This window comes from Onychostoma macrolepis, chromosome 25 (assembly GCF_012432095.1).
Source record: "Onychostoma macrolepis isolate SWU-2019 chromosome 25, ASM1243209v1, whole genome shotgun sequence".
NCBI lineage: Eukaryota > Metazoa > Chordata > Actinopteri > Cypriniformes > Cyprinidae > Onychostoma > Onychostoma macrolepis.
The window spans coordinates 19,629,117-19,773,295 of NC_081179.1; the positions used below are offsets into that span (position 1 = coordinate 19,629,117).

Sequence of the window (144,179 nt, forward strand, 5' to 3'; positions counted from 1 at the left end):
TAATGCCATTCCAACCGTGCCATGATGATAAAAAAGCAGGAGACAAGTTCTGCTCATTCCACTCTGAAGTACAGCAAGATTTCGAGATAATTTTGAACAACATCACCGAACTCGCAAAAAAAAACAGAGGTGCGAAAGTGGGAATGATCCCACACAGAACCGATCCGGCTTTCTGGAATTTAAACCAGCGGATTACACACTTGAGAAAGTACTAAGAGAATGCCAGCAAGTATTTCACACAAAGCAGCCTCACATTGGTGAAGCAGTCTCAGTGTTGAGATTCTTCACATAGCTGAAGCTTTCTGGAATCTGGTTTGGTAGGGATCGGTTTCCCGCTCTAATATCCACCTAATTACGCTCACAGAATAATTATAGCCTTCCACGGTCATTTCAAGCACTTTATTTCTCTTAAACAGGACAGAATGAGGTGTAAAACGAGCTTAATGAGGTGTCATGTTCAACAGAACTTCTAGATGTTTTTACATATTCTGAATGAAATGTGAACTGTGTTTACCTGAGCGAAACCCAATGCCATCATGCTGAAGTGTTGTAGGAGGTTCTCAAAGCATTGATATTTGAATGCTAGGGTGTTCTCAGTGATTGCTTACTGACAGCAGGTTTCAGTGATATTCTGTTCCTTATAAATGGCTCAATTCTTCCAGATTTTTCCACCAGGTGAGAACTGTCAGATTTCACAGTTATGCAACATTATGGTCATGTTCATGTTTATGCAACAACAACAAAAAGAGCAAGACTTTGCAGCATCATGTCGCACAACATTTAATAGAATCTTTTTGTCTATTTTGTACAAAATGGAAACAATGCTGCATTACAAACCAAAGAAGTTCCAGATAAGGCTACGGCTCGCACACAGTTCAAACGGAGAGTAAACCTGCAATGGCTTTTAGATCTGCTCATTAACATTCCCAATACTGATGCAATTCTGTGCATGAATGCAAGCGACTTGACACATGACCACATAGTGAAATAAAATACGATTGAAATCCCATGTCTACGTGCATAGCATGGATATGCATTACGTCACGCAGGGATGGGGAATTTGATGACGCCCAACCCTGGAGACGAATCAGAAATATTCTATTACCACAATCCACATCGTTCGGCTACCATTGAGCAGGACGATCCACATCAAAACACTTTTGTAACTACATTGTAACAGCTATATCGGAAATTTAAGTTATGTCAGATTCGTGAAAACAGCAGGTTCATTTTGTTGGCAAAAGAAACCCTGAGTAATGCTACACTGGACGACGCCTGGGAGCTCATATCATCTGGGGAGTGTCCAAAAACCTGCTATGTTGCAAAAATGGCCATGGTTACATATGGACGCTAAGAATTCAAAACACATGTATGGCATCTTTGCTAGACCCTCTTGCATACCAGCTCTAACGTTTCGAAAATAGAAAATAAAAGAAATCATACGTCTTTATACATTATCCATTTTGAGGGTTAAATTTTGGAGTGCGAAATCACACGACTTATGAATGAGAACAATGAGGTCATCTCTGTAAAAGTAAACAGTAGAGAAATAAACAAACATGCATTTCCTAAACAGCGTTTGGTTTCCTATTGCATTAGTGTGGCGAGTCCACGAGGAAATGAGGCCTGCGTCCACATCGTCTAATTGTCTGTCGGACAGCCGAGTTGTGCCGTGGCTATCTGTTCACCAGTCTTACTGCTGTTTGCACTCTGCAGGAGGAGGGCCTTTCTGTAGAAACAAGGCGGAGATAAAAGTTTGAAGGAGAATTATGAATATTACTTCAGGCACTGCGCAACAGGAAGTAATGATTTACCCGATGACGGTTTGGTTTATAAATACATGCTTTGGTTGGTAAAAGTGAAGTGTGTAATTTATTCACCAGCAGTTGCATCAACTGTGATAGCAAAACTAATATTTTCAAACAGGTTTTGGCTCCGCCCCCATCTGCCATTGGTTGCAAATTGGCCTTGCCCCAAAATCACACTATATTAGTGCGTGCCCACTTTTTCAGTGACGCTGGTTCCGGAAGTATTTTTTTTGGTCATTTTTTCCATAGGGATTTAAAAAATAATCTTTGAAAAAGCATTATAAGCCATGAAACCCAACCAGCTACGATCTACTTCAAACTTTTATTTGAAGCAAAAAAGTACTTGAAAAGGGTTAGTTCACCCAAAAATGAAAATTCTGCCATTAATTACTCGCCCTCATTTGGAACACAAATTAAGATGTTTTTGATGGAATCTGAGAGCTCTCGGACCCTCCATAGACAGCAAGGATCAAGGCGCAGTAACGTGGCAAGGACATCAGTAAAATCGTATTTACAATGGAATGTTACATTTTATTCTTTCCGACAACAAATCACTTGAAAGCTACTGTTTTTGAAGTACCGGTAACCAGAAAGAGAAGCGCTCTTGCTTAAGCGCAATGTCCATCATTTTGTGGTTTATTATTTTGAGTCGTTTGGGAAGCGGTGACATACGGCCCTCTCACAATATATTGCTAAACAAATCTATCGTTTTTTTTGCCAATTTTCACGCAATCATGCACCCTAACGTATCAGAAGTTTGCTCAGGTGTGGTTAGCGCTCACAATAAATGCATACTGCGCCCGAGCCCAACTGAACCGAGCTCTGGCCCACCTCTTCCAACCGAGCCATGGACAGCACGGAGCGATCACTAGTCAAACGAACTATGTTTTAGGGGTCAAACGCACTCTAAACGTGTCTTGTGTGATTACGTAGTTTGAGGTGCTTCTGGTGGGAGGGGATGGTCTCTGATTGGTGGAATTTTCTGTACAGCATCATGAGTAATGTATTTTTCACCAAGGACTCCACTGTTAAACACGATTTATTGTTTAAAATATGAGTTGAAATAATGTAAACCAATGGATTCGACAAAATTGAAAAAAAAAAAAAGTTTGTTTATCGGTAAAAATAAATTTTCCCATGGAGAAAATAAATGGTATTTTTACTTCCAGAACCCGGCTCAAGAAATTGATATGTCTGACGACTTAAGTATTTTGACATTAGAATAATTACACACTTCACCTGTAAGGTTAATTTAGTGAGTGGGAGTTGAGAAGTTTAGTCTTAAATGTCATTTTCACACGATCATTCGTTTGTTTGTTCAATTCCAAATTCGACTGTTGCATCCTCCTGGCTGATCTGCTTTCACAATTTTAGGTTGTTTCAAACTGCGGTTTGGTTGCGAAATACTTTCACCATAGTAAACACTCTCTAGTAGTCTTGAGCTGAAGTTCAGATGGCAGGTATTGTTGATGTTCGGCAATGGTATATACTTTCTGTATCACTGAAGAAAGTATTTATTTCACTTCAATTACATTTATTTTTTTTACTATTTTCAATTAGCATCTATTTGCGAACAAAAATGCTAATTATACATAATAGTTGCGTACTTCTGGCTGATCCATTTTCACTTTTTCAAGTTGTTTTAAACCACAGTATGTTTGCAAAATACTTTCACCATCCAAGTGATTAGCATCTATTTGCAACAAATATATATGCATAAAATCTCAAATAAATTGTTGTTTTGAGCTTTCTATTGATCAAAGATATTAGGCAACACAACTGTTTTCAACATTGATATTATCAACATTGTTTCAAACTACGGTCCGTTTTCCAAACTAATTTTACCATCAAAGTGTTCAGCATCTATATGTGAACAAAAAATGCAAATCATACGTAATTAATTGTAGTTACATAGTTTCGCCGTGTTCACATGAAACAAAATCCGCCATTTTCAAGTCAAACTTAATAGTCTGCACACAAACGTTTCATGTGAAAGTGACATAAGAGTAAAAGAAGAGGAGAAAGGCTATATCAGTAAAGGGAAGACGGATCAAAAGATAGATTGGAAATGGCGCCACATCCCTTCAGGTGTCTCTTACCTAGAAATGCATGAAGTGAGAAATGAATTATGCCTGTAAAGGGGAAGTGGAGGAACAAACACACAGGTTTACACATCAGGCATGCAGCTGATCATGAAGCACTATACAAGCTAATGCTTTCAATCCAGACCACCTCAAATCAAACCCGGATAAACAATAAGGATCTATTCAGTGCAGTGATTAAGAGACAACCATGTTTGGAATACAATACTACAACTACTACTGAGAAGTATGCAGTATGTACACGGTGCACAGCATACAAAATGTGCAGTATACAACTGAGCACACAGTGGGAATATTGTATCCTAGAATGCAACGTACTGAAATTTCTGCCAAAAGCCACAAGTGGAGACATATTTACATAAAATTTTACATAATATACACAGTAACCAGTAAGTCATGCGTGGCATACTAATTTGTTGCTGCATATTTTATACAGTTTCATATAAGTATATAGAAAAAAAAAAATAGCAAGCAGCACACACTATCTACAAGTATGCCAGTATTTTATTTCAAAAACAATCTACAATCCCAAATTTGTGATGAATATGATTAAAATATTAAAAAATATATAACCCCAGGTTATTACATGCTGCTTTTTTAGTAATGATAGTTGACAGTGCATTATAGACAAACAGATTATTTAAATGCTCACCGTGGGATCACAATCTCCCTCGTCCTCTTCTTCACCTTCATCATCCAGATCCTGAATGGCATATGATAATTTGCTGTTACACTGCAATTGCCCATAAATTTCGACTATTATTAAATGATGTGTCTATTAAAGGATTCTCACCTCCTCCTCTCCCTCTTCAAGATCCTCCTCTTCATACTGCAAAACAGCATAGAATTACATATACATTATAAAATAAATGTGATAATCGATACATTAAACATTTACAATATTATTTTGGTGCTGATATAAAATTAAACATCACACATAGATTGTAATGCTCTTTTTGTCCATTATTTTTTATTTAAAATTGTGAAAACCTACTAAAAAGTGACCAGTTCCAGGAGTCTTAACACAAAATGAAATCCAATAAAAACTATTTTATTACAATTTAAGCCATTGTAAAGCATACATACATCAAAATGTATATTAAATATTTTCAGATTTTTTGTTGCTGTTGAATCTATAGTCAGTCGCAGATTTCCTTGTGACAGTAATAGTAAAAAGAGCAGACATACACTCTCGTCGTCCTCTAAGGCCTCTCCAGTGAAATAAAGCACTGCTCTGGGAATGACCCTCTCTCGGAAAAAGTGTCCGATCTCAAAATCTGTAGATAGAGTGAAGTCCAAGTCTTCATCCTGGACACAAACAGACATAATGAGCATCCAATGGAAGTTTTTAAGAGTAAATTATTGAATTAAAAACTTTAAATAATTCCAGGACTGAAAATAGCATCTACTGATGTCATACTAATGCCACACTTTCAATATTGTGACCTACAGATGTTATCGAGCACTAACTTAGAAGTCATTGTGCAATGATTGTGCTTGTGTTTTTTTAAGCAGCCACATTACTATGTGACGAGTTAACCGTTACTGACGCAGGAACTCTTTAGATGTTCCTTGTTGGTGACGTGTTTTCTAAACTCGCAGAGGAGGATTGCGCTACAGTATGTGTTTGTGTAGGCAGCTAAAAGATGTGTGTTGCATACAGCCATGATTCAGATGTTTACAAACACGACAAAACACAGAGCGCAGGACGTCTCACTCACCATTCCATCAGGCAACTCTAGAAAAGAAAAGAAGAAATTATTAATTTTGCCACAAATTCTACCATAAAAAAAATTTAAACATTTTAAATTACCACAATAGCAAAAGAAATGACTGTATATAGTGAAAAAAGAAACTATAGCCTATTACGATTTTTTTGTTTGTTTTCATCACAATTAACTACATTTTCAATTGAATTCACATTATCGTAATATATCATGAGGGTTTTTTTGTAATTATGTAATACGTTTGTTTTTTATATATTAAGATAATATAGCTTTTACACACACACACACACACACACACACACACACATATATACATTCATGGCCAAAAATATCGGCACCCTTGCAATTCTGTCAGAAAATGCAACACTTCTCTCAGAAAATTGTTCCAATTGCAAATGTTTTGGTATTCGCGAGCTTATTGTTTTTGTTTGCACTGCAACAACACAAAAAAAAACAGAGAAGAAAAGTCAAACTTGATAAAATTTCACACAGAACTCAAAAATGGACTGGACAAAATTATTGGCACCTTGTCAAAATTGTAAGAAATAATTGTTTTTCAAGTATGTGATGCTCCTGTAATGTGTATTTAGACACACCTGTGGCAAGTAACCGGTGTGGGCAATATAGTAATCACACTTGCAACCAGTTAAAATGGAGAAAGATTGACTCAACCTTTGTGTTGTGTGTCACACTGAGCATGGAGAAAAAGAAAGAAGTGTAAAGAGTTGTCTGTGGATTTGAGAGAAAAAATACGGACAATCTCAAGGCTACAAGTCCATCTCCAGAGATCTTAATGTTCCTGTGTCCACTGTGCGCAATATCATCAAGAGGTTTACAGCCCATGGCACTGTAGCTAACCTCCCTGGACATGGACGGAAGAGCAAAATTAATGAAAAATTACAGCAAAGGATTGTTCGAATGGTGGATAAAGAACCCCGATTAACTTCCAAACAAATTCAAGCTGATCTGCAGACACAGGGTACAACAGTGTCAGCTCGCACTATCCGTCGCCATCTGAATGAAAAGGAGACCCAGGAGGACACCACTGCTGACACAAAGGCATAGAAAAGCAAGACTGGAGTTTGCCAAAACTTATGTGACAAAACCACAATCCTTCTGGGAGAACGTACTGTGGACAGATGAGACAAAAGTAGAGCTTTTTGGTAAAGGACATCATGGCACTGTTTACAGAAAAAGAAATGAGGCCTTCAAAGAAAAGAACACCGTCCCTACAGTCAAACATGTTGGAGGTTCAAAGATGTTTTGGGGTTGCTTTGCTGCTTCTGGCCTTGACTGTGTGAACGGTATCATGAAATCTGATGATTACCAAAGAATTTTGGGGTGCAACGTAGTGGCCAGTGTCAGAAAGCTGCGTCTCCACCAGAGGTCATGGGTCTTCCAGCAGGACAATGACCCGAAATACACTTCAAAAAGCACTCAGAAATGGTTACAAACAAAGCGCTGGAGAGTTCTGAAATGGCCAATAATGAGTCCAGATCTGAATCCCATAGAACACCTGTGGAGAGATCTCAAAACAGCAGTTGGGAGAAGGCATCCTTCAAATCTGAACGACCTGGAGCAGTTTGCAAAAAGAAGAGTGGTCCACAATTCCAGTAGAGAGGTGTAAGAAACTCATTTATGGTTACAGGAAGCGATTTCAGTTGATTTCAGTTATTTTTTCCAAAGGGGGTGCTACCAAATATTAAGTTAAGGGTGCCAATAATTTAGTCCAGTGCATTTTTTGGTTTCTGTGTGGAATTGTATCAGATTTTACTTTTCTTCTCTGTTTTTCTTGTGTTGTTCCAATGCAAAAAAAAAAAAAACACATTTGAGTACCAAAACACTGCAACAATTTTCTGAGAGAAGGGTTGCATTTTATGACAGAATTGCAAGGGTGCGGATATTTTTGGCCATGAGTATATATATATATATATATATATATATATATATACTCATGGCCAAAAATATCGGCACCCTTGGTAAATATGATAAAAAAAGGCTGTAAAAATTAATCTGCATTGTTAATCCTTTTGATCTTTTATTTAAAAAAAAACTAAAAAAAATTCACAAAAATCTAACCTTTCATTGGATAAGAATTTAAAATGGGGGGGGGCGGAAATATCATTATAAAATAAATGGTTCTCTCAAATACACATTGGACACAATTATTGGCACCCCTAGAAATTCTTATGATTAAAATATCTCTGAAGTATATTCCCATTCATATTCACAATTTTGAGCACTCCAGGGTGATTATGAACATGAAATTATCCAGCCATGGCTTCCTGTTTCACAGAAATACAGGTGCTGGTCATATAATTAGAATATCATCAAAAAGTTGATTTATTTCACTAATTCCATTCAAAAAGTGAAACTTGTATATTATATTCATTCATTACACACAGACTGATATATTTCAAATGTTTATTTCTTTTAATTTTGATGATTATAACTGAGAACTAAGGAAAATCCCAAATTCTGTATCTCAGAAAATTAGAATATTGTGAAATGGTTCAATATTGAAGACACCTGGTGCCACACTCTAATCAGCTAATTAACTCAAAACACCTGCAAAGGCCTTTAAATGGTCTCTCAGTCTAGTTCTGTAGGCTACACAATCATGGGGAAGACTGCTGACTTGACAGTTGTCCAAAAGACGACCATTGACACGTTGCACAAAAGGGCAAGACACAAAAGGTCATTGCAAAAGAGGCTGGCTGTTCACAGAGCTCTGTGTCCAAGCACATTAATAGAGAGGCGAAGGGAAGGAAAAGATGTGGTAGAAAAAAAAGTGTACAAGCAATAGGGATAACCGCACCCTGGAGAGGATTGTGAAACAAAACCCATTCAAATATGTGGGGGAGATTCACGAAGAGTGGACTAAAAACTTCCTGGTATACAAAAGGCAAAAGGAGCCCCAACTAAGTATTGAGTGCTGTACATGCTCATACTTTTCTGTTGGCCAAGATTTCTAAAAATCCTTTCTTTGTGTAATGAATGAATATAATATACAAGTTTCACTTTTTGAATGGAATTAGTGAAATAAATCAACTTTTTGATGATATTCTAATTAGATGACCAGCACCTGTATAAATAGGAGGGAAAACGAAGCCCAACTTCCCTTAATCATCCATCACAATGAGAAAAAAACCAAAGAATATATTTCTGATGTGCAGCAAAAGATAATTAAGCTTCACAAATTAGTGAAGTGGTTTTAAGAAAAGAGCTGTAGCAGTGAAAATTCCCATTTCCACCATCAGGGCAATAATTAAGAATTTCCAATCAACATAAAATGTTACGAAACTGCCTGGAAGAGGACGTGTGTCTATATCGTCCTGATGCACGGCGAGAAGGAGAGTTTGAGTGGCTAAAGACTCTTCAAGGACCACAGCTGGAGAACTGCAGAAAATATTTGAGTCTCGGGGTCAGAAAACCTTAACTCTTTCCCCGCCATTGACGAGATATCTCGTCAATTAAGAGACAACTCTTCCCCGCCAAAGACAAGTTTTTACGGCAATCCGTGTTCTAGGTGTATTACGGTAAGGAAAGCCCTAGCGCATATCCTGAATGAGTTACGGGACTTCCGGGTCCGAATACAAGACGATCGGCATAAATGAAAGGATCAGAGAAAATGTAGATCAGGTTTTGACTACTTGGACAAAAAAACTGAAAAAATGCATTTTTGTCAAAAAATTGTCAATGTATTTCTGTTGAAACCTATGTGCATTCAAGTGGTGATAAAACATGAGCACATGAAGATAGAATAAAATAGTTTGTTTTTGTTTAAAAGCAGAGGCTCGGTTCTTTATTTTGATATGTAATATGTTCATATATTCATAGCAGAAAATATTCTTGAGGGCTGTCAAATTTTATGTGAAAATCATCAAAAATGCTGGCAAAGGGTGGCTGGCAACTTTTTTTTAAAAACGCTGGCGGGGAAAGAGTTAAAAGAATTGTCAAACAGCATCTACAACATGTTATTTGGGAGAGTTTCAAGAAAAATTCTCCTCGCTCATCTCTAGGGGATAAAAAGTACCCCATGTGTTCAGTGAAATATACTGCTGTATTTCTAATGTTGTGGGCCTATATTTCTGCTGGAGCTCCTGGACATCTTGTTTAGACACATGGCATCATGGATTCTATCAAATACCAACAGATACAAAATCAATAAGTGACTGACTCTGTTAGAAATCTTATAATGGGCCATGTTTGGATCTTCCAACCGTACAATAATCCAAACACAAACCTCAAAAACGGGTCACTGAGCACAAAACCAAGCTTCTGCTGGCCATTCCAGTCCTCTGACCTGAACCCTGTAGAAAATGAGTGAACTGAAGAGAAGAAGCACCAACATGGAGCTGTGAATCTAAAGGGTCTGGAGTGATTCTGGATGAAGGAATGGTCTCTGATCTCTTGTCAGATGTTCTCCAAACTTATCAAGAATTATAGGTGAAGATTCAGAACTATTATCTTGACAAAAGTAGGTTGAATAAAAGGGTACGATTAATTGTGGCAAATGTGTATTAGAGAAAAACATTTATTTCATAATGAGATTTTTCTCCCATTTTAAATCCTTATTCTCCAATGAAAGGCTAAATTTTTGTACATTTTGAAAATAAAAGATCAAAAGGATTAATGAAACAGATTTATTTTCACAGCCTTCTTTGATCATATTTACCAAGGGTATGAATAATTTTGAGCACAACTGTATGTAATATATATATATATATATATAGTCCTAAAACAGGCTTCATTTTCTTTCTATTTAAGGTGAAATATGACCCAGACTTATTCCTGACAGGTTAGGGTTAGATTCAAACATGCAAATGCAAGTCATTTTTCTAAAAGGAGCTGATCAAAGTCTGGCCTGAGACGTCTCTTCAGAGTCTTTTCGGAAATCCACCAAGCCCTGAAAGCATTACATCATTCAGTTAAAGCTACGCTGCTACCATTTCAGTGTAAATGCCGCACCTCAGACGGGAATGTTGTGGAAATCACCTCAGTAACAAATAAATTACACACATCCGGCGACAAGGTGATTGACTGTAAGAGCGTCTCTTTCCCACAGTCTGTGTGCAGGACGGGCGGCATTCTTTACCTGCCGCTCCATCAGAGGGGCTGACAGGAAAAATGTCAAATGCAAAATGCAATGTGCAAATGTGAAATGCAAAGCATTCAATTCTCAGCATTTTTGGAAAGGGTGATTGAGGTGAAGGAAAAGCAACAATGTCATGGCTGTTGAAGATACAAATTCAACTGGCACTCCTTTGCTGGGAGACAGGAGGAGGAAGGAAAAAAAAAAAACAGGTGGGCGGGATAAGTTTATATGACACTGTGTTTGGCTATTAAAAACTGAAGAGGCTAAAAAAAAAAAAAAATGCATTCAATTAAAAACTATGAACATGGAACAGTAGCCTAAACGGGTTTTCTTTGTGTGTGTGTGTGTGTATAAAAATACATTCAGTTTATTAGTACTATTTCAGAAAACTTAGCTTTTTCATTTATGTACACTACTGTTCAAAAGTTTGGGATCAGTAAGATTTTAAATGTTCTTGAAAGAAGTCTCTTATGTTAATTTATTTGATCAAAAATACAGTAAAATCAGTAATATTGTGAAATATTATTGCAAATTCAAAAACAGTTTTTCTTTTAATACATTTTAAAATGTAATTTATTCCTGTGATGCAAATCTGAATTTTCAGTATCATCACTCCAGTCTTCAGTGTCACATGATCCTTCAGAAATCATTCTGATATGCTGTACTATTATTATTAATGTTGAAAACAATTTTGCTGCTTAATGTTTTTTTGGAACCTGTGAAACTTTTTGCAGGATTCTTTGATGAATAAAAAGTTTAAAAAGAACAGTATTTATTCAAAATAGAAATCTTTTTATAACAATTTCAGTCTCTACTATCACTTTTTATCAATTTAACATATCTTTGCTGAATAAAAAGTACTAATTTCTTAAAAAAAAAAAAAAAACTGGTGTATGTTACAAAAGATTTCAATATTGATTTTACACCTTCTATTCTGAGTTCTCCTTAACCACACTCCTTCTAAAATCAGCCAATCACAACGCAGGTCACTGACCCTTATTTGTTCTCCTCTGTTACTTCCCGAGTTTCCTATTTTCTTTCTTTGTTTAAGACATATATTTGTGCCTACACATGCAAACCTACACATTTTTGACAGTTCCACTATCAAACAATGTCTTCACTAAAATACATCAGCTTAAATCAACATTGAATTATGAAGCAAAAATAATTTTTGACAACTAACTAGATTTTTCAGAAAATTACTATGTGACACTATACGGTTTGTCCTTAATTGGTCACATAATAGATGGTTAAATTCAATAACTATTAAAAATGTCATATTCAGAAGCATCGCTGCTGAAGATGCACACAGATGCTGTCGTTACATTGTACCTGATACTTTTCTCTGTGAGGGTCAATACGGACAAATAAAATTTGATTACAGGACATTGATTTTTTTACATTTTAAATCAGATTTGAATGGAGCTCAATGGGAGATTCAGTTATCAATCGCCCCCTGGAGGAAGACAATTCGCATTACATACAAAACAGTTATGAGGAAGAAAGATTTGCCACCAAGTGGATGTTTGTCCCAGCTATTCAGACAAAAATACTTGTGTGATGCCCCCTGCTGTCCAGAAGACACTAAAAAGTACATTTGGACACAAATATACTATAATTAAACACCAAAGGAATTTAGTGTTTGATATTGTTGATATTCCTCATGACACAAGTAGTTATCACACTTTAAGTCAGTTACTCAAATAACAAAGAATTGTGCCTGCTTGACATATTTCCATCAGTACAAATGATGAAATCAATCATTAACCACTAATTGGTAGTAAGAGATATTTGGCCAAACCGAGAAACCTATTCAGGAACTCACTGACATATAACAACAAAAGCCTTTGCATGATGCAAGAAAGGATGTCAAAGCATTTGAAAACACGCTCAATTATCTTAATCCCAAGATTTCGGTCGAATTACATCATACAAAGAAGATGGCATAACTCAGTCTGTGTCACGCTTGCGTAATAGTAAACGATGAGATTTGTTTAGATTCATTTCATAATTAAACTGGATGAGGCTTAGTCTTTTGTTGCGCTGTTAATGGTGATTCTCTGTTCTTCTGCACATTTTCTCTTACCTTTAACCGGATTGAAGAAGTTGAAGAATGAATCCTGTGGAATCTCTTTGGTGACCGTCGAACCGTCCCTCTGCCTTTGTGTTTCTGCTTCTTCTTAATGATTTTGACGGTCACGTCTTTGCCTTTGTGCCAGTCAATCTTACAACTAAAAAAAAACCAATGGAAAATGCAGCAGTTAGAAACGATGGTAATCCAGATTTATGTAAAGAACTGAATCAAGGTGCCATTTATGCAAAATCTGAGCAGGACATATTTTTGGAACAATTACGCTGCTGGTCTAAGTTTTTCAATGTTTTTGAAGGACGTCTCTTTGTGTTCACCAAGGCTGCATTTCTTTGATCAAAAATGCAATAAAAACAGTTGCAATTAAAAATAACGCTTTTCTATTTGAATATATTTTAAAATGTAGGCTAATTATTTGCTGTGAATTTTCAGCATCATTACTCCAGTCTTCAGTGTCACATTCTAACATGCTGATTTGCTAATTAATTATCAATTATTATTGGTGCTCAATTATTAATAATAGTTATTGTTGATGAAAACAGATTTAGCTGCTTAATATATTTGTTTTTCAGGATTCTTTGTTGAATAAAGTTCAAAAGACCAGCATTTATTTGAAATGGAAATCTTTTTAATCAATTAAATTGATTAAATTAAATCAATTTAATGCATTCTTGCTGAATAAAAGTATTTATTATTAGTTTCATTTATTTTTTAAGTACCCTAACTTTTACATGGTAGTATATCATGATTTAAAATAAAATATTAAGCAACACAACAGTTTTCTTGAGCAGCAAATCAGAATGATTTCTGGAGGATCATGTGACACTGAAGACTGGAGTAATGATGCTGAAGATTCAGCTGTGCATCACAGGAATAAATTACATTTTAACATATATTCAATAAAGAAAAATAAAAACAATTTGAAACCCTAATAATATTTCACAAATAGTTTTTTGCTTAATAAATGCAGCCTTGTTGCACGGTCTTTAACAAACATTAAAATATCTTATTTATTCCAACCTTTTCACCTCTTGTATGTATGCATGTACACAGGTCATTTCTCCATCTTACCCTTCACAGTCTATGATCTCCGGCCCCTCGAATGAGAATGGATCATCTGCGTCCGGCTCTGATTTCATCTTGTAGACTTTAGTGAGGACCGTGTTACTGAAGTAGCTGTTGGGCTCGAAGTGGAACTCTAACGTGAAAATCTGTTTTGACAAGCAATTGAACCGTATTAAAAACCTGTATCTACAGTATTTGTTACTCAAACAAAATGTCAGTAGTAAACAGAAGCTTGTTTAGCTGTTTGACAAACCATCGGCTGTCCAGGCTCAGAAAACTTCACAGTGATGTCCTGCAGGTGTTTCAGGATTGGCTCATCATGCTCCTGCAAGAAACAAAAACATCCCAGAATGGTTAAACCAAGGCAGCGTGGATTCAACGTCATGTTTTCGGCACTGGGGAAGGTTTTCAGGGGAAATTCATTCATTCAGAGCTGAGAGAATCCACAGAAAAATCAGCTGATGAACTCTGAGGATGCCGACCTACTGATCATTTATGCACACAAAAGAAATATCAAGAAAATTATACATTAATATGATAAGATTGCATGTGAATTCTGCATGCACCAATACAAACTTGTGTATCGTCAATAGGCTTCCTGTCACAAGAACCACATCCTGTGTAATCCACATGCAAGAACCACATCCACATGCAACCCACAACAGGTCAAAGCAGTCACTTTCTATATTGTTTTATGCAATGTGTTTATACTTATAAAATCAGTCATTTATTATAAAATGTATAGCTCGAGCTCCAAAATCGCTTCAGTAAAAAAGCACATATTACACACATACATTTGAGTCTACAGTTGATTATTACTCTTCTTATAAAATGTATAATTATACATTAATAATAATAATTAATAATTAATAATAAAACACAGCAAATTCAGTGTAATCACTGTAAATACTGATTTAGTATTTTACCAAATTACTGTTAAATTCTATTTTAAATTCTAATTAAAATTTTTATTGTTTATTTTATTTTAATTTTGTTTTGTGCTCGTCAGCACTATACTGTGGCAAATTCATTTTAATGGAGGTAAATTGTAATATTTTATTTAAAATTCTAATTAAAAGCCAAATTTGAGATTGTTATTATTATTATAAAATGTATAATAATAATAATAATTTATTATTATTGGCCAATGGTTCATATTTGTGCATAACAGCCATAAACCATGGCAAATTCACTATAATGCAAGGTTACGGTTTTATTATTTATATAATTAAACACAAAATTAGAAAAGAAATACATAATAATAATAATAATAATAATAATAATTATTATTATTATTATTATTATTATTATTGCCTAATGGCTCATGTTTTGCATAAACGGCCCTAAATCAAAGCAAATTAACTTTAATAACTATAAGGCTTTAATTACTGCTAATTTCTATTTAAAATTGTAATGAAAACCCAAATTATCCAGTATTATAACACCTTTCTACCATAATTAAATTTAACTAAAAAAACAACAACAAAAATAACAGAAAAACATAGAAAACGACCTCAAATCTAAAAACAGGGTGCTTAAGAAAAACAGGTCAAAAACGTTAATCTGACTGCAATATAAACATGTTGCTTGCAAACGTTTTTTTGTGAAGATATTAAGGAGAAGTCATGTGACCTGCAGCATTTCTCCCAGCATATCCACACGTTTGAAGATGGTGAGCCAGAACTCTGGGACTCCTTTCGGATCATCGGCGCCGGCTGAATCGGCCTGCTTCTCCTCCAGAGCAGCTTTTTTCTGCAGATCTTCCTGTGGGTGAAAATAAATTCGTTAAATAGACTATTATCACTTAATTCCTCAAATTGGACTTTCAGCAGCTCAGGTCTTCCAGCCAAAAAAAAAAAAAAGCCTTGCCAAGAAAGCAGATATGATATACATATTTTTTTCTCTCTCGGTATTCTCACAAGTATTCACTTACAGCAAGATCCTCTTCCTCCCTGTCACTTTGCCATTCGCATTCCTCATCTGTGGGTTCAACGGCGCCAGCCACAACATCCCGTCTCTGAACAAAGGAGCATTGTGCTACGTGACATCATCATTTCATATGCATGACATCATCATTCCACGGGCAAAACACTTACAGCATTCATTTCGTAAACAAGTGCGTAACACAAAACCAAAGCAATTCATTCTGTTGGTTTTGAAACTATCTCTTTGGACAGGCCTGTAACAAGAAGGCTGGCTTCCCTTTATACGCATTGTGGGTAAAAGTTGAACTACTAGCGTGTCTCCAGACAAGGAAATGGCCAGGCTTGAACGAGAGCAGCTGGACATTCGTTCTGTTGGACTTTAGCACTCATATGTGACCCTGGACCAGTCATAAGTCGCTGGGGTATATTTGTAGCAACAGCCAACGATACATTGCATGGGTCAAAATGATCCGATTTTTCTTTTATGCCAAAATCATTAGGATATTAAGTAAAGATCATGTTCCATGAAGATATTTTGTAAATTTCTTACCGTAAATATATCAAAACGTAATTTTTTATTAGTAATATGCATTGCTAAGAACTTCATTCGGACAACTTTAAATGCGATTTTCTCAATATTTAGATTTTTTTTGCACCCTCAGATTCCAGATTTTCAAATAGTTGTATCTCAGCCAAATATTGTACTATCCTAACAAAGCTTATTTATTCAGCTTTCAGATGACGTATAAATCTCAATTTAAAAAACTGACCCTTATGACTGGTTTTGTGGTCCAGGGTCACATATTGGTAATGTACAAGCAAACAGCAAGATCTGAAGGTAAACTTTCATGCTGGAGAAAGCGTTCCAGGTTTGTGAGGGGTTAAATACTTCAGTGAACCAGCTCCGACCTAACAGAGAGCGTGTTTAAACAGAATGCTTGGTAGTACAGAGAGTCATTTGCATACCTTGTCAAAGATGGGCTGGTAGAAGCCAGCATACTTCCTCTCGAGCTCATGGACTTCTTCATAGAACTTGGCCTCTATGTTGGCGCTCTGGAGCTGGAGCCTCTTCAGGGCATAAACTCTTCTCTTTACAGCCTTGGGCAGGAGGTGGAAATTCAGTGTTCTAGACAGTCAAAAGTCAGATAACTCACTTTTACACAATGTTATTGCAAGTTAAAAACAAACTTAACGGATGTTTATGAAACACATTAAAGAACGTTTACTAAAACAAGTCACAGAGCCTAACAAATGAAACACTTTACAGATGAAAAATTTACAGATGCTTAACAAAACAAGTGTACATTCATTAAACTTTACAGATGTTTCCTAAAACAAGTTACAGATGAAATTAGTGTTTTGAAAACATCTGTAAAGTGTCATAAAGGTGAGTTTCATCTGTAAAATTTAGTAACTTTTTTTTTAGTAAATGACTGTAAAGTTTTGTAAACATCACATTTAGCCTACTTAAGTTTATGACACTTTACAGATGTTTACAAAACACAAGTTTGTTAAATTTACAAATATTTAATAAAACAAGTTACAGAACTTAACAGATAAAACACATGTTTTGAAAACATCAGTAAAGTGTCTAAAACTTGAGGTCCATCTGTTAAATGTTGTATCTTTTTTAGTAAATGACTGTACATTCATAATCATGTTTCATTAAAATGTGTCGATTTTAACAAACTTAAGTTTATGACACTTTACAGATGCTTGTTAAATCTGACAGATGTATATGAAACTTTACAGTCATTTACTAAAAATGTTACAGAACTTAACAGAATAAACGCAAGTTTATAACACTATAACTTTCTAGATGTTTACAAAACAACATTTTACAGATCAAATTTATTAAACAGATGCTTAATAAAACAACAAGCTATAGAGCTTAACGGCCGAAACTCAAGTTTATGACACTTTACAGATGTTTACAAAACAAGACTTTAACAGCATTATGACACTTTACAGATGTTTGCAAAACACAAGTTTAGTAAACTTTACAAATGTTTACAAAGAACAAGATTTGGAACTTCAAAGCAATTGTACAAAACTTTACAGATATGAAGTCTGTGATTTTCTTGATCATCTTGGTTTTCTAAAGTCATGCATATATAAATTTGTGTCATACCTTTCTACTTGTAAAAAGCCCTCTGGTTTGTCAGACTGAAAAGGTTTATTTCCTCCTTTGCCTTGGGGAAAAATTAAAGCGATTACTTTTGAAAGTCCCAATGTTATTTTTAGCATATGTATTTCCACCAAGTGTGTTTACATATTTACAGCTGTCGTAGAGATAGATGCTTAAAACCCAATTACATTTTTGCAACTTTTTCTTTGTAAATAAACTTTTTTAAAATAACGGAGCTCTTTATAACAATCACATAATTCTATTCAATATATATCCTAATATATGTATGCAAATAGTAAATATAGTAAATAAATGACACAAAAACATACCTCTGGCTTCACTCTTTTCATCTTTTCTATCCATTTCCACACCTCAGCTATTTTGCAAAGAAACAAAAATAGGACAAGCAAATGTCATGCTCAAATGAATATGGGTCATACATTTTCCAGATTAAAAACAAACAATTAATTTATTAATTTAACAGGTTCTTTCTGTATTTATAAGATGTCAAAATATGACTAACACCAGCATGGCTTTAATTACTAAATAGTTGATGAGGATGATACTGATATGAGTAGTTTGCAGAACAAATGGACCTGTCAGTCCTAGCTATTAATCATCTGCCACTCAGTGTGCATCACAGCAAAACACAGCTTATGAATTATTGAGTAATTTAACAATCACTTGTTACTATGTCTCTCATTAAAATCTGAAAATTATATTATGACATTATTATATTAAATTAAGTACGATTGACTAAGCTTTTTTTTTTTTTGGTTCATTGATGTGGTTTTTGAGAAATACAACCTAAAGGGAAACTCTGATAATAGAAAAAGCCTGGCCAGCAGTAATACACTAGACTGCATGTCTTATTGCTGTCATGCATGTGTCCATGGCTGTTAAATGTCCCATCTTGCAACATGTGCAGCATATGTGTCTATCTGTCAACACCTTAACTATTACAGCTCTAAACCTCACAAAACATTGCGATTAAGTCATTTAAGCCTTTTAAACCAATACATATAATTTCCAAACCACGACATAAAAGCCCCCCGTTTTGATCTCAACAACAAAAAAAAATGGTTTTCTTTGACTTACCCCCACGTTACGCTCCAGACTGTCCTCACGCTTCTATCAGACGGAGAAGTGCGATGGCATGTCGCATTATCCTCAACTCTCATTGGACGATTGGCTGTCACGGGTCTCGTGGATTGGCCAATCAGAGTCGCGCCTCTGTATTGTGAAACTTCATTGGTTGAGACACTCTCCGTTCGTCAGAAGGGCGCTTGTTGCAGTGCGTGCTGTGTGTAGCGTACTCGCATCGCATTAGAGGACAACTTCTGAGAACGCTTCAATGCGAGACCGTACTCAAATTAATCTAATGAACTGTCATTTTATAAACTCTTTAGCTTTAATTGAATGATTTATGCATTATGCACTTAAAAAATGATTATACAGTTATTTAGTGTACAGCAATGTCATGTAAAGCGATGCACTAATGCTTTACTAATGAGACCGGAATGGTTCAGTAGAAGTGCGGGATCTTTAATACTTTCTTCTAAAAAAGGGAAAGTAAATGTCAAATTTGCTTCTGCTCTTGTTCCACGTTACTCTCACCTGAACAAGACTGTTCTTTGGCTTCTCTAGTGGCTTCGGCACCATGGGGACAGGCTGCTCGCTTTTCCCCGAAGTAAAGACACTGCATAGCGACCTGCATGTTTTTAGCACGCGTAACACATTATTAGAGGTTATGTAAAGTTGTCATGCAATTACATTTTGTTAGTATATGTAAAAGTTTTCGGTGTACTTTAGATTAAAATGCATTCCAAATGTTTGCATTTCAATTGCAATAAAACCTTAAATTAACTATATAGGCTACCTATATATAGCTTACAATGTACTTTTTAATTTTAGTAATTTTATATTGTAAGATATATATAGAGAGAGAGAGAGAGAGAGAGAGAGCTTGCAATATACCTTTTATATGTTTTATATAATATAATTTTATAAAATATATAGCTGTGTGTGTGTGTGTGTATTAGTGCTGTCAAATGATTAATCGCATCCAAAATAAAAGTTTTTTTTACATAATATATGTATGTGTATTGTGTATATGCATTATGTATATATAAATACACACACATACAGTATATATATTGAAAATATTTACATGTATATACATTTATATATTTATATTATTATATTATATAGGCTATAAATATATTTAATATATAAACATAACATATTTTTCATAAATGTATACATGCATGTGTTTGTATTTATATATACATAATTAATGTACACAGTATACACGCATATGTTATGTAAACAAACTTTATTTTGGATGCGATTAATCGCGATTAATCGCTTGACAGCACTAATATATATATATATATATATATATATATATATATATATATATATATATATCTTACACACAATGGATAGCTTAATAATTGTATGTAAAAATAACGTTACATTTGATATTTACAATAGAAGAAATCTATAGAAGTTCTAGGAGTCACAAATCTAAAATTCCCAGATATTTAAATGTATATGTATATGCAAGAAAATGTATAATTTACATTTACACTAGCTATAAATTATAAAATATAAGTAGAGATATAAATATAATAAAAATTATATTTTATAAAATCATATTATATAAAAACTATACTAAAGTATATTGTAAGCTACATATACATACATACATACATGCATGCATATATATATATATATATATATACAGTGGCCGAGAGCTCAATGTGCTGAAAATAGAAAAAAAAAACAACACCTGCAGATTAAGAAAACAACTTCATCAATTTGACAACACACACGCTGCACATGCTCACAACACAAACAAATAAACCTGCTGTCAAACTGATGAAGACGTTTTCTTGATTTGCTGGTGCTTTTTCTATTTGCATGTGTTTTCTGAAGTTGCAGCGCGTTGAGCTCTCTCGGCCACTGTATATATATACGTATATATTATGTATATATATAATATATACACACACACACATATATATATATATGCATTAACTTTTCCCTGTTTATTATCCGAGAAAATAAATCGGAATCCTCTGATGTGTCATGTTCAGTCCTACAAGGCGCCGCTATCGCTGCGGCGTGACGTCACGGCGAGGGGCGGGTCTAGTGAATTGCCCTTATTACATTCATTCATAGCTTACACTTAAAAAGAGCAGGCGGCGGCAAAACGGTGCGTCTCCTGAAGTCAAACAGCAATCCACACCGTCCATATCTCAGGAAGAGACGTAGAGGTAAGAATCCAGAATGAATCTGTATTTTAAGCAGCTGCGTGAGACTGAACCGGGAGCTCCTGCACCGGTGAAGTAGGTGAAAGTGCACGAGCGCCTGGTATATTCTTGTCCTTATGGTATGACACTGAAAACACAAGGTGATTCCGGACGGCAACGCTGTTTTTCTCAGAATAAAACACTGATGTATGTCATTTATGTTTTTTATGAATATAAATGCATGCATGTGTGTTTACATTCTGACACTCAAGAGCACCTGGTGAATGTTGTTCAAGAGGTCAGTGTGTGAAGGCATCTCTACAAAGCTGAAAGCACTTTAGAAGGACATTCACTTAGTTACTGTTGTTATGTGCGCGCAACAACTGAGTTTGATTTTAGTTATTGATTGCAGTATTATCAGGGAACTTGTCAAAGTGTTAGTCCACATAGTTTCGATTTATTTGGGTGCCAAGTTTACTATTGAGAATTATTTACAACAAATCAAATAGCTTCGCGCACATCCTAATTGGTTAAGAGATATTAATAACGCATATGTTAACTTACCTATATGTTATAAATCAGGAATAGGTAGGTAATCCAAAATGTAAAATGATATTATTATTTACTAACACTCATGTTAATCCACACTAAAGGAGATATTACGCAGTATGAGCATGCAGTCACCATTCACTTTCACTGTAAGGCGGAAAAATGCAGTGAATGTAATTCCCTAAATTCTGGCTAACGTCTCATTTTGTGTTCTACAGAATAAAAATAGTCTTACAGGCTTGGAATAGCGTTAGTATGAGCAAATTATGAATTTTCATATTTTGGTGAGCTGTCCCTTTAATTTAATAGTTCGCTCTTAGAGCAGGAACTATGCAAATAGATATACAAACATGTGTTTATTTTTATATTTTATGATCAAATAACGCTACACCTTGCGGAATATTTAATTCCAGCTTATCATAACATATTGTGCCGTAAAGCATCGTGTAACATCAACACAGTCCCGTGACCTTTCGCCTAGTTTCCATCTGCACCGGCGTGTCACGTGATCCCCGCTGCTGGGGGGATTTGACTTGCTAATACATAACATAGCGCCCTTTCACAAAACATGACCTTCATAGTATTTTTTTATTATTATTATATTTGCGCTAGATGCTGATAATATCACTGTTATACAGTTATTACCATCTTATGATAATATTATTGTATTGACGTGCCGAAAATTAGAAAGGGTTGAGTGGTCGTTGAGCAAACAAGTCTGTGTAGTTGTAATACATTGTAATATATTATTAATTTATAACAACAACAACAATTTATTATATTATTATTATTGATAATAATAATAATATGTTTAATGACATTAAAATAGCACTTAAAATAGCATGCTGAACAGTTTAGCTATTAGTTATTGTGCATTTAAATACAAACTTTTAAATATTCATATTTGTTTCCTGAACAGTCTCTCAGTCCCCAAATCCTGCTGGTCAGGATGTTAATACAGTTACTTTTTTTTTTTTTTTTTTTCAGATGTGTGTGGTTGTGGTGCAACAGAATCTGTGTAGTTTCATAATTGTTTTCAGATGGTGTTAAAACCATGTGGTTACTGACATTTGCAATTAGTTTCCAAGGACTTCACAGTGGACACCACCGTACAATGTTAGTGCTAAAACTTGGCCACTATTCTCTGGCAATCTCTCATTACCCTTGTGAGCAGGAAGTACTCTTTAGCACGCTTTTAAAAAAAGAGTACTTAATATGGAAAGAATATACTTTCAAAGAACACACTTCATTGCATGCTGATGAAAATGTATGATAGTTTGAATGTGCATGTATTAAATGCAATTAGACAGCCTTTTTTTTACTCACTTTAGTAGGAATTTGCATCATCATGTACAGTAATTTCATAATTAATTCTGCTGTCATTGAAATATGATTAGTGAGCTGCTAAATGTCCTGATTTACACTAAAATATATTTTAATGTAATTTCTAAAACTTGTATATCATGTATTTAAATATATTTGCAATGACATATTTGTAATAATGGTGTAATTTAGTCATTTAAAATCAATTATATTAAAATGTAATATTACTAATTACAGTTAAAACTATAATTCTGTATTTTACATGTGCTTTAGTAGATAAAAGATTAAAAATGTTTTAAAATGTGCTTTAAAACTTTTGATTTGACATGATTGCAAAATGCACTTTTTAAAAGTGTACTTAAGTGCGTAAAGAGACTCTCTTCAAGTACACTTAAGTGGCCTTTTATTTAATTTCATGTACATTATATTTCAAGATTTGAAGTGCACTACAAGTGCACATTAAATACAATTGAGCAGACTTCTTTTTCACAAGTGCATAATAGTATGGTCGTGTTTGTAGTAAATCAGTGGTTTGTAGCTTAAGCATTGTTCGTGTAATTCAGCGAATGAAGGAAGTTGTCTAGCTGGTTCAGAGAAGAGTGTGGTCTGTCTGTTTCTTGTACAAACCAGTTTATCATCTTTTAACATAAAAGAGGTGAATACACCTTTAATTTTGAAAAAGTGACAAGGACATAAACCCTAAATACACACTTTATAATACCATTTAAGCATTATATCTGAAGTTGTCAATGATCCTGTTATATTTATTATATAAACATATTCAAGTCAGACTTCACTGTGACCTATCAAACATCCATGCGACTTTATTTACATCAGAGCAATGTTTACAATACAAGCGCTCATGTGAATGTCCCCGAGGTCATGAATAAAGCACATTCTATAAATTGATTGAGGACATAATGAACAGCAGAACAAATGTGATTAGATTACAGCTAATGTTTTATTACAATAACATATTGTGAAATTCACATTGGGTGGCTTTGTGTTACATATTACAATGTTTGTTCATGTACCTTTTTAAAGGAATAGTTCACCCAATCCAAGATGTAGATGAGTTTGTTTCTTCATGGGAACAGATTTGGAGAAATTTGGTTCCATTCCATCACTTGTTCACCAATGGATCCTCAGCAGTGAATGGGTGCCGTCAGAATGAGAGTCCAAACAGCTGATAAAAACATCACAAGTAATCCACACCATTCCAGTCCATCAGTTAACATCCTGTGAAACAGAAAGCTGCATGTTTGTAAGCAACAAATCTGTCATTAGGAGGCTTTTAACTTTTAGAAATGTGCACAGATCAAGCATTGTTTACAAGGAAAAACAGTTCAGAACAGCCCTAAACAAATATGTGGGACTAATTTTAAAGTGAGAGGACAACAGGAGATGGACTTTTTCACTGCACTGTAAAAAGTGATAAGTTGACTTAGCTTAAAAAAATTGAGGAAATCCGTTGCCTTAAAATAATTAATTAAATAATAATTAAAAAAAAAAGAAGTTAAGTGAACTTAACAATTCACTTAACTTATTTTTTTAAATTATTATTACTTAATAACTTTAAGGCAACGGGTTTCCTCAATTAAGTCAACTTATCACTTTTTACAGTGTGGAGGAAGTGTTATTAGGGGTTATTGACTTTGGACAGAAGCGGCATTTTAAAGTTAAAACACCCTAAAGATGGATTTGTTTCTTACAAACATGCAACTTTTTTCTTCACAAGATGTTAACTGATGGACGAGTGGTGTGGATTACTTGTGGATTACTGTGATGTTTTTATCAGCTGTTTGGACTCTCGTTCTGACGGCACCCATTCACTGCAGAGGATCCACTGATGTAATGCTACATTTCTCCAAATCTGTTCTGATAAAAAAACACACTCATCTACAACTTGGATGGTCTGGTTCCTTATTTCATTTAACTTCTTCCATTCAAATTGTGAAAAACTTATATGCTGATAGAATTTGTAAAGAAAATGTATTAAATAAATAGCTAGTGTTCTTGAATATTACTAAATGATACCGTCACTGTATCACGGAGCAGTATTTTTATTTATCTTTTCACCTTATCATAGTAACCATTTAGAAAGTTCCAGCACAGTCCTCCGAACCATGACACAGGTATCTTAGCTACGATGATTATGACTCTTGTCTAACTGCTGTTTTACACTTCTCGGTCACAGTGTGAGTGTGCAGTCAGCATGGCAGAAGCACATCAGGCGGTGGCCTTCCAGTTCACCGTCACTCCTGATGGCATTGACCTGCACCTGTGTCATGAGGCACTGCGTCAGATCTACCTGTCTGGCATCCACTCCTGGAAGAAGAGGTTCATCAGGTTCAAGGTGACCTCACAACTGACCTCCTTATCCAACTGATTAAAGAGTTACTGTACATGAGTAACATTATCTAATCAGCTCTGAGTGTCACTTTGAAATATCAATGTTTAATTGATTTTTTTCAGGATAGTTTGCGCTTTGAAAATGATTGCAAAGCCCATTTGAATAGAACTATGTTTTTTTAAATTAACATTTGTGTAATATTACATTATTTTGTGTTTCCGTAGAATGGTGTCATGACCGGAGTCTATCCAGGAAGTCCCTCGGGGCTCCTGGTTGTTTTGGTGGGTTACATGTCCACCACGAAATATGCCAAAATAGACCCTTCCCTTGGGATGTTCACTAAACTGTCAAAACACTTACCAATCAGGTAAACCACTGAACAACAGTCACCTTTTTGTCATTAGTTATTAGCAATTAATGATGATACATTTGGAAGATAAATAGGTCAATAATGTGACAATCTTGCCAGAAGTTATTAAAAGGAAAAAGTATAGCTGTCTGAATTTCAAAGTCATATTGCAAACATGAAGGTCTGATTCTTTGCTTTGTAGTTTTATCTAGTTTTGTTTTGCTTTTTGTTTTGTTTTGTTGTTTTGTTTAAAAAAAGTATAGCTGTTCAAAGTACAAAAACACATGCAAACAGTTTTTGTTTAGTTTAGTTTTGTTTAAAAAGTGTAGCTGTCCAAAGACATATGCAAACACAAAGGTCTTTCTTTGCTTAGTTTAGTACTTTTATTGCTTTGCTTTATCATTGTTTGTTTTGTTGTTTTCGTAACTTTGTTTTGTAACTGTAGCAGGAAACTTTATAGAACTTTTGAAATCGCTGCTAATCAAAAGCTCAAGCATCAGATGTTTCTGTTTGTAGTTCTTTTAATCTAGTATCTTCAAAACAGATTGCAATGTTATACAAGAAATGTGTGTTATTACTACTGTATATCATACGCAGTTCACCAGCTTATTTTATGAGTAGTCATAACAAACAATCCCATGTCTCTGAAAATCTTATTATACCTTTCACTCATATACTCAATACTTACAGTGTAGCTACAGTGCTGATAATAACAAATCATTACTTAGCATTCTTTAAGTAGTGTTGAAGTAGTGATCTATGCTGATTGAATATTTTAATAATTACAAAAATAAAATGATTAGTAAACAAATTAAAACTAATAATTACAGTGTTTCTGAAAGGGCTCTGCAGTTATTTTCTAACCTAACCGCTGTGTTTTCCTGCAGTAAGTATGTAACAGAGGAAGGGCAGTGTATTGTTGGTGGTGTGCTGATTGGGACCGGATTGTGGATTGCTGTGACTTTCGTAATGAGGAATGCCCTCAAGTCCTTGCTGTCCTGGCACGGCTGGATGTTCAATCGCCATGGATCTTTGAACTTAAGAACAAAAATTTGGTTGGTGAGTGTGGCCTTGATGGAGAATCAATCACTTAAAAGAATAATTCACCCAAATAATATGCTATATTATGCAAATATTGGCCATTTTTGTGGTCCACGTGACCCAGATTTTGGGCTTTTAGGTCAACTATACTTTTAACACACCCAGCTTTGTAAATATTTCCCTAGAGTATATTAAGAGAGAGTCCAAAGTCTAATAAGTTTGTTTTATAACATAATTTAAGCACTGTTCTGGTAATCACATGTTTCTTTTGAAGTTTTCTCTGCGTCATTGTGTCAGCTATTGATATATGGCTGTTCACTAGAACTTGTCTAGTTTTATTCAGGGTTCCCGAACTTCCCGCGGGTCCTTAAAAAGTCTTAAAAAGTCTTAAATTTACTTTATCAAATTTAAGGTCATAAAAAGTCTTAAATTGTACAAGAAAGTCTTAATTATGATTTAAAGAGGTCTTAAATTTGGGTACAAACCATAATGGCTATACAGCTTAATGTGACGATTAAACTTCAAGAGGCTATAATTAAATATGAGCGCGGCACGTTTCAAAGTCCAGTGCTGCACTGCTTTGTGTTCTGCTGTTACCGGGGAAACCGTTCGAAAGTGCCTCTTGCTGGCAGAGAATGCATGTGCATGTTCAATAAGGCTGTTGTTGTGAGTAGGGTATTCCTGCAATACCGGAGGCTGTAGTTTCAGAACTGGATTTCCAGGGCCCTATAGTTTTTTTGTTTCTTTTTTAATTATTTTATTTTATTTATTTATTTTTTGTATGTATGTATTATGTCAGGTCTTCCAGCCAGTCCTATCAAACCTTTATAATTAATCCAGAACGCGGCAGCAAGATTAATTTTTAATGAGCCAAAAATAATGTAAGAGAGAATGAAGAATGTCATACCTCTCTCTATTCTAATTCTATTCTTTAAAAAAAAAAAAAAAAACTTGTCCCTTTTAGACTATCTTTTCTAATCTTTTTTGTGTTCTATGTTTTCTTTTTATTTATTATACAATTAACAAAAGCAAAAAAGGCCTCCAACACCAGCTTGCTCTATTCTTTTTCTATTCTATGTTTTCTTTTTATTTATTATATCATTTTAAAAAAAATCTCTTGCTACATGTACTGCGTTAGGCTAAATGAGACTTGTTATAGCACTTGCATATCGTTGCTCTTTTGTTGATTTTGATTGCTTTCATTGTCCTCATTTATAAGTCGCTTTGGATAAAAGCGTCTGCTAAATGACTAAATATTAGTGGCTCATACTAGAGGTCAACCGATAGTGGATTTTACCGATACCGATAGCTAGGTTGGACCACACTGGCCGATACCGATTAATCAACCGATAGTTTTCAAAATGGATACTGAAAGAGAGCTAGTGCTTTACCATAAAAAAAAAAAAAAAAGCAGCAACAGTACTGAACCATACTTTGTAAATGAATAAAAATATTAATATTATTTAGTATATTGATCATTAAAGTTATTTCATAATTTGCTAATGTTAAAAGAAGAAACTTTAAAATTTTAAAATATAGCCTATTAGTAGCTAATAGTGAATGTTGAAATGAAAACACTCTAACAAGGAACAATACTTCTACAGTTTTCATTAATGCTACGAATGGACTTTTATTGTTAAATGTTACCATTTAATTTCAACAGTCATGCTTAAAGATGGCCATCTTTAAATATCTACACAAGGCCATAGCATTAAAATTACATACATATGGATATTGTATGTGTACTCACACACTTTATTTGCTTCTATTTTTTAACACTTGATAATTGTCTAATCAAAAAAAAAGAAAAGTTAGTCACACACTGGGCAATAAATGAGTTTGAAGTTCGGTGTTTAAAAAAACAGCAAGTGGAAAGAGAAAATCGCGATCTATTACAGCTCTCTATATGAAGCATACAGACTTTATTAGAGCCACAGAAAGACAAATGTTTTGCTGAAAAATGCACAATACATAATTTATAGCCTAGGGTGAAGTCATTATATACACATTCACAAAAAATTTGGGAAAAATATAATGTAATTTAATAGAAAACTATGTGAATGGCGCTCTGTTCCGCGGCAGGATTTTCTGTCGGCTGTATTTAAATGCATGTCTGGAGTTTCCCCGCTCTGTGCAGCGCGCAGTGTCACGTGTCAAAATAAACAACACATGCTGTCAGTGATTTCCTAGAGGAGATTTCTAGAGGCCGCTCTCGTACTGTATAATGCCAACGGACATTCCGGCAACGGTTGCAAACCGGAAAACTAAGTTGTGGCAATCAACTATCGGTGCCGATTAATCGGCAAAACCGATGAATCGGTCGACCTCTAGCTCATACTATTTTATAGCACTTGCTATTAAATTCTGTATATTATTATTTTAAAGGAATTATGTAGTTATTTAATTTTATACACTTAATTATTGTCCTAACCAACTCCTAAACTCCCTAAATATACCCGTTGGTAACCCTCTTGAAATATTTAACCTAATTTATTTCAATATATTCAATATATTCTGGTTTAAAATTCAGTTTTCTTGGAAAGAAGACTTGTGTCTGTGCGAGACTTCAGTTAATTAGCTGCAGCGCTTCACGTCTGATGTGCTGTTTGTTTGCATCTGTTTGTTTGTTTGAATCAGGTCTCAAACAAACAAACTATGTTGGAATAGATGGTGCTGTCCCAAAAAATAGGGTTCTATGCAGTCCTAGAACTGCAGCCTCCAGTATTGCAGGAACATTGGGTTGTTTTTGTTCAGACCAATGCAAAACTCGACCCATGTTTTTACCCTGCAAACACGCAGAGCTGTAAATGTGAACTGGTGGATCGATAAGGAGATAATCCATTATAAAAATCTAGACAGTAAAATGTGTTTGTATGTTATTTAATTAATATAATAATTTATTGATAATTGTTTAAATTAATATAATAATTAATACTTTTGACTCATCAGTTTTCTTAAAAAATGGTTTAAAGGCTGAAATGTGGAGTGTAAAATCTTGCAGCAACCCTGTTTATTATTGGAAGAGTCATGCTTGTCTCATGTTTGACTCTTGACCCAGTATTAATGCTATTCACACAGGTGTTGGTGAAGTTATTTTCGGGGCCAAAGCCAATGCTGTACAGCTTCCAGAGTTCACTACCACGATTACCAGTGCCTCCTGTAAAAGACACTGTTAGAAGAGTAAGCAAAGCATTTTTATTGCATTTTAAAAAGATCTAATGTATTAATAGGTGAATAACTGAATTTTTTGTTGTTTTTTTAAGTACCCTCACTTCTTCACATCTTTATTGTTTTGTTTGTTTGTTTTTTAGTATCTTGACTCAGCTCGTCCTCTGATGAATGATGAACAGTACAAACGTATGGAGGGGTTGGCAAAGGACTTTGAGAAGAACTTGGGCCCTAGACTGCAATGGTACCTGAAGCTCAAATCCTGGTGGACCTCCAATTATGTAAGTTTGCTCTTTTTCTACTATTCAGAATCACTCTCAACAGCTTTTCTTGAGGGATTTTGGGAACTTTTTTTAAGTGCAGTCTTATTATATCTCATTATAAAAATGCCTCAACCTTTTTCAAGTTTATCTTTCTTTTAAAATAGCATGAAGCTTCTTAAATAATGAACGAACCTTAAGTTACCTTTATTTGAGATTTTTGTCAAACCTTGAATTATGAATATTTGACGTTGTTCTACTGTAATCCTCTCAGGTCAGCGACTGGTGGGAGGAGTATATTTACCTCAGAGGTCGAGGACCAATCATGGTCAACAGCAACTACTATGCAATGGTAAGACTGATATGCAATGGCTAATCTGGATTTTGTTAAAAAGAAACTAAAAATAAATAAATAAAAATCAACATGGTGAAATTTAAAAACGAATTCATCAAAATACGAAATTAACAAATTTACATTACGTTTTGCTAAAACAATTTTTTTAATAAATCTTCCACCTGGGTCACTAATTTTGTAGTGTAGAAATGAAAAAATTTACATCAAGTTTTGCTTGTAGCACAAACTATTTTTTTTTTAATAAATCAGCCATCTGGGTCTCGGCACCAATTTTTATTGTGTAGAAATGAACAAAATTACATGTTTTTCTTGTAGCAAAAGTTTTGCTTGTAGCACAAACTATTTTTTTAATATAAATCTGCCATCCGGGTCACGGCACCAATTGTTTGGAGGTAGAAATGAACAAATTTACATTAAGTTTTGCTTGTAACAAACTGTTTTTATAAATTTGCCATCCGGGTCACGGCACCAATTTTTGGAAAGTTGTTTTAACTCATTTAACTCCAGGTTGCTCAAAGGAGATTGTTTGTATAATAAGTTCATAGCACTGTTCAATGGGAGTATGTCAGGAGAGTGACAATCACTTTATCTGTATTTATCAGGACTTCCTCTATGTGATCCCCACTACACGTCAAGCTGCCCGTGCTGGTAATTCCATCCATGCCTTCATGATGTACAGAAGAAAACTGGACAGAGCGCAGATCAAACCAGTGAGTGTAGATTCCACAACAAACATATTAATCAATATTCCCTTAACTGAATGCAATTCATGATTTTTATACCTTCATTCTATGCAAGGATAATGTATTCATTTTACAACTGAAGGAAATCAAACACTTTAAAGTGTCTTCTTGAAATCCACCTAAAGTCTACATAATATATCTTAGACTCAAAGGAATAGTTTGCCCTAAATGTAAAATGTTTTGTTATCATGTCACCTGCATGGTTTGCACTTTTTCATGGAAGATATTTTGCAGGATGTCAAGTAGCTCCTTTGCATACAACAAATTGGCAAGGTTCTAAAACAACCACAACAAATAACGTAATAGTAGCCAGTATAACTCATGACTTGTATGTATACAAAGTCTTCTGAAATAATATGATAGCTTTCTGTGAGGAATAATGGCAAAAATGCTTTCAGATGGCATTAAATAACCTTATTTCTATATAAGCGGCATCATGCAAAATATCTCCTTTTGTGTTACACAAGATAATGTCATAGAGGTTTGAAATGACACAACGGTAAGTAAAAGGTAATGAAATTTACTTTTGGGTGAACTATTTCCTTAAGTGTAATTATTAATGTTTCATAGGTCTAGTTAATGTATGGGTCAGTGGTGGTAAGCACTACTCAGAAATTCAGATGAAACATTAACTTCTTCTGAAAACTGCACTTTAACTATCACAAGGTGTTTATTATATATTATATGACTATGTATATATATATATATATATATATATATATATATATATGTGTGTGTGTGTGTGTGTGTGTGTGTGTGTGTGTGTTCTCTTCTGGTCTCTCTTACCTCCCACTTCATATTAAATGTCTTTTAGTGCATGTCTGTGTCTGTTTTTTAAAAATATTTTTTTAATTTCAACTGTATAATGATTAAATCATTAGATACATGTTGAAAAAGGCTGTTTGTCATGTCATATTCTTTCTCTAACCCCCAAACTCTGTGTGCATGACTGTGAAAGCGCCCCCCTCATAAACGATCTTGTGTTTTGTTCCTCGCTCCCGGACGTGTCTGTGTTTGCTATGTGCGCTCACACACCACACGCACAGTTATACTTGCTGGAGAAGCGAGTGCCTCTGTGCTCGGCACAATGGGAGCGGATGTTTAACACGTCTCGTATTCCCGGGCTGGAGACAGGTAAGAGGAGGGGCCCGTCCATCCCGACCCGCACCTGACCCACACCCTTCATCAGCTCCAGCAGCAGCCGCCTCAGACTCAGCCTCAGGACAACAGCACAGCGGACAGGAGAATACAGAGCTAATTGACTCAGTGGTCAACTGATAAGGGCTTTTTATTGGCTGATTTCTAGAGAGCAGGGTGGATGATGGTGGATATAATTATGATTTATATGATATTATACAATTTAATGATAGCAGGCGACACCAAATCTCTCTTGGACACAACTAGCAGTAGCAGATGATAACTATAATATCCAATACCGATAATAGTGATACATCAATATATCAGCCAATTATAGAAACAGGTAAATAGTTGACAAAAATCCTGATAATTAATTATATATTATTATAATGAATAATATAATATTATTATTATTAGAATTTATAATTCATATTATTATTGTTTTTTATTATATTAATCATATAATAATATTTTATAATATTTATAATAACATTACTTAATTGTATGAAGTCATATAATTTATAAATACTTTTGATAATATAATTACAATTTTATTATTATTTCATTTTAGTCACACTAATGCCATTATCAAACCTGTATGACTTCCTTTATTTGAATTTTGGTACAAGATTTTCTATATAATTATGATATATCTATATCACATAACTGTTATATATACAATTTTTTTCATACTATAAGAACACTTCTGGATTCTTTCTCCTTATCCACTTAGTAAATAGTATTTTAAATAGTAAAAAAAATAATACATAGTTAAAAATAAAATACATAATATTTAGGGCTGTCAGTCGATTCAGATTTTTAATCTAATTAATTACATGATGTGTCGATTAATTAATCAAATTAATCGCAAATTAGATTTGGCTGTGAAATTACCCACAAAAGATCATTTAAAGCCATCAAGTAGATATTACATATAGTAGCTTTAGAAATAAATATTTTATTTGATTTAACATAAAATGTATCACACATAAACGTTTAGGCTACAACAGCCTAACATAAACTATGGAACATAAACGAAGATAATTTGAGAAACATCTCAGTATTTTTTGTTCATGCAATGAAAGTCACTGGTAACTAAAATAGAAGCCTAAAACCGGCCCGAGACCCGACCCGCATCTAACAAAACAATATCAAGTGCTGTCAGGCTCTCTGCCTTCACAGTCCCTCAAGACAAAACATCACTTCAGTCTCTCTCGCTCCTCTCCCAGGTTTTCTCTCGTCTCTCCCCAATAACTGGAATTAGATACAGGTGTTAGTCATCATTCACTTGACCTCCTTATCCCCGCTCGTCTCCGCACCCGTTCTCCCGCTGCAGCCTTTCACCTTCCAACGCCCCCCTTGCCACAACAACGTTTTGTTGATATTGTGAGTGCACACAAATAAAAGTAGACCCTTTACAGTTCCGAATGATGTATTACTCTTACCTTTATAAGCAAAACTGACGGCGTATCCACTGAAAAAAATGCAAGTGATCGCGCTGGCGCCTGTCCTGCAAAGCATACTTCAGCTTCCACTCTCCGCACAAAATATTGGATACAGTGCATATTTATCTAGGTTTAACGTTTAAACATTGTTATATGCTTGAACTGTTTTATATCTATAGATTTTATTTTAGGCAAGTCGTGATGATTTGAGAAGGCTAAAAAATGTATCAAACATAGACTATGATCAGCTCACTGTATGGCGCTGGCCGCTGGTCGTTACTTTAAAAAACAAAAACTTATAACGAACAAAAAATGCTGCAAACGTTTTTCTAAATTAACTTAAAAAAACAAAACGAAATCACTTTGCCATTACATACAAAACTGAACTATTTTAATAGCTGAAACAGTAGTATAAGCTGTTTTGGGAAAAGGGGGAAAAAAGACGGGCTCGGGTCGAACTCGGGCCGGTAATTCTGATAAGCTGTCGGACACGGGCCGGGCTAGGGCCTGAGCGTCTCGGGCCAGGGCCGGGCTAGGGCCTAAATTTGAGGGCCGTGCAGGGCTCTAATCTTATTTGTCAACAGTCAACTGTATGAAATGTAAGATGACGTACAGGTCTGGGGGCGGGGCCAGTGCGTTAATTGCGTTAAAATATTTTAATCACGTTATTTTTTTCATCACTAATTTATCTTTTCATTACATTCTTTTTAAAACTGACAGCCCTAATAATAATCATCATAATATTAATATAATACAATATTATAATAATATTTTAGTATTATGTATTATTTATATCTTATATTGTATATTTTAATTATATATTATTCATATAATACATTTTATATAATTGTATAATTTCATGTAATTTATAAATAATTTTGAAGTGTTATTTATTTATAATTGCTCTCATGCCATTTACAGCATGAGGGCATTTTTTTTCTGTATGTTGTTCATCAGTCACCCTACACTCTACAAATTTGCCTGAACTATTGGAAAACGCAAATCAGACGGCCACTATCAAATAATTCTAAAATATCAGATATTATATATTGTAACTGCCTGACAGTTTTTGCCTGGTTTTGAAATTGTTTTTAGAAGGTATTAATGTAGGCTGTTTTGTCATTTGGCAGCTGTGCTGTTATCCGGCGGCTGGTCTTTATGTTGAATTAATCTCTCCTGATGATCCTTCACTCCTTCCACTTTTTCCTTTTTAGTTTCCGGTTTTCCATGACTGTTTTCCTCTACAGGTATTTTGGGTTCTATTTATTCTTCCTTGTTTTCGTGTTTGACCTTCCGTTCTGCTTCACAGCTCATGGTGTTAAACACAATCCCCATGTGCTCATCTCAGTACGAGCGTATGTTCAACACCAGTCGAGTTCCTGGTGTAGAGACAGGTAGAGCTTCCCTCTCGCTTGCTTCACTTCGCAACCAATCCGCTTATAGATGCTAGCGAGCGACCGCTGTGGGCCTGAACTGCATGAGGGTTTGTGATTTGGATGTGTGCTCTATAGGGCTGGCGTTTCTGGAGGAAACAAATGGCGAGGAATTAGTTTTGTGTGCTTAACTGATTCTTAACTTGATAACCTGTTTGTGTTATCTGAAACAGGATGAATGGGGAACAGGAAATAGCATGTTTTTACACCTGTCTGGCCTTATAGTGGTGCTAGTCAAAGAAGACTGTTGTGTTTATTGCTGCTAATTTATAACATTCTGTAATAAATTCAAGAGGTTTTAAACGCTGAATTAATTCCAGTTTAGTAGCTAATAAATATACTTTACTCAATGACTTAATATACAGCAATACCATTTTGAAGATTTCTATAACATAATAACGTATTAATGATAATGTGCTGTCACGGCAAAGTGGAAGTATGTGGAATTTAGTTTCTAATTCTTACTAAATTATAGTAAAAGAAATTATTATTGAATTAAAATATAGATTAAAATAATTTAGAATAACAACTCGTTTAGAGTGCGTAAATATTAATGCAAAAATAAAAAAACTAAATAGTCATCAATGTAATAATAATAATAATGATGATGATGATGATGACAATGATTAATATTAAACTATAATTTAGAGTGCATGTATACTAGTAATGCAGAAAACCAAAAACAGTAAAATGCATGTAATATTCAATAATAATATGTAATCAACACACTTAATCGCTAATAATAGTAATAATAATAATTACAACAATTAATCATATTTTTATTAATGATGATCATTATTATCATTAGAACTATTAATAATAATAAACTATAATATAGGATGCATGTATACTATTAGTGAAAAAAATAATTATGAATAACAATATAATAATAATACGTTTATAAATGATGATAATAATAATAACAACAACAATTAATAATAATAATATTTGTATTAATGATGATCTTTATTATCATTAGAACTATAACTATTATTATTAATAATAATAATAATAACAATAACAATAATAAACTATTTTCGCGAATCCAGTCCGTAGCCTTCTGTCTGCTCACCACCAGATGTCATCTTCTCTTTACATTGACTCTCACACCACACAGACTTTTACATGTCACTACACTATGGACTACAGTTGCTTATGCCATATGCAAAGCTTTATTCACAAACATGGTCATACACAGGCAGGGTCGAGCATTAGCAAACAGATATGAAGAAGGCAAGACACAGAATATTCCTAGGGCTGGCGTAGGTCATCGATCGGCGAACACAATCCAGAGGGCTAGACAATAGGGGTAATCCAGAAACATGAGCAATAGTCCAGGCGAGGTACAAACAGAGTCCGAAAGAGCAGGCAAAGGGTAAATCTGAGATGCACAGGCAGGAATCAGGAAACAGGAAACAAGGCTAGACTTCAACTAGAACTAAAACTAGGCTCCGTAAGGCAGCTATCACTAGGTGAGTGATAAACGCAGAATAATACTAGAGACTAAACAGGAACACGGAATGGCTCGGTAAGACAGCTACCACTACGAGAGTGCTAAACGCTAGAACAATACTCGGTGATCTGAAAGAGGAAGTCCAAGACTTATAAAGCGTGCCTGAATGGATTCAGCTGTGAATGTGTAATCAGTGCATTCGGCTGTGTGAGTGCAATCAGTGCAACTGTAAAACATGTAAACATTCATGTAAAAGTCTGTGTGGTGTGAGTCAATGTAAAGAGAAGACGACATCTACTGGTGAGCAGACGGAAGGCTACGGACTGGATTCATGACAACTATACTTTCATTATTACTATTATTATTATTAATTGTAGTAATAATAATAATAATAAACTATAATTTAGGATGCATGTATACTGTTAGTGCAAAAAAAATAATTATGAATAACAAAATAATAATAATTAATTTATAATAATAATTATTATTAAAAAATAATTTTAATTAATGTTGAACTATAATTTTGAGTGCATGTACACTATTAATGCAGAAAACCAAAAACAATAAAATACATAATATAATAATAATCAATAATAATATATAATTAACATGCTTAATCAGTATTAATAATAATAATAATTTTCTATTACATATGATGATCATTAAAATAGTAAAAAGTACTATAATCATCATAATAATAATAAAATATAATAATATATAATCAATACACTTAATTAATAATAATAATATAGTTATACATGTGTTTTTATTCATATTTAATGTTCATTTGTTGAAATATTTGGTTAATAGTAATAAGTGTATTTATAATGTGTTTATGCAAATCCAGTGCCGGATTAGCCTTTCTTCTCATCATCCACTTTGCCTTCTTCACCTCACCTTTTGCTTTACTCGTCATTGTCTACTGACCACCATTAATCAATTAACCCTTAACAAATACAGCCTAAACATGACACATTTTTCTTAAAATGTGCTTAATTACTTAAAAATTTAAACTGTACAAATAATTGTTAAATTATTTTAAATGATTGTTTTCATGCACATTGACACACCTCCATCCTCACGTCTGTATTCTTCATCAGACGTCCTTCAGCACATGAACGAGAGCAAACACATCGCCGTGTTTCACAAGGGATGCTTTTACAAAGTGTGGATGTTTTATGACGGACGGCTGCTGTTGCCTCGAGAAATTGAGCAGCAGATCGAAAGGATCTTGGCAGACAAGTCTGAACCTCAGCCAGGAGAGGAGCTGCTGGCCGCGCTAACAGCAGGCGACAGGTGACAGCTTGGTTTTCATTATTTATATATATATATATATATATATATATATATATATATATATATATATATTTTTATATATATTATTATATTATTATTTTTTTAATTATATTAACTTAATTGTTCACTTAACTTTAATACATTATTTTAAAATATTTGGTGAAAAATAATACATAAAATGAATATTTTAAATATAATGGTCGATGAGACTGTATTAATAAATGAAATAAGCTTTCTTTTAACTGTGGACTTGAGCTGTGGCTGATAAATCTATGAATTTCAGCTTTCGTTCATGGTCCAGATGTTATTTATTCTCTTTCTGTTCACTAAATGTGATCAAAGCCGATTAAAGAACACACAAAGAGCCAAGTGATTTTATCTCTGCTTTTGTTCCTCATTACCCAGAGTTCCCTGGGCCAAAGCCCGCTCACAGTTCTTCAGTCGAGGGAAGAACAAGCAGTCTCTGGATGCCGTGGAGAAGGCTGCTTTCTTTGTTACTCTGGATGATACCGAACAGCGTTACGATCCAGAGAATCCGGTGCAGTCACTGGACAGCTACGGAAAATCTCTGCTCCATGGAAAATGCTATGACAGGTGACTATGACAAATTAATCATTTGTTCATTTAATGTAATTTTCTAAAGTTTTGGGTCAGTAAGATTTCTTTAAACAAATGAATACTAACAAATTCTTTAATATTGTTCATTCATTTAGCAATTAAAATTCAGTTCATTCAAATGATTGCATTGTTACAAAAAAAACCCCAAAAAATCAATTAATTTCTGATATTTCAAATAAATGCTGTTCTTTGGAACTTTTTAATTTATGAAAGAATCCTTCTGTTTATAAAAGAAAAAATCTATAGCTGCAAAAACTGTTTTCAACATTGATAATAATAAGAAATGTTTCTAAGAAATGATGCTGAAAATTCAGCTTTGCATCACAGGAATAAATTATTTGAATATATTATATAGGAATAATATATTCAAATAGAAAATATATATTTTAAGTTGTAATAATATTTCAACTTTCAATATTTACTGTTTTTACTGTATATTTCAAATAAATGCAGCCTTGATGAGCAGAAGAGATGTCTTTAAAAAGATGTCTGTTCAAAAACGTTTTGAACAGTAGTATATGTTTTATTTATTATTATTATTATTATTTTTGTCTCTAGGTGGTTTGATAAGTCTTTCAATCTGATTGTGTTCAAGAACGGCACTATGGGATTGAATGCAGAACACTCCTGGGCCGATGCGCCCATCCTTGGCCATCTGTGGGAGGTGAATAAACCAATTTATTGAAATATTGAGATATATATGAGTTTTGGCAAGAAAGAAAATTCACATTTGATTAAATCACATTTTTATATAATGGCAATGCACAATGTCTGAGTCACTTATTGCACAAATTCATGTTTGTTTTTCCATTGGTATAAGTATACAAATTAGCTTCAGAACAGTAATATGAACTCTTGGTGTGCTGCCTGTAGGGGGCACCCTAAACTTCTTATTAGGGCTGAACAATTTTGAAAAATAATCTAATTGCGATTTATTTATTTTTTTTTACCAATATTGCGATTGCAATTTAATATGCAATTATTTTTTAAAGCTCTTTATGTTCTGTATTATTCAACAAAGACAAGCAATAAATCATAGTATGACCAACACAATATTAGATAGATTAAACATAGATATTATTTTCTGTAGGCCAGGCCTATATGTTATGATGAAATTAGGTGATGCATGAATTGATATGAATGACATTTTTATTTAACAACTATAATCACAGTAGTATATTGACTGATTTGTTAAACTTCCAGCCTTGTAAGCATGTAATAATTATGACAACATAAACCACTGACAAATAAGCCCGGTGTAAACATTATTATGAAAGTCAGTAACAAAATCACACAAACTGAAGTAGATTGCAGAAATATAAAAACAAATCTGTTGCTTTACCACACTCTGTATTTAGGTAATTAATTCATAGTCACTGTAATAAACATATATGTAAACATGTGGATTGCACTTTCAAACATTTCCACGTGTAGCATGCCACGGTTGCCAGGTTTTCACAACAAAACCCACCCAATTGCTACTCGTTTCGAGGGGGGTCCTCCGGTAAAAATCGCATTCCGGGGGGTAAAATATGTGCTTTTTGGAGGGGTTCCCCTGGTAAGATTCGCATTTCAGGGGCTAAATATCACGTTTTTTGAGGCAAACCGCAGACTTGGCAACACTGTAAGCATGCCAACTTGATGCTTCCTCTGAAGACTGCTTAGATGTGTTCAACTTGAAGCAGCACTGCTAGACCGATCGCTGTGTGTCATGCAAAATTGATGATAACCGTTGACTTCCATAGCATATTTTTATACTATGGAAGTCACTATCTGCGTTTCCATTACCCTTCAAATTGAGCAAATTGAAATTGCGAATTGAAAATACGCCCAATGAAAAACGTCAGTTTTGCAAAAACTCCCCAAAAAAGTTTTTATGCTCGCATGAGGTGGTTTTTCAGGCAATTCAAAAAAGTAATATTTCACAAAACTGCAACAGAAGCAGTTTTTTTTTTTTTTTTCACATTTACTGGTCATCTGGTGTACGTTAAAGTCGCATGATCATTCTTTAATATACTATAACCGCAAAAATTATGGCTAGTACGGTGACTGCGATATACATAAACCTACCAACATCCATCGCTCTATGACTTATCGTGAGAGGAAAAAAATACGTTTTAGTTGCATAACATTGGTTAATGGAAACGCTGTCATTTCACAATATTTTTTTATCAACATTTATAAAATATTGCAAAGGTTTTGCACAAATCTGTAATTTAAACCAGGCTACTGGCTACCATCAACTGTTTGGTTACCAACATTCTTCAGTACATTTTCTTTTGTGTTCAACAGTTGAAACAAACTCACACATTTTTGGAAAAAACATTTGATGAAACAATGATCATTTTTGGGTGAACTATCCCTTTAAAGGTAGGGTAAGTGATTTCTGGTAGCCAATGTTGACATTTGAAATCACCAAAACAAACACACCCCTACCCCAAAAGGGTCTCGCCAAATTATAGCTTTGTGTGAAAATCTGACAAATTTATGATGTTCAAACATTTTAAACATCTACACTACCATTCATCTCTTATGCTCACCGAGGCTACATTTATTTGATCAAAAATACAATAAAAACAGTAACATTATAAAATATGTTTAACAGTTTAAAATAAGTTTTCTCTTGAATATATTCTAAAATGTAATTTATTCCTGTGATGTTAAGCTAAATTTTCAGCGTCGTTATTCCAGTCTTCAGTGTCACGATCCTTCAGAAATCAAACTAATGTGCATTTGACATTTTGACGTCAGAAAAACAGCATTTTTTTAACATTATAAATGCCTTCACTGTCACTTTTGATCAATTTAATGCATCCTTGCTGAATAAAAAAAAAAAAAAAGTTTGTATATATCATGTGATGTTTATAAATGTTTCTGTTTGTATTGTGGCAGCATGTCTTGTCATCAGATCCAGTGAGACTGGGCTATACTGAGGAAGGACACTGCAAAGGAAACCCCCATCCCAACCTGCCGGGACCCCAGAGACTGCAGTGGGACATCCCAGAGGAGGTTACTTAAAATGTTTTGTCCATTTTAAACATGCTTTGCTTTCATCCGATTCATAATTTAACAAGGAGCGGCCTCTTTCCTTCACAGTGCCAGGAAGTAATCAGCAGCTCTCTGAAAGTGGCCAACGCTCTGGCGGACGACGTGGACATGCACATCTTCCCCTTTAAGGAGTTTGGCAAAGGCCTGATCAAGAAATGCAAGACGAGTCCCGACGGCTTCATTCAGATCGCCCTCCAGCTGGCGCACTTCAGGGTACGAGCGATTATTCAGCGATTCTTTGGATTTTTCCCCAGGTTCTGTGTTATATGTTCAGATGTTCCTCCCGCAGGATAAAGGCAAGTTCTGCCTGACGTACGAAGCCTCCATGACACGTCTGTTCAGAGAGGGCCGCACTGAGACCGTGCGCTCCTGCACCACTCAGACCTGTGATTTTGTCCGTGCCATGATGAATGACAAAGCAACGGTGGGACTTAATTTAATGGCTAACTAGTTTCAGTGTGTTTGCTTATTCCTGCTAATTCCAACATGTTTTTTTTTTTTCTTAGAGAGAAGAGAAGTTGAAATTGTTGAAGTTGGCAGCAGAAAAGCACCAGGATTTATACAGACTGGCCATGACGGGAAATGGCATCGACCGCCATCTTTTCTGCCTCTACCTGGTGTCAAAGTACCTCGGGGAAGATTCGGCTTTCCTTAAAGAGGTGTGAGATGCGCCACAAGCTAAAATGCAATCCATTTCATAGATTTTGCTGGCTAAAAACATTGGTTGGGTTTGTTGCAGGTGTTGTCCGAGCCCTGGAGATTGTCCACCAGTCAGACTCCTCTCCAACAGGTCGATCTGTTTGATTTAAAGAGGCATCCAGAATTCGTCACCAGCGGAGGTGGATTTGGACCTGTAAGTTCAACATTTTGTTTCGAACACTCTGTCCTTTCATGATTCAGTGAAAACTCAACTCTTGGTTTACAGTGTTGTAATACTTGGGGTGGTAAGATTCTTTTAATGTTTTTGAAAGAAGTCTCTTCTGCTCACCAAGGCTGCATTTATTGGATCAAAAATACAGTAAACACAGTAATATTGTTAAATATTATTACAAATCAAAGGAACTGTTTTCTATTGTAATATATTTTAAAATATAATTTATTTCTGTGATCAAAGCTGAATTTTCAGCATCATTACTCCAGTCTTCAGTGTCACACGATCCTTCAGAAATCATTCTAATATGATGATTTGAGAAAATGCTCAAGAAAATTTTCTGATTTTTTTGGAATAAAAAAATATTAATTTCTTTCTTACTTTCCTTAAACTTTTGAACAGTAGGATATATATATATATATATATATATATATATATATATATATATATATATATATATATATATATATATATATAATTCTTTTGTTGTTGCCAGTATATGACCAATATGTGTGTTGTTTAGGTTGCTGATGACGGTTATGGTGTATCATATATTATTCTTGGAGAAGATCTTATCAACTTCCACATATCCAGTAAACACTCCAGCCCAGAGACTGTGAGTTCACTTTATTACATCTTAAATGTAATATAAAATATGATAAAGTATACATAATAATAATTATAGTTGTTATTATTTTAATACAATTAATAATTATATATAAAGTAGTTGTTAAGAAATTATTAATATAATATAAAAATAAAATGATGTAATAATTCTGTACATATGTAAAATAAAAATGTTCCCTTGTTCTTGTGGTTTATAGGACTCTCACCGCTTTGGAAGTAACATTAGACAGGCAATGCTTGATATCCGGGATCTTTTCCACCTTGACAGCAAAACTAACAACAAGTGATCTTTCTCTTCTTGTTTTCTCATTTCTCAAAAGGGAAATCATTTAAAAAATATTTTAAATAGAGGGCTGATCTTCCTTAGGCATGTACAGAGTAATTGTTGGTTTTAATTACAATTAATATTCAAAGAATGGTCATTTAAACAGGATGGAGCATGCTATCTGGGCATCTGATGAAATTGCATTGTTTAGAGAAGATATTCTTTTTGGGTTGGTAATTATATCACATATTGTATATCACAGAGATTTGTTTTTGTTTGTGCTGGGATGTATTCATGCACTGTTGCCTTAATCTCCGGAACGGATGTGAATGGGCTAGAAATGTTCTTCAGAAGATCCAGGAAAACCTGTGGCCTTTTTGTGCTGCTGTACGTTCAGACTTTCACTTTTTCACTTGTTTTTTTTTTTTTTTTTTCAGATGAATATCTCAGACTCAGGTTTTCAACTAATATATTCACTTTATTGCGACTTGAATTGTTTCTGAAGAAACACTATGGCAGGTTACAGGGAAGCTATACAGGGAAGACAAGCCAAATATTTCAAACACTTAGGGCAATGCTACATATTTTTCTTTCACTTGTGTTTTTGTATTTAAGCATGATCAAAGAATTGCAGCAGTGTGACAACATTATCATATATTTGGTTATTTTCATTTATTTAATGACTCACCAACACTCAAACAACACTCCAAATAATGCAATAATTTAGCTGTATGTTCATACTAGGACTTTTCGTCATTCTGAGTGCACTAACAACAATACTAAAAATAGAAGAAACTGGGATATCATTCACAGTTAGAAGGGACAAAAATATTTATTTCTTTATATGTTGTTTTTCAGTGACAGAAAAGTGTGCTATTTATTTATCGGTTCTTCATCCAATATTTCTGAAAGTGTGCTTATGGATTTAATGAATAATAATTATTCTTGATTGTATACATAAATTAATGCAAATGAATACAATTTAAAGGGAAAGTGTCACTTGATGTGTTGTGCAATGTATCAAATATATTTGCATCATATTTTCCACATTTTGCAGCAAAGGTGTGATATAGGAACTATTTGGCATTGTTACTGTAATTCAAAACACATTTCAACACAATAAAAGTTCACTTTTAAGATTGATCTGATCTGTATACTTCACATTTTTTGTTTATGTTCATTATTTTACTATATTTCACTATATATATATATATATATATATATATATATATATATATATATTTTTTTTTTTTTTACATTGTTTCACTGAAATTTAGTTTTTCACATTGTGGTGTGTGTTTATGGAGTATAGTCATGAAATAAAGCAAGTTCATATGAATATATGACTATGCAAGTAATATTACAAATACTCAAATAATCAGCTCCTGGAGGGCCACTATCCTGCAGAGTTTAGTTCCAAACCTAATTAAATAAACCTTATCCAGCTAATCAAGGACTTCTAGGGCCTGTTTCATAAAACAAGTTTACCTAATAAGCCAGTTTTATTTCAGTTAGTCTGATTTATGGTCAGCTGATTTAGTTCAAAATTAGTCAGACTAACTAAAATAAGCCCGGCTTATTTGGTAAACTTGGCCCCTGGATTATTGGAAAATTCCAGAAAAGTGTTTGGAGCTGTCTAACTGCTTTCTAACTCTAGACACTCCTTTATTAACTTGTTAAACTTAATCTTTTATGCCACCAGTAGATGGCGATGTATATTACAGATATTAAATAGTCTGAAAATTATAAAGACACTAACATGACACATCTATGAAGTATTCTTTTTATTGAGGAATTGTCTTAAAACAAAGGTACAATGTAAGTTCAGCCCATGAACAAGAACTGGCAGAAATCACGGGGGTAACTGTGACAGGGAGTAGCCTACTGGCATCGATGCAGCTGAGACAGAGCTCTGAGTAGCCATGACAAGAACCTTTGGGCTGGCAGTAGCAGGAATATCTTCTGAGGTCAAGACAGGATCCACTGGGACTAAGCTGACATTGCAAGGAGCTTGGAGTTGGGGGCAACCATGACAGCACCCCCTGTAGCACCAGGATGAACAAGATCTGGCTTTTGAATGGCCATGGATCAGCTGAGGTACGACTGAGATTGGTGCTTTGTTTGCTGGTTCTGGCTGGGGCAGTTACAGGAGCATCTGAGGCAGCAAGAGCAGGAATATTTTGGTGCCTGAGGCTCACACGGGCAGCCTTGAAATGGAACACTGGCATCAAGAAGGCAGAGATGCAGAGCTTTGGGACAGCGATACCTCAGCTTCTTTAGCAACTGTGACTATCACCGAGGTGGAAAAGGAAGAGATCTCCTGACATTAGGGAGGCAGAAAGCTCTGGCATTCAGAGGGCTGTGGCAGGAACCCCTTGGATTCAGGATTGGGTAAACCAAAACCAAACGTGGCAAACAAAAGAACTTTAATAATGTAGGAATCCCTCCAGAAGCAGTTTCTTCATGTGCAAAGACTGCTCCCACAAGCCAAGTCATAAGACGCTGCACAAGGCTTGCTCGCCCCGCAAAAGCGAAAGGAGGGATGGAAGTGTCTCCTATTGCAACCTACAAGATGCTAAGCTGCATTAGAGAGCAACTAGTGTGGTCTTATGCGATGCTCTGAAACAAAACAGAAACAAAATGAGAACAGATTTGATTTGGGGATTTCCTTGCAATCTTTGATCTTAGGTACAGTACCTGCAACCACTTATGGTACAGGATTTGCCCCAGACCAAGCCACTGGTTTGGCTTTTCCCGCAGGAGTTGCCAAGGCACACAAGGTGCTTCAAAAGGCTTGCTCGCCAAATGCAAAGATGCAAGTTACAAGACGCAAAGGCAAGAGTAGGAATGGAAGCGTCTCCCATTGCAGCCTGCAAGACGTTAAGCTGCATGAGAGATGGCAACTGGTGTGGTCTTATGCAAACCAGTTGTGGGACAGGACTTGCCCCAGACCAAGCTGCTGACTTTGGTTTTCCTGCAGGAGAGCCCTGAGCAAATGGCAGCATTCTGTGAAGAAAGATGCGAGGGACATCTGATTTTCACCTTAAACCGGGATTCCTCAATTCTGGTCGTCAACGTCTACTTTCCTACAGAATTTTGCTCCAACTATGATCTATCTCTGAAACTCACCTGTCTGTAATATTCTAGTAATCCTGAAGATCAGTTGTTCAGGTGTGTCTGATTAGAGTTGGCTCTAAACTCTTCAGTAAAGTGGACCTTGAGAGTTGAGAACCCCAGCCCAAAACTTTACATCTGCTCTGTTTGATCATTTCATAAGATCTGACTTCAGGTCAGAAAAACAGGAAAAATTCCTGCATTTTTCAACGGGCTATCTCTTATTTAGCCACTTGTGTCTGATTTGGATTATTTTTTTGTGAAGCTCTTACCCTTTCACAGGTCAGGTTTGGACCAATGAGTCAGTTTTACAGATCATAGCCCCTCGTGAAATGTCCTGCACAGAATGGCAAACAACAGAACCACCAAGTGACCACACCATTGCTGGCCAGCCATAGTACTTCTTCTGCTGTGGTACTCTGGAGAGGACTATGCCACTGTGCCTGGAGGAAAGAGATGTAGTCTGATATGAAAGTTTGCTTTAATGCAACATGGTTTTTCTGCACCCATTAACATAAAATAAATTAATTATTTAATGCTTACCAGAGTATGACTTGTAGGGTGACCTCCTCATAATCTCTCCACCTCTGAAGTCAATCAGCTTGACTTTGTATGTCCCCCTGGAAATGAGAAGGTTGTCCAGTTTGACGTCACGTTGGAGCACTCAACTGAGGCACACATGTGCACAGCATGCGCCATCTTGTCGCGGTCCTTACTTATTTTGAGTCCTTTTTACTTAAGCCATTTAAGTTTAGTTAACTTAATTGAATCTGTGATATGAGGAACATTGAGAGTAACTATGCTAAAAACATCTTTGCACAGCTAAGGCTGCTCTGTGCCTACTCAAGATTCTCTGTAAAAACATAATGCTGCATAAAAGCCAGAATAAATTAAGACAGCTCTGTCCCACCTCAGCCCCTAATATTAAAGTATCTGCTATGAAAATGTATTTATATCACCTCTGAGCAGCATTACATAGTTTCTGTAAAGACCTCTGTGCCACTTTTTCCATGCAAATTTGGTAAAAAGAGACTCTAAAGTGATATATCATGAGGATGAGGATGAGGGCAAACATTTTCCATCTGGATCAGGTTTAATTTATTTTTACTCACTTTAATACCAACCTTCAGACATCTCCCTTCACAGACCATGCTAAAACCACCTTTGCCCAGCTGATGACTAACAATGCAGTGGCTGAAGATGTAGACTATTAATAGATTAAATACAATTACATTTCAAACAGTGAGGGCAGTGTTTTGTGATGTGACATGCTTAATCTTAAACTTCACATAATTATTAGTTTTAATGACTGTATTTTAACTAATAGAGACTATATTGAATATTTATGCTTTTAACATACATTAGTGCATATAGAGGTATAAAGTAATGCTTTTAACATGTCCTGGAATGAATATATAATCATATACTGTATATGATCTTGTATAATATGTGCTGATTTGGATTTTTGATATTGTGTGAGGTGGTACTGATGATATAAAAAGAATTTAAGGGGACATAAAAATATGGTTGAGGGCCAAGTTAAAAAAAGGGGGGCATTACAGACTTAAGAATCATTAAGTTCCCCTAAATGATTAATACATTTTCCCAGTAGTGGAAACTTATAGAAGTGTAATCACATTACACAAAAGACATATACAATATTGTATTATTATACATTTTATTTTTAACAGGAGTTTATGTTTTTTTCTATTTAAAAAAATAATAATAAAAAATCTAATTTGAATTGAGTGGTGACCACTCAAAGTGTAGATACAAAATGTATTTATTGTAGCTGTTGGTATGTTAAGCACATTGTTGAATTCTCCAGTAGATGGCGTCTACTTAACATGTAATATGTTTATATTTGATTGCAGTCTGTGGTTTTACTGTGGAGAGTTTGCTGGTGTCTCTTCTCTATCATACAAAATTATGTTATTACTTTTGAAAATTGCTACATTTAACTCTATTTGCCATCAGAAACCCACAAATCACTTTCTACTCTCCTAAATTCCCTTTTTTTTTTTTTGACTATAAAGTTAGTATGCGGTAATATCTTGATAGTGATATTTTTCACACAATACAGTACATTTCAACTCAAACTTTGACTATTAAACAGTACGCTAACCTTTGGAAAAACTTTAAGAGCAAAATTGTTGGTCGTGCTAGAAATTACATCACAACTATAGAAAAGTCGCACTCGATTCATGTTTGTTTTTTTGTTTTTTTATTCAAGTTGAATCAAGATAGTAAAACTTATATTGAGCCCAGAACATAATTTAAACACTAAGTAAAAGGATAAGACTCAAGTATACAATAATAGGCCTCTATAAAATTTGCAATTCTCATTTCTAAATAAACATTTGGAACTTTACAAAAAGCCAATAGTGTACAAGCAGTCATACTATGGTACATACTAAGCCATAGACAGTTACACAACCCTCGGAGGGAGTGATTCTGTTTGGACCTCAGATATATCAGGCACACCCTTAAAACCACTGCAAGGTGACAAATATCTCAGAAGGGCAAAACAGGAAGCGGACACATTTTCTTTACAGTGGTATTCCCAATGAAGACATGGATTCACTAACTCATTTCCGCTGCATCTTGTATTTCGAAGATTGCGTTCTTGTCTGCCAAGACCCCCATCAACACTTTCAGCTTGGAGAGGGGGGATGTTCCACATTTATATATTCACACACACACACACACACACACACACACGTCTGGTTTGCTATCCTTGTGGGGACTCTCCATAGGTGAAATGTTTTTTATACTGTACAAACCATAGTATATTCTATCGCCCTGCTCCAACCCTACACCTACACCTACCCCCCCACCCACACACACATTTAAAAAGTATTACACTTTAAGAAATAAATAGCGTTTTGTGAAGAGTCATGAGATGAAATGAAGATAACAGTTCTCTATCCACCTTATTTTTAACATAAAAACAGCTGCAGGCCTGTTCGCTCCAAAAACGATAACTATAATGATAACAACAGAGCAGAGTCCACACAATAACTGAACAGACCAATTATATGGTTGGAATCACTTTGACAATGATTTTTCTTTTTTTTTTTTTTCAGCTGAAAAAACATTGACAGCCAATCAGAATCCATCCAGCTTTAAAGATCTCAAAAATTTAAAGTGTGGCAAACGACAAAACAGCAGCACATGCTTATAGCATTACTGTCTGTTATTAGATATATTATTATCTTTAGTTATCGTTCTTGGTGTAGCCTATTGTTCATTGGATAGTTCACCCAAAATGAATGGGGGCATGTGATGATAGAGAAAATCCATCGTAGTGACGCCCAAGTTACTTCTTTTTTGGACAGGTAAGTGTACACAACTCTCTGATACTAGTATCCATGCAGTTGAGTTTACAACCTTAATGTGAGTAGTACTGTTACCTCGAATAGTCTTTGGTCTATTGCATGCTGTTTTTCAAAACACAACCAAAGTTTTCCCAAACCACATCTCGATTATTATCAGATACCCCCTGCACACTAAAACTTTTCACTTTAACAGACACTTTAAACCTTTCTAAAATTAGCCTGAATCCCCAATTTCAGAACTAGTGTGGTTTGTGTGCAGCTGAGAAGTCCAAAGACATTTGTATTGAGTTGGCAGTATATGAATCTGACTCAGCTGATGAACTCAGTGAGCTTCATGTAAAACTCTAGCAGATTGAATATGAGTGTTGTTCGTTAACCATTACTTAACCCCATAAGTGTCACCGGCCCACCTGTAGGCCACTTGGCACTCCTCGATCACATATTTTAGTAATCATCATAATTTATGTATCATTTGAAAGCTAAAAACCTCAAAAATTCATCCTGTGAAAACCATTTTGAAATCAGACATTGCGTTACCTTGGAAATGGTACCTTAAATGCTTTAGTGGTCTCCTCCCCCTTAGAGGGTGGAGTCAAGTGTAATTTTACAAAATGTGTTACAGTCTTTTAGAATAAAAACTTTTTATATTCTTGACAAAATACGTATCATTGGAAAGAGTCTCAGGATTCCATATTTGGTGGTTATTTTGTGATATAAGTAATATGACAGACAAATGTAGACATTTGTGACAGAAAAATGCAATAAAAAAATCAGTGAAGTTTGGATGGCACCCGGTGGCTGTTTGTGGTATAACGCCCTAAATAAAATTTCACAGGAACCTCAATTTTATTTTATTTATTTATTTTTTTTAAAATCAACTTCAAATTTGGAACATAACTTATTTAGACACAAGGCTTTAATTTTATAGCAATTTTGGATTCAGAAATATTTTGTAAAATATTTATTTTATATAAAATACAAAAATTGGTACAGTGCATTTTCTTTGCTATAAATGTAAACTTCTATAACTTTTTGATACTTTCATATTTTGAAATGATTCCACTTGTGCAATACTCTGCAGACTGTCTTAAAAAATGTAATTATAAAAAGAGTCCAACTTTAGGTCTGCATTCCAAAGCGTTCATGAATTATAGCAATTTAAGTTTGGATAGTGCACTTTCACGTCTATGGTCAAAAATGGGGGGTGGCATTTAAGAGGTTAAAGGTGAAATTTGTATGTTAAAATAGTTTTTTCCAGTAATAACTACAAGTCATTCATAGGTTGATTGATCTCCCAATGGTGTGAGTTTGGGGAAACGGCTACCTGGTTTACTGACCAATAAGTGCCCGCCCACTTTTTTTTTTGGTGGCACTGGTTCCAGAGGTATTTTTCCCATTTATTTTTCCTATAGGGTTTTTCAAAAAGGATTTCAAATGAACTGTGAACATGAACCAAGTCAACCAGCTATGAGTTGAATCAGAACATGAAAAGACTGTGTACTTAAAAGGTAGGGTAAGTGATTTCTGGTAGCCAATGTTGACATTTGAAATCACCAAAATAAACACGCCCCTACCCCAAAAGGGTCTCACCCCTATTTTGATAGCTCCGCCCCACACATACGTACACAACCCAGGCAACGATTAGTTCTGTGAAACAAAGCAAAACCAATGTTACTCACCTATCGAGAAGAAACAAAGCAACCTCGGCGTCCAAACACAGGCCATCCTGCTCCTTGAGTTCTCTCCAGAGCTGGAAAGCTGATCCGATATTTACACGGGTCCTACTTCTTGCCTTATCGTAACACCGTGTCTACACTGGATTCAAGCGGCGCAGCGCGACAAAATACTACAGAACTCATTATAATCAGTGATGCTGTCTACACTGGATGCGGCGCCACAACACGACAAATCCCCGACAAAACTGCTGCTGCCTTCTATTTATGACGTATTGACACAAATTTCAAATGATTTTCAATGGTTGCTTTGTCACGTCCAGTGTAGACAGATCTCCGGTGTAGACACGGTGTAAGCCTTCTTTTGTTCCGCAGACGTTTTCCTCTTTTGTTTTATATCCGCCATCTCTATGTTTCTGTTGTGGCTCGGCTCGGCTAATGTCCGTCATGTGCACTGAGCGCTCTCTCCTCGCATCATGAGTACACACGCCCCTTACTGCTGATGGGCTACAAATTTATTTTGATACCGGCCTGACTGTTTTCTAAAGCATTTTTGAAAAAAAATGCATACCCCACCTTTAATGCTTTAATTTGGGAAAGAACTACAATCCCAAGAAGCATTGCGATGGAGAGATACAAAAAAAAAAAAAAAATCCATTTAAAGTTGTTGGTTGTATCTATAGAAAAAGTTTTTTTTTTTTTTTTTTTTACGTAATTTACTGAATGAGGCCAATATCCATCTTTATTTTCTAAATCAAAAATTAAGGACATAATTGCATTAAAAACTATGATAATCAAACAATATATACAATTTTATAAAACAAATAATTAGTATAACCTTTTTTTGTGTTGTATGTGTGTGTGGCTGCATGGTTCCAGAAAAGCCTGTAATGGAATAAGGCCAATGTAAGGTAAGGTTGGGGCCCCTGGATGTGTTTTCCATATGATTCCATTTACAGGCTTTCTGCTACTATAAATAATTCTTATTGGGTTTAAGTGGAATTAGTGCAGGTTTTCATCGTCAGCAGAGCCACTGATACTGTGAGAGCATGGACACTCGCTTACATATCCCTGTGCACACAAGCAATGAAACTATATAGGCTTACAGTTCTGAAGGGTCTTAGATGGTGGCTACTTCTACAATGACAAAGGTGGGAATTCTAACACCCTGCCAAACAGCTCACATCTATAGATTAATGTATTTCTATTTCCATGCAGTACTACACATACTGTATACCTATATTATGCAAACAGTAAGAAAGTATTTGAGATTTAAGTTACTTTTCAGCCCAAAATCAAAATCAAAAGAAGAAATTATATTTGATTCAGCAATGTAGCCTATTTTAGGGCTGTATTGTGACAGTTTCAGAACATTTAAGCTCATTATCGGTACTAATAATTAATCTAAATGTTATTAGTTCCTATTATTCTGTGTAAAAATATTTTTATATAATTTTTAATAATTTGATAAAATTTACAGTAATTTTTTTCTTCAATTAAATATAATATTTTGCATAAAATTTGTTTTCCTCCAAATCTGGTCCTAAAATTGGTTTAAATTTCTTTATGCCTTCTTTGCTTCTTTTAATTTTTAATTTTAGTCTGCAAGCAAGATTTCAAACAATGGGTTCCTACAGTAACAAAATGTAAACTTTATTGAAGATTGACATCTCTATTTTTCAGATTGACAGAAGACAGAAAATGACACAGTTATATGATATATGCACATTGCTGATTGGCTTGTGGCACCTGATTCCTACAAAAAAAGTCGAAGATTGCTCAGCAGGGAACATTTCAGCATATCGTTTTCATAGCGCAGCATTTTAATATAAAATACAAGCAAAAAAGGCTCCCGAAACACCACTCTGCATAAGATCATCACAATTAGCCTCTCTGTAAATGCTCAAATGAAAAGAGCATCAAGAGATTAAGACATCAACAGTGTGCTGGGGCGTAAGACATTTTCTTTCTCTTGGATTTGATATCTTTGACCTGAGAAACCTGCAGATACAGTAAACATTCAAAATCACAGTGAGGATTAAGAGGACATTCCCAGTAGGCCACACGTATCAGGTGATACTGATCAAGTTCTCATTCTCTCTCTGCACTGTAGATTCACACGGCGGTGATTGTGATTTAGTGTTTTAGCACGGGAACCAATGCTCCAAGTTTGGATCTTGTCAAGGCATGAGAGTGAAAGTAGCAGCACCTAGGGCAAGCCATCTTAACATTTAACCCCTAAAACACATCTATTTTAATGCTACTAGTATCTATTTCATTAAGTATTAGTACTTATTCATTAGCTACAAGTGTTTTTTCTTCAGTTACTAGTACTTATTTTTCAGCTACTAGTGCTTATTTAGTTACTAGTGCTTATTCATAAACTACTAGTGATTATTCATAAGCTACTGGTGCTTATTCATTAGCAACTAGAGCTTATTCATTAGTTACTAGTAGCCTAATATTTTTTATCTTTCAGCTACTAGTGCTTATTTAGTTACTAGTGCTAATTCATAAGCAACTACAGCTTATTTATTAGTTACTAGTGCTTATTCTTTAGTTACTAGTGCTTATTCATTAGCTACTAGTGCTTTTTATTCAGTTACTAGTACTTATTTTTCAGCTACTAGTGCTTATTTAGTTACTAGTGCTTATTCATAAACTACTAGTGATTATTCATAAGCTACTAATGCTTATTCATAAGCAACTACAGCTTATTTATTAGTTACTAGTGCTTATTCTTTAGTTACTAGTGCTTATTCATTAGCTACTAGTGATATTCATTAGTTAATAGTACTTATTCTTTAGGTGCTAGTAACCTTTTAAAGATACTATTTATTAGATACTAGTACTTATTTCAGTCGTAACTAGTAACTATTCTACTGTTACTAGTAATGCATTTCAAATTTGTACCATTGACTAGTGCTTATTCATTTAAATATACTAGTTCTTATTCATTAGTTACACATACTTATTCTTTAGGTACTAGTAACTTTTTAAAGATACTATTTCTCATTCATTAGATACTAGTACTTATTTTAATCATTACTAGTAACTTTTACTGTTGCTAGTAACGCCCTTTTCACATTTTTTACCATTGATTAGTGCTTATTCATCAGGTACTAGTAACTTTAAAAAAATACTAGTTCTTATTTATCATTAGACCCTATACTTATTCTTTAGGTAGTAACTTTTTAAAGACACTAGTTCTTGTTCATTAGATAGTAGTTCTTATTTCAATTGCAACTAGCATGTATTCTACTGTTACTAGTAACGCAATTACAATTTTTACCATTGACTAGTGCTTATTAGGTAGTAGTAACTTTTTAATGATACTAGTTCTTATTCATTAGATACTAGTATGTATTTCAGTAGTAACTAGTCACTATTCTACAGTTACTAGAAACACATTTCAAAATTGTACCAATCTGCTATTCAGATATCAACTATTCAGTTCTGAGTAGTATGTATTCCAACAGAGACTAGTAAGGTTTTACATTTTACTAGTAAGTATTCATTAGATACTAGTACTTATTTGTTAGACACTAGTATCTTTTGTAACTGTTACTAGTAACAAATCTTATACCAGTCACAACTGCTTTTTTACTCATATGTCATGACTAGAACTTTTACTACTCTTAAACTCTTATTTTAATTGATACTAGAATCTAATGAATAAGTACTAGTATCTTTTAATAAGGTACTAGTCCCTAAAGAATAAGCACTAGAAGCCAAAAAGTACGTATTAGTACCTAATGGAATAGATACTAGCAGCTGAAAAAAAGAAGCACTAGTAGCATGAAACTAGACATTAACATGTTTTAGATTAAAGTTAAAACAGCTTGCCATACATCACCACTAGCAAATTATTATAAAATGCATCTGTATTTTGCCCAGACTCATTACACCACCATTCTACAGGACAACTGTTGCCCTCGGGCTGTGAAAAATCTACATCCGTTATCCCAAATCATTTGTAATGGCAGAATTCAGCTTAATAACAATTAGCAACTACATTTAATGGGACAAAATGTATAAATGCCGCTACAGTCATCAAAGTATTTCCAAAGTTAAGAATGATCAAGTTTAGTCTGAACTGATATAAATACAAAACTCTAAGTCTACCTTGAATAATGTCCTATGAATTACTTAAGATCTAGAAATACCATCTTGGTTAATCTGGTCATTTGTAAGAAGCTAAACAAATAATTATTAAAATCAGCATAATATCAAAATCTCTCAAAAACAACCATTATGAAATAACAGTTTGTCCTTTGCTGTGTGTTGCATTTCAACTAAGACTGTACAGCTATGAACATTTTGGTTGTCATTGGCTCATATTCTACTACTAATGATTGATCTTGTTTTGTAGACAAAAATAATTGTGCTATTCACTCTAAAAGCCCTTAATTTCAGTTTTCTCTATCAGTAAGTGCTTCTCTCACAGTTCATGTCGAAAAATATACGTCAAAAACACCATGATAACTTGAGGTACAGGTAATACATTACAAAACTACAGCAAATATTCAGCAAAGTTCAAGTAAAAACCCCGCTGAGATGAGTGATGTTTAGCGTATTTTCATCTTCATCCATTTAGCGCATTGGTTTTTCCTTGTAGAGTCTCTCAATTTTTCGATTTTTTTTTTTCCGATTGTTTGGTCTTCATATAATACCATTGATTGTTCTTAAGCAAAGGGTTTGATTTCTAGCTCAATATCATGATAACAATTTAAGAGGCTGTAAGAATCTATCAAATGTAAACTGCGTTCTGAAGAAAAAAGTCCAAAAAATTGTATGAATTAACAAAACAAGTAGTGGAGAAAACAAGAGGGATCTAAAAATCATGAGAAAATATAAACCACTTTGATTTTTAAAGTGCAAATTATCCTCTACCTAATCTCAAGATTCCTTGAGACACAGATAATGGTCTTTATGGAAAGTGCAATTTGAGATCAGCACAAGTGAAAATTTCAAAAATAGAAAAAAGTGGTAAATAAGCCTCAGGATCTCCATCGTACAAAAACCGCCACGTCCCCAAGGCCGACCGGGTAACTTTCCAGGAACGTCCCTCCATCAAACACTTGAGCATTGTTAGTGTCCTGCCACTGAAAGTCACTCTCCGGGAGGTATATGTCTCTTTGTAAAGCTCCTTTTTCAGTAACCGGCGCAACAAGGACCTACAAAAGCAGAAGAAAAAAACTTCAGACTTCAAGTTTACAATAACAGGGATCACCTTGCAAGCCTAGTTTCGAATATGTAGTCACGCTAGACTGGAAATCGAAAGGCTGTAGGTTCAAACTCACAGGGATGATCTATTAACTATCACTATCATTGTGCCATTTGGTGATCAAAATTTCGCCAAATAGGACTTCATTGGCATCTTTGTTGATCCTTGAAGGTTAGGATGTGAATTTGGTTTTTCTGATGAAAATTTTGTCACCAGAATAGTACATGCATACTACGTGCACCACTCGATTTTTGTAACAAGTCGCACATCTGCATTGATTTTTTCCACAAGGTGGCAACACGGGCTGTTGTTTCACAGGAAAATACGAAACTAAAGAAATGGAACAACAACAACAAAATAGCGGCTACTGCAACAACAACAGACTCCTGCATTGACAAGCACTTGTATGAGGGGGCTATGAGAGAGCTACAACTTTAGATTAGAAGAGTACAAAGACATATTTTCAGTCATAACTTTTCTAGAGCTCATGTGTTGACTGCCTGCGTTTGTGCAATCAAGTGAAATGTACTATCAAAGGCTACATGTCAACTGTATGTATACGCCAAGGTTGCCAGGTCTTTTGTAACCAAACCAGCTCAATTGTGTTCCAGGGGAAATTAGCTATACATTTTTTTTTTTAAACGTAAAAAAACTAAGTATACTTTGGGCTTTAGATGCTAGGTGGTGCTATGGAGTCATTTTAGTTGCACAATAGCTTACACACAACAGCATAAGAACCAAACAGCATGAGAGAGATTTCAAATAATTGACCCACATTGAGTGAATGTTTGTGGGAATTTCCTCGTTATAAGCACAGAGTTTGCGGGAAATAGTAAAATTATGTGCACTGAAATTCTGGCTTTGAAAACCCTTCATTAACTAACATCTCGTCAGAACTTTAATTGTCAAAATCAACACTGAAAACATATAATCTACTGATTTCAGGTTAGGGCTGGAGGTTTGGGCTATATTGTTCCAAAACCAACAACTGATTCAGGAATATGTCCCACTTGGTAAAATCACAGTCACCATGTCTTCGAGCAGGGCACTTAAGCTCAGGTTACGTCTAAATGGGCCAATTAGTAAAAAAGTGACTTGCACATCTTCCCTTTCTATAAGCAGCTTACCTCATTTCCAATGAGGAACTCATCATCAATGGTAAACGTGGCCGGGTCATTTGGACTGAGCCACCAAAGCGACCTGTAGATGGGGTTTCCGGTGTCTTGCCATTCCTCTGCATATTTCAGTATCAAAGGAACGACAAAGTCGTGGTGCTTGGCTATGTAGAATTTGGTGAGGTTTAGGACCTAGGAAGAAAGTGAAACTGTCAGTGAACACTTAATAAAACTTATATGAAAGAGGATGTGAGTTTTTGTTTAACACCGTTCTCGTCTAGTTCTGCTGTGGTTCGTTTCTAACATTCCTTGAGAGGTCATATCCTTCAGTTAACATCCTAGCCAGCCTCTGGTGACGGAAACAAAGCAAAACCACGTTCATAAAAAATGTATTCTTCAGATGAAAAAAAGTTTCATGAGATGAACTTTGAATAACTGCCTGAGTTCGGCCTAATTTTAAATGGAGAAAACAGGCCTGCGGCTTCCATTCCCTTTTTCCTCCTATTTAGACCCAACATAGTCATTGGGTCTCTAATGGGTGTTGGGTAATCGCACAAAAGCTAGTACATGCGCACACACACAGTCTGCAGAAGGCAATAATCCAAAGAGAATGGAAAATAACGGCAAGTAAAGCCTTTCAGTATGATCAACACGTTTAATATTAATACTAATGAACTATGATTTAAGAGGGCTAAGACTGTCCAGATGATATCCATGAGCCAAGATCAAAACCAACGAATGTTCCAATACTATTTTCTCACTGTTCAAATAGATGTCCTAGAGTTATTAAAGGGATAATTCACCCAAAAATTCTGTCATCATTTATTCACCGTCGTGTCGTTCCAAATCCATCAGACTTTTTTCCTTAGAACACAAAATGAGAACGTGTTACGACTTTTTTCCATGCAGTCAGTCTGATTCGAGAACGAAATCATTTAGATGATTTTTTGGACCTGATCAGCTGATTCAGTTGAAAGATACGACTCAAAAGAATGAATCTTTATTTAATTGGGAAACACTACTTCCCTCATGAACATTCCATAGGCAGTCAGAGGGATGTCAAGGTTTTTTTTTTTTTTGAGAATAACAACATAAATTGTTTTTATGTTAAAATGTATTTAAACGTGTATCAGAGTTCTGTCTTTTTTGTATGTGCAGTGCAAGAAATCATAGGGTATGCCTGACTCATTAGTGTTGCCAGATCTTGCTAACAAACAAACAGATCAGAACAAGCCCACAATAAACTCAAATCCAAACACGTTATCTTGGAAATAATCCACATATGAAAATATTGCAATCTCCCCGGAGAAAAAAAGTGCACTTCCATAATGTACTTAAAGTGCTCTATTTTCACACACTAATGATTCCTTAGCACTTCTTAAGATAATCTTAAGAACATCTAAGTGTACTCATCTTTAATACACTAGTGGGTTCAAGTGTACTACAAGTGGTATCTAAATTAGGGATGCACCGAATCCAGATTTTTGGGGTTCTGCCAAATACCGAATCCACTGGTTAAGATTCTGCCGAACCCGAAACCGAATACCGAATCCTACTCCCATCCTCAGACCATTAACACAGTAAACACATTAATGAAGTAAACAACGTCCACAGCAGTGTATTTTTCATTTTATTTTATTTTAATGCACAATTCGTATTCTTTCGGATGTTTAATACGCAAATGTTTTAACAGCGGCGATGTTGTGTATTGTTTGGGGTCCTTGCCACCACGAGACAAATCGGCATTGCAAATTGAACATGTAGCTCGACTTGAATCGCCTTCTTTCAACTGAAAGTACTGCCAAACAACACTTTTTCTGCTCACGAGTTCCATTTTCACTTTCTCACATATACTGCATTTGAACGGTCCACCTTAAACACCTTCCCGTACTCAATGGCGGCGTGACGTTGACCAGTGTAGCACGCTTAATGCAAGCTAAGGGTTCGGTGGATTTTTTTTTTAAGGTTCGGCAGAAACCGAACCCCGTCAAAAAGTCCAATATTCGCCGAATCCGAATCCGAATCCTGGATTCGGTGCATCTCTAATCTAAATACATTTTTTTAATACAGAGAAAGTATGATAGAATCACAATTTAGTTCATTTTCATAGTGTCCCAAAATAGCACAGTTGAGTACACTTAGATATTCTTAAGATCATCTTAAGAAGTACTAAAGAATAATTTTTAGTAAGTTGAGTACAAAATTAGCGCGTGAAAATAGAGCAATTTAAGTACATTATGGAAATGCACTTTTTTTTCTCCTGGGCTGCAACTGCCTACTTTATTAACTCCATAAATGGATTGCTTTATGTGCCGAGCCCAAACAACAAGCCCAAAGATGCTTAAAAAGCATAATTTATATTAAGTTAACATGGCAACCCTTCAAGAGTGCACACTGCAAAGTAGCCTTCCAAACATAATTAAAACATGATGGTTTTGTTGGCGGTGGTTTAGTTAAAATCATTGAACTTAATGAGTCTTTGGTTAATGTAACATTATTTCAATTAAAAACAGCAGATACCAAGCGCATCGTAGTTTTGAGAGTGAGTTCTGTTCCATACACACACAAAACTGTAATTCAGGGGATCCACTCCTGCATTTAAATGAGGTTGTCGCAGCTGAATCTTTACAGTTTGTACGTGGCCTTTGTATTCAATGGAAGGAGGTTTGGAATAACATAAGGGTGAATGATACATTTTCAGAATTTTCATTTTTGAGTCAACTGTCCCTATACTTCCTGCTACATATAACTACATTTGACTATTTCTAGCAACACAATCCATTGAAAGATCTACTCCTACCAGTGATTAGAAAAAAAACTAAACAAAACAATGACCTCTCCTTATTCTAGTCTGTAAAGTCAATTCACTAATGAAACCTGTAATTGTCTCTGGAAATTTTCTTTTCCTCTTATCCAGCGATTCATTATCATTCCTGGTGCAGCGGTTCTCATTACAGTTGAGATTGAGAGTCATAAATTTGAAAGAGACGCTAATGCAGACCAGATGGATTCTTAACCACAGGTGATGTTGGGGAAAGGCCAAGCAATTACACCATGAAATGCAAGAAAAACGGCCACCTGGAGGATGCTCTGTGCCGGTCCTAAACTCAAACCGGGCTCTTAGGGCTCAAACATATCAGTGCTTGGGACTGGATATTCTGGCGTATATTTAGGTAGTATTTTGAGGAGGACATTCTCATCGTACACCATGGAGTGAATGAGTATTATGTTTCCAATGTTATGCTAGGAGTGTAAAAGAAACCGTCTTTAATTCTGAAGCATTTAACTCTCAATGGCCAACATATTGCGCACAGCTTTGCTTCTTGAAAACTCAGTCTTTCTTATTGTATGACCCACTTGGCTCCATATTATTCCTTTTTTTCTGACCACAATGGGAAAGGAACTGAAGTGAAAGTTAAAACCTGGATGGGGCTGAGGACCCGCCCTTGTGGCACTCACCCATTCCTTCTCAAAGACCCATGGAGGTGTCTGGAAGTTAATGACAGGAAGAAAGGCTGCGATTCCCAGCCAGCGAATGAAGAGCTCGTCATCGGCAACCAGTTCGGCAGAGAGAGAGCCTCCTGCGATTGACAGTCCCACAAATGCATTCACATGTCAAGAAATTCCACTTTTTTTTTTGTGGACAATCACAATTTTCTAGCATTGTGATATTTTTATTAGAATTTGGAAGCAAAATGTGCTTAACCCTATAAAGCCTACTGTAACATGTTTGATACACAAATTTCTAAGGCCTCTAAATGATCAACGTGATCAAAACTTGCTGAAAAACCTGTTGTACACAATCTACTACATGCCTTCTGTCGTCAGATTGATAGTTTATACTTCTTTATTAAGTAAAATGTTTTTTTTCCTGTAATTGTAAATATTGTGCATCCCTCTTCAATTCATGGTATGTGGTAATCAGTATTTACTGATTTTTATAAAGTATATAGCTTTTATATTTTTAGCAACATTTCAGGATGAACACTTACTGGACTGAAGCAACTTAGGTTTTTTACATTTTATGTAAGTAGTCTGTTATATAAAGTTCTCACTGAATTATATTACAAGCTATCAGAATAACCACTGCTCCAGGTGTGTGTTCACAGTGTGTGTGTTCGCTACTATGTGTGTGTGTGCACTTGGATGGGTTAAATGCAGGGCACAAGTTCTGAGTATGCGTCACCATACTTGGCCACAAGTCACTTCACTCACATTTTTAATATTTTTTATTTCATCTTATGTTTTGGCCATAGATCAGCATCTTCACCAAATTGCATATTTTTGCTCAGTTTGGGCCTCTGAATAAATATGAGCTCCATATTTTCTTTTTCATACTATATGAGCCATAAAAGCCAGATTTATCAAATATGATAAACATATGAAAACTTTTTTTTTTTATAGATTTTGGCTAAAGGATCAATAAACTGTTCAGTTTCAGAAAGATTTTTCTTAAAAAAAAATGCAACTCTAATTCATTTTTAAAATCTAAGTCAATATATTTAATACATATAAAATATTTAATGTAAAATACTGTATGATGTATTATTACAGTACTTTGAGAATATTTGAGGAAAATGTGCCTAACTGTCAAAGTAACAATACAACAAAGTAACAAATCTAATAGACCTAAAAACAGGCTTAATTTTCTTGATGCAAAAATGTAATAATTTCCCCCCCTTTTGATTAACTGGTCAAATTTGACCTGGGAATATTCTGGACATATTTTATGAGATTTATTCATATCATACTGTGCACTGTACAACTGTGTGCCAGTAGTCTTTTGTTTTTGTAAAGGATTAAAGAAGACAGTTGATGAAATTTTATGTATGTGTGGGCAGGTATTACCTACTGCATCAGGAATGAAGAAATTATATCCCAGAAGACTGTGATGCAGCAGGGATGGAATGATGCCCTTCAGGCCAGAGTAACTCCAGTCTGACTGCAGTGCACTCATACGGATGAAGAGTGCTTTGTGGCTAGACCTGTGCGGACAAAATTGGCCAGTTCAAAAACAATTTGAATCACCTTCAACACAATTCCAATTTGTTTTCCAAATCCAATATTTTGTCTTATGGGAAAGTTTGTTTTTCAAACGAGTGACTATCTACTTGACATTTTGGATCTAATTGTTCAAACCATAATCAAGAAATTAAAACTGTATAAGTCAGAACATTGCAAAGAGTCTTCTACAACAACAACAACAAGTAACTTATCATTGTGGAAAGAGAAGATGGGAAACTGGAAATTGTGCCTCTTGCTACAAACGGTATATACACAGTGCTGATAACATGATACATCATTCATAAAATCTTCCAAAAATCCATTTGAACTCTTTCCCCACCAGCATTTTTTTTTTAAAGTTGCCAGCAACCACCAACGTTTTTGGTTGTTTTTACAAAATTTTTATGGCCCCCAGAACTCGCAAAATGTTAAAAGAAATAACAGAAAATCTGCTTTTATCCTAGCTCCATGCATTCTTCTTTTAATCAACACTTGAATGTGGGCAAGTTTCATTAAAAAAATCAACATTTTTAACAAAAATCTGAGAAAAACATGTCTATGTCTGGATTGGATTCAGATCGATGATCAAATCATAGATGGAGTTGATCACTTCCATCAACACCCCCAAACTTCACAATCCTAAACCACTTCCTGGTTCTACATTTTTTATTTATATGCTGTTTAATGCTTGATGATCACGGTATTTTACATATGCATCTATTTACATATCTAATCGATTGTAAATCGATTGAACACACCATGTTTTAATCCAGATGTCAGTGCTCATCAGAAGATGTGTAATAGCGCCTCCTACCATACAACAGTGAACACACAGAAAGATGGAAAATCCCGTAAATGGTGGGGAAAGAGTTCAATAGATTTTAAATCACATGTATGCATGTGGTTTGGATCAGACTTGTAAAAAAATCAGATTTGGTGATTTTTTTTTGGAGGTTCAGACGACAGATTTGAGTCGGACACGCCAAGAATGGATTTTGGATTTTGGATTTTGGTTCCCTGTCTGAACAAAGTCTGTCAATTGTTCCCAAAGTTGTAGGTTTCAAATGGGGCAAATTCTTGGATTGTCATCTTCAGTTGATCCTTGAACAACATTCTGCTCAAACAAACGTAGCCAAACTACCAGGAAATCCCAATCCCAGCCCTTATCTAACCTAAAACCTCACAAGGATGTTGATCCATGTGCTACTTGGCAAAATCACAGTAATTGATTGGGATTATTTAAAACATTCAACCAAATACCTTGTTCCTGAGGTCACAATGGTATTTTCCCCTATCCTCTCTGCCAGGTCAGCCAGGAGTCTGATGTATTCATCCCCAACCCATGCCAGAGGGGGGCGCAGGGCCTGTTCCTCGAAAGGGTTTCCCTCACCGCCTTCCAGGATGACATACTCCATGCCCAAATGGCTATGTAAGCTGTCCACTTTGTCCAGAAACCAATTTGTAGCTTCTGTATTGGTGATGTTGAGCTTCACGCTGTACTTTCCTTTCCACTGAGTCAACAGAGGCACCTTATGAAAGAGAAATCATGTAAAAATTAAAAGTAAACAATAATAATGCACAGGTAAGCATATGGGTCAAGAACATAGAGTATCAATGAAAAAGAATAGGAAAAATCTTTAGTTGAAAACTAACTGAATTTTGTGACAGATATAATTTAAATCATAAAATAATCAAAAATCAAGTCAAAGGTTTTGGGGAGTTGCACCACATGACATCTAACCTGATAAAATGATTTAATAATACTTAATTTAATAATTTATTTCAAGAATTTCATTCTTTTAATGAGCCCCCCTTATTATAATATCAGGACAGCTGTACCACCCTGACCATTCTTACTTTATGCCCCAAAAGATCAACATTTTAATTTTTAATTTACATTAAGAAATGTAGAACATATTCATAGGAGACTTCAAGTCACTGTATGTCTGTATTGCTTTTTTTTTTTTTTTGAATAAATTAATAGGTCCAGACAAAAAAATGTTATTATTATTATTATTGTTAAGTCAAACTAAAACCATAAAGAAGTAATACATTAAGTGATATAAAATAAAATAAAACCTAACATTTTAATGTTCCCTTTAAGTTGAAGTACTAAAATAACTAAAACCAAGCAAATGAAAAGTAATAAATAAAATGAATTAAAATATAGACATTTAAATAAAAAAACTAGAACTTTAAAATTAGACAGACGCAGTGACAAGCAATCAGTCAGTCTTACCGGTCGGCCCTGTGGTCCTGAGGGCAGACTCAGCCAGTAGTCTTCAATGCCTTCTTGAATGGAGGTCTGGAACTGCTGCGAGTCCACGCTCAGGTACGGGGACAGGGTGATGGAAATGTTTAGAAGCTTTACAAAAGGGAGGTCCCTCGTCTGTCTCTTAGACGTCCTTTTCTTGCTATTGAGGTAGCTGTGGTCCTAGAAAGGCAAAAAATAATTAGCAAAAATAACAAACAGTCTGTTTTTGCTTAATATTTTGGAATATAATCAAATATTTTTGATATTGCAACATATTCTTTAGGTCAGGGGTTTTTCAGGGGTTTTTGATACCAATGACACCCAGATATGAAATATGAATGAATGCAGTTATATATTTTCAAGTACAAAAAAAAAAAAAAAAAAAAATATATATATACACACACACACACATTTTCTGTATAAAAATACCTTATGGATGAAGAAATGTTTTTTCAAATCTTTTCAAAAATGTAATTCAGCAGTGTTTCTAAATCACACTTAACAAATGAACCACATGACACATAAAATAGGTTTTTATTAGATCTGTGGTCCTTAAAAAACGAGACAAGTGGCATAACAAAAATCTTTATTATCAATTTGAGAAGTCTTAAATTCGAAGAAAGAAAAACAGACTAATATGACAATAAAGCTCAAAAGCCTACAATTTCATTAAATAAATGTGAGCGCTTTGCATTTCAAAGTCAAAACACGGCAGTTCACAATCAATGAATATTGCATGTGTATGATTTCTTATGATCTACTGTTGACGAATTATGGTAATGTTTACTTAATTGTATTTATATTGTAATATGTTATAGGTGTCACATGTGTGTTCCCGGTGTGTTCCTGTCTGCCCTTATTTGGTTTAGTTCCGGTTCTTATAATTAGCTTCCATGGTTTTTGATACATTACTCTACCTGCTTCTGTTCTTCCTGATTACGTTCCCTGTCTTTATAAGTCCTGTGTTCTCCCTTGGTTTTTGTCTGCTGTTGAATGTCTTCCTTGCCCGTGCTCTGTGTTTCTCTGTTGGATATTAAAGACTCTCGTTTTGTGAATTCCTCATCTCCTCGTTTCCTCGCTCCTTTGTCCCCAGCGTGATTGTGACAGAAAGGCAGACCAACAAAAATAATGAGCAGCGCTTCTTCTCCCCGTTTGTTTTTCCGTTTTTGAAAAGTCTTTTTGTTTCTATTTTTCCCTGTGGCTATTTTTCCGCGCAGTTTTCCGCCCTGGCCCACCGAGACCTCCTGCTCTTGGAGTATGCGCCGGAGTTCTGCGGGCTCGCCGTGTGGACAGGGCTGGACGACACCACACTGAATTCTCTGTTCTGGATCAGGGCCAATTACCATCGCCCTGTGGACCTCTCAGACACCACAGGACTGAGCTGGAGGGAAGGGATCCTCCGGTGTCTGGAGAGTGTTCAGCCCTGATCCAGAACCAGCCCGCCGCCGAGCCCGCCGCCCGATCCTCAGCCAAGCCCGCCGTCCGTGGCTCTCCCAAGCACGCCTCCGTCCGCGGCTCACCCAAACCCGCAGTACGTGGGGAAGTCAAGAAGCCCGCTGGCCACTGCTCACTCAAGCCCGCCGTCCACCTCACATGTGCCCCTAGGAATGCTGGTGGAGTATGAGGGCATGTTGTGGGCTCCAGCCCCAGAGCTCGCTCCAGTGCCGGCTCCAGCCCCAGAACTCACTCCAGGATGCTCTCCTTCGTCCCCTGAATCTCCTTCGCCTCTGCTGGTTCCGTCCAGCTCCCCATCGTCTCCAGAGTCTCCTTCATCTCCTTCATCTCCGCTGGTCCCAGCTAGCTTTGCTCCTCACAAGTGCCCTCCAGAGCGCCCCCCTGAACTCATTATTCTCCCCAAGACTTTTCTCCCCAGGCCAAGGGCCAAGGTCCGCCATGACCACCTGAGTCCCCTGACCTGCCCTGGGGCGCCCACCTCCCGCGACCTGTAACGTGCGTTCCCGTTGTGTTCCTGTCTGCCCTTATTTGGTTTAGTTCTGGTTCTTATTAGTTTCCATGGTTTTTGATATATTACTCCACCTGCTTCTGTTCTTCCTGATTACATTCCCTGTCTTTATAAGTCCTGTGTTCTCCCTTGGTTTTTGTCTGCTGTTGAATGTCTTCCTTGCCCGTGTTCTGTTTCCCCCTGTTGGATATTAAAGACTCGTTTTGTGAATTCCTCGTTTCCTCGTTCCTTCGTCCCCAGCGTGATTGTGTCAATAGGTGATTGTGTGAGTGCATATTTTATGTCCCTCACCTTTTTAATGCGTAGCTGGAAGTAGTAAAGCATATACATTTCAAAATCAGAGTTCTGTTGTATTTTGGAATGGTTTATAATTCAAAGTTCTGCATTATGCATAAAACCTTTCTTTACTATTGGTATTTTGGTTACATGAAAAACTGTAAAATCTCTCTGGTTTTGGTGGTCACATCACTGGAAGAAAAAACTAAAAATGTTATTTAAAGGCCACCTCAGGCCATCTGAGACATAGATGAGAGATTCAGAGAAATTTAGCACCTCTTGCTCACCAATGGATCCTCTGCAGTGAATGGGTGCCGTCAGAATGAAATACAATAAATGCAATATTAAGATGTTTAAACTTCAAACCATCACTTCTGGTCAAAATACAAGGCCATAATCCATAATACGGTAACTAATAACTCTTCCTCCAGTAAAAAAAGTCCATCTCATGTTGTATCTCACATCAAAATCCGCCAACATATTTGTTTAGAGCTGTTTTGGACTGTTATGGTTTTTGCTTGTAAACGATGCTTGATCTTGTGCATTTTTCTCTCCTGATTCAGACGAGATGACTTTTTCGCTGGAGAAAGCAATATTGTGCATGGAGGAGTCATATTTTATCTGAAAGCAATGGTTTGAAGTTAAAAACATCTTAATAATGGACTCGTTTTGGACTGGAGTGGTCTGGATTACTGGATTATTATGTTTTTATCAGCAGTTTGGCTGTCATTCTGACGGCACCCATTCACTGCAGAGGATCCATTGAGCAAATTTGAATTTTCTTGGGTGAACTATTCCTTTAACACACTCAAAATGTCTCACCATTCTAACACACACAGTTTGTAGTCTGCTTTTGTAGGCAGTCAGATATTACAGACAAGGGCAGCTGTCAGCATTAATGTCTCACAATTCTTATTTTGTAGATTATTTTAACAGTATGGAAAATATTATTGTTTTACCATCACTGAAAATAATACCTCAGCCCCTATTAATGTTTTTACCATGACAGTCACTAACAGAGCCATGGCGTCTGAGAAAATATAACAATAATGTAATTTGTATTAATCATATTGTACAGGCATGCCGAACGCTGTGCTTATGAGGAATCTGTGCAATAAATAGCGAATACTGGCAAGTGTGTTTATAACCAAATTCATTCCAAGTCAAGCTGTTGGTTCTGCTTATGACTGTGTTATTTCAAGCTAAAATGGAAACTAGCAAAGAAAAAAAAAACCCTCTGCATTGGGATTGTTTCCCAATTGGAGTTTCGTATAACTGTCACACAAGGGAAGGTTTTCCACTGCAATTTAGTGCTATGACTTTTATTCAGGTTGGGATGTGGGAAAGTGTGGCGCATATATCAGATAGCACACAGAATTATGCTTCATGGTGGGTGATCTGACATTTTTGTTATACATGTCCGAGTTTTAATATTATTAATAAATGCCAACATTTAATTATTAGCTATAGCTTATATATATATAGCTATTACAATATAGCAAAATGTAAGTGTAATGGAAGGTAAAATGTTTTGTATATGGAAAAAGGAACAAATCAAAAGAGTAAAAACGCCTCACTTCTTTTTGGGACTTTTCCAAAATCCCTGAAAACTGCAGTTGTTAAGCCCCTTCTGAAAAAGAGCAATCTTGATGACACCATATTGAGCAACTATAGACCAATATCAAATGTTCCTTTCATAGGCAAGATTATTGAAAAGGTAGTTTTTAATCAGCTGAACAACTACTTGAACTTAAATGGATACCTGGACAATTTTCAATCTGGTTTCCAACCACATCACAGCACAGAGACAGCGCTCATAAAGATACTATATAATATTCGCTTTAATTCTGATTCTTGCAAGTGCTGGTACTACTAGATCTCAGTGCTGCGTTTGACACTGTTGATCATAACATACTTCTAGAGAGACTGGAAAACTGGGTCAGGCTTTCTGGGATGATCCTCAAATGGTCCAGGTCATACTTACAAGGGAGACGTTATTATGTGAGTATCGGAGAACATAAGTCTAAGTGGACGTCCATGACATGCGGAGTCCCACAAGGCTCAATTCTTGCACCAATCTTGTTTAGCCTGTATATGCTTCCACCAAGTCAAATAATGAGATAGAAACAAATTGCCTATCCCAGCTATGCAGATGACACCCAGATTTACCTAGCCTTATCTCCAAATGACTATAGCCCCATTGACTCCCTCTGCCAATGCATTGATGAAATTAACTGTTGGATGTGCCAGAACTTTCTTCAGTTAAACAAGGAGAAAACTGAAGTCATTGCATTTGGAAACAAAGATGAAGTTCTCAAGGTGAATGTATACCTTGACTCTAGGGGTCAAACAACTAAAAATCAAGTCAAGAATCTTGGTGTGATTCTGGAGACAGACCTTAGTTTCAGTAGTCATGTCAAAGCAGTAACTAAATCAGCATACTATCATCTCAAAAACATTGCAAGATGTTTTGTGTCCAGTCAAGACTTGGAGAAACTTGTTCATGCCTTTATCACCAGCAGGGTGGACTATTGTAATGGTCTCCTCACCGGCCTTCCCAAGAAGACCATTAGACAGCTGCAGCTCATCCAGAACGCTGCTGCCAGGATTCTGACTAGAACCAGAAAATCTGAGCATATCACACCAGTCCTCAGGTCCTTACACTGGCTTCCAGTTATATTTAGGATTGATTTTAAGGTACTTTTAGTCGTTTATAAATCACTCAATGGCCTAGGACCTAAATACATCTACATAAATGCAGACATGCTCACTGAATATAAAACTAACAGACCACTCAGATCATTAGGATCGAGTCCGTTTCGAAATACCTAGGTTCACACAAAACAAGGGGAGACCGCTTTTCTATTTTCTATTTTTAACTGTTTTAAATCAATCTGTAAATCATTCAAAAAAATTTATTGTTGTGATTATTTTTTTATGATTAATTTATTTCCTTTTATGTAAAGCACTTACCATTGTGTATGAAATGTGCTTTATAAATAAATTTGCCTTGCCTTGCCTAAAATCAAGTCATGAGTTATTGTAGTCAGCATTATATTGACGTTAATGTTCTGATAAGCCTTTTAAGTATTTTAGACATAGAGAACATTCTTTTCTTGGCAGAAAGTTCGCTTTTTTTTCTTTTTCTATTTCACCTGCCTCTGATCTTTCCAGAGGAATTCAGCTGTGAAACAAACCGCTCAGTGTTATTTATACTGCTTTGAGATCAATCAAGCATGCATGCCTAAGAACAATGTCCTGATTAGTCAAAAAATTTAAACCAGCCTGTGTGTCATAAAACATAATGAGTTAATATAAACAATAAATCAAATCTAAAATTGTAAATTCTTAGGTATGCACAGATATTTTTTTTTCTGTCAGATACAGATATCTGTTTTTATGTTATGGCCAAAAAACAATATGAAGGGCATATGTCAAGGGAATATGTTTATATACATATATATATATATATATATATATATACACTTCTGAATTTAATGTATTTTGGGGGCATGAAGTCAGAAATACCAGGGTGATGACTGTCCTAATATCATAATAACCTATAGTAATTATTATTAATTAATAATATTAATAATTATATATTATATTCATAATTATTCTTTCTTAGAAAAAATATATTCACAAAACTGCTTCAGTGATTATTCATATTTGAAAAACTTGTCCAGTGAAAAAAGTCATGTGGTGCAACCCTGCAAGACGCCATGTGTTACTAAGTCTCTTATAATATCAGAAAATATGATTTTTATGGAAAAGCACAGCTGTTCAGGTTGTAAAATGTCATGCGGTGCAGCATATTTATGAATGAATGATTTATTTTATTTTTTTAAATACCTTGAAAACATATTTTAAAACAATCTGGAAAATAAAAATGTACTCAGGGTGTACGGATAATATGTTATTACTTTTTATTTCATGGTTACACCACATGACAGTTTTAGACTCATTAAAAAGGAGATATTAAAGTTTTTCATAACCATGTGTATAAACATAAATTTGACATTGTGATGAATGCCTTTAGCATGATATCAATAAGTCTCAGGTTGTAAAATGTCATGTGGTGCCACACTCCAAAAAACAATAAATATTTATGAATTAATAATACATTTTGTTTGTAAAACAAACAAATAAATAAATAAATTAATTAATTAAAAATATATTTTAAAACATTCTTGAAAATAAAGATATATTCAGGGTGTAAGGAAAATGTTATTACTTTTTATTTGATGTTTACACCACATGACATTTTTAGACTCATTAAAATGAAACTTTTGTTGAAAGAGGTATATAAGTTTTACAAAACCAGCATTAGCACTCTTATTTGTCACTGACCCAACTATACAGTGATATTACTCATTAGCATGAATAAAGAAGTGTTGTTGGGGTCGTGGTTTAGGGGTTACAGCAAATGCTCCAGAGATGTTAAGCTGTGGTGCTCATGTGGGGAATTCAGGTACAAGCCTTGAGGTTTTCAGTCTGTTATAGTTCCGCCGCTAAAACACAAACTATATATGCATTCGGATAAAATATACACCTTGAATGCACTATAAACCTTGGATAAAAGCATTGAGAAATGCATAAAAAAGTGGTAAAAAGACAAAGCTAACATAACACAGATGGTCCACACTGGTACAACATATCAGTCTCCTTAACACAGCAAGTATCACCTAATTGTAAACCAGTTCCCTGCTAGCATTTCAGTGAACCAGAGATGTGTGTCTTTCTCTCAGGGGATCAGATACTGACCTCTCCTCACTGGCTGCAGATCCGCTTAGAAAAATGAAGCCTTTCATGTCCACTGAGCAGCTCGGACTGTTTTGTTCTGTCAGAATGAACTTAACAGGCCAGCTGGTGGCTTTTAACGTGAGACGTTTCTACTTGAACACAGTGTTCCCACGGTAACTCTGCCTGCTATGTACCTCCATATCGAAATGAAACACGTTCTGCCAGACCCTGGCCTGTGTTTGTGATTATAATGAGTCCCTCAGAAACCTCACCATCAACCGCATGAAAGCATTAACAGTGAAGTCTGTCATTTATGCGCCACTAGTGGTCACTAGTTTATTTTGAAAGTCATACAGGTTTGGTACAAAATGAGGGTGAGTTACTGACGACTGAAACAATGGTTTTCTTTTTTGGGTGAACTGTTAGTTTAAACTGGGTTTTCCACCAAGTGTATGGATCAAAATAGTTTGGCGAATTATGTTTTATAATTCAGATGAAGGCTAATTACAGTTCACAATCTGATTAAACAAAGACTTTTTAGTACAAAATGTTACATATGACAGTGCTCAGTGCCTAAGAAGGATCTAAATCAGATTTGAAAATACTTTATATAATTACTAGTGGTTGTGCACATTAGCTGACACTGATGCTGCTTGAATGCTGAGGTGAATTGTACAATTTAACATTGATTTTAGCCTCTTATTCAAATTCATTTCTTTAAAAAATCACTGTCATTCTGTCATTTATTTAAACCAAATATCCACTCTGGTATTTTTCTGTGGAAAACAAAAAGATTACATATATTTATAAATATACCAATTTTTTTTTTTTTTTTAATTATTATTATTTTTTTAATACATTTGATTATTTTAGTATAATTTATAAACTATTATAGTTTTTGTTGATATTTTAAATTAGATTGTATTAATATATTATTTTCTGTTTTCATTGTTCTAGTTTAATTATAGTTTTTTAAAAGTTTTAATTAATTTAGATTTACTCATGTTTGTACTTCAACTTAAACAAAAATTAGAAATGTTGGCTTGGCAGCTAGCTTCTTTTTTTTAATATTTTGTTTTATTTCAAATAATGTAGTTGTTTTTGTGTTTTGATTATTTTGTTTTTGTTTTATTATCAAAAATACAAAAAAAAAAATACACAAAAAAATCTTTTTTTGTTTTTAAATAAATAATAAGATCTGGAAAAAGAAGCATAACACAGGGCTGACTAAAACTAAAACTAAAACCATAAAGTTTTAGTTGATGTTAACCCTGCATGATGGCCTTTTTTGGATCTTTTAATTTATTTCAAAATGTATTCAATTTTTGTATATGTCTATAGTATTTCTTAATTTTTATTTATTAGTTTTAGTTTATTTAGTTATTTTAGTACTTCAGCTTTAGAGAAATGTTGCCTTGTCGACAGGCTGAAATAAAATATGTTTTTTTTTGTATTTTATTTCAGTACACATTTATTTTGTTTTAATCAATGAACACGTTGTTTTAATGGTTATAGCTAACCAAAATAAACCTGTTACTGAGTTGTTGCACTTATTTGTACAAAACCAAACATAAATATAAACATAAACCATAAAAAAAAAATAAATAAATAAATTGATAGATGATCATTTTCAACATGTACATGCAGAAGAAGCAATCCAGTTGGCTCTGTGGGCTGTGCGAGCCGGTGGGGTGTTGAGGCGGAAAATGAAGGCCTGAAGGCCTGGAGCTACAACAGGTGCAGAGACCGAGCCGCTGACGGCTGGAGATTAAACAGCACACTGAAGGTCAGAGACGGGGAGTATACTGCAGAGTATACTACAGCCGCTCTGACACTGAATGACTTCAGTTTTCTCACAACCTGTTTATTACATGGGGTTCATTGTTCATTAGTTTTATTATTATTTATAAAACAACAAGCTACTTGATTTGATGCTTTTATATTATTATTGTAATTATTATTATTATTATTATTGGAGATGGAGAAATGATTTTGAAAATTCAGCTTTACAATATCAGTTTTTGTGTATTTCTATAAATAAATAAATAAATGCAATAAATAAATTTCTGTTTAAATAAATGCAGCCTTGACGAGCATAAAAAGACTTCTTTTAAAAACACATATCTATCATGAATCCCCAGTTGATATACAGAACAGTCAGACGTTATTGTGTTGCAGGAAGCAGGCAGAGGGTGGTTCAGAGCGCGTGACCCACCATGTTGGCGAGGAGAGCAGTGGAATGTTCGTCGAGGCTGATGACTCCCTCCCCCAGGTGATGCCGCTTCAGCCGGTTTGAGAAGGTTCTCAGCTCGCGCTCTAGCTTGGCCCCTGAGTCCACGTTTGCTAGAAGCTTCCAGAAAGGCAGCCTTCAGGGAAATATTGTATTTGTTAGAATAAAGTCTTCAAATTAATGTACACCAACACATCAGGGTAATATTAACTAAAAGCTTAAAAAATCATTAACAAAATAAAAATAAACTATAAATAATACCGAATGTATTGTATCTCAGCTAGTCGCCAAGAAAATATTTATAATTTTCATTTAAAATTTTATTAAGTACCAAAATAACTCAAACTAAATCATCTAAAACTAAAAACAGTAACACTTTATTTTAAGGTGTCCTTGTTACACATTACATGTACTTAGTATTATAATAAAAATAAATTATGCATAATTACATGCAAGTAACCCTAAGCCAAACCCTAATCCTAACCCTAACCATATAGTACTGTAAGTATCATATAGTATCCGCCGGAATGGCTTCAGCGTACGACAGATACTGGAAGTGAGAGAAAAGTGTTTATTACGTTTGAAATATGGATATTTTTCTTACAAAAATGCATGGATTCGCTATAGGAGGCCTTTATTCACCCCCCGGAGCCATGTGAGGCACGTTTTATTATGGATGCGTGCACTTTATTTGACGTCTTGTGGACTGTTGCAACAGAAACACCCACCCACCATAATGATAACGCTTGGAATAGCCAGGACAATTTTTAAAGGGGTCATCGGATACCCATTTTCCACAAGTTGATATGATTCTTTAGGGTCTTAATGAAAAGTCTATAACATACTTTGGTTAAAATTTCTCAATGGTAATGTGAAACAACACCCTTTTTATTTTGTCAAAATTAGCTCTGTTTACAGCAAGCCGTTTTAGTCCATGTTCCTTTCAATGATAATGAGCTCTGCGCACCCCACCCCTCTCTTCCGTGGGGTGACGAGCCATTCTCATGAGACTGTTTACTGTAGCCGCGGAACTTGCTAACTAGCACGTTATTAGGAAAGGTGATTTGATTCATAAAAGAACTTGATACTCCTTCTGTAGGTGAGGCTGGATCACTAATGATTTACGTGAACATAAACGCATTTAGGCAGATCAGGGGTGCATTCCCTTCAAAAACAAAGGTAATCCACTGTGTCTTCAGTGGCTCAGATGTTGGGAGTAAATGACGACTGCTATGTTCATTATTACATCCAACAACAAAACACTTCAATCGCTTAGGAGACATTCTTGTCTACAACCGCTCTAGCATCGAAACAACGTCGGACTGATGACAGCTCACTCAGGGCAGGTCTAAGGTAAAATGCTGGTGTCAATCAACAATTGTGGGAGGGGCCTGGGTCTGTGTGACGTCACGCAGACAGGCATCTGAGATCAGCTTGAGAAAGGGGAAATGATTTAAAAAAAACACTGGGTGGATCTTTATCATTATAGGGTGCTTGTGTACAGACACTGCCAACACACATTTCAGTTCAAACTACTTGTAAAAAATGTCACATCGGATGACCCCTTTAATATAACTTCGGTTGGATTCGTCTGAAAGAAGAAAGTCATATACAGGATGCCTTGAGGGTGAGTAAATCACAGGCTAATTTTAATTTTTGGGTGAGCTAACCCTTTAACTCTTTTGACACTTAGAAAAAGTGATGCTTAAAAAGGTGTGCCTCTATATCTAATATTGGACAGGTACTGATAATCATAAAGCGCTAATAATTGCGAAAAAAATTATGCACCTCGATAAATGCAAAGTTAAAGATAACAATGAAAGATAACAATGTAAAAGGTAAAAGGGTTTATAAAGTTGTAGTACCGTAAGACATCCATGTTTGGCAGCTCTCGTCTGGCTGTGGAGAGCTGCTGCATTGACTCCTGATGGACGACTCGAATGTTGTGTCCAACACACACGGTGTACTGCAGTGGCATGCGCTCCATACTGGGTGGCGTCTGCAAACAGAACTGCTGTCTGCTCTCCATTCCTACATGAAGCGGGATGTTTGGGGCCACTAGAACTGATACACCTTTAAAAAAAAAATACAACAACATTGGGTTACTAATGGTCAGCTTTGCAAATTTTAAATCCCCAGATAAATCAAGACTTAACTTTTGTGGCTTTTAGTCCATGTCTGCTAACTGTGAGGACATTTATATGCTAGTGTACATCTAAAAGTTGACAAAAATAACTTTTAGCAGATATAGGGCCAAATTAGCATGTGAGCACAATCCCATAAAAGCATAAATGTGAGTGAAAAGTTCTGCAGTTGTTCTACTGACAATTAATTCATCCAATTAAGGGGACAGTTCATGCAGAAATGATAATTACCCTGTCAACCTCACGCACCCTCAAGCCACCCTTGACTTTCTTCTTTCAGACAAATACAATCATAGTTTTAAAAAATGTCTTGGTTCTTCCAAGCTTTTATAATGGTACGAATGTGTGTACCGTTACACCTCTAGTTAAAATTTTACATTTTTGTAATTTATTTATTGATTCAAAGCTGAATTTTCAGCATTATTACGCCAGTCTTCGGTGCCACACGATCCTTCGGAAATCATTCAAATATGCTGATTTGCTTTTTATGGTTCTTTTATAAATAGAAAGAACAGCATCCATTTAGAATCAGATTTACTATCTGTACGGTAGCACGTCTTCCTGTTTCAATAGGAAATACGAAATAGCTGTAATTGGAAATAACATGGTGAACAGTTCAGTCAATGATGCTGACATGCAAGTCTTGGACACTGCTGAGACGTCAGGTGATTTCAGATCACACATTAACTCCTGTAACTGCATTCGTGACTCTGTATGAATGGCAGACACAGCATGAACGAAACCAAATACCATCTTTCGACCTGCCCCAGTAAAGCAGCCTTTACAGCCTGATGTATCATGGAAATTCCAAGACTGGGACGTTTGGAACAGGAAACACTGGGATTTATAATTGAATCTTTATATTTTCAAAGCTTCTTGAGAAGGTGGGTGGTATATGAGGGCCGCTTCTGATGTCTTTCTGCACCTGAAAAGTTAAGATTATGTGAAGCAGATAATGGTGAGCGCAGATGTAGCTGCCCTCCCTGGAATTCCTCCTGCTTCTCGGATTTCACCACCATGTCAATGTACCCCAGTGTAGACGCACACAGCACCATCCGTCCGACTCACCGTCCCTCACCTCACCCAAACTCACACCACGACTTTAAAATGAGATTTTAAAATGAAACAATACATCTTTGGAAATGTTTTCCATCAATGAGCAGTGCATCATTTGATGATTGATCATTGATTCATCATTGATGATTAGTTTGATTTTGTTATTTTTTACTGATATTCGCCTTTTTTCAACTGTCTTTAAACTCAGGTGCAATGATAATTGCTACCGTTTCATGGTTCACTAGAACAGCACCAGCAATGATGACATTAAAGGGTTAGTTCACCCCAAAATGAAAATTCTGTGATTAATTAGACACCCTCATGTCGTTCCAAACCCGTAAGACCTTCGTTTATCTTTGGAACACAAATTAAGATATTTTTGATGAAATCCGAGAGCATTCTGACCCTCCATAGACAGCATCGCAACTGACCCATTCAAAACCCAGAAACGTAGTAGGACATCGTTAAAATAGTCCATGTGACATCAGTGGTTCAACCTTACTTTTATGAAGCTACAAAGAAAACAAAAATACTGACTTTATTCAACAATTTCTTCTCCTCTGTGTCAGTCTTCCATACGCATTCATGAGAGCAGCACGATGCATATGTGGCACTATTTTAATGATGTCCTTACTACCTTTCTGGGTCTTGAACGTAGTAGTTGCATTGCTGTCTATGGAGGGTCAGAAAGCTCTCGGATTTCATAAAAAAATATCTTAATTTGTGTTCCGAAGATGAATGAAGGTCTTATGGGTTTGGAACGACATGAGGGGGAGTAATTAATGACAGAACTTTCATTTTTGGGTGAACTATCCCTTTATCGCTGTAAACATGACATACGAAATAACAGACCAAAAAAATGGAACAGTTTGGTGAAACATTAGCCAGAATATAACAAAAGAAGCTTGCATACAGTATGTGTTTTTGTTGAGTATCACATTTGATACATCAGGCTTTTATGGCTCATATAGCATGATATAGTGAGAATATGGAGCTCAAATTTATAAACAAACAAACAGAGGTCCAAATATTTATAGGGCCAAAAAGTAAGATGAAACTCTGATAGCTTGTAATTCAATGAGATCTTTCAGAATAGCAGATACTTACATAAAATGCATAGAAATATCAGTTGTCACTCTATATCTCCCAATATGTATTAGTAAGATTATATTTAAATGCTCAGTTTTATGATCAAAGCTTTTAAAACATTTAATTCAATTCACTGCATTGATGATTGAGAGATGAACAAATAAATGATGGATGATATTTATGATGGACCATATTTGATACTCACATTTTAACATGATTTTCATTAAAAATTAATGTATGTATAATCACGTAAACCTTGCATTCATCTTGAAATATTACACAATATAAAAGGTCTTACATTTACTTTTTTTGATTCTGCATAACATTAGAAAAATATGTTTTTGCTATGGACTTATTGTGAACAGACACTGACAACTCATAACCTGTAAACCTTCTGGTCTCCCAGACTGGGCATAACTAACCCTTATCTAACCTGCCACCCCACACACATGCCAAACTTCACCAGTTCCCTCGATTTATCACTGCAGATTAGACTTGGAGAGAAATAAAGGCTGCTGTCGTGGCTAATGTTTATAAATAATAGCGTGTAAGGGTGTAACATATCGCACCTGCTGTAGACTCTGCCAAGTGACGGAAACAAGCCAAACTGTTAACCATAAGATTATGCATATGTTTCTAAAAGGGCCAGTTCATGCCAAAACTTTAAATTCTTTCTTCTGTGGAACACAAACTAATTAAAAAAATAAAAAATAAATTAAATGTTGATTTGAACCCCATTGACTTTCATTGAATCGTCACAAAAAAAAAAAACGTAGAAACACTGCGTTTGGAATGACGTGATGGTGAGTAATGATAACAAAATTATCATGACTATCACTTTAAGTAGAAAAATTAGAGTATCAGTTTAACTAATCCCATCCAAACATACAAAAACATTTATTTGAATGCGCAAATAGGAGAGAATTCACAACTCTGACTAGCCAATTGGAAGACAAAGTAAAGAATGCAACCTCTTAGAACTACTTTTCAGTTGTTTTCAATTGTTTTTTCCTTTGCGTATTTTTCCTTATATCAAGTTATACGGTACTCTGTTATCATTTATATGAAATAGCACTAAGCATTTCTGCAAATCATTAATTTATTGTTCGAAAATTGTTCCACTCTCTGCTCTCATCCAGTCCATATTAGGTGAAAAAAGTGAGATGGGATGCTGTTATTCATCTTTGCTTTAAAGACAGAGTGGAAAATATTTCAGGAAAGCTGGTAGTAGTTACCGTGGGGAATTATTCTAAAAATAATAGACGCTCCCCCTCTTTTTCAGCTTCTGTAGAGCCCACCTTGCTCATAACTCAAGCTGAAAGTCTCTTAAACGTCAGCAAATGGCAGTTATTTATTTGCCTCTGTGCAGAACCCATGTTATACACACCTTAAGAATGGGGCCTCAGAACGTTTGAAGGGTAAAACTCAAAGCGTCCGACACTGGACGGATACAAAAAATGAACTTTGATTGCCAATCTACATAACTTCAGGCTCAAGTGTCATACAACTGTTCATTAGTGGTGTTTTCCAGGTCATGCATCACTATTACTACTGCTTATAATGAAAGTTAGTGATACGGCATTGGCTTGGGAGAAGATGAATGAGATTAAAGTTCCCATTGACTTACATTAAACGAGAAAGTTGAGCAATATCTAAAGACCTAAACTGGTGTCTTTTGACTTTTGTTAGAAATGGTCTACACTAGCAACCACCTACAAAACTCTAGCTTGAGATTCAGCCCTATTTTGTTCCATTTTCAAACTAAAAATAAATATTGCATGCTTTTTTTTGTTGTTGTAATGATAGACTCAGTGTGATTTTATTGAGCAGTGTGGTCAAGATTTAAACACTGAGGCAGGCCAAGTTTTAAGTTCAAACTGTTTTATTGTATCATTTGCAAATGTCTCATTTTGATTTGCCAAATACAAATTCCAAAATTACAGATAATTGCCTCACTCATATAATTGTCACGGTTCACGGGAATCAGGAACGAGGCGTTCTTCACAACAAGAGTCTCTTAAATCAAAATAACACACATCACAAGCAGGAAAGACATTTAAGGACCAACAAACACTAACTGAAAGGACAGGCTTTTAAACTCAGGATAACGAGGGAACTAAGGAGGCACACCTGGAATCAAATTAACAATTAGACTGGGAGACAGAACCTGGGTCACACGGAACACATGGGGAGCAAAACACAACAAAACAGTCCAGGGGCGTGACAGTAATGTTGTTATATAGCTATGATTTAAAAAATATAGTATGCCATTGTAATGGGTAAAACATATTTTATGACATAATATGTCATTAGAAGAAAATATATAGTTTTAACGACATATTTCATTATTATGACATTATTGTGCGGAAAAAAAAAATGTGTATGTGGCAACAATGCACCATAGTACAAAATGTAAACATATGAGTGTAATTTTGGTTCACTGTGTACTATACAGAATGCTTTCATAGAGGATTGCATTAAAAATGTATTATTACAAAATAGATATACTAGAACTATTGATCTATCAATCTTAATTTTGGTAAAATTTGGTTGCATGGACTTAAAAAAAAAAAAAAAAGAATAAATTCTGTATTTTGACATAAGTGATTTTAATATTTTGGCATTAGTTTAGGTTGATAATTTTTTTTTTCTAAATAATTTACCAGAAGCATAAATTCCATTCAACTAGATATTTTAGAGCCACAAAAGAATTAAGTCATGACTACAAGACAAAAACACACATTTTCAGACCCGTTGCTATTGAAAAGAAATAAACAAACCAACCAACCAAAAAAAAAAAAATAAATAAATCATTCACACTTTTTAGTGTTCACACTCCTGTGAACAGGATAATGTTTTTTCATTATATTTTGGTATGTGTGTGCACAAAAAAATCAAACAACCGAATTTATTACGTCAAAAATTTATTTTGATTTTGTTTGCAACTGTTTTGGAAAGCCAAAATAATTGACAGACAGAATGAAATTGAAATTCTTTGATGCTTTGATGGTTAAATACATTTGATTAATGAATTCATTATTAAATAAACGTTATTTACTTATTTTGCTAAATTAAAACTTTAATTGTGTTTTTTTGTTGCTGTTGTTGGTGCATACAGTTAACATAGACAAAGGGGGACACCATTACTTGGAAACCATTAAAAATCTAAATATGTCTCAGTCTCTTTAAGTTTCATTCGGTCATCATGTTGAACCAGACACAACTGTCAGCGAACCCAGTAAAGTACACAACTTGCCTGGACACTTCAATAATGTCTCTCATCAACAAAGTGGACAAAGCTATTTGACAGACGTCGCATGACTGAAGCTCCACATCACCAACCTGTTTAAAACCACTATCCGATTTCAAAGCCTAAATGTAAATATACAGTGCTGAAAAGTTTACCTTTGGGTTTGCCCTGGGTCGCCGTGCAACAACACGCCATTTGGCTGCACAGCGGCGACTCAGGAAAAACAATTATGTCCATTATCAACACACCGCCGACCAATAGCAGCCCAGAACCGCAACCACAGGCAGCTGCTGGGTCGCCTTACGAATCTGAGCCAACATGATTGTCATTGTTATGCCACTGGGCATTATATACCATGATATGTCTGCGGTTACTTGGCAACCTGGGACAGCTGCATTGGCAGGAAGCTCAACATTTCTGTCTTAAAAGTGAGCCAATTAGAGAGGGGTTTGAGAGGTCTCTACAAAATCAAGGCTGTCCTTTAGCGAGGTGGAAAAGGGATTAAAATCATGCGATTGTTTCGGTTAAACTGCTCACGGAGTTACATAACACTCAGTGGGCCAAACAATGATCTAGGAAATCATAAAAGGCCTTTGTTTATGTCACATGACAAATATTATGTCCTTAGCTGATGGCATGCCCTTTCGCTTTAATCTAATTCTGTTCAGCTGTCTGGGACGCAGATTACCGCTTTCACCTTTCAGCTGCAGAAAGCTCACACGCAAACTTGGAAGACACCAATGTGGGCGCAAACAATGCGGTGGTACGAAAAAAGCAGTGTGACTGTGTTGAGTAAATAGGGTTATTAATTGCTGGATTGAGAGCGGGTGACGAGGTGCTGTGAGAGTGTGAGAGTGTCTCGGCTCTAAGCGGTAACCATGTTTAGAGACCAGCTGCCCACCCACACAAGCTTTGCATGGCACGCCTGCTGGTCCGAAGCACGAGGTGTCATCACAGTGTCCCTTTGGTGAACATATTAACCATTTACTGAACAAGCTAGTCCAATGCACTTTTGGGGCCCAAAAACATGCTCCGTTTGCACTTGGGTGCGAGTACTAGTGGCAGCTTATTGCCAACTGTGTTAAGAAATTAATTACTAAAAGTAATGTGTTACACTGTTGTGCTACTCATTTTGGTGAACATATATTAACCATTTACTGAACATATAAAATGTTAAAGTCGGTCCGACATGCTTTTGGGGCGCAAAAAAGTGCTACGTTTGCACTTGGAGCGTGGCAGCTTATTGTCAAATGTGTTAAGAAACTTAAGTATGTGTTACAATGTTGTGCTACTCATTTTGGTGAACATATATTAACCATTTACTGAACATATAAAATGTCAAAGTCGGTCCGACATGTTTTTGGGGCCCAAAAAAGTGCTACGTTTGCACTTGGAGTGTGGCAGCTTATTGTCAAGTGTGTTAAGAAACCTTACTATGTGTTACAATGTTGTGTTACTCATTTTATTTTTGTGAGCATATATTAACCATTTACTGAACATATAAAATGTCAAAGCTAGTCCAACACACTTTTGGGGCCCAAAAACACGCTCCGTTTGCACTTGGGTGTGAGTACTAGTGGCAGCTTATTGCCAACTGTGTTAAGAAATTAATTACTAAAAGTAATGTATTACAATGTTGTGCTACTCATTTTGGTGAACATATATTAACCATTTACTGAACATATAAAATGTCAAACCTGGTCTGACATGCTTTTGGGGCGCAAAAAGTGCTGCATTTGCACTATGAGTACTAGTGGCACAAATCTAACTACTAAAGAAGAAATCTAACTACTAAAAGTAATGTGTTACAATGTTGTGTTACTCATTTTAGTGAACATATAGTAACCATATGCATATGTTTGCACTTAGAGTGTGAGTACTAGTGGCAGCTTTTTGTCAAATGTGTTAAGAAATTTAACTATGTGTTACAATTTTGCATTTCAGACAAAAATGTTATCTATCTATCTCTCTATCTCTCTATCTCTCTATCTATCTATCTATCTATCTATCATGCACAACAATAGCAGCTGTATGCTCCAGGGTGGAACTGCTACAAAGTACTAACGGAATCCACTGAAATACCCGGTTTGTTTCGGTCATGTTTCTTTTTTTGTTTGTTTTGTTTTGTTTTACCAAAAGTAAACTGCAAGCTCCAGAGTGGAACTGTACCTAAATCCACTGAAATACTGTTGTTTTGCTTTGTTTTGTTTCGTTTCGTGATTTGTTTTTAGCAGCAATTATCTGCAAGCTCCAGACTGGAACCATGTTCTCAACTGAGGTGGATATTTTTTTTATTTGATAACAAAACATGCAAAAACTATGATGGAAACACATTTATGAAATAAATTCCTTGATGCGCATCAAAAAAAAGTCACTTGACTTTGCATAATGGGACGGCATAACTGGACTAACCAGTGGACCGATCTTGTTGGACATCATCTGAAATGATTTGGTCATTATGAAATACCTGAGCCAAATTATGTTGTCAAAGTGGTTGGGTATAATTACCTCGCAGAACTGTCTTGCATGACTGCATTCCCAAACAGCAGGCATCAGCCTCCAAAAGCAAGATAACATGAACGAGTTTGTTACATTTCATCTGCGTGCTCTGAGGCGCAAATAATTTTTTTATATACGAGAAAGTCCCACCGTGGATTATTCTACTGCAGAAAATGACCTTTTTCTTAGTGATATTTGGTGGCAGTTTATCAGGAATTTGCTTATACATAATACAACACTTTGTACAATGCTTGTGCAATTTAAATATATGCCAAATGCTCTAGTACATCTGGTATGACATGTATGTTTTATATATATATATATATATATATATATATATATATATAAATACATTTGTTGGCCTAAATCTCATTTGGTCGTCCCATTTGACATCTGTTTCACCAATCCTGTCTTGAGCTACAGATCCATAATATGGTTAGACTGCTGCTTGTTTGTTAATGAAGCAGACATTGTTACTTTTGACTAATGAACCTAAATGAGTGAATCATATAATTCATTGTTCAAAGCTGGTTAATTAATCAACTCACTGTTGATATTCTTTGTCAATTAGAATTGTTAGATTTAGTTTTTTGTTCAACTCATGGACCAAAGCACTTCATGGACCACAGTCTGTGAACTCGTTTGAAAGTGATTGATGAAGTGCTGTAGTGATGGATTGTGACAGGACCTCCCATCTTTACACAGGTAATCTAAAGGTCTTCTGAGGAGCTCTTCGTCACCTCCCTGACCTTTCAGATTCTTAGAATACCACATTTAGCCAGATGGTCAGTTCTAGGAAGAGTCTCTGTGGTTTCAAACTTCCTTCACATGTCAGTAATGACATGCATCTGGGAAGCTTGAATTTTATAGCTTTTTCCAGCTAAAGGGATTGACACATTGCTATACTGGAGGTCGGAGGCGGTTCTGGTTTCTGCTGTGTGGTTGAATCGTATGTCTGGAAGTAAATTTACATATCAATAACCACTGCTTTAAGTTTCATTAAATACTTAAACATGTCACGTAAATACTCAAAATATGCTGCATTTCAAGACAGATTCAGTGAGTTCATTCAGTGAAGGATTTGTTAAACTGATTCAAACTAGATTTTGAACAATTCTTCACATTTCATCGTGAACTGAACATTTTACAATAAAATAAACTTTGCTCTGGCACTGCAGATTTAACCCTTATATTATTTTACAATTATGCAGTAATAATACTGTTAAATGGATTCAACGAAATTCACCTAAAAACACTATGAAAAAAAAAAACTGGTTAAAACAGAAAACCTTTAACAGTAAACCTTTAACATTCAAAAAAGTAAACAAATAAAACTTATCAACTATTTTAAGCATGTTTTTCACAAAATGTATGGTAACACTTTACAATAAGGTGTCATTTGTTAACATTAGTTAATGTATTAACTAACATGAACAAACAATGAACAATGCATTTATTACACTATTTATTAATCTTTGTTAATGTTAGTTAATGAAAATACAGTTGTTCATTGTTTATTCATGTTAGTTCACAGTGCATTAAATAATGTTAACAAGCACAACTTATGATTTTTAATAATGCATTTGTAAATGCTGAAATTAACATTAACTAAGATTAATAAATGCTGTAGAAGTATTGTTCATTCTTAGTTCATGTTTACTAATGTAGTTAACTAATGAACCTTATTGTAAAGTGTTACCAAATGTATTTTTTAAATGTTTTTTTTCCCCCCTGTGTTTTCCTGAAATATCAAACATTAAAGCATGGCGTTAGCTTAGATCATGGATTTGATTCCCAGTGAAATGTACATTTTAAACTTCTTGAAAATTTACACCAACACAGCGTACATTTCTTTGAATAAAAAGGTCTGCCTTAACAAAATATATTTTTAACTAGGTTAACCAGTATTTCTGACAACTCAAAAATGTAAAGGTTAAAAGGTTAAAAACATGCACAGTAAATTTGGTGTGGGGGGTAAAATTTGATTGCACATATTTTCATGTTGTAGACTTATTGCACAATAACTACTGCAAGTCTAAACTGTTGAACATTTGGAGCAGTATGGATAATGTTTGAATCCACTACGCATCTGTCCGTAAACATCTCCCACCATGCCTCGAATCAAACTAACAGCCAGACATAAACACAATGGTTATTTAAATCTGCCTGAGATTGTTTGCTTAATTAACTGTTGATATAAACATCAGGCATCTGCTGACAAATACCAATGGGTTCAAACTCAAGTCCGATGTCCTTTGTTTTGCAATCTTTCAGCAAGCCATCCGTATTGCGTTACGCTCTCTATGTACAGTAGAGCCCCGTGATCTCAGGCCCGAGGCAGTTTAGAATTGTGTACATAGTCACAAGTGAATGCATGTTTGGACATGTCAACAAAGTGTGAAAGGGCAGGGTGGCCAAATTTGGCTAAGGGGGTGACAGTTAGTGACATGGAGTTTCTTTTTGCTTACCTGAGGATCCCAGGAAGTAGCGTTCTAAAACTGATCCGAAGCCAGAAGGGTTGTCCCTAAGGTCGCTGACTGTGAAGGGCTGCATGGAAATGTTGGCATCGTTTATTGGCCAGTTGGGTGCATGAACACTGGCACCTCCGTACCACGAAATATTCAACATGGAGAAACAGTCCTGAGAGAGAAAGAGGGTGACTATCCGCAAACTGTATTGTTGTGGTCCATTTATACCATAGGTAGCTCATTTATTGTTAGTTGAAGTACTAATTATACAGTCATTGATTTAGTTTCTTCATATATATTGTATAAAGTTTTCATTATAGTGTCCAAAATCTGGACATCCAGCTGAGAAGCTGTTGGCTCTCAGAACACATGGAAACAGGTGCAGAATACCTATAAGTCAAAGGATTGGACTGAACAAAGCATTCTTAGGCTAAAATCTAAAATAACACACGACAGAGCATTACTGAGGTAGGAAATGTGGGAAATGAAGGGATTAAACTCGAAAACTTCCGAACTGCATTAGGGGCTTGCTGAACAAAGAAGACCTTGTCTTATCGGAAATCTGTGAAATGTATCTTTGTGGCCTTTTTAGTCTGGTGAACTTTAAACCCTGCTTTAAAAAGTTTTTTTGGCAGGTACGAATGCAAAGTAAATCCGTTTTTACGAATAACAATATGACCACATAAAAAAAGAAGACGACTATTTAAAGTCAAATAAAACCACCAATTAAATAATGAAACAAAATGTTAAAGTTAAATGCAAGCAAAGAGACATTCAGATGTTAAAATCCTTCTGTTTATCCTTAAGGATATTTTCTGAAACAAGAAAATAACCATTTTAATTAGGACTTGAAGGCCCCAAAGGAAGCCAAAACAAAAATACGAAGTATGTATTTTATAGGGCTATGTTTCAGTTTCGGATTTCAAACATTTCAGTAACCATCAATTTATTTATTTATTTTTTTTAAAGTCGAGTATTTTCATCGAGCGATAAATAAACCCTAGCGAAAAAAAATCGCGTTCGCTTAGCGGTAATGGCAACTATAGTTATTACGGTTAGGATCGTCACTGGCAAAACAAACACATTAGCATTGTCACTTATTGACTTGTATTTTATACATTTTCACACCCTACACAGTTTTGTTGGTTCTTGAATAAATTTGAATAAACGTTCTCCATGTTACAAGGTTCTTGAAACAAATACGGTGATTTGTTATTTTAAAGACAGAACAATTTCTTTTTGTGGAACTTCTTCAATGACGTCAGGCTATAAAACACTTATTGTTCTATTTGGAACATTTCAAAAGTATTTAAAAAAAAGAAGTTCTGATGACATTTTACCTTCAGGTCCACATGACAGTGAATTGGAGTCCAGGTTACACTGTAACACTCGGTATCTGAGTCCTCCTCTGATTCCAAAGATATCTTCACCTCTGCGACCGAATCCCAAGTGTAGCAGAACTCGGTTTTGTTAAGCCAGCACATGTTCCTCACGAACGGAACCTCAATATCGGTGTTCCCCACGTTCTCCACGTCTATCTCCGCAAAAGTCTTGTCCTCAGTCAGTGTCTGTATGACAAGAGTTTGCGTCCGTCTCTCCCAAATAAGCCCACTAAAGCTCCCCTTCAGGATCCAGTTCTTGTTGGGCTGATCCACAACTTGCCAATAAATGATCCCAATTGTCATGACAAAAAAGACAGCAACTCCCAAGCAAGCAATAGCCCCCTTCCAGGTCTCGTTCATCTCTTTCAACCCCGTGTCCCATGTCACCTCTGGGATTGGACTTGGGTTCCTGTTGCGAGTGTGTGGCATGATGATTTCACAAAGTAGACGACGACTAAAAAGATCTAATCAAAAGTGATGATAAAAAGTAACAATCTCTCTGCTAAAACATGCAGAATCGTCATCATGTCGCGCTCCTTCAAGCTTTGGATTGTCTGTGAACGTGAAGTAGGCTATTGAATTGGATCTAATTGCGTTGTTGCGCGCACCGGCCGCCGGTCATCAACGGATCCAGGTCAAGTTCTCCAAACACAATCATTCCAGAATAAATCGAAAAAAATAATGCATGCTGCTTCCAGTGCTATAGCAGGTTTAAAGCATTGATCGCAGAAGAGTGAGCAGCCTTACCCGGGTTTGGCAGCAATGCCTACAAATAGCTCCTCAGCGGCTTATTTGCTTGGCCTGCACTTTTACGCGCTGCTTTGACGTAACTCCATACTGCTTCTTCAGAAAGGTACGAGAGAAAGTGATTAGGCGAGCTTTGCGATTACCGGGGCCCCCGGTCAGGAGCCGGACAGGGCGCAGTGTACAGTGAATCACCCATTCTCACTGAGTGCACGCGCTTGGCATTTGGAGACGCGCGTGCAGAGCGATCGACTAGCACACATGCATCAACCCTGCGCACAATGTTTCAGCGTCCTGTAACTGTTTAAGCAGGTGTGGCAACCCTTCACCCTTAAAAATAAAGATTCTTTATTGGCATCAATGGTTCTATAACGAACCTGAACATCCATAGAACCTTTCAAATGCAGAAAAGTTTCTATATAGTAGAAAAAGGTTCTTTAGATTTTTAAAATGTTCTTCAAAATGGTAGTTTTAGGAACTGTTCACTGAAAGGTTTTTGGGTAACCAAATATGGTTCTTCTATGGCATCACTGCAAAAACACCCTTTTGGAACCTTTATTTTTTTAAAGAGTGTTATTCGCAAACTACATTTTGATCTCCTTTTGGTCTAATATTGGAAGCAAAGTTGCAAATCTAAATCATGACGCATCTTGTGCATGGCGTCGTTTGTGTATTTGTATTCCTAAATTGTATTGTACTATACCACGTATATTATATTGTGTGTGTTTATTGTATTTTGTGCATCTTTGTTTGGGTCAATAACAAATAAAATGTCCAGGATGATAGGGAAAAATATTTTAGTTTAAAGCAGACAAGCTTAGCCTACTCTTTGTGTTTAATTCAAAAACATTTATGCCGTTATTGACAATTTTTAAGGAAAACATTTTTTTTATTATTTAAATAAAAATAAAAATATATATATTTAAATAAAAGACATTGCATTAAAAAAAAATAATAATATTTTATGGATTCCTCTGTATTTTTTTGTCTTGCCACGTGCATACTGGTTTCACCCCATACTGTAGCTTTGGTGGACAAATGTTTTTCAAATACAAACAGACAAAACTGCTTTTCTGAATATTTTGTAAAGAAATATTAATAACATGTTACACTATCAACATTTTTACAATTTCTATAATCAAAATTTATTTTTATTAAAAAAATGTAAATGTAAATGTATATCATATGTGTGATATATAGTCTAATCGTCTATATGAATTGGATTTTTAATGACATTTTGAACAGTTTAATAGATCCAGATAAAATGAGTGTTACTATATACCCCATTTATACCTTGTATCGTGTATTACTTGGCAGATTACTTACAAATTGTAGTCTATTACTGATTACAGATTACATTATGATAGTTGTAGACATTTTAGGTAATGTATTCTGACTACCATTTAGTAGATTACCTTTAGATTACTTTTTACCAAGCTTGTTTTAAAGTTTCAAGTACATATTTTAGGGGTTTGGCTGACACACACACACACACACACACACTCACACACAATGGAAATGTCTGCATGAACAAACATTAATAAACATGAAATGAACAATAACATTACATGCCCAAAGTCTTCGAGGTTTGAAATATTTTTGTCCTGACTTCCAGATCCTTTTCTGAAGGTCACTGGATTTAAGAAATAGTGTTTCACAACTATACATCACCCGTGTTTAGTGACGTGTATAAATATTGTTTCATACACAGTCTAATAGCATAGCATGGTTGGCAAATTTATATACACAACATTTGTGAATATAGTCAAAGCTAAATTGTGACACAGTAAGATTGTTGTGAAGGAAACTTTAGAAAGGATAAAAATAAATAAATAAATAAAATAAAAAAGGTGAATCAATAAATGATGACTAATTCACTGCCATTTTATAAATAATATGTAATCATGTAATCCATAAAAGTAACAGTAATCTGATTATGAGCATTTTAAAATGTAATATAATCCAATTAGGTGTACTAAATTTTTGGAATCTGATTACATAATCCAGATTAAATGTAATCAGTTACGTCTTAACTATCTGCTCAAAATATTGCAAAACAAAAATACATGAACTTAGAATTTCAACAAAAATCTTTATGTAGAAACATCACAAGACACATAATTTCAGTAGTCTGTGTATATACATGTATATATATATATATATATATATATTGACACTGAACATGGAGAATGTGTCAAGGCATGATTATTTGGAGCAGCAGATATGAAGCAGGAGCAGCGGGAGTCCCCCCCCCCATGACTTATGACATGATTAATGACATGACAACATAGATGACTGGAGATGCCACCTATGGAATTTCATCTGTCAACAGCCATTGTGTTGGGCTTGTCATGTGCTGCATCTATCTATCATCTGTCTGTGTGTCTATCTATCTATCTATCTATCTATCTATCTATCTATCTATCTATCTGTATGTCCGTCCACCTATCTATCTATCTATCTATCTATCTATCTATCTATCTATCTATCTATCTATCTATCTATCTATCTATCTATATGTATGTCCGTCCACCTATCTATCTATCTATCTATCTATCTATCTATCTATCTATCTATCTATCTATCTATCTATCTATCTGTGTGTCTATCTATCTGCCTGTCTGTTTTCTATCTATCTGTCTATTTATCTATCTATCTATCTATCTATCTATCTATCTATCTATCTATCTATCTATCCATCATCCATCCATCTATCCATCTATCTATCTATCTATCTATCTATCTATCTATCTATCTATCTATCTATCTATCTATCTATCTATCTATCTATCTATCAACTGTCTATCAAGGCTTCTGATAGTGAAGTACTGATGTGTTGAAGCGGCCGATAGGCTAAATGCCTTGAAGATTAGTTGCGACTGGCTCAGATTCTGTAAGTCAGCCCTTTTGCACCTCAGGATTCTGCTGGCAGGGCTATGGTCATTGGATAAGGCTGTGGGAACCTCACCTTGGCTGTTCACTCTTCTCCAATAATCACATAACCACTAGACGGCTTCACTTATCAGCTGACTACTGACTGCCCCCATTTTAATGCTTTAATTTCGATTAATGTTCAGATTTGGACATAGAAAACTGTTCCAGAGTGGCAGCTAAGGGTTATAAGTTGCATCTTCTGCACTTGTCTGCGAATGTGTGTGTGGGGGTTATGTGTGTGTGACTAAGCCAAGTTCAACTTTACAGTGGCCTTGGCCCAGGGTCAGAGTTGAGCGTGCTATGGGGCCATGTCCAAAGGAAGAGTCTCAATTTACACATCAACTATACGACTCCGTTGAGAAGTGCTATAAATAACAGCTTGAATGATTGGTGGCTGGCTCTGCTTTCCACAGACTGTGAGCATGCAGCGTGAAAAACAAACGGTAGTATATATAGTGAAAAAATCAGCGAATGACTCTAAACTTTGATACTGTTTTTTTTTTTTCATATGTAATTGGAATATCTGTTCAGTGGGGCTCAAAAGACAGAGACCAGCAGCAAAAATGCTTCTGTTTCTCATATTAACAGCAGAATAATTATTTAATTTTATATAATTATTTTTAAATTTATTTATTTCCATCTGTCACACCTAAAAAATGAAATAAAAATAAAAATAAACAACACTTTCCATTTTAAATTAAATTATCAGCAGTAAAATTATTTTATTTGATTTCTGCATTTATTTATTTCCCTATTTTGTACTTAAACACATAAAAACTGAAATCGATTAAACATTTTTCATTTTAAACTATATTATCAGCAATAAAAAAAAAACATTTTTATTTGTGTATTTATTTCCTTTTTTTGCAATTGAATATAAATACACAATTAAATAAATAAAATTAATATGTTTAATTGTTGTTTATTTATTTTCATCTGTTGCACTTCAAAAACAATAAATTAATTAATAAATAACAATAAATCAATTATTATTATTATTATTGTCACAGCCCAGTCACCAGCTCAGTCACTAAACCACATTATAGGGGTCATCGGATGCACAATTCACTTTTCAAGTCGTTTTAACATAAATGTGTGTTGGAAGTGTGTGTAATGATAAAAATCCACCCAGTAGTTTTTTTTTAATCCCTATTTTAAAATCCCCTTTCTCAAATCAGGCTGTTCTGAGAGCTATGTCAGAATGACGTAGTTCCTTTTCAGTCAGTCACGTTCGACCTAACGTCAAGTGACTGATGTAAATGGGATCTCGCCCGAGAGCCCAAGCACCTTCGAGTGTTAACAGAACAAGCCAAAGACAGTTGGTGTGCGTGTTTCGCCACGCGTACCTCGCCCCAGAGCGTGGGTATAAAAGGACATGCAAGGCTCTGCTCGCAAAGCACCGCTGCCTCGGAAGGGTAATCCACGCCTTCCTTCCAGGGCCTGTAAGTTCTTGTCCGCTCTGACGGCTAAGGCTTACGGTGCTGCTGGACAGGCCGCTTCCACCCTGCACACCATGGCCCTCCTGCAAGTCCACCAGGCAAAGGCGTTGAAGCAGTTGCACGAGGGTGGTGCTGACCCAGATGTGATGCAGGAACTGCGTACTGCGACGGACCTCGCCCTAAGGGCAACGAAAGTCACAGCGCGGGCCCTGGGTCAGATGATGTCCACACTAGTGGTCCAGGAGCACCACCTATGGCTGACCCACTGGGAAACACTAGCCAGGCCTCCAGAGACTGAACAAGTGGGACTAGGGGAACCACCTTCGCTGCCCCACTGCGGGTACGTTGGTGGTTCCCCTAATCCCGCTTGTTCAGTCTCTGGAGGCCTGGCTAGCGCTTCCCAGACCGTCTCACTGGCTCACGAGAACCATCAGACTCGACTATGCGATTCAGTTCGCCCGGCGCCCTCCCAAGTTCAGGGGCATTCGGTTCACCTCTGTGCTGGACAAAGATGCTCCTATCTTACGTGCAGAGATCGCGGTCCTGCTGGTGAAGGACGTGATACAGCTGGTCCCTTCAGCCGAGATGAGGTCAGGGTTTTACAGCCCTTACTTCATCGTACCCAAGAAAGGTGGTGGGTTATGACCAATCTTGAACCTGCACGTTCTGAACAGGGCCCTTCACAAGCTCCCGTTCAAGATGTTGACGCAGAAACACATCTTTCAATGCGTCCGTCCCTTCAGTTGGTTCGTAGCGATCGACCTGAAGGATGCGTACTTTCATGTCTTGTTCCTCCCTCGACACTGTCGACTGTTCTCCGCTTTGCATTCAAAGGGTGAGCATATCAGTGCAAGGTCCTCCCCTTCGGGCTATCCCTGTCGCCTCGTGTCTTCACCAAGATTGTGGAGGCAGCTCTTGTTCCATTAAGGGAAGCAGGCATTCGCATTCTCAACTACCTCGACGACTGGCTCATACTAGCCCAGTCTCGAGCACAGTTGTGCGAACACAGGGACATGGTGCTCAGTTACCTCAGCCGGCTGGGGCTTCGGGTCAACTGGGAAAAGAGCAAACTCTCCCCTGTGCAGAGGATCTCTTTTCTCGGCATGGAGTTGGACTCGGTCAACCTCACACCACGTCTCTCAGTAGAGCGTGCTCAGTCGATGCTGAGCTGCCTGGAGTCTTTCCAGCGCAAGAGGGCGGTTCCACTAAAACAGTTTCAAAAGCTCCTGGGGCATATGGCATCTGCAGCCGCTGTCACGCCGCTCGGAATGCTTCATATGAGACCGCTTCACGACCGGGACCCGAGATGGGCATGGCGATGTGGCATGTACCAGGTCTCAGTCACCCCGTCCTGCCATCAGACCTTCAGCCCGTGGTCGAATCTTGTCTTTCTTTGGGCAGGAGTGCCCCTAGTGCAAGTGTCCAGGCATGTTGTTGTATCAACAGATGCCTCTGCCATGGGCTAGGGTGCCATGTGCAATGGGCACGCAGCTGCGGGGCTCTGGACAGGGCCCGGACTGCAGTGGCATATCAACTGCCTCGAGATGCTAGCAGTATGGCTTGCTCTGTGCCGCTTCAAATCGCTGCTACACGACAAGCATGTACTGGTCCATACGGACAACACTGCGGCCATTGCGTACATCAACCACCAAGGTGGTCTACGCTCCCGTCACATGTCGCAACTCACCTGCCATCTTCTCCTTTGGAGTCAGAAGCATCTGAGGTCACTTTGTGCCGTTCATGTCCCAGGCGAGCTCAATTGTGCAGCCGACGAGCTCTCACATCAGCCTGCCCTTACGGGATAATGGCGACTCCACCCCGAGACGGTCCAGCTGATTTGGAGACGCTTCGGGGACACTCAGGTAGACCTGTTTGCCTCGCCGGACACGTCCCATTTGGCAGCTGTTTTACTCCCTGTCCGAGGGGACCCTCGGCACGGACGTGCTGGCATATAGTTGGCCTCGGGGCCTACGCAAATATGAATTTCCCCCAGTGAGCCTTCTCGCACAGACGCTGTGCAAGGTCAGGGAGGACGAGAAGCAGGTCCTCTTGGTGGCGCCGTACTGGCCCAATCGGACTTGATTCCCCGCGTCCAGACTTGTGGAATCTCCATGTGTGGTCCCTGGATGGGACGCAGAGGGTCTAGGTGGGCTACCCCCAGCGGTAGTAAACACCATCACTTCAGCTAGAGCCCCATCTACAAGACACGCTTACAGGCGTGAAGTGGAACCTGTTCATCGACTGGTGCTCTTCCCACTGGGAAGACCCCCGTAGATGCCTGATCAGGGTCGTGCTCTCTTTCCTGCAAGATGGGTTGGAGCGAAGGCTGTCTCCCTCCAATCCTCAAAGTGTATGTTGCCGCTATTGCCGCACATCACGATGCAGTAGACGGTAAGTCTGTGGGGAAGCACGACTTGGTCATCAGGTTCCTCAGAGGGGCGAGGAGGTTAAATCTTCTGCGCCCTCATCAGCTACCCTCTTGGGATCTCACCTCGGTCCTGACAGCCTTGAAGGAGGAGCCCTTTTCTCCTCACTGCGTTGGCCTCGGTCAAGAGGGTAGGGTTCGTGCCTAGAATTCGCCGGGTATTCTCACGTTGTCCTGAGACCCCGGCCTGGATATGTGCCCAAAGTTCCCACCACGCCCTTAAGGGATCAGGTGGTGAACTTGCAAGTGCTGCCCCGAGAGGAGGCAGACCCAACCACTGCTCTGCTCCCAAGGTCAGCTCTTGTGCTGGGCTAGGTGCTCGTGTGTAGTGATTCCCCCTTGGGTGATCCCACATGTGTATTCTTCCACGGTATGGCTCTCCTCATGGTGAGCCTGTGTCTTTCCCTGGCAGAGACCTTCTGCTGTCTTTGCTGTGTATTGATCTCACCCCAGGCTGGCTGAGTCTACCTCAGATACTTCCATATGTAGTACTGCCCTGAGTCAGTCCATATGTGTAATCTCCACATGGTACCTCCTTTACGCAGGATGTGGCTTCCGTAGCGTTCCCTTACTTAGTTACACTTCCCCAGTGTTATCCATACCCACTGTACGGAACAGGAGTGGCTGTCATCTCTGCCTAAGCCCTGTCCTATCTTCCATTCCAACTGGTGTGGGGGGACTTACCAGGGCACTGGAGGGGGTCAGCAATAGTGTTATTTTCATAGGGATCCCATTTACGTCAGTCACTTGATGTTACGTCGAATGAAGGAGGGAAGGAGGGAACGGAGACGTAACGTCCTGTCGTCACAGTTGCTGTACCACCGCTGTACAGCCGGAGCACACAGTCTCGGCTCCTCAGAGAAAAACTGATCTGCATTTGCACGTGCTCTCCTTTTATACCTGCGCTGTGGGGCGGGGTGCGTGTGGCAAAACACACATGCCAACTGCCATTGGCTTGTTCTGTTAACACTCGAAGGTGATTGGGCTCTCAGGCGAGATCCCATTTACGTCAGTTACTTGACATTACATCTCCGTTCCCTCCTTCAGGGAACGAGGGTTACATACGTAACCGAGACATTCTGTACAGGCCCCTCCCACGATAGCTGATTGACAAAGCCGTCTTACCTTAGACCCGCCCTGAGTGAGCTGTAAACAGTCCGACCGCCATTGTGTTGACTGCCGTGCAGGGGAAGACAAGATGTCCCAGATTAAGCAATTGAGGTGTTTTGTTGTTGGATGTAATAATGAATATAGCAGTCGTCATTTACTCCCGACATCTGAGCCACTGAAGACGCAGAGGATTAATGTTATATTCGCTTTGAAGGGAATGCGCCGATCCCGATCTGCCTAAATGTGTCTATGTTCATGCGAATCATTCATGATCCAACTTCATCTATAGAAGAAGTGAGTATAAGTGTTTTTTATGAATCTTTGCAAATCGCCTTTCCTAATAACGTGCAAAGTTAGCCAGTTTTGAAGCTAAAGTAAACAGCATATATATGTATGTCTATGGTAAACAGTACTGTACAGCACCTCATGGAAGAGAAGGGCGGGGTCAGCAGAGTCATTAGAATTTAAAGCAACATGGACCAAAAATGTCTTGCTGAAAACAGAGCTGATTTTGATAGGGTAAACAAGGTGTTACAGTACCATTGAGAAATTTTAACCAAAGTATGTCATAGGCTTTTAATTAAGACCCTAAAGAATCATATCAACTTGTGCAAAATGGGCATCCAATGACCTCTTTAAGGACTCCATTTCCCAGCATCCCGCCTGCTTCACATCTGCACCTCAAGTCAACACACGTGCCACCATTCACCTCATTACCTACCATATAAAAACAGTCACCTTTCGCTTCCTTATTGTCTGGTCTCGTTGTTGGTATTTTCTACACATCGTGGGATACACTTCCCTTACTCCTTACCAGCTCTACTCACCTGAATCATCATGTCCTGATTTACCTTACAGTGAATCCTCCATCTGTCCACTCTCAGAGCCCTCGAACCTGGAAAGGGAAAATATACCAAGATATTATAACGGAAAAAAAAATGTCAATCGGTTCACTCCGAGCAGAATCGATATTTTAACGTTTCTGTTCCTGCATTCCTCTGTATTATTACCGTTCCCGAAACCGGTTCGAGTAGAAAAAATAACAGTTAATACTGTTATTTTTTAAAATTGTGTTTGCCTATAATAATAATAATAATAATAATAACAATAAAGTACAGTGTTTTCTTGCTTAGTCACAGCCAGCATCATCTTTTCTTGATTTGCCTAAATGTAGGCTACTAAACAAAAGAAAAAAATCTATTACTGCTTTAAAGGCATTCAAGTATTTTTTTTTAAAGATATTTAAAAATGTTTGCTGCATTGTTAAAAAAAACAGTACTTGTATAAAAAAACAGTCACAAAAAAAGTTGCATTTTATTAGGCTATTACATTCAGAAATGATGTAGGCTAAAATGTTTACAAACATTATAAACACAGTTATTAGTTTCTCTCCACGACAAATCCTCTAAACTTAAGGATATAGCCTGTAGGCTATAAAAACATCAATCCAAAAACAAATTAAAGGTGAAACTGATGCCTACCTATCTCATTCGGCATGAATCCAAATGTTTCCATGTTCGCGACGTATCTGGATGCTAAAATATTATTTATTATAGGCTTTGTACTTTCATCTACGTAAAACATCATCCTTCACATCGGCTAGCCTATATCAGCACAGTGAGGTGGTGGTCACGCTGAATGCAACAGATTGGACAACGGAGCACTGTAACTTTTTATACGTTTCTTTAACTTTATTTTATTTTGACAATGAACTGGCTGCTATATTGCAAAAATATGTTGTGTCTTTGTGCGCGTGAGGCGCCAGCGCGATATGGCCATGCCAACGCTGGTTGGTTATACAGATGCAAGATATCATTCAAAACTGTCAAGCTTTTGCAAAACAAATAAAACTGTAAAATAAATAAAACTGTAAAGCTTTTGCAAAATAAAGAAAACTAATTTCTGCCATCTTGTTTTCCTTTCCGAGAACTTTGGAACGTGTCACAATGGTAGGCCTAACTCAGCATTTTATAGTTTTATTCTGTTTTCTCCGTTCACAGAAGCGCTGCAGGTGCGTAAGATCTGTTGAATCCATCTTACACTATCCTCAGATAAACTACACCGGTGCATTGCCATTGCGACTTACCTATGAAGAGTTCACAGCTGAGTGCGTGGGTATTTCACTCACTGGATGCGTCAGCATCACATTTGCATAGGCCATACTATTTGAATTCCTGATTGGTTGACAGCAAATTTCAAATATTATATGGAACTGTTCTGATCCCAGCTTCAATAAACCTGCTGAACTCACTTACCTGTGATCTCTGTTATCTGTTTCGTGACAGAAGACCAGACCACAAAATTTGCCTTACAACATTAGCATTTTCCTCAACCCTCAAGACCCAGAAGACCTGCTTCTCACATGCTTTCAAGATGGCCGGCCAATTGAGGACTACGTAGAGGAATTCGTCGAACTCTCACATCAAGTGCCCTGGAACGATGAGACACTAAAGACCATTTTCTGGTGCAGCTTGGAAGATCACCTTTATCTACAAGTTCCAGCGGGAGCAATCACATGTTCTTTGCAAAAATATATTGATTATATTCTATGGATGTGTGGATCATCATATACTGTAGAGGAAGCACTTCCCAAGTCCGCTCCAGTGAGTAGTGCTCCTGAGCCTGTTCCATTGAGTGAAATTCCCGAATCTGTAGGCCCAATCCCATTTCTACCCCTTACCCATACACTTGCTCCTACCCCTCCATTCTGCGTGTTCACATGAAGGGCAGGGGTGTCTCGATTCTCTTATGGTTGGATGGGTAGGGGTAGGGGGAAGGGCCAGATAGCCCTTCAAACGAAGATTTTTCGAGACCACACTTCAAACGAAGGGGTATGAGAATTATCAGCATAGACCAGCTACAGCAGCAACATGGCTGCCCGAGCGAACAAAAATACACATAAATGTAAGCATTTTTGGCATTAATAAAGATTTTAATGAAAAGTAATCATTTGTTATGTTACATTCAATCGTGTGTTCATATTTACGGTTATGTTATTCAAAGAAATGTTTGCAAAAAATTGCTAAAGTTTCCTAACGTCATATGACTGCACGATAGTGCCACAACATATTTTCATTTCTGATCAGGATGATAACCAGCATAAACTCTGAGTGAAACAGTGATTTTTATCCTCTCGTTGCTGGAAAAGGAGGCACAGGAAGAAGAGACGGCCCGCTGCCTCTAACTACCACCTATTCTGATCCCTGAATCCGCTCCAGTCCCTGAGTTCCAAAATGTGTCCGCTCCAGTCTCAGAGTCCTGTAGTGAGTCCCTTCTAAGTTTACCTTTAGTCCTAAAGTCCGCCGATCTCCATTCCTCACCCATCATGGTCGCCGATCATCAGTCATCACCCATTATGGCCGCCGTCACTGAATCATTACATGTAATGGCCACCAGTTCCGAGTCAGAATTTCATCCTTCTAGAGTTTGATCGGATTCAACCCCTTTGTCATGACCAGGAAAACCATTCTCTACACAAATCGGTTCAGCTCCCTCAACAGGCCAGGATGGCGTGCCTGATGTCTACGAAGCCTCCTTTAGTTTAAGCTACCTGTGGATAAAGAAAGACTTTTTAATTTCCCAGTTCCTTAAGTTATGATGTTATGTTGAATTCTGAACTTACCTGATTTCCTGTTCTGATCCCGGCTTCAATAAACCTGCTGAACTCACTTGGTCTCTGTTATCTGTTTCATGACAATTATTAGCAGTAAAATTATTATTATTATTTTTTTTACATTTATTTATTCCCCATTTTTGCACTTAAACAAATAAAACTAAAAGTAATTAAAATAAATAATGAATCAAATCTGTCTTTTATTTTTTGTTTATTTCCATCTGTTGCTCTTAAATAAAAAAGAAGTAAATAAAACAACATTTGTCAATGCAAATTATACGTTTTCATTTGAAATTATATTATCAGCAGTAAAATTATTTTATTTAATAATTAATAAATATTTATTAATAACCCAGATTTGCACTTAAACAAATAAAACCGTTTCAATCCATTATATATATATATATATATATACACACACACACACACACACACATATATATATTATTAAATAAAATAAATAATATATATATATATATAAAATGAATTAATGAATAAAGATTGATAGATTATTTTCAAAGTGATTACGCATTTTAGATGTATTTTGCATCTGCACATGCATCCATCTCTTCTATTCTCATGGAGCAAGTCTTCTGGAATGTTTTGGACCACCTTGATTTTTACAGTTGCAGATCTTTTTCATGTACATTCATGTAACATAATATCCCAGTCAATGCAATAACGGAAAATATGAGTGGCATGGCAGTCCCTCAAGGAAATATAAAATGCTGTTTGACAAAAGTTTAAAAGAAAAGAAAAGAAAAGAAAAGAAAAAAACCTGCAGACCTTTACAAGCACAAGTATTCACTTCAAGCAAAAATACTTTTCCATCTTCCTGTCTGGATCTTCAATTTACAATTTCCCCTTCCCTTTGGATATTTAATATAACCCGAGCTGGGAAAGTTTCCATGGCTTTTCTCGCGCCTGCACTCCTGGTGTCTCCGCCACAGTTAAACCCAATCTTTATTTATTTATTTTATTTTATTTTTTCTGGTGCACATATTTCATCTAGCTAAACAAATTTTCATCCTGATTGCCCTGCTGACCGATTTTCCATGCAAATAAAATCATTTTCAAATAGAATTGGGTGATGGTAGCAGTGCAATGTAGCAGAACTTAACATTATTTTTGTAATTTACTAATTAATTTATTAAAGTTTTACACTTTTTTTTTATTAATTATTATTGTCAAAAAAGGAAAAGTAAATACAATAATGAATCACTTAAAACTCAGAGCAGACTAACAGTGAGTCTAATGTTATAAGCACTATGGTTTCTACTAATCTCAATAAGTATGAATACTAAAGCTAATTCATGTGTATTTTGTGAGAAGTAATATTGATCATTTCATTTTACCCCACAGCAGAACAGGCATCAGTTTCAGTCACAAACAAACTGCATGGGCCAATCTATAAATGGCAGCATTGGAAAACAGTGTGTGAACAGACCTTTGCTTGAAGGTTGAGAGGAGTCGAGTTGCATGAGTGCGTCTCCTCTAACCCACCCAAACCCACCCTTTGCTAAACATTGGCACCTAGACAAGGAGCTCTCGCGCTGTGATTCAATTACAAGAGCCTCGGCCAACTGTCCAAACCCCAAGAGCTCTTTCTAATCTCACTCAGGTACCTGATAAACAATTACACTCATGACCAGGTACCGCTCGTCTCTGCTGAAAATAATTATTGAAAGATTTTTTGATTAATTAAAGCGGCATAAATTGACAATTCTGACACGTTTTTTAGCAGTGGCAAATATCGCAAAAGTCACACGTATTTACTATGACTAAAAGATGCAGAGCTGAAATTACAGGTCCTGCAGTAACAATAGTGAAGAATTTTAGGCTTGTCCATGTTAGGAGATGGTTATTTTAACACCCTTAAAATGTGAGTCAATGTTGGTTCAGGTTTGCGGACCAGTGGACAAGGTTTCCCTCTTCTGTTCGGAAAGAGCTTTACAACACTGACACTCAAAGAGCTACTCAGTTTACAATGAGTGCTTCTCATTTCTTATTTCTGCATCCTCATTTCCTTTCCTCGCTACCTTTCCTCACATCTTCCACCCCCTTAGGATATGAAAGAAGGAGGTAAGGAGAGGAAATGAGGATGGAGGAATCAAAGGATGAAGACATCACTTAAAAGCGTCATCAGCTGTGCTCAGGGATTTTATGTTGTTAAAGTTTGCTATTTAAGGCATTCATAATAAATATTAATAAAGCAAGATGTCCTGTTGAAATATATGACATGAATGGTTTACTTAAACTGCAAAGGTAAAATATAAATGTAAATTATTATGACAGATGTGAAGGGGGGGGGGAGAATTTATATGTGCGTCAGTGTTTTCGCCGAAAAAGACTTCCACATAGGATACACCTGTGTATCCTCGCTCCTCGCCTCCTTGCAGTGCAATTAGAGAATTGAGATGTCCTACAAGATGGCTGAGCTCGATTGGTTTCTGGGCCATAGGATGGAGGACAGAGGAGCGAGGAAACAAGGAGGGATATTGAGAAGCACTCAATGACCTGTTGGATAAACTTTTAATGGATAAAATTGTTGCATTTTAACATAAGGTGACCAGGTTTCAAATGAAAACAAATGGCATATTTCCTAGTTTATTGACTAAAAAATCATTAAATCTCAATCATTAAATCTAAGGTTTTTTTTAATTGTTGCACATTCCCCACATATTCAAATTATTAATAATGTTCATGATGTTTGTGAGTCAAACTGACTAACTGGTTTTAATACAGTTACTAATTTAATACAGTTTAATACAGGTTACTGTATACAGGAATGGCAAAATGTTGGCACCGATAGCCCAGTGGTTAGTGTGCTGACATATAGTGCAATTGTGCTCGCGACGACCCGAGTTTGATTCCTGTCTCAAGGTCCTTTGCCGATCCTGCCCCCCTCTCTTCACCCAATGCTTTCCTGTCTGCTCTCAACTGTCCTATCAAATAAAGGCAAAAAAGCCCATAAATATAATGTAACTGGATTTGTACCATCCCTATAGAGAATGTAAAGCTGACGTCATGCCAAGTTGAGTTCTGAGAAACTGCTTTGTTTATCCGCCATACTGAGAGGATCGGGCTGCTATTGAGTTTAGGGCAGTATTTAAATTTTCTGCCATGATTGTGAAAAAAACTCACCATTTTATTGCACACCGAGTCTGAAATTCTCATCCGAAGGTTTTGCACGTTAAAAAATAAACACGACCTCATGTTATGTCAATCACGTTTACACACTGCCTCCGAAACTTTTGTCCGTCATAAAAAAAAAAAATTCAGATCAGGTTCAGTTTTCTGCGTTTTTGCATCTGTAACAAAAACTTTGTTAGGAAGGGATGACGAATACGAAAAATCGCAAAGGAAAATTTCGGACTCAGTGTGCAAAGACCTTTACTCAGATCATCGTTCTGAGATAACTGGACAATTCAATATGTTTTTTCGCCTTTTCTATGTGTAACAGGTGGCGCACCGCTGAAGACGGGATGAAGAGAAGAATTATTTTTGAATAAAGTCATTATTTTTGTTTTCTTTGCACACAAAAAGTATTCTCGTAGCTTCATAAAATTACGGTTGAACCCCGGATGTCACATGGACTATTTTACCGATGTCCTTGCTATGTTTCTGGACCTGGGAACAATGCAGTTGTGTTAATGTCTATGGAGGGTCTGAGAGCTCTTGGATTTAATCAAAAATATCTTAATTTGCACTCTGAAGATGAACAAAGGTCTTACAGGTTTGGAATGACATGAGGGTGAGTAATTAATGACAGAATTTTCATTTTTGGGTGAACTTTAATCACTTTAATTTCAGCATTTGTAGCTGTGGGTGATCCCATATGGGCGATCCTCCCAGAATGGTGGCGGCGCCCCAGCATGCAACGCAGCGTGACGTAGCTTCACATTCTCTATCCACCTTTTTCTTCAATGCAGAAGTAAGCCTATAGAGTGAAACTTCTGGTTCATTAGCTGCTATAGGGAAATAACAAGAAGAATTACAACATGCAGTAAACGATAAAACTGTTTGCACTACAAACCAGTGTATTCATAATTAAGATAATACATTAAAATAATATGGTAAGACACACCAATTTTCAATATCAAGCAGCAAAACAAACTGTCTTGTACAGCTAAAAAAAAAAAGGTGTATGGCCTTATTATTTTGCATATTAGGCTCATTTTAAGCACAACGTATGTACTTTCAGCAAATATAATTGTTGCATTTTTTATTTAGCCTTTTAGCCTATTTGTTTATCTTTTTTTGATTATTCATATTGAGGTGTACTGTATGGTGTAATGTACGCCATATCGTAATTACCGTTAATACATCAACGTTGTGTGGGAATTGCGGTGCGTTTCCACTGGCACGTAGCGAGCGCAGCGTTTTCAATTCATTCCTATGGAAGTTGAGCTTAAACGCTTACGTGGTGCATTATGGGATTGAAAGCGTTGAAAGTGTCAAAAAGTTTGGGAATTCCTCGACTTTATGCAAATATCGAGCGAAAAACGCCTGGCGACAACCAGGCGCTGTGAAAAGAAGAAGATGAAACGCAAACAGGGTTCTGTGTAGTGCTCTGCCCTACATTTAACATGCCCAAAGCAGTGGTGTTGTAACGTTGTCAGCAGCACTGAGCACAGATTTTACGCTGTAGTGGAAATGCACCGTTAGGCCTACTTACGTTGTGACAGCGGAACTGTCGGGAACGTTTGAAAATTGTGTGCAAAACAATCCCGCATCCTGTTGAGGCCCTAAAGCACAAACAAATAGTATTACTTTGATTTAATGTGAATATGTTACTAGTACTGTCTTGAAACGGATAACGGTAGCTGCATCCGAAAACTGAAAAATCCTGCCTTCGGAGGACACATTCCAAGGTAGGCATCAAGGCACGTCTGAATCCAAAGTTAGCTTCACTTCCTGTCTCATGAGATACCATCATAATCGATTTTTGAAGGCAGCATAGATGTATCCTTCGCTGCCTTTGATATCCCACAATCCTGTGCGTTCCATTCCGTGACCGTTGAGCTAAAAAATAAAGATGGCGTCTGAAAGTTGTGTTTGGTTGTCAGTTTCCCAGATAGCAAAATTTGTCTGGCCCACCTCTGGGCCACAACCTTGCTTCACTTCTGGCCCAGTTCTGGCACACACACTGAAAACCGACTCAAACAATTTCCTCTGGCCCAGATGTGGCCCACAACCTGTAAAATGACTCTTATTTATTGACGTGGCCCAGATCTGGCCCGCATACTGTAGAGTGACTTCTATTATTTTATGTGGCCCAGGTCTGGCCCAGACACTTTAAGCCAGATCTGGCTGAGACTCGGCTTGGTCCCCGGGCCGAATGTGGCCCAGAAACTGCTAAATGTAATTCAGCAGTAAAACACAAATACAACCATTTAAAAACATTAAAAAGGCTTTAATTATAAAATGACCAAATACTTTAAATATATATGAACAAATTCAATACAGTATAAACATTCACACTTTTTAAACCACAAAGTAACAAGTAAATTATATTTACTGCATATATATATATATATATATATATATATGAAGAGTTCATTTGCAGAAACAGATAACTTCGTTTTTAACAATTTTAAAAAATCATGTTTTTTCATTGTGCATTCCAATTAATCTCAATCAAACTGCATGCAGGTTATTTTGATTAGGTAAAGAATAACTAATAAATACTAGCTAACTAACACAATAAAACAAAAACATGATAACAAAAAACAAAATTTTATCCGTTATCCGTTTTGCAAATAAACTTCATATATAAAACATTGTGTGTCATAATTCAGTTCAGTTCTTATCAAATGGTGTCAGTGCAGTCAAGTCAATAATATTGCTGAATATTAGGTGTCTTCAACCAAGCAAGACAAAAGGCAACAGTGACAAGGAACCCAAACCCAAACAAGACCCGGCTCAGTCAGGAAACAGTCTCGTCTGGCCAAACGAATGAACGTGGTGTGATTATTCCAGGCTGCATCACAAGTCAGATTGTGGATTGATATCATTCAGAATATTTCATCCAACTTCTTCTGCTTGAGGAAACATCACGCCAGCAGGTGAAGCTGGTAAAAGGGTCTGTGCAGAGGGCTTGTCTGGTTCTCGTAGTCTTTGCTGAGGATCTGTGCTGAGGCCATCAGTGAGGTCTTCACAGGGATCTGTCATCTAGCTGACATGGTCTCCGCTGACAGTCAGGGATGTGTTGTGGTCACTCCTGGTGCAGGTCCACCGTCTGGTCTGGATACCGACTGGATCAGCTGATTATTGTAACCTAGGGATAAGGGTGAGACAGTATATAAGCAACTAATATAAGCAATGATGTCATTCTTCTTACAAATTAACATGTACATTAGATATTATAGGAAGTGTTGCTGCTTACCCTAATTGGTGCAGCATAAAAATCCTTTAAGAGATTTGAATTATAGAAATGTGATAGTGTGTCATGTGTATGGAAGGTTAAAGAGATGGTCTTTTAAACTCACAGAGTGTGTCTGCCTCCTGAAGTACTCACTTTTGATCAGCTGGAAGCCACCTCTTCATAGTCCCCTTGACCTCCATTTCAGCAGCATTAGCTTGAAAGTTTTTTTCCAAATTGCAGCCTTGAAATATGTACAAATATATATTGTAAGGTAATTATTTAATCTTAAGCATTACAGCTTTTACAATCATTAGGACGAGAGCCAGAATTCGCACCTTATATGTTTGATGAATGTTCATGCAGCAGCTCAGAATTTCTGTAAAAAAATAAAATAAATAAATGTCAGATTACATATATATAGTGTTCAGATTAAACTTTTAAATTTGTTTGCTCATAATAATCCCCACCACAGTAAAATAAGTATGATTTTAATCACATCACACGGCATATCTATGCTTCAGAAGTTTTCATTCACTCTAAAAACTGAACCTGCTGAAGTGCAGCAGACAGATTAGGCCTCCATTCAAGAACAAAAGATGATGCACTTACATTTTACGGCTTTCTCTTACGTATCTATAGTGTTTTTCTCTGTCAGAGCTGCCCACACGGCAGTGTTACCACAAAATAAATATTATTATTAAATTCAGATTGCACATATTGAATTATCTTAGCAGGTGTAATGCTACTATAGCGTGCTCAGTTTGACTTACAAACAAATGACTCATTTGAATGGTTCAGTGAATCGAATCAGACAGAGTCACTCGTATAGATGTTTATGGCTCCAGCAGCGCGGTCCGACTCCTTTGATTCAATAGCAATCACTCGTTGAAAAAGATGAATCGAATGAATTCTAGCAAACAAAATGGAATTTAACTCATTAAAATTTAATTACCTTACATTATCGTGCACTGGATACAGCTCATCGGTTTTTCATATTAAAAAAAATTACATATTGTTTTCCTAAAGAGACCGCGCCTGACAGTTAGGCCTAACGTTACTCATCAACACTCAATATATCCGGACCGAATGATTTTTCTGACGCTATTATCATCGCAAACCTAACAGAAACCATCTAAAAACTATAAATAACTTAATTTACCTTTTTGCAGCTGAAGTATTCCTCTTGAGACCTGTGCCCGCCGAAATCTCCTCAGGATTAACCGCCAAATCTCTCTCTCAGGCGGATCTTCATTCTAGCAGCGGCCGCCGGAGACAAAACCAGCTCGGGCCGAAGGTAGAGACACACAACTACACCGAGTGTGGACCTGCCGCACGTACAACAGCTTTCAGCCGAGATCGGCCCAGAGAGAAAAAGCCGTCTGTCAACCAGAAGTGTTTTGTAGAGTCGGCGCGGCTCTGGCCCATTAAAAGTGCCGACGTCGTGACTGAGCCGACAGTGCCGCATTTCAGCCAGAATCGGCCCGAGTGTGCTTGCTATGTGGGTTGTGTGTAAATGTACATTTCTGATTAACTTTTTGCACTTTTGATGTTATTTCTCGCGAGAAATTAGTATTATAGTCATTAAATATTCGTTTAGTTATCAACAAAACTCGTTCTATTTTGTTGTAGATCATTAAACCGTTGTGCTGCCTCAGAAGCCTGTCCGAAATCAGTTTCGTGAGGTGCCTTCGTGCAGAAACGCTACCTGCAAAGTCATTGCTTCATGAGGCAGTGAGGCAGTAAGTCAGTTGCCTAGTTTTCTGATGGAACCGGTTTCTCTTCTGATAACTGGTCTGTTCTTCATGACTGAAGTAGCGGCAGTAATCAGTGTAGCTCTCGGCGCCCTCTGCTGGTGAGAATAATCACTACACAAGTGTTCAGGATAATGGTCGGAGCTTTTTTTGTAGTGTAAAAACGGGGACATTTTTTGACATTTTTCTTTTTTAATTCCGACAACTTTTTATTAAACCATACACAATCGTATAAATCTCACAACAAGGGTTAACAAAAATGTGACAGGAAACAGAGCAGAGGTTAAGGCTAGAGTATGGCGCTACTGGGCATGCGCACATCAATACAGCTGCCATCAAAATAAAAGGTCTAACAGTATTTGAAATATATATATATATATATAAATATCCCCATTTTTTAAATAAACAACCCAAGTTTAAAGTAAATATTAAACATATATTGATTTAATTATCATATCTATTACAATACTCCACATTTGACTGCACTGTGCAATCTAAACGACAACAGTGTTGAAATCAATACTTTTATTTTGAACATTTTCTGATGCTTGTGTGCGCAGTTTTCACAGCAGTCAGTTTTCTAGGACCTTGAGCAGCACATGAAAATAAAATAAAAACAGCACGTGTGATTGTAGAAGTCCAGAACATTTTCAGGACATGGCGAAACGCATAATGTGAGTGTTTTCGTGTTTGTTTACAATATATAATTATGTAGATACGAACCGATGTGTTGTATAATAATAGTGAAGATTACAGTATCGTTAGTTTGTCCTTCCGAAAATGTTTACCTGTGTAGATTTACAGTATGTAACTTACTTGACGTTACAGTTGTAGTACTCCTTCAAAAAGTGCCATGGTGTTAGCATGTTTTGAGGTTGGTACTATGGTAAGATCATATTTTGGATGTGGTATCCTGGTAATACTATGCATACCAATACCATGTTTTTTGGACGTGATACCAGGTTAATACCATGCTAATTTCTATGTAGTACGAGAGTAATACCATCGTTCTCGTTTATTAGTACTAATGCCCCTGCCAAAAAATAAATACATAAATGCATAAAAAGCCTGGTTAAGCTGATGTTAGACCAGTCTGAACAGAAGTGATCAAATCCCCTCAAAACCCAAACCTGCTTAAACCAGCTATGACTAGACTGAAAGACCAGCTAAAACAAGGAAACGAGTTTAGGCTGGTTTCAGCTGTTTTTCAGCAGGGATGGTAATGCTACACTTGTTTTGAACACAGCTTTTGGATAATACTAGTAAATAAACGTGATGTTAAAGTGTTATTCTTTGAAGCTCATGAGTATCATGTAAAAATCTTGGTATATGAATATGACAATCATTTAGTGTTATGGTAAACAAATATGCAAAACTTTACCATGGTTCTTCCACAATTTTGTAAGTGATTCAAACATTTCATTAGAAATAGCTGAAATGATGTATTAAACTTTGAATTGTATGACTCCAAAAATCTTTTTTTTTTAAATTTTTTTAAACAAGTTCTATGATAATACCTTGGAATATGAATAAATGGAATGGTAATTTCCTTTAATGTAATTTCCATATTTTTTCAGATATCCTTTATACCAGCTTGGTAACCCGCAGCTGAGAATATTCCGGCCCACCTTCAATCTGACTCTGGTCAGACCCGGCAAAGAACAGCCACCTGATACAGTACAGTTTCGCATTCCTATGGAGTAAGTATTTAATGTCATTTGCATCAGTAAAACCAATTGTGTCACTGTTAGGTTGAAAATTTACAATAATATAGTAGCATTATTTTCCACTAGGTGGCAGGCAAATCCCACAAATCTATTTTGTCTTGGCACTCTAAATTGCAGAGTGGCAATCTTATTGCGCATGATGATCACAAAGAATTAAAGCATCTTAAGTGATGCTTAACTATAATTGCAGGCCGGTTAGATGCAACACAGCATTTCGTAACAAAACCCGGGATGACGTTTCCGTGTGCGGTTGCATGGCCAATGATGCCTCGGAGCTCCCTTGCCTCTCTCAGATTTGTTTACAGCTCTTTCACCTACTTAAAATCCGACATCTCGTTCCTTTATTGATGACGTTTGTTAAACGTCACTAAAAATACAGCTGCAATTATTGCATTGCTGCGGTGTAATACGAAACAGGCAGTCAGACTGTTAATAACGGGTCTAATCGGAGTCCACACAAGAAAAGAGGACAAAGTCTGCTTTGTTTTCTGGAGAACCTCAGGGCGTACATCTAAAGCAGTGACGGTGGAGCCTTGTTCCTCAGTTATTATTCCACCAGTATGTTTTCCAAACCGCACACGTTTGTAATTGGACTATATGTTATCACTTGCGCAAGTGCTTAGGGGAAGCTTTTTTTTTTTTTTTTACCTGTTTTTACTCCTTTGTTTTTACAGACTGTTTTGTGATCTTAAGTGACTTAATCTGCACCAGGCATCCTTGTCACCTGAGGTTTTTTTATGTTTTTTTTTCTTGTTTTGGAACCACTGCCGCCTCATTGGACTTCAAGAACTGTTTTGTCTCCTCCGGAGCTGCGTTTGACACAGTCCCATCGCAAACAGTATGAAAGTAGACAAAGCAACAGAGGTATCATTAAAACATTAAAGACATCCCCCTCTTCACTTTCTACTTTTCAAAGATACCCTCCACTTTGGCAAGGAGTTGTTTTGCTTGAAACCAACCTGGTTTGCATAGTGATTATCAGAGCCAAAGAATTTCAAAGCACTTGTTTTTGTGAAAGAGGGCCTCTTTACAAAGTGTTTGTACTTGCAGGATTTGTTTAACCTCGCTTATTTACCATCCTATGGGCCTTTTAAGTATTTGATCCATCGTCAACATTTGATCTTTCATCTTTTTATTTACTTTCTTTTTTGAATAATTTCATTTTAATGGTCTTTTCTTAGTTCATTAAAGTTATTTGTCCACTCTCTTGCCGCCTTTATAGTCCCATTGGTGTGAATGTAACCTAGAGGTCACCGGCTAACAAAAGATCCCCCTTTTTTTGGATTTCCTCAAAATTTGGAGTGTTTTGTCCCTCTGCTTCTGAGTCACCTACTTGGAAAGCCTTTGAAATGGGCGGTGTGAGCGCACATGTTTAGAGATGAGCGTGGACTGTTTATGTGTGAAGGGTGGGGCGCAGCTCAAACTCGCAGTAGAGAGGATTGAACAACAAGGAGGTCTCTATCTTTATAAGACGGCAGCGCTTACAAAAGATAAGCCACACAGGCGCAAGGCACTGTTTACATCTGCTGAAGGTCATGACCGTGTTGCCCAGTGCTTCGTTTAATTGATTCTGTAGAGTGAAACTGAGAAGCATCGTCCAAATAGATAACAATTTTTTACAGTATAAATTAAGTGATTATTAAAATCGCAGTTAAATGACTTATCACTCTTCACTGTTATGTCTTCATGTATGGGATTCCCATTTGTTTTTGTTTTTTGTTGTTTGTTTGTTTTGTTTTTGGGCCAAAACTCTCTGACCTAAAGTATTTTTGATTTTAACTTAATATTTCAATAATTCAACAACACACTATTGATTTATTTAATTTTATAATAAAAACAATATTATGATTTAATCAATTATTACAAACCCCCTGCAGTTCCCTCATTAACCCACAGGGGTTTGCGAACACCAGTTTGGGAAACCCTGCTCTGTATGATAGATGAATTGGAAAATGACACAAAATTATCATCGAAAGAAAATACGATAGGAATATGTTGTAGGCCAAACTCAGACCTCGATTTCCCATTAAACAGCAGTTTAAAACTCTAACACTGTTGTTTTTTCTGCCTTCCAAGATAAAGTATCAAACATGTGGCCTAGTGATTTGAATGCATTTTCCAGACACATTGAGCTCACGTGGGGCTCCTCTGACTTAAACTAATATTTCAACAATTTAACAGTTTTTTTTTTTTGCACAATGTAACAAAATTTAAAGTCTTTTTAATAAGAGTTTTAATTAAATATATATTTTACTAGATTTTTTAAATTTAAAAATAATTTATTTTAATTATACAATATTATGATTTAATCAATTAATCAATTTTCATCAACCCCCAGAGGTTTGCAAACCCTTTCATTTTTGCAGTATTTTGACACTCTTCACTATTTTGTCTTTGATAGATGAAGTGCAAAATGTCATAAAATTATCAAGGAAAGAAAAAAAAACCAATAGGAATATGTTGCAGGCCAAATTCGACCCTGCATTTCCTATCTGAGCACCAAATCTCAATGTCATGGTTTTTCTGCCTTTGTAGACGAGGTCTTAGAGATGTGGCCTAGTGATCTGAATTAATTTTCCAGACACATTGAGCTGTGCTACTCATGTGGGTTTAAGTCCAGTCAGTTTGCTTTGTACATTTTGACCGAAATATTTTCTGTTATAACTTTCAAAATATTTCAATAATTTAACACCTTTTACTCAAGAGTAACAAAATATTAAATATTTTTTAGTAAGTGTTTTATCCTGATTATTTTCATTTTAAAAATTATTTAATTATACAATTTAATGATTCATCACCTGACAAACCCCCAGGGGTTTGTGAACCCCAGTTTGGAAAACCCTTTAATTTTTGCATTATTTTGTCTATATTTGACAGATGAAGTGGAAAATGTCATTTAAGTTATCAAGGAAAGAAATAAAATAGGACTGGAATATGTTGCAGTTCAAACTCAAACCAGCATTTACCATGTGAGCACCAAGGCTCAATGTGATGGTTTTTCTGCTTTACTAGATGAAATCTAAAAAATGTGGCCCAGTGGTTTTAATGCATTTTCCAGACACATTGAACTGTGCCGCTCATGTGGGGTCGATTCCACTCCACATCCGTTCCCAATCCTCCATAAAAAGCCTAAAAAGAGACTGATAGAAAATTAAATCTAGTCATTTAACTCATGCATTACAATCAGATGCTCCAGCTCTATACAGCGCTAGATGTGGATGGGGAAGCAAAGGACCTTCCTGTTGGCAGAGCTGTCGAGGTCACCAGGGGGCCGGAACTGAAAAAGATCTCACCTTCTCCACTCCAAGATCTCAAAAAGCACTTAAGTCTGCTAAATATTCGTCTCACTGTGGCTCGAGTGCTCTGCTCTCTAGGAATCGCCTCACTCTCTCACTTTCACTCAGACAAACGCGCGCTTGTATGCATCTCCTCTCTCACATAAATTACGCGGCCAAAACTCCACTCCACTTCATTGAAATCTGGGCATCACACTCTGGTGCTGACTCGGAAAGATGTGCGTACAATACTCTTTCCGAAGGAGCATCTGTTTGTTGGGTTTCTTGGAAACCCTCTCCTTTACAAAAGAAAAAAAAATTACATGGACTGACTTGTGAACAAACATCCTTGTTTTTCAAAGCAGTTCATTATGTTTTTCCCGTTAGCTCCGGCGTCATATTTTCTGAATGGTTCTCGTTGGGTTTTCAGTAACTGAAAACATAATAATACAATTTTGTATTGTTTGTTCATGAAAGCATGTCACAAACGGCATTTTACGTCACTTCAGTCCTCCAAAAACAGAATTGAAATGTGGGGTTCTCAGCCTTGGGGTCTCCAGAGATGCAGATGAATGCATCAATAATTTGCCACCTGTGAGATCCTAAAACTTTAATTTTGTTATGTAGGTGGGTGGGGTGGGGTGGGGTTGTGGGGTCACAAGAATTTTGGAACTTAAAAGATGGATTGTGGACCAAAAAAAGGTTGGGAATCTCTGTATTAAATGCTTCCATATGACATGAATCTTAAGGTCTTACTTCAATACGCCATAGATTCTCATATTTTGTTCTCTTACTCCATGGCAACTCTGAACCTCTATCCGTTTCAATTTTCTTCAAGAATGACCAAGTTTGATGTCAGAAATTATCTAGAGAAGATCTACAGCGTTCCTGTTGCAGCTGTGCGCACAAGGATCCAATACTGTGAGTAAACCTTTCAGTCATTATATTTGATCCATTGTAGAGAGATCAATTGAAGTTTTTAAAGCAGATTTTTGCAGTTTGTTTATAAACCATAAAGACAAAAATTAAAAATATATTTTATCTTATTTATATTTAAACAGTTATAAGTATGCCATTTCTAGGCTGATGTTTTGAAAAGTGTGAAACTGTATCTGTAATTATGTGATTATGATTTTGTTTAATAAACTGGAAGTTTTTTGTGATTTGTGAATTATATTTGCAGTTCTATTTGGTAATACCAATTTAAATAATACAGCTTTATTTGAAAAAGAAACATTACTTCCAGTTGCATCAAGTGTCAGATCTTTTTAGTATCTTGTGCCATAATTGTTGCATTTTTAAGATGACTTGATTAAAAATGAAACAAAGAGTGTCAAGACCTCTCCATTCCAGTACATTCCGGCCAGCTGTTTTTGCATGCGAGAGCATGTCTTGTGAGCCCCGTCACTCTTTTGCACCTCTACTCACTCTGTTTTGTTGTCGACTCGCCTAACAACGCAAGCCAAACTGAACTGACAGCAGCAGTGATGGTTCCATCAACTGGTCTGAACTTTATGAAGCCCTTACACAACAACTCACCAATGTTCTATGTTTATCACTTGTTTTTGCGCTCCTGGGGTGGTCGGTCACCTAGATAGGGGTAATATGAGTGTTAGTCAATGAGAATGATCAATACTGACAAGATGTTTTGGAGATACTTGACAGCCGAGCAGGAGTTTGAATAATATGTATAAACATATGGCTAATTCAGGGAACTGTGTTTTGCGGAATTTGGATCAAGTGGGAGACACTGAGGGAGGGAAGGAGAGGGAAGTGAAAGGAGTGGTTTGCGTGATTCCACTCAACAGCTGCTTATCTCTCCATCCATGGCTGTAGCGTTCCGATTGACAGTTGTCCTAGGATGCCCTGCCCTGTTTTTTTCTTCACAAAGTGTTACACAACAGTGTTTTTTTCTTCTTTTTATCATCATTATTATAGGAGTAATTCACCCAAACCATAAACTTTCAGCGTTGTTATTTACTATCATGCCATTACAAACCTGTAGGCTCAGCACAAAAGGAGGTTTTTAAAATTTTCACACAGCTCTTTTTCATACAATGACAGTTCCTAATGAATCACATCTGTAAGGTGCCAAAAATAACAAAAAAATTCCAAATTTCCTGAACCCACATTACAACTTTGTGCGAGAATCACATTGAAATATATAGATTCGGAATAATCTTGAATGAATGAGGCATTTATATAGCGCTTTATTGTGTATTGCAATACACCCAAAGCGCTTTACAATCATGTGGGGAGGGGGGGTCTCTCCTCAACCACCACCAGTGTGCAGCATCCACTTGGATGATGCGACGGCAGCCACAGGACAACGGCGCCAGTGCGCTCACCACACACCAGCTACAGGTGGAGAGGAGAGAGAGTCATAGAGCCAATCAAGTGGATGGGGATTATTGGGAAGCCATGATTGACAAGGGCCAGTGGAGGGAATATGGCCAGGACCCCGGGGTTAAATTCAATTGAATCTTCAGAAGATTCACCCTATTTACAAAATTTATTTATTTAGACCTTGTAATTTTTGTTTTTAAATGGTGTCATAATCCTCTACCTTTAAAACAAACTTTTTGTAAAGCTTGTCAGGTTTCTCCAATCATTTTGTCCGCATAAATTCCACCCCTTCTTGCAATAGAGTGTTTTAGTCCCTGTCCCTCTTTTCAGCAGCATTTTTTTTCCCCATTTATTTTTAACATTTGGATTTTAAAAACATCTTTGTTAACGCTCTATAAGCAATGAACCAAGCCAACCAGCTATGATGTTAATCACAATAGTACAAACTTTATATTGAAGGAAAAAAAACGTTTTTGAAAATGACAAAAACACACAGGTACAAGACCTTGTACTTAACAGCTCTAATGAGGAAAAGTAAAAAAAGTTTGGTAATGTACTTTTTCACCAGGCACTCAGCTGTTATATAGTTAAGTTAGTGATATATTGTCAAGTATGGTGACCCATACTCGAAATTAGTGCTCTGCATTTAACCCATCCAAGTGCACACACACTGCAGTGAGTAGTGAACAAATGCGCACACACACACACAGTGAACACACACCCGGAGCAGTGGGCAGCTATTGCTCCAGCACCCGGGGAGCAATTAGGGGTTCGGTGCCTTGCTCAAGGGCACCTTAGTCATGGTATCGAAGGTGGAGAGAGTGCTGTTCATTCACAATCCCCATCTTCAATTCCTGCTTAAGTTACAAGCCCGACTCCCTAACCATTAGGCCACGACTACCCCATTAATACGATTATTTAAGGGTGAATTCACACCAGGAAAGCCAGCTAGTTCACTTTATTTGGTCCAGACCAAATACAATGTTGATTTTTTTTTTTTTTTTAGTTTGCTTTCACACTGCCCTTTTTGCAAGTGAACCAGAAATTGTAAACAAAACCACACGTGTGCTAAGGACATACATTCATTGGTTCATCCATTCAACCAAACCAGAGTTCGTTTGGAACCAGACAGAGACCACCTCTTCAGTTGGGTATGATTGTTTGGACCACACCTGAGTGCGATTGCTGTATTCACACCTGCCCAAAGATCCACACCCAAGGGGGGGAAACGAATTTGAGTTCAATTCAGTTGAACCAAACAAGACAGGTGTGAATACACCCTAAAACATAAGTTGAAATTAAAGCTGCAATCAGCATTGAAAGGACCCTCATACCCGGGCTCACCGCTGCCCAGTTGCTTTAAGAAAACGGCAAACGGTGGGCAGTATGCTTTTAAAGTGTTAGGAGGAATATGTCAGTCATTTATATTTATATGTGCCAAACTGCCTGCTGCCAACTGGTGGCGCTATGACTATAACTGAATATTGGCATGCAGATGCTTTCAGACCAGGACTTTTATCAAACGTGAAGTCTGGTGCAGATTGAACGTTGTATGTTTGAGTTAGTGTAAAGCATGACATATCCTGTTGCCAACAGGTGGTGCTATGATTATAACTGAATATTAGCTTTTAGATGTGTTCAGGCCAGGAAACTTATCAAATGTGTGAAGTTTGGGGCAGATCGGACATCGTATGGCTGAATTAAAACAATTTCTATTCCCATGGCGAAACATCACACTTTGTCACGCCATATTTGTCAAATATAATGTTAATGTCATTAAATCTCTTAGTTTGTTACAGTGTAAAATATGTAACTTCCTTTTGCCAGCAGGTGGCGCTATAGCTATAACTGAATATGGGCATGGGCATGTGTTCAGGACAGGACTCTTATCAAACATGTAAAGTTTGGGGCTGATCGGATATTGTCTGCCTGAATTATAACAATTTCCTTTGTCATGGCGAAACAAGTTTGTCAGGCTGCCATGGACACGCCCTTCAATGAAAACTCAAGATCTTCCCAATTTAATGTAACAGTGGGCTTTAGATTACACTGACCAAATTTATTGTTGATCTGTTTAAATCTCTAGGAGGAGTTTGTTTAAATACAACTCCTGAAAATGGCAAAAACGGCACAACACTTGCTGAGAAAATTCAAAATAACAGACTTGTCTACCAAATACATGTATGTAAAACATAGCTCGAGGGGCACTTCGTTGAAATTTTATAGGTGGCGCTATTGAGCCATTTTGCCACACCCACTTCTGAAACCCATGTCAGATGTAAATTTTTGCACGTCTGCAAACTTTCTGCAAAAAAGAAGAAGAAAGTGAACAATTCCAATAGGGTCCTCTCACCACCGGTGCTTGGGCCTTAATAATGCAAACTGATGGCTTCAGCGGTTACTGTTAAAAATCCCTATGGAGAAAATGAATGGCGTTTTTACTTCCAGAACCAGACTATTGTGCTCTATAGACTGCAAGCTTGCATTCAGATCTGCCTCCATCCAACCAACAACCAATGGATAGAAACTTTTTATGCAAATATATGTCACAATACAGAAGTCGCTAACTCTGTTTCAACGCGACTTTAAGTCGCTATCAATTGTTTAAACAGTTTCGTAATTTAAAACAATCATTTTGCATGACATTACACATGGATTTATTAGGCACAATCGGTTTTGATTTTCAGTGAACTGGTTGATCTGGTTGACAAACAGTTCATTCACAAATCGGAGTTCTGAACTCAGTGACTGTTCGCAGTTCTCAAGTTAACAGCTTACTGCGGGGAAGATTATCAGTGAATAGAATTTAGGTCTGTTCTTCACAAAAATATAAAACAATGTTGTATGACTTCAGGAAACATTTAATATAGTACTTAAGTTGTATCGACTACTTGTGTTGGTGCTTTTATGTTTTTTTTTTTTGTAACTTAACAGCTGTGACCACTTTGAGCTGTAATGGTATGGAAAAGATTTGCATAGAGTTTTTTTTTTTTTTTAAATCTAGTTTTCCATATTAAAAAAAAAAAAGGTCATATGGGTTTGGAGCAACATGAGGGTGACTAAATGACAATTTAAAAATTTGAACTATTCCTTTCAAGCATAAATGTAATGGCAATATAACATAAACAACAATGCCTAAGGTTAAGTAAATAATGCTGGGGTTATTACAGGCTTTACCGTCTGTTTAACGCAGAGGGAACCACTTTTACGAGCTGCCAGTTGGGTTTACGCCACTGGGATTTTTCCGTGCGGTTTCCACACCAACGCAGGAGAGGGCCAATAAGCAAAGTGGCCATTTTTACAGGCAGAAAAAAATGCGGAACACCCATTAGGTGAAATAGACCACGTCAGAGAAGGTGTCCCTCTCTGCGTCATGGGCTCCACTCCACTGATGGTTTAAAGGATGTGGAGAAAAGGGGGGCGCGAGTGGAACCCCCGGGCTCAAGGCGTCTATTCTTTTTCCTGCTGAGTATTTTGGAAGGGGTTTCTATAACTACCCCTCAGGCCTGGGATTTGTAACATAATAGTAGCCAGCCAACACACAACCTCAAAAGAGAGCTTGATTGAATATTTATTTATACTATATAATGCTGGGTGGGAATACGGGAATGGAAAAGAGCGTTCGCATACGTGAACAAAAGTGCTTCTCACCTGTTTTGTGGGTTGACCATTCATTTGACCCTAAATGGAGGGAGTGTTTGTGTGTTTAGTGTTTCCTTGTACTAGAAAAGGAAGACTGCCAATCCTGTTTAAGAACTCATCACACAGGTCGTCATTTCAACTTTTCAGTTTAGCAGGTTTTAAGGAGAGATTTCACTGCTAAATCTTGACATTACTATATCACTCTCATATAATTTCAAACATTGTATCATTGCAGAACTTTCTTCAGGGGAACAGGAATCTGAAGAAAAGTCTTCTTTGTATAACAACGGTTCCTTGTGACAGTACAGCTATGAAGCTCCAAAACTGACTGTCAGCAAATCAATAAATACTTATATTTTGGCCTGTATTGTATGGCTTCGGAAGACCTGAAATGTAGCACACATTATATGGACCACAGTTAAATTGAATTTTGGTGTATTTATCGGTCTTTTTTGGAGCCAAGTAGACATGGTCACTATGAACTTGTAGTATGAAAAACTATAACTTTAAACTTTGACTGAATGAACCAAATGTTATGCTGTAAAGATATGTTTTATGTAAAACAATGCTGTTATACACTAAGTGTGTTCTGTCATATGTTTTTAATGATTTAATCTTTTTACTTTTCTTGTACTGTCTTGTTTTTTTGGAAGTAATTTGGTTCAGATGTACTTCTTGACTTCTTTCTCTGGGTTCTTGTGAATATTACCCAGTAGGCTTTGTGCAGTTACATCATGGGCAGCTGGGAAAAGGTTAACATGCATTCCACAGTTAATATGACTGAAGCCATGGGCTTCTTAACAGATAAACCCAACCCTGTTACCCTAAAATGCATATTGGGTATCTAAGCTATTCTGCAAAACATAACAATCTTCTTTGAAGGTGTAATTCTGTCAATGTAAATATACCCAGCTGCAACACAGTTGGAGAGGTTATTTCTATATCACCTGAGGTCTTACTAGTCAGCATTAATCAAATATCACTGGTTGATTTATTAGTTGTTAAACAAACACATTGATAGTATTTGCTTTGTTGCAGTATGCTTTATTAAGTAAAAACAAATAGTTTTCATTAATTGTATATCTGCAATTTGTGCCTCCTCTAGTGCCACCAAACGTAATTGGAAAAAAGTTTAAACTTAATACTAAAAATAATTTTTAAATAAAATTCAAAATAAGTGTTGTATTATGGTATTGAGAGTGAGCAATTGTAAATTAATAATCTTTTAACTAAATATTCATCACCTCCTTTTTTTTTCTTCTATTAAGGTACAAACAAGAAACGAAACCACTTAAACCAGCGAGTGAAGAGGCCAGATTACAAAGTGGCATATGTTCAACTGGTGAGTGTTATTCTGCATTGTTAAAGTCCCTGTGTGTACCTGTTGTCTCTTCTGTCTGTCTTGATTTTCAGAAAGTGCCCCCATCATTAGCACAGGACCATTTAAAGTCCCTTTTTAAGACTTTATTGATTATGGGTGCTTGGGTCAGATGGATTGTTTTAGTTGAAGTTATTGAACAAAACAAGACCCCCTTGAGAAATGGGATGCTTGGGCATTTAAGCCCTGCTTTTTTGTTTCTTCTTTGTTTTGAGGGCCCATCACAGCTTATGTTCCCTTAAAAAAACCCCAAGGCACAGGTACTCTTTGATGCGAAACCCTCACCTTATTGTGTTCGACTCCCTGAGTCCCATCGCTGCTTGTTTAGTTTCTGTCTCTCCCACATATTCGCCCCTGCCCTCCTGAGAAAGGCGGCAGTTTGGGTTCTGGCTTTGGCCAAGAAGGCAAGAGGTCGTCTTTGGTTACATGCCAGACTTTGTGCAGGAATTATAGTACAAAGTTCTCAGAGTGCTATGGTTATTATCATGGGCAGATGGGAGAGTTGTTTCTTAGGGCATCAGAACGTTAGCATTGGTCGCGATCCAGTGGCGAACCGCACTGCTGGGTTCACACCTGCTTTTGGGCAGAGCCCTGGGCTGTTGATACCGACCGTGTTTGAAGTATGCCGGCGTGAAAATAGCTTAATCTGATCTCTTTTGATTCATTTGGGAAAGCCGCTTTTGTTTCTTTACGGTTTTTAGTTTTCAGGAGAAGCATTGGATTGTTTGCTCTCTTTTTTTCAGCCATCAATCAAGGCAGGGATAAATAATTAAACTTGTCAAAACAGAGCAGCTTGTAATGGGATACACAAGCAAAACACAAATTAATATTTAAAGGTGAACTTCCTCTTGACAAGAGTTGAATGTGACTTCCTGTGTGGCTTTGCGCCGTCAATTTAACCTTCTCATAAACCCAGTTAGGGACTTGGATCCAGAGAATTACTGCATCCTGTTTCTAACATTTGTCTTCTTTCAAATACAGTGCCATATTTGCTTAAACATTTCTGGAGAGAACTACTTCCTTTTAGTCCAATCTTTCAGAAAGTCATGCTTATTTATGTGTGAATAACATGCAAGCTAAAAAATCTCAAACCGTGGCGAAAAACACTGATATGAAACCAAATTTCCGGCCTCTTTCTTCTCCTCCAGCAGGTCTGCAAAAAAACAGATTCTCCTTTCTTTTCAGTGGTGGGTAAAAACAAGATTGTTCCTAATTGACACCACATGTGGGGGAGTGTTCTGTGGTTGGATACCCTCAATGGTTCCCCCCGCCGGCCCTTCCCCCCAACACACTACATCAGCTAATATTCCAGAGGCAATACGGTGAGGATCGCTCTCTACAACTCCCCCCTCTCCGAACCCCCCAGATTTTACAAACTCCAGGTTCGTTGAAAAAGCCGTATGTTAGTACGGTTCCTTGACGGCCACTCTCTCATCAGACCTCCCGACGGTGGGGAGGAGTGAGGGAGGAGAGAGAGTTCATCAAGGAGGAGGAGGGGGTTACGGATGGAGTCGACACATGAAGCGAGGTGAGCGAGGGCACCATGGAGCCGTGCCAGAACAGGGAGGTCCAGACAGGGGTCAGGGAAATCTTAAGCAACATAAAATCTTGAGACAATATCAAGGCTTTACGTACGACCGCTTTGCAAGTAACGCTCTAGTTAAATGAAATGATATCCTGTGCTTCCCTTTGCAAGGCCGTGACCTGTTCGGTCCTGGTATAAAGGTTCTGTTTGTTGATGTTGCGTCTGTAGTTTCCCGGGTTGGCTGGCGTAATGCACATAGCACATGTTATTGTATAGACGCTCCCGATCAGAATCACTTACCCCCTACACTGAATTTAACTGATCTGTAATGTTGTATAATTGGCATTTTGCTTAACTATATACCTCATTGAAACACTGCCCCACAAAGCCAAGATTTTGCGGGAACACTCCAGCTTGCCCGCTTGTTCACAACTGTTTATACCCCCCCCCTGCTTTTTCCACAAGGGTCTTGTTGCAAGCATCAGTATTTGGCAAGACAAGGCAACTGTTGTTGGTACTAATGGATGTTTGTTGTTGTTTGAGAGCTTGTTGCTGAGTCGTTGTTTTTTGGGGCCGTGTTTCGGTCTGGATCAGCTGGTAGCCAGGCTACCTTTCAGATCGGATCGCAATGTTCCACCTGAACTTGTGAGCACACTCTGCTCAATTACCACTCAACAAAACCGAGTGAAACTCTACCATGCTAAGGCATACTATTATTTTTCTATTCAAATGGGTTCCTTCCTGTTACACACATCTCCCCCACTGATTGCCATGCACAAATTAACACCCTTTCAATTTTTGCTGTTTTAAGTCGATGGCTCGTGAAAGTTCACATTGTGATCTTATCAACACTAGATGGCAACGTTTGGCTTCAGTGGTGCTGAATGAATGTAGGGCCCTACAACATTGCTGTCATGTATTCCTTGCAGTTCAGAGTACTGTAAGCCAAAGTAATGAAAGAAGAAAACTGACATGTCTGAGTAATTCACGTGTTGCATGCCTTCAAACACGTTTTGAAATATTGATTTCACAAGCAATGAGAGAGTTAAGTTTAGAATTGTAAAATAGAAAAGGTATGCGGTAAGTTTATTATTTAGAAAAAGTACTGGCTAGGTTATTGTAGACTAAAAAGGTACAAGGTAAATTTATCATTTAAAAAGGCACAAGTTAGGTTTATCGTTCCACTGTAGAACAGAGAAGGTACAAGGTAAGTTTGTAATTTAGAAAAGGTACAAGGTAAATTTATCATACTGTAGAATAGCAAAGGTACAAGGTAAGTTTGTCTTTTAGAAACTATATTGTAAATGTGTCATTTATAAAAAGTACAAGGTGAGTTTGTAATTAAGAAAAGGTATGAGGCTCATTTATCATTGCTCTGTAGAAACTAAAAGTTGTGAGGTAAGTTTGTCAAATTGAAAACGTACGTGGTGAGTTTATCATTGTAGCAAATGTATGCGGTAATTTTGTCTTTGTATTATAGAAATGGTACAAGTTACATTTGTCATTATTCAATAAAAAGCAACTAGTTAGGTTTGTTATTATAGAAAAGATAGTGTAAGTTTAAAATTGTACATCAAAAAAGGTATGTTATACATTTGTCATTGCAGATAAAAAGATGCAAGATAATTTTGTCATTGTAGAATTAAAGCTGCAGTCCGTAAGTTTTATCTCTTTGTCACCATCTCTGTTTGAAAACCTGGAAAGCTGCTTGTGGAATTATCTTGCTTGCATGGGATGTGCTCCGGCACAGCTCCAGTGCGTATTAATCTGTTTTGAGGTGAATGTGTGGCAGTCAGTCACGCACCGGTGTGGATGTTTATTGTACTTCGCAATAACAGATTCTAGCCTACGTCTTGGAATATATGACCTAAATAAGAATTTTCACCGGATATTATCATCTGAACAAGTAACAAGTCTGCCACGTTTGTTCTGACCAACTGAGGAAAAAAGCATTACAATAAATCGCGCTACCAATGGTGATTTAAATCTAACGATCGGTTAGCTCATATCACATCAAACCGCGCAAATTATTATTATTGTTATACTCAAATTATTAATGTTAACAACATCAGCATTGCGTTACTGAGTATAGAGTGTATAACGCCATTCGAATTTCATATTAAGAAATTCTTTTTACCCAAAAAGCAAATTATGCTCCCTTCAAACTGGTTTTCTTTAAAATACAAATCTTGTGTAATCCCAGGCTATCTGTAATCAGAAGCACATTTAAAACTGGAATATAATTTAATTTCATTCACATGTGTTTCATAAACACATAATCTTTTCTGGATTACAATCCGCCATCAAAATGATACATTTAATTATTTTAGCTGCTGTGAGAAAAGGCTAAACGATCCGCCACCTGCAGGATCCTCGCATGCGATAGCCTAATAGCCGGGACAAATTCTTTGTTTACAGACGTGACGTAATAACGCAGTTCTATGCTCGAATTTTCCACGAAAACCTACCCGTACCACTCAAATTCGAAAATTTTTTATAAGCTAACCATTGTGAATCGGGCTAAAGTAAGGCGATAGTTTTGAACACTGGCTGGTTATGTACTTGCTCAAATATTGATTTCGGAATAATTTTTTTTTTTTTCGGATCAGATTTGGTTGTGCATGTGAGTAGGGCATTTTTAGGCAGAATTTTTTATTTAACTACAAATTTTAATTGCAAATGTACAGTATTTCATCCACCACAAGGACTTTTGAAAGGCTGTGTTCGGATAAAAGAAGCACAGCATGAATAATGGAAAGGCCAGCGGGGTCTCTGGCATCCTGTTTGAAGCAAGCACACACACACACTCAGCTCCCCAGTGTACGTCCACTACGAGACAGCCTCTGTGAGTGCCAGCAGGCGCGAGCAAAGGAGATGATATTGAAGCCCTGCCTCCACCTCCACTCCACATCCTTTATGAGCTGTGTATTTCTTGCATTTCCCTCAAGTCACTCTCATTTAGTATTGCTACAAACACTCATTGTCATGAAACACCATTCTTTTTCCACCCCGTTACTGTTTTATCAGTCTCTTGATGTCCAGGCACTACCCAGCTTTATTTCGGTATCATCTTCAAAATAAATTACTCGGAAACTAGCAATGCTTTTCCTGTTATGGTACCATCTCCTCAATTTTCCTGCTTCTGTCTCTGTCTCTCACTATTCCTTTCCCCCTCTCTTTTCTTTTGTGTGTTTTGTACATCGGAGATTGAGGGAGAGGTTCAGGACCCTACATGCGAAAGTAAAGTAGAGGCTATCTTTGATTGCTGTTGACAGGGTCCAATATCCTGGGGAACCAAAAAATAACCAGGACTTGGGCAAGTCTGAACAAGTCGACCAGTCACAACTGTCATCACTGCAAAGATGGAACAAGTGACTCAGTGGCTTAAAATGACATGAGGGCTGATACTGCTCTGAATGGAGACTTTGCCACCCCTTCCTTTAGACTGACCGCTTGGCTTGACCGTAATGATTTAACAAGCCAGACTGTGTGCCAGCCGATTGTCTACGCCCGTGTGTACGAGAAACAGTTCCCCAGTTGCAGTGGAAACCTGCTTCTGTTTTACAGTAATGGGTACAAAAACGTCTGGCTTATGGCTGTCCTCATTGAGGAAATATAATATGTTTTGTTTAATTTTTCCCTCCGCACACTTTTCCCTGGCGTTGAGGATTCATTAGAGTGGTTTTGGGAACAAAGGCTCTGGACCCCCACACATGTTTGGCAAGGCAGCTGTGTCTTGGCATGGGGAACGCATTGCATGAATCATGTTCTCTACTGCTGTGGCCAGTCAGGTTTTGACAGCTGGGCCACTATACCCATGCCCGAAGGAAGTGTTTATGCACAAACGCTGGTCCTCTGCTGGGAGGCAGTCAAGGCGTCAGAGTGAAGCAGAGCAGACAGACAGACTGGCACGGGCCCAGATAGGCCTCAGCTGGGCCTCAGATGGGCCAAATCTTTGGTTCTCTCTGAAACGCTTTACATTAGCACTATTGGTCTGTGCTGTTTTTCACAGAGGGTGCAACAAATTCGGACACAAAGACTGACCAGTGCTTTTGGTGTAATAAACTTGCCTAATTCATGCAATTCCATACCTGTTGTAGTAGTCAACTTTTTTTGTGCGCTTATTGTTACATTTACAAATTTGGCAGATGGTTTTATCCAAAGTGACTTACATTCAAAGTAAACATTTTTTCGCTTCATGGGTTCCCTGGGAATCAAACCCATAATTTTTGTTTCTTGAGATCAAATATGAAATGCTACAATAGTCCCATTGTTTATATTGTTTTTACACATTTTTGGATTGTACATAGGCTGCATTCCACTTAAACACAATCATACTTTTATATAAACAAACCCATCCACAGAGCATTTTGTTGATCACTGTGGTTTAAAGGTCACACCAAATTTGCGAGTTTATTGAGATGGAGTACAGGTCATGCACTCATTGAGAACATCCGGCTCCTCCCTTGTGGTCAAGTCTGGGAGTTTTCCATTTGTTTGTCCCAACCTGGGTCCTCGCTACTGAGACTAGCCTTGGAATTCCTGTCTATCCATAGAGCTGCCCTGAATTACCACTTTGATTTGCAAGAACCATTAAAGCTACAAATCATCTTTATCAGGAGCCTGGCCCCACTATCCCACCATCGTTGTGACTTTTGGCTCAATTCAGGCTCATTTTTTTTGGTATGGTGTGTGTCAAGACCGAGAGATATGAGGTGTCTCAGGGCAGCCAAATATCTGTGGTTAGTGAGTATCGGTTGTCAGTTAAGACTGTGGACTCGGAGGAAGTAGCAGTGTGGCCCACCCAGTGAGACTGGCAGAGGGAGCTGTTTACAAGCATTTCCCTGCATTTCCTGCTCTCCTGTCTGGTAATGAACTTGTTAATAGACTTCCAACATTACGCAAACATGCCCTCATCATTAAAAGTCCTGAAAATGTGGTCACATACAAAGAATGTCTCAGATTTATACATTATGTTTGGCTTTTACTCCTTGGTGCAAAATAAATCAAAATTGTCATAGTTCCATTCTTGCAGAAGTGATTGGCCAATAGAGATAAGCATGAGAAGAAAAATGTATGTCTCTGAGGAGATATCGGCAAACACCCTGGTCTTGATCCCACTCCCACTGTAGGGTTTTGCTAGTTAACTTGCTAGTACATTTAAATAGTGCAATCTTTTAATTTATACTCCCAAACCAGTTCACCAGTTTTCTTCTGGTACTTGAAGTTTTTTTTTTTTTTTTTCTGAAGATAACATGTTAATTCTCTTTTCTATGGGAATATAAAGAGCATTGAACACATTTCAATTGGAGCTTCTGCTTCTGTCTAATAGTTTAGCCATCGTCATAGAGCAAACAGTGGAGATAAGGCAGCAACTAAAGGGGAGAGGGTGGTGCTTTATGTACGGAAACCCCATCTACTGCTAATCCTTTCAGACTGACCCAAGTCATGCCAGCTGTTCCCGTTTGACTGATCGTGGAAGTGATTGTGGGATGTGAGTCACTAGAGTTCACCAAGAGTGCTAGTGTTAGGGCGGTTACTGATTTGGGGTGACTGCAGACTCTATTAATTGAAACTAACTCTAAGAATCTTTAAAGGTGGGCTAGTAAATGCTATATTAATCAGACTAAAGGTGAAGTCTGTGATTTCTGACACTAGCATCACCAAACATAATTGCCAAAATAAGGACTTTTTCCTGAACACTCCCCCTTTTTTTAATTAATACTTTTTATTTTTTATTTTTCAATTCTGAGTGGCCCTTGCCGTATAACATTTTTCACCACAATGCTGGCTGACAAACTATGACAACCTTCCATTTCCTAATAGGTGTCCCGAGTGGTTCCTAATGTCAGGATGATTGTTTGGATATTGCTTGATAGTTGCAATGGTGTTCTGAATAATTGCTGGGCATTACTAGGTGGTTGCTTACGGGCCCAAGCCCACCCCCAAGTTTATATATGTTGGTTGCTAGATATGACTTGAGTTCCTCCTGTAACATAAGTATGTGTCCCCTTTATGAAATATCTTGAGACCAAAAGCAATAACACATCTGTCTTCACAAACCATTATGGACCAATGTATTTAAATGAAACATTAATGCATTGTTTCCTGTTCTTTTCATTTACGTTTTTGAAAATTAAATTTTTTTCAGCCATTAACTCCAAATGTAATTATAACTTCTCTTGCTCACAAGGGCTCAGAATGCACGTCTATACCTGATGTAAAGCCACTGAATGTACAGTTTATGGTGTAAGTTCAGGGCCTGAATTATAGAGGGGTGGAGGAGGGGGAGAGTCGGTTAGTCTAACAGGGACAGATGTTGGGTTGAACCCAACAAAAACATTTTTGTTCCATGCTTTAGTCTTCCTTTTTTTCGATAATTTTACGCACAGGGGTGAGGGGGGTGTCAAATGAGACATGTCAATGCGTAATTGATGCATCCAGCACTTTCTGGATAATGTATTACATGCTATTCCTAACGACTAATTTTATTACATAATAACCATGAATATGCAGTGCTGCGTTTACATTTGAAATAGTAATATTAATACTGTTCTGTTAAATCAAACTGCGGAAGTGTTTGCTATAGCCTGAGACAAGAGTTTGTACACATTATGTATAAACATTAGTGCTAGCCAACAATAAGGCACTTTTTTATGGTACATTAATGTTTCGGTGGACAGTCTGGTGACTTGTTTTTGTTAATCAGCCTCTCTGTCAGGGCTTCCAAACTTTTTAACTCCACACTTGGATTGTCATGCGAACGGGTCCCCCTACCGGTCTTCAGTCAGTGTTTTTTGTTTTTTTTCTTCAAGGAGAGTTTACTACAGGTGAAGGAACAGACATTTTTTGGCATCCATTTTAGTACTCTGTTACTAAGGTCCTGTTTTTAATAGGTTTGGTTCTTGTACTTTCACTTGGCTGGACTCTGTGTTTATAGTGTGGGGTTTCGCATTCCTAGATGGTAGAGTTGGAGCGCTACTGCTGAGCCTTGGAGGCCAAGCTGTTGATTTTAAGTGTTTCACTTGTTTTTTCCCCCTCCTTTTTTATTCCACTATTCTTTGGTAATTTTGCTCACTTAACAGTTACTGCATTTGTTACAAAGAACAGGCCAAAATAATAGATCATCCCAGTAGAAGGCACTGCTTTTCATTAGCTGTTAACTCACTGCAGTCCCTGTTTCCTTCTGCTGTTGCCTCACCTTGTTTTATCTTTGGAACAATATTGATAGCCTCTGGTATGGAGACGTACCCGCAGCACTAGCACATTGTCACTCTGCATGCACAAGACCTATTCCCCCATCCTGTCTGTCAAAAAAATTGACATTGTTTTAGAAGGGCCAGGCCCCTGAGATATGGTGATCTATTTATTTCTGCAAGTTTTTCAGAGGCAGTGTTGGAGAGCAGAGTTCCGGAAAAGGGCACTGTTTTTTGTCTAGTGAAGTGAAATTGATGAACAATTTCTGTCAGTAACATTAAGCATTAAAGATTTTACAAGTGTAGATATTTATTACTTTTAGGAGGAAGCATAAAGCATTCTTCAAAACTAGTGTTCCACAAAAACGAAATGGCACAACATAAGGATGACAAAGTTGATGACAAACACAGACAGACAATCTTCAAACCTTTAACAATTTCTGCTTTTCTTACAGGCTCAGCAGCAAACCTTCCAGTTCCCAGATATCTTTCCTGAGAAGGATAAGAAGCATGAGGAGGGCTCTGTTGAGGAGATGCAGGAGAAGTTCATGGAGGACGAGCGTCAGAGGCAGAAATCAGATCCCAGAAGAGGAGGAGTTACTGAATGGTTTGGCCTCTAGACAGACAAGTGTTGAATGAAGAATGACTTCAGAGAGGCAACAGCTGAATGAAGAATGTGGTGTATTGTAGATTATGTATTTGTGCAGGAAGAGCCGTTTACAGTGATCTGACCAGCATCCATAGAGGGCCGTTTGCAGGGATCTGATCTGCCTCGATGGAAAGACAGATTGCCTGAGAGAAGGCTTGGAAATCCATTACTTCATTAGAATCATGTGCTCTGTCAAAGAACTCTGATGTCTACATAGCATATGATCACTCCTGAGCATCTGCCATGTCATGAAAGTCTTTCAGGTTATGTTTCCCTCTCACGGGTCTCAGAAACTTGCTCAAGCAAAGGTCTTCCTTGCGAAGTTCTTGAGCATACATGTTTCCTTTTCTTTAAAGTTCCTCCCAAATGTTTTCCTTTTGCCCTCACTGATCTTCAAGTTCATGAACTATTTGCGGTAAAATGGTCAATCTAATGAAGTGACTCTCCGGTTCTTCGTGCAAAATCACTCTTAATGTTGTTCCTGAAAGCTCTTTTAAAAAACTGCATATTTCAATTCCAATAAAACAGTACAGCATGACTTGTTTTTGTGTTCTCTTCAACTTCGTTGGCTCTAGAGTTAGCTATTCCCCACAGATGTGTTGGATAACCGCTTGCCAGCTCTCATACCAGAGCGGCTTACTTCACCCAGCCAACCTGGTGTTCGCCAGGGAGAATGTCAATATTGATAACATTTGCCCACTGTTTTGTGCCCCCTGCATTGCAATAAAGCAATTTGATTTAAGGCAAAAAATGCCTTGTAAGGGACCAGCTGGACAACAAAGAACCAACCCTGAATTTTTGTCCAGTATCCTCATTGCTTGAATGAATGAGGAGAGCCTACGTTATATTCGGGAAGTCTCGTTGTGGTTGCCAAGGTTGGCCCCCTTCATCCCTCCCCTCAACAACCCAATCAACTCCCCTTCTCTTGCCCAAACCTTATAAAAACCTTGAAACAAAATGCATTTAACTGAGCTTCACACACACAGCTGGCACAGATTTCCTGATTTGTTAACATAATGTTCCCAACACACTGATATTGACCATAATGTTCTGGATTTGGGAAGCCTTGGATCCTTGATCTCAGACCAGCAATAATAGGAGTTATATGGTTGCTTTCCAGGATTATTGCTTTGTTTTAAAATGATGCTCCCGTACTGGTGATAAAAACAAAATGTGACCTCTGAATTTTTAGGAGGTAAGGGAAAAGAATACAGAACTGAGGGATTACGGAAGATGCGTCATTACTAAAAACTAGATGTGCCATCCATCTGATGCACACATTCTCTTCTCCCATCTAATCTCCTTTCTAACCTTCTTCGTTCTTTAATGTCTTATGAAATTGACAGTGTGAGCCATGTTCGCAGTTCGTCCTAATGGAAGAGGGTTGAATATTTAACACACTCTCTTTGCCTCTCATTCAGGCTCTTGTAAGAAAAGTGGGCATGACCTTATTTTTATGCCAAGTTTGGAACTGACATGACATCATCGGCTTAAGATAGAAGATGACGTAATTGAAACTCTGCACACTCCCATGACTAGCTGTAACACGAGGTTGACTTCCATCACTTCACTCTTGCCTACATCAGATTGTCACTGATGTTGGCAGCTCGCTTCTCCAGATATCCATGACCCATTTTAACCCTAACCCTAAATCATGCAATATAAAATGATATTGTCAATGCTTTATTCTGATTATGTAACTGTTAAATCCACAATATGTTGTACCAACATGCAGAATCCCTCAGTGAATTAATCTGTTTGATAATGTAGTTTTCCGTCCTCCTTAAAATTGTGCAAACAGGCCAATTTTAAACCAAATTTTTGGCTTCACGTAAGTGCATACCTGCAAAGTGTCTACTGGTAGGGAGTATCTTTGTTAGCATTCTCCAAATGCGCACTATTCAGATGACCTATTATAAACTGTAGCTTGTTTCTCTCAGAGAAGTAAAATTTATAAGATCTATCAAGAAAGATAAACTAACCTTTTCAACAATATGAATATATCACAGTTATTGTCCGTTTAATAAATGTGAGCTTTTGCAATCATCCTGTGTGGTCTACTGTTTCATACAGTAATGGGGGCTCTGTCCCATGATAGTAAAATATGTTGTCATTCTTGACTCATGGATGTGGCTGTTTTTCAGTGATACTTAGGCCTTGGAGAGACACATCTGGGTCTTTAAAATAAACATAATCTCTCCACAGCTTAAAACCCAGCAGAATTTCTTGCTGACAACATTCAATTGAGTGTCAGTCATGAATCTAATGGGCAAGTGTTCAATTTTGACAAGCTTTAAGAACTCCAGCAAATATATTGATGCTCCTTTAGTTCCAGGGCATGGTGCCACCTCCAGCAAAGGATAGTCCGATAAGCAGTCTTCCTATAAATAGCTGTGAAACAAATCACGTGAAAAAACTTTTCACGCAATACGCATTTTAGTGTCTCTGAAAGATGTTCTCTAAGACAACCAGAGCAGGCCCATAGTGAGCGGGAGACTTGGACAGGAGCCATAGACATTCCTGACACCCCCAGGTTGCTGTTGGTTCATTTGAGCTCAGCCAATGCACTCTGTCACCTCACATTTTCTGTCTTGGCCTAGTGCACAAACAGCAGTGATTTTAGCCCAGCAGGAAGCCCATATGCACAGCTGTATTTAAAGGAGATGTGCAGTAATACACTGTAGTTTACAAATAAAAATACTAAAGGAACTTCCCTCTTATGAAGAGTATCTAAAGTAAACAACTGTCATAAAAGACAGACATCAGTAGCAGTTAGCAATAGCAGTATTTTTATTTTATTTTATTTTTTATTTTTTGGTGCTGTAGAAAAAGAGTGGGTGCAGTGTTTTTAAGAATCAAAATAAGAAACAAAACTGTAAACTAAAGGACCTTAAGATTTGTAACAACAACCAGATGTGTATGCTCTTTTAGTACCTGCTCTCCATTTATCCAAACCTAAAGATGATGCTGTTTTTTTACATTAACAAAGGAGAGGAAACAATCAGGATTTTGGAAAATGGCTGAGATTAAATTTCGCCAGCACATGAAGCCAGATGCTACGTCAGAGCATGTGAACTTCCCATTTCGCTACATATACTTTAATAATTTCCTGCGTAGTAATGTCAACTCTTTTCAACAAATTGGTTGATCAGGTTCACAAAATGATTCATTCATTCAAATCAGCTTTCAATGATCTACTTGTAGTAGTTCTTAAATTAATAATCAGTGTTTAATGGCACAAAGCTATGGTATGACTTGAAATGTAGTCCATAAGTCATATTATGGTACTTTTATGATGCTTTTGTGTTTTTGAAACTTACCCGTTTTGATGCCCATGCATTGTAACTGCATGAAAAAGAATGACTAGTACATTTGTTATTTGTATTCCACAGTAGGTTTGGAATGGCGTTAGGGTGAGTAAATGGTGATAGTATCTTGTTCAGTCTAGTTCTATATTTAAGTTTAATGTAAATTTGGTTGGACAGTATGGCTGTCCCTTCAGTAAAAAAAAAACAGAAGTTTTGAATAAGCAGTATAATTATGCAGTGATGATTAAGTGGCAGTGCGTACGTGGCCAGTTGATTTGAGGCATCCTGCATTGATTTATTTCTTGGAAAAAGCATTCCAACTAGAGCTAGCAGATCCCAAACATCAACTAATCAGTCAAATCTCAGAACTGTTGTGTATTTTGTTGCACATTTCAACACAGAAAAAAATGTCTGATCCAGCACGTTCACATTTCTTACCTCAGATCGGTTTCATCTTGACACATGTTATTACACCCAAATGGGGACATTATTTTATTTTATTTTTACCAATGATGTGTTTGCAAGTCTCCTGTATAGTGGTGTGTCTTAGAGGGGTAAATAAGTTCCCCCGGCACCCCATTACTGCTTATCTGCAATCAACAATGCCTTATACCCACTGGGTGGTCTTTGTCCAAAGCAGCTGTTCAAGAAACGCATTTGCATTTTAAACAAGCTAATAATCATAATGAAACCCAAAGAACAGGAGGTGGGGGCTGTTTTGATGCTCTGAATGTAACTGAAAAGGGTTTTAGACTAGGGTTTTAGTCTTGACAGTATGTGGCCACCCAACCTGCTCCTTTAAATACATAATCAGTGGAATCATACAGATGAGAATCATTTAGACAATGTTCATTCTTCTTGCAATGATTGGCTGTACTACTGTAGGTTCTCCTAATACAAGGTTATGCCAAATGTGAGCTTGATTTTTCTGGGTTTTAAACCAGGAACCTCAACATCCCACCTAAACTGCAGGAAAACTGAGTCTAGCAAGTTGAGGAACCATGAAAGAATAATTGAATTGCATCACTTAAAATATTAGAGTCTAATTAAATGATATCGGGCGGGAAATACAATAAATGTTTGAGGATTTCTTTTAGAGATTCTTAAACGTCTGAGAATGCTGTGGTTTTTTATTTAATGGTTATGTGACGCCCCCCTTTGGCCTTACTCAAACAGATTGCTGGGAATAGTTTAGGCAGCACTGCATTGTTAATCACTGAAAGAACACACACACACACACACACACACACACACACATCCTCTGATCTCATTCAAGCGAGACCAATAGGTGATTGGAATGCAAACCCCCTCAAGAGAATTTCATGTGTTTTTGTAGGGACGGTGTATGAATTGTACATTTTTGGAAACCTCAGCCAACCTTTAGCTCAGAGGAAAACCTTGTGATGTGTCCTGGTTCTCATTTGTGTCCACTTCCTTTAGCTCAGCAGCGAAGATTGGTGCCTACCCTGCATCGATCCAAATGTGTGGCCTCAACCCACCATGATTTTTATGGACATATTTGTTTCTCAAGGAGGCATGCGAGGTGATGGCAAGGCTTTCTCCAGCCAGTGGGGTGGGGGGAAAGGAGTGCCAAAACAAACTTCTTTGATTGCTTGGGCTCTGACCTTTCAACCTATCTTTCAAATGTCAAGTCGCCTGGAAGGGGAGGTGTGGGGGTCATGTGGTCCTCTAAGGTGAAAGCTCAAGGGTTTGGCACCAGGCCTCACACAGATCCTGGATAATTAAACACAATACAATACAGATCATTACTGACTCCAGAACTCCTGGTTTGTGGGCAGGGGAGTCTCGAAAAAAGACCTCTTGATTCAAATTGGTGCTTCTAATCAAGAACTGCCATTCCTCAATCTCTAGTCTGCATAAACTTGATCCACAATTGCCTTTTTGTTTAAAACAATCGTGTGTTTGTTGATAAGCAGCAGACAAAAGAGAGTGGGAGAAGAAGAGGAGTTTTGCGTGTGTTGGATGAAGTGAGTACAAGAATGAGAGATGGGATGGCGAGAAAGAACGACTGCGATAGGGAGGGAGCGAGGGAAAGAGAAAGGCGTCCTGTCCTCAGAGCACTGGCGGTGTGGTATGGTTTGGGTTATTTTGCGGCTGAAGCCTTGAAAGAGGGAGGCGTAGCGGCTCGCACATACCCGCGGCACTCAAATGGATCTTCCATTGGGAGGTTTTAGGCTTCAAAATGGTTTCCTGTGACGTCGATTGTATGTTTGATTTGTGCTTTGCAGGGTTAGAGTTATTCTCCGGGGGGTAGAATCTAGCACGCTTTCATTTCCGCTCACCCAACAGCCAGCACAAAGTTGGCAGTTAGAAGCCTAGGGATTGTAAAGACAGATTTTCCCTTACTGTTAGAAGCACATTTTTTGTTTTTCTGTAGCTGTCGCCGTTCCAAGACTTGTGCTTGCAACTTGATGAATTGTTCCTTATAATTGAACTGTTTTTTTGGTGGCTGCAGGGTTTGGTATGGTTAAAAAAATAAAGGGGGAAAAAAAAATCACAATTCTTGGCCAGGGCGAAACGCCTCAGTACTAATTGCGCACAGTGGATACTGGATGGGAAATGGTTGCAGGAGAATTGAATCCAGGTTATGTTAGTTTAGCTGGCACTTTGTTGTGTGAGAAACCATGCAGCCCCTGGTGTAGATGAACGGTGCCCGGGACTTAGTGTCAGTTCTGTTGTCATTGGAGTGAATAGGCTTCTCGTTTGTAGAACCTTACTTTCCATGAAAACCATCGCATATATTGTCCTCTCCACACGCAAAGTGAGATGTCAGGCTTGGACGACACACTGAGGACTCATCTTTCTAGCTCGGCACCTTCAGGCAGATGGTTTGCTAGGCCTATGGGAGCAATAATAAACTCGGAAAGGTGAAATAATATAACAGCATTGGAAGAAATTTATGTAAAAAAAAATTTGAAAGGAGATTTTCTTAAGAGTACAACCCATTTCATTATGCACAAATATATCAGAAACCTAAAGAAAAGAAGAATAACAAATTATATTGTTCATTTCCATTGTGAACTAAATGGAGAGTAAATTGAGAATTTTTTTGTAAGCCCATGCTTCTTATACACCAAGTTTTCCTGAGAATAAACCACCAACTAAATCTTATGTCTGAATCAGAAGTTTGAGAAGATCTCAACAATATCTCAAACAATGTGCTCCGATTTGATTAGTTTACACAAAAATGCCATCATGTAATGCAATAATTTTATTTGTTAAAGAACACAAAATAAGGTTGCAAATGTGTTTGCCCATACAATGAAAAAATCCATTGGTGTTCATTGAAATCCATTGGAATCTATTGAGTATGTTTGGAGAACTATCCTTTTAATGCATACAAATGCAACAATTTGTCAGACTTGTGTTTTGTTTTGCTCCCCATGTGCCTTCCTTGCCCTAGTTTCTCCCTCTATGTCCTTATTTGGGTTTTCCTGTTCCTGTCCTCGTTTAATGTGATTATTAGTTCATTAGTCTTCAGCTGTGTTTAATTAATTAGCCCAGTGTTCTTAAGCCCTGTGTTTCCTTGTCTCCAGCGTCCAGTATTGTTTGTACCTCTGCTCCCTACGTGTGTGTTCCTGCCTGTTTGACCAAATAAAGACTATTGATGATAATTCCCTGCGTCTCCGTGCTCCTTCGTCTCCTGCACAGTAGGCAATTGTGACAGAATACTGGACCAAAACAAAAAGTAAGCAGCGCCCCCTTCTCCTCGTGTTTGTTTTCCCATTTTTTGAAAAGTCTTTTTTGTTTTCCTTGTTTATCCCTGCGGCTATGGAGGTCACCGCTCAGTTCATTGCCCTAGCTCACCTGGATCTCCCATTCGTGGAATATGCATGGGAGTTCTGCGGGCTCGCCATGGTGACGGCATTTAACGACACAACCATCAACTCGCTGTTCTGGCATGGAGCCAACTACCTTTGCCCCATGGACCTCCCAGACACCATAGGACTAAGCTGGAGGGAAGGGATCCTCCGGTGTCTGGAGAGTGTCCTGCCCCGAGCCAGAACCAGCCCGCCGTCAAGCCTGTCAGCTGTTCTCCAGTCAAGCCTGTCAGCCGTTCCCCAGTCAAGCACGCCGGCCATCGCAACATCAAGCACACCGGCAGTCCAGTTCACCCCCAACCGACTGAGGAGGAAAAGACTGTTAGCAGTTCTCATCCTTGCCTCTGAATCAGCTCCAGCTCCAGAGTTTGCTCCAATGTCGGCTCCAGCCCCAGAGTTCGTTCCACTATCAGCTCTAGCCCCTGACCAGAGTCAAGCAAGAGCTGCAGATTCCCTGTTAAGCCCAAGGAGGGCTCCTGTTCCCCAGTTAAGCCCAAGGAGGGCTCCTGATCCCCTGTTAAGCCCAAGGAGAGCTCCTGTTCCCCAGTTAAGCCCAGAAAGAACTCCAGCCCCCAAATCCATCCCAGGGAGGGCTCCTGCTCCTATGCCTGGCCCATGGAGGGTCTCTAGAGCCGTGATTTTCCCCAAGTGTTTTTATTTTTTGTTTTGGGGGGGGGGGGGTAGTAAGGTTCCAGCCGTAGAGGCTGGGGCGGGGGCTGGTGCGGCGGCCTCAGAGGCAGATTTTGACCCGCCATGGCCTCCCAAGCTCCCTGCTACGCCGTGGCCTCCCGAGCTCCCTGCTCCCTGCTCCGCCATGGCCGCCCGAGCTCCCTGCTCCGTCGTCGGTCCCTGGAGGCCTTCCGTCCTGGATCCCTGTCCCTTAAGGCCTCCAGAGCGCCCACCCCCCCTACCCATTGGATGTTGTACGGCGCGGGACGCGCCTTCCGGGAGGAGGCAGTTATGTCGGACTGGTGTCCTGTCTTGTGTTTTGTTTTGCTCCCCATGTGCCTTCCTTGCCCTAGTTTCTCCCTCGATGTCCTTATTTGGGTTTTCCTGTTCCTGTACTCGTTTAATGTGATTATTAGTTTAATTAATTACCTAGGTTAGCCCAGTGTTCTTAAGCCCTGTGTTTCCTTGTCTCCAGCGTCCGGTATTGTTTGTCCCTCTGCTCCCTATGTGTGTGTTCCTGCCTGTTTGACCAAATAAAGACTATTGATGATTATTCCCTGCGTCTCCGTGCTCCTTCGTCTCCTGCACAGTAGGCAATCGTGACACAATTGTGCAACCTCTGTGACTTTGTTATTTCCCTTTGGGATTTTAGAAGAATTATATGCGATTAAGTTGAAAATTTGGAATTCATTAAGTTGTATGAGCTATAAATGAACTACTTATAAGCAAGTTTGTTTATTTTAGCAATTGATCTTGTTGCAATATGATGTTTGTATTTCATTTTTTAAGAGTAAATACTCTCCAAACAACCAATATTCTATTTTCCAGCTTGAATGTGAAAATGTAAAAACACCAACAGCAGGTCTTCACTGGGTTGTAAACAGAGAGGATGTTTATTTTGAGGCTTTCCAGGGGTTGAAATGTCAAGATGATGAGCTACACCACAATCTAATGATAAAAAAGTACACAGGAGATCATCAAAATGTTATGGCATTATATGCATTTAGAAAGAAGATTGTAATCCTTCAAAGTTCTTAAGCAGATAAAATTTCAGCTGGCCTTCTTCCCATTCTGTAAATGTGCTTCACGCTGTTATTGTCAGACAATGAGCCTTTTTTTTTTTTTTTTTTTAGTGAAGCCAGTGAGATCAAAAACAGCGGCCTATTATTTAATGTTATTGTAAGTGAATCCTTGACTTTTGGGCTTAGTAACAAGAAAAGGAAAAACAACGTTAGCTACGCTAATCTGAGGCCAGAACAAGGCATGTGACCAAACATTTTCTGCCCCTGGGGGTGTCCTTAGTTTGGTGTTCTGTACAAACATTGGCCTGGCCCTGTGTAATTCTGTTTTTTGGAGGGCAGACAAAGGGAACAGCTCCATCTAGTCTCAAAGCAAATCTTTGGTGTTTACAAAAAGACCACACAACAACATCATAGCGGCCAATCTATTTGTAATTAAAATGTTTTTCTTTTTTGTCCTCATGATGTCTTCATTCAGACATCAAATCCATCTGTTTTGACTGAAAGTTGTTTTCCTGACTAGCCTCTGAAACTATTTACCTTCACCTCAGTTGAGGATATGTGGAGGTTGGGAATGATCTGCATTACAGTGGTAATCAAGAAAGAAGTAGATAGGAAGTAAGACAGAACTGCTTGTGGTTCCATCAAACCCATCGTTTCATCACAATTTCACCATCCAGTTAGGCACATCAACCATAACTCCTTCAAAAACAGCCAGAAACCTTGGAGTTACGATTGATGATCAGCTGACTTTCTCATAGCCTGACTACGTCAGACTTCGTACTTCCGCTCAGTTTCATTTCGCTTCTGTACTCAGTCTGATATAGCAGACCATCTCCCAGTTTATCTCCGGCTCCGCAGCAGCCGGGCCAATCAACGAACAGAGGGCGGGCTGAGAGCCGTGACGCAGACGCTAAGCGCTGAATTTAAGATTGTAGTTTAGGTGAGGGAAATCTAAAACGACAGCGGACATGGAGACACGGAATGCCGTTCGCTCTGTTGTGGAGAATATTCCCGGTATTTGCCAACTGAAGCCCGAACAAGAAGAGTGTTTGGTTCACATTTTGAATAGAGGTGATGTTGTGGCCCTACTCCCGACAGATTTTGGGAAAAGTTTTATTTATCAACTTTTACCGGTCGTCAGCGAGAAACTGGGGAGGCCAAAGTCCGGCAAGGCGATAATTGTGGATTAGTAGATTTACTTCACATAATCTGCAAAAGTCGTTCACAGCCATCTTCACTCCGGTACTTCGCTCGATGGTTTTGTTTTCGCCGCATACCTGTGTTGTTTACAGTGGAAGTTTGAGGCGGCTGAGCCGGCGATTAACATACGTCTTAACTAACCGTTATGTGATTGGCTTACGGGTCCACCAATGATTTTAAACTTCAGACAAGCGCCCCCCACGAGAAAGTAAACGCTTGTCAATTATGCCCTTCCAGACTCTGTCTACGAAGCAAAGCGAAGTAGCAGAGTTTGGTATTACCAGGCTAACTTTCTCAGACCACTTTCTCAGACCACCGATCCTGCAGATTTGCTTTATTCAACATCAAGAAAATCAGGCCCTTTCTTTGCTTCACAACTCCTTGTTCAAGCTCTTGTTCTGTCCAGGCTGGACTATTGCAAAGCTCTCTTGGCAGGTCCTCCAGCCAGTTCTATCAAACTTTTACAATTGATCCAGAACGCGGCAGCAAGATTAATTTTTTAATGAGCCAAAAAGAATGTACGTCACACCTCTGTTTATAAATTTGCACTGGCTACCAATAGCTGCTCGCATAAAATTCAAGGCATTAATGTTTGCCTACAAAACCACCACTGGCTCTGCACCCTTTACCTAAATTCATTACTTCAGACTTATGTGCACTCCAGAAGCTTACATTTTGCAAGTGAATGTCACTTTATTGTGCCATCCCAAAGAGGCACGAAATCACTTTCACAGACTTAAATTAAATGTTCCATCCTGGTGGAATGACCTGCCCAACTCAACCTTAGCTATCTTCAAGAATCGGCTAAAAACACATCTCTTCCATCTTTATTTGACCCTCTAACTCGAGCAGTCTCTATTCTAATTTTATTCTAAAAAAAAAAAGAGAAAAAAGGACTTGCACTCTATTAATTTACTGCTTGTTTTTTTTCTTCTTCAAATAAAAAAGCTTTTCTAATCTTTTTGTATTCTATTTGTTTTCTTTTTATTTATTATACAACTAACAAAAGCAAAAAGGCATCTAACACTAGCTTGCTCTATTTTTTTTATTCTATCTGTTTTCTTTTTTAATATATATATAAAAAAAACTTGCTACATGTACTGTGTTAAGCTAACTGAGACTTGTTATATCACTTACATATCATTGCTCTTTTGCTGATTTTGATTGCTTCCATTTTCCTCATTTGTAAGTCGCTTTGGATAAAAGCATCTACTAAATGACTAAATGTAAATGTAATCATGATTTATGATGACTTTATCATACAAATAGATTTCACTTACAATGATATCACTTTTTTATTTCATCCATCCATCTTAGGTTCTGAGTATGTATTTCCTGACCATTTCCCAACTTCTGACAACTCCTTAGTCTCTACACTGCACTAAAACGTGATAAGGTATTCCCATTAAGCATTGCAACAACAATTTTTAAGTACTGTAAAATATTCATTAAAATAGTTCATTGTAATTAAAAATGGTTATTTAATTAGATTTAAAAGAACATCAGTGCTGATAGCCTCGTGGGCAGAGTGCCGACATATAGTGCTGTTGCGCTTCAGGCGTTCCAAGTTTGAGTCCCAGTTTGCGTCCCTTTCCCCATCCCATCCCATCCCCTCTCTCTCCCACTTCTTGCTTCCTTTCTAGCTACTGTCCTGTCATAGTAAAAGGGAAAGAAAAAGAAAGAAAAAAAACATACAAAAAAATGATTTAAAAGGACTACTCGATTTGTATCTGCTATGTATTTTTATTCTTATAATTGGCTTGGCAACATTAACATCAACACCAAATTCTATTGAGATTGTCAATAGTTTAACAATGTACTGTATAAAGCACAAGTCACACGGCACTTACTTTCAGACTAAGCAACTTTCTGTCGTTCAACGGCACAAATTATTTTAAACAACTCAAACCCATTGCAAAATCTAAGTGGGTAAATATTTTGTCCCACTCTGGTAAATGAAACTTCTGAAACATTTTGCATGCAAAAAACGACCTTTGTCAATAGTGTAGAGATGAATAAGGCAAAGCTCACAAAGAAGACTATTTCAAATGAAGCAGCTTGGTCAATGCGGTAACTTTGCATGAACAACTTGAACCCGTTGCTAAATGTACATGGAGAAATCTTTTGTCCCTCATGCAGATTTCCAGATCGCTTGGATTCCTATTGAAATGACCAGATTTCGCCCACAAAATTTCACAAACAACAGAAAATGGATAATCTGGAATCTACTGCTGGAGATAACTGGTGGAAATTAGTACTATTTGTTTGTTTGTTTTGTTTTGATTTGTTTGTGTGTGTGTGATATTAGAAAAATGTTAGAAATGGCAAAAATATCCATTGTCAACATTGCAGTGATGTATGAAGCACAGCTCAAAAAGAACTTTCTGTCAACGTGACAAATTTGAGTAAACAACTTGAACGCAATTCGAAATCTAAGTGGGGAAATCTTTTGTCCCTCACCAAGCAGCTTTCTATTGGTCAATGCAGAAAATTCACTGATGCACAAATCTCTGTGCCAAACTCACAACAGTAAATGTGATGCACCTTTAGAAGACAGCTGTCTATATAGATTGCAGACATCAAGGCATTTTACTAGGTCTCTGACTGTTAGTTTGTAGGCTTGCAGTCATCATTTCTGTTCACGTGTCACATTTTACACTCGTGCTGGATGTACGTGTCATATGTGGACTCAGGTTTGAGTCAGATGATTCAGCTTTCCCTTGTAAGCAGATTGGAGAGTGCTTTTAAACCCCTCTCCCCCTACTTTTACAAGAACATTAAACATTTAATGGGAGCAAAAACAATGTAAAATAGGACTTCCTGCACGGCAATGTTTTGCACACCATTAAATGTGAAGTCATATAATTGTGAATTGGCAAATGGGTTTGCTTTTCTCCACGTGGAGCATAACTTTACTGTGAATATAAAAATCACTCGTACAAATTTCTACCAGCATCTCCTGCTGTAGCTTCCAGATCATGCATTACAAATAGAAGTAAATGATTCATGTGTGCTGTTTACTGGCAACAATCCTTTTTTGTATCACGCTGAGGAAAAACTGATGTAAAGGAGCTCAGCAGAGAGCAATTGAACTTTTTAAAGGGTTGACAGTCATAAAACAGCGTTTTCTAATTCAGAAGGCACTGCATTAATATGTTCAAAATACGTGGGGAATTTCGTTAAACCCAAAAATTAAAAGTACAAACTGGTTGAACTTACTTTCTTCTGTGGAACACAAAAGGATAAATTCTGAAGAATGTGCTGCAATCTTACAAATGGGCTGATTGTACAAATCTTACAAAACTTTACTTTTAAATGGCCTTTTTCCATATTTACTTTATTAGTATGCTTTGATTCTAATAAAAAAGGAAGAAAAAAAAACAGTTGTTTTACACTAAACTGTCTGTTTTAACCAGCATTCCCTTTGGTTTTTTTGAGGTTAGTGTGATATATGTATTCTGGCAAAAACCACGGAAATATATGTCTTTTTACATTTAATGACATAAAGTCTTCAAACTCCCTCCAACGGACGGCACATTTACCACAACCAGAATTCCTAGAAATCCCCTCTGGAATTCCTAGAAAAAAACCCTCAAGGCTGTCTTTCTTCAAACAAACCCACGCTCACAGAGCAACAGCTTCAGTCAGACATCTTTGTT

The 144,179-nt window shown here is 37.1% G+C and overlaps 4 protein-coding genes and 1 long non-coding RNA gene across 7 annotated transcripts; 2 read left to right on the forward strand and 3 right to left on the reverse strand.

The window, feature by feature from the left end:
- Positions 1 to 384: 384 nt before the first annotated feature.
- On the reverse strand, positions 385 to 19,150 carry nap1l4a (nucleosome assembly protein 1-like 4a). Its single transcript, XM_058767386.1, is given in 15 exon segments — positions 385 to 1,729; positions 4,563 to 4,613; positions 4,704 to 4,739; positions 5,099 to 5,218; positions 5,632 to 5,648; positions 12,822 to 12,881; positions 12,884 to 12,966; positions 13,896 to 14,035; positions 14,143 to 14,214; positions 15,522 to 15,653; positions 15,823 to 15,906; positions 16,781 to 16,940; positions 17,946 to 18,006; positions 18,272 to 18,318; positions 19,041 to 19,150. Coding segments are annotated over 14 exon segments (1,086 nt in total). The 5' UTR covers positions 18,306 to 18,318; positions 19,041 to 19,150; the 3' UTR covers positions 385 to 1,693.
- A 1,925-nt stretch (positions 19,151 to 21,075) lies between these two features.
- Positions 21,076 to 44,676, forward strand: cpt1ab (carnitine palmitoyltransferase 1Ab (liver)). Of its 2 annotated transcripts, none has more exons than XM_058767011.1 (19): positions 21,076 to 21,223; positions 25,269 to 25,427; positions 25,649 to 25,791; positions 26,661 to 26,832; positions 29,893 to 29,994; positions 30,126 to 30,263; positions 30,517 to 30,594; positions 31,200 to 31,307; positions 32,387 to 32,474; positions 37,909 to 38,104; positions 38,510 to 38,698; positions 39,281 to 39,386; positions 41,615 to 41,731; positions 41,819 to 41,983; positions 42,060 to 42,194; positions 42,277 to 42,429; positions 42,510 to 42,623; positions 43,165 to 43,257; positions 43,466 to 44,676. In XM_058767011.1, the coding sequence occupies exons 2-19, from the start codon at positions 25,287 to 25,289 to the stop codon at positions 43,553 to 43,555; spliced, it is 2,328 nt and encodes a 775-aa protein (XP_058622994.1). In that variant the 5' UTR covers positions 21,076 to 21,223; positions 25,269 to 25,286; the 3' UTR covers positions 43,556 to 44,676. The 2 variants fall into 2 exon arrangements, with proteins under 2 accessions (XP_058622994.1, XP_058622995.1); XM_058767012.1 differs by lacking the exon at positions 32,387 to 32,474 and adding an exon at positions 35,232 to 35,316.
- Positions 44,677 to 53,290: 8,614 nt separating this feature from the next.
- si:ch211-236l14.4 (SITS-binding protein) lies at positions 53,291 to 89,352 on the reverse strand. 2 transcript variants are annotated; one of them, XM_058767857.1, is made up of 10 exons: positions 88,317 to 89,345; positions 86,977 to 87,148; positions 76,336 to 76,543; positions 74,456 to 74,606; positions 65,244 to 65,438; positions 64,265 to 64,533; positions 62,849 to 62,985; positions 61,460 to 61,581; positions 58,013 to 58,192; positions 53,291 to 56,835 (listed from the first exon to the last, which is right to left on the reverse strand). In XM_058767857.1, the coding sequence occupies exons 1-10, from the start codon at positions 88,785 to 88,787 to the stop codon at positions 56,659 to 56,661; spliced, it is 2,082 nt and encodes a 693-aa protein (XP_058623840.1). In that variant the 5' UTR covers positions 88,788 to 89,345; the 3' UTR covers positions 53,291 to 56,658. The 2 variants fall into 2 exon arrangements, with proteins under 2 accessions (XP_058623840.1, XP_058623841.1); XM_058767858.1 differs by lacking the exon at positions 53,291 to 56,835 and having other exon boundaries at positions 58,053 to 58,192; positions 62,853 to 62,985; positions 88,317 to 89,352.
- Positions 89,353 to 106,396: 17,044 nt separating this feature from the next.
- Positions 106,397 to 108,284, reverse strand: LOC131534645 (uncharacterized). Its single transcript, XR_009269401.1, has 4 exons — positions 108,150 to 108,284; positions 107,326 to 107,900; positions 107,144 to 107,231; positions 106,397 to 106,903 (listed from the first exon to the last, which is right to left on the reverse strand). It is a non-coding gene; the product is annotated as an uncharacterized LOC131534645 (long non-coding RNA).
- Positions 108,285 to 109,284: 1,000 nt separating this feature from the next.
- On the forward strand, positions 109,285 to 131,017 carry mrpl23 (mitochondrial ribosomal protein L23). The gene is made up of 5 exons (XM_058767649.1): positions 109,285 to 109,415; positions 110,319 to 110,441; positions 114,582 to 114,664; positions 121,000 to 121,073; positions 130,286 to 131,017. Exons 1-5 carry the CDS (start codon positions 109,399 to 109,401, stop codon positions 130,448 to 130,450), a joined length of 462 nt encoding a protein of 153 aa, XP_058623632.1. The 5' UTR covers positions 109,285 to 109,398; the 3' UTR covers positions 130,451 to 131,017.
- The last annotated feature ends 13,162 nt before the right edge of the window (positions 131,018 to 144,179 follow it).

What these genes read in the sequence shown, in the direction of transcription:
- mrpl23 (XM_058767649.1), top strand. An exon ending in CAGTTTCGCATTCCTATGGA is followed by an intron (nt 110,442 to 114,581) that starts GTAAGTATTTAA and finishes ATTTTCTTCAAG; the next exon opens with AATGACCAAGTTTGATGTCA. An exon ending in GCGCACAAGGATCCAATACT is followed by an intron (nt 114,665 to 120,999) that starts GTGAGTAAACCT and finishes TCTTCTATTAAG; the next exon opens with GTACAAACAAGAAACGAAAC.
- si:ch211-236l14.4 (XM_058767857.1), bottom strand. Translation starts at nt 88,787, where the DNA reads ATGCCACACACTCGCAACAGGAACCCAAGTCCAATCCCAGAGGTGACA. An exon ending in CTGCTCTCCTCGCCAACATG is followed by an intron (nt 65,439 to 74,455) that starts GTGGGTCACGCG and finishes TTGCCTTTCTAG; the next exon opens with GACCACAGCTACCTCAATAG. An exon ending in CTTCATTCCTGATGCAGTAG is followed by an intron (nt 61,582 to 62,848) that starts GTAATACCTGCC and finishes TGTCAATCGCAG; the next exon opens with GAGGCTCTCTCTCTGCCGAA.
- cpt1ab (XM_058767011.1), top strand. Translation starts at nt 25,287, where the DNA reads ATGGCAGAAGCACATCAGGCGGTGGCCTTCCAGTTCACCGTCACTCCT. An exon ending in AGAGGTTCATCAGGTTCAAG is followed by an intron (nt 25,428 to 25,648) that starts GTGACCTCACAA and finishes GTGTTTCCGTAG; the next exon opens with AATGGTGTCATGACCGGAGT. An exon ending in TAAAAGACACTGTTAGAAGA is followed by an intron (nt 29,995 to 30,125) that starts GTAAGCAAAGCA and finishes TTTGTTTTTTAG; the next exon opens with TATCTTGACTCAGCTCGTCC.